The following is a 144,179-nucleotide window of genomic DNA, read 5'->3' as shown; positions in this document are numbered from 1 at the left end:
CAGGGGTGGGACTTGATGCCCTGGGTCCTGCTCAAAATCCATGCTGTTTCTGCCTGAATTCCCTTTGGAGGCAGAAGAGAATAATTCCTAGCTCAGTTTATTCTGGGTCCCTTGGCAGGGGAAATGGAATCTTTTTTACTTTTTAATCTCCAGTCTTTTTTTTTTTTTTGCCACACAGCACAACTTGCAGAATCTTAATTCCTTGATCAGAGACTGAACCTGTGAAAATACAGAGTCGCAGCCACTGACCCACCAGAGAATTCCCTCCATGGTCTTTGTCTTTCTTTCTTCTTTTTAGTTTTAAAGCCTTTATTGAATTATTGAATTTGTTACGATATTGCTTCCGTTCTTTACATTCTGGTCTTTTGGGCCTGAGGCACTGAGCTCTTAGCTCCCTGACCAGGCATTGAACCCACCAGGGATCGCTCCCCTGAATTGGAAGGCAAAGTCTTAGCCACTGAATCACCAGGGAAGGCCCTCCCCGCACTTGTAAAAAAAAATAAATGGAGTTTGTGACAATTTCTAGTATGCATTATCTACTGCTATTAGAGTGTCAGAGGGATTTCCTTTTTGGGGGCTAACAGATTATTGGTACTCCTCTCCTCCTCCAGGGTTGTTTTCTTGGGGTTGCAGGATGCAATTAGATAAAGAAGAAAGGTCCTGAGGAAGGTGGCACTTATGTGGGTTGCTGGTTCAGCACCCTGATTGCTATACCACCATCAAGAGAAGTTTTGTTTTGTAAATCTTGAGGCTATAAACAAATAAGGCTTCACAATTTAAAAAATTTTCATTACACATTGTACCCTTATAAAAGAAGTCTTTTCATGCCTTTAATTCTGTTTAATTTGATAATTGTATTATCATCATGGCTTTTTTCTTTATTAAATATTTGTTTCTGGTCCACAGTTTAACTTCTCTGTACCATTTTGGGTTAGGAGTCCATATATGCAGGCTACAGTTGGGTTTACTTTCTGACCGCGTGTAAGAATTCTCCCCTTTCGACAGGTCGTCTGCCTCGGGTCATTTGTTTTCTAATAGAAACATTGAGCCTTTCGATAACTTCTTTTCTGTTTACCCCTCTACATATTTTCTTTCATTTTCGCAGTCACTTGTTAAGTGAATGTCAAGCCTTCAGTTTAGCTCTTTTTGTTCAACTTTTTAGAAATATTCATCTCTTTTCCCAACTTATAAAGTCAATGACTAAAAGGTCCTTTTTATGTCATTCTTGGGATTGAGATTGATTATATTTCCCCCTCACTTGATCTCTGATACTCTAATTTGGGATTATATATCTGGACAATTGTCACTACTGAATCCTTTTGCTACATATCTTTAGTTTTGATTCTGTTTTTGTGTGTGTGTTTGCATCAAACCAAGACTCAATTCTGATTTCTGTTTTTAATTCCTTGCCACAATTTCCCAATGACTTCATTTTTTCCAGTGAGTTGCTATCTTGAGTCCATACTTTAGTCTGTTACTTTTCTAGTTTATTTTACATCTGACAAATAGAGTTGATATGTTCTTGTATTTCAATGAGAGCATAAATTAGATTTGTTACGGAAATTTCTTTTGTATCTTACAGCAGTGTCATTCAGTGTTTCCTGTTTCCCTGCATCATGTAGGAAGTAGGGGGAAAAGGAGAATGAAAGGTGCCTGGTGTTGGGTGTGAACAACCATGTGGATGACATCTCATTTGGATATTCCACTGTGGATATGTGAAGTCTGAGCTATCTTCTAGATAATTCTCTGGTGGAATATTAAATTTAAAACTCACTGGAGATATACAGAGAGTTGTCACCTTTATATGTGTGCTAAGTTGCTTCAGTTGTGTCCAACTCTATGGAACCCTTTGGACTGTAGCCCACCAGGCTCTTCTGTCCATGGATTCTCCAGGCAAGAATACTAGAGTGGGTTGCTATGCCCTCCTCCAGAGGATCTTCCCAACCTAGGGATCAAACCCACATCTCCTGCATTAGAGGTGGATTATTTACTGTTGAGCCACCAGGGAAGCCCTTATGTATGGGTCTTATTTAAAACTATAGGACTCTAGAGTTCATCAAATGAGGATAGAGAGAGAGAAGAAAAGACCCAGTCCTGAGGAACACCAGGGTTCCTGGGGAGGAATACATAGATTTGGGGTAGGGGCAGAGTCATAACGAAGCAGCTGCTACTGCTGTTGAGTCACTTAGTTATGTCCAAATCTTTCGTGACCCCATGGAGTGTAGCCCACCAGGCTCCTCTGTCCATGGGATTTTCCAGGCAAGAATACTGAAGTGGGTTTCCCTTTCCTTCTCCAGGGGACCTTTCTGACCCTGGAATTGAACCTGAGTCTCCTGGATTTGCAGGCAGATCCTTTACCACTGAGCCACCAGGGAAGCCCATAAAAAAGCAGAAAAGGAACCAATTATGTAGGAGGAAAAGTAAGAGATAATATGTTACAGAATCCAAGAAAGGCAAGTGCTTAAGGCCACTCATTACTTTCAGTATAGCATGAAATTAGCCATTTAGACAATCTAGACTTGCTAGTCAAAATGAACTTCACCCAGCTGAACATAAAGTTGAATACGAGCTGGATGAAGCAAAGTGAGCAAGCATCTAATTAACATTTGGAATACCAGGAAAAAAAAAATAACTGCCTACTCTCTAGCATCCTTCATTCAACCTATGAGCATGGGTAGCATAATAGTTTTAGGTCAAATGTAGAACAGTTGAGATTTTTGTTTTAAAGTCTTAAATTATATCTGAACATCTGGTTCTGGAACCATGCATTGTTCAACCATTCTAGTAGTTTAAATAGAAAAGGTAGTTAATGAAAGAGAATCAGGCATGGAGGCTCTGAAGTTAGGAGGAAACACAAAATTATATTCACCAGGGCTCCTCACAGGTACAGGCCCATGACTAAACATGCATCCCACACTTCTCATCAAGGACAGTGACCTGGCTGTTGGTAGGAAGGTAAACTGATGCAGCCGTTATGGAAAAGAGTAAGAAGGTTCCTCAAAAAACTAAAACTAGAATTGCCATATGATCCAGCAATCCCACTCCTGGGCATAGATCCACATAAAACTATAATTTGAAAAGACCCATGCACCTCTATATTCATAGCAGCACTGTTTACAAAAGCCAAGATAAGGAAACAATCTAAATGTCCATCAACAGAGGAATGGGTAAAGAAGATGTGGCGGATATATACAATGGAAAACTACTCAACCATTAAAAAGAACAAAATAATGCCACTTGCAGCAACAGGGATGCAACTACAGATTATCATACTAAGTGCAGTATGTTAGAAAGAGAAAGACACCATATAATGCCACTTATACATGGAAGCTAAAATATCACACAAATGAACATATCTGTGGAACAGAAACAAAGACTTGTGGTTGCCGAGGGGGAGGGGGAGGGAAGGACTGAGAGCTTAGAGTCACCAGATGCAGAGTGGTATGTATACAGGAGAGATAAACAAGAAGATCCTATTGCATAGCACTGGGAACTATATTCAATATCTTGTGATAAACCAGAATGGAAGAGAATATGAAAAAGAATATATATATGTTTAATTGAGTCACTTTGCTGTACGGCAGAAATTAACACATTGTAAATCACCTATACTTCAATAAAATTAAAAATAATAATTGACATTAGCCTAAAAAAAAAAAGACAGTGACCTGAGAAACTGCTGTGAAATCCGCTGGCTGATGTTACAGATTCTGCAAGACCGATATTTCCCTCCCAAACTCCCCTCCCAAACTCCCCCTTCTTTCCAGTGAAAGGGACTCTGCTCCATCCTTCGGTGTCTTGCTTTCTAAAGGGAAATCTGTGGGGCCGTTTTACTTCCGTGTCCTAACTGCAAGGAAGGCCAGGAAAGCAAGTTCCCTTGCATTGGTGAGTCTCACAATGTGGAAAAAATAAAATATAGGAAGGGTCTTCAAAAGGTGCTGAAAGCCACCAATAAGACAAATACAGAAAACAGATTGAATCCCAGTAAAGTCACTGGAAGCCTTGGTCATAGGAAAACTGGGATAACAGTCTTAATCTACTTATGTAATCGGTCTATGTTCATTTCTTCTCATAGCATTTTAAGTTTGCTATCTTGCTAAAAAGTATTTAAAAATTTTGATTTTTACAGCACATAGGAATAGCAAACAAGCATGATTCTTAATTCTCCTAACTTGCCATACCTGTCTTTTCTTCTTTTTATTTAATCCTTTCAAATGTCATTGTCTGGGACTGACTCTGAGGTGGTGATTTGAAAGCAGGAGGTTGTCTGCGGGGATTCTCTTGGTAACAACACCTGTAAAGGAGGGAGAGTAGGGACTTCTTGGTGGTCCAGAGGCTAAGACCCCAGCTCCCAAAGCAGGGCACCTTGGTTTGATCCCTGGTCAGGGAACTAGATCCCACATGCCGCAACTAAGACCTGGCACAGCCAAATAAATAAATACATTTAAAAAACCCATTTTTAAAAAGGGAGAGTTGGGCCGAGGGAGAAATAACAGCACCACCTGCAAGGTGTATGAGCATTTCCTCATCCATAAATGAGAATCATGTGTAAAGAAGCTTTGTGATAAAGTGAGACTGGTAGCTCAGGTGGTTAAGAGTCTGCTTGCAATGAGGGAGACCTGAGTTTGATCCCTGGGTTGGGAAGATGCCCTGGAGAAGGAAATGGCAACCCACTCCAGTATCCTTGCCTGGGAAATCCCATGGACAGAGGAGCCTAGCGGGCTACAGTCCATGGGGTTGCACAGAGTTGGACACAACTGAGCAATTTTCACTTTCTTTCAAGACTGGAAAAGGCTGGGTTACACTAAGTAAAATAAGTTTTTCATTCTTTTCTTTGTTAACAGAATTTATGCATTGTGAATCTTTGAGAGGAGTAGACAGAATTTTCTGATTTATTTGACCATGAATCTCCTTTTTAAAAAAATTTTTTTTTAAGCCACACACTTTTGGGAAATGCTGAATAACCCTAATTCCTCTAGCCTTGGGGGCCTTGCAGTTGATGTACACAGAATTAAGCACCCTCCATAGACCTGACCTCGATGCTCAGATAATCCATTTTTCTTTATTAAAACTAATATAACTTTTATCTTATGAAAACTATCTTATTAGAAGATTTACATAAATGAAGGAGAGATTAAAAGCATCCACAGCCTTACCATCTGCACATCTTTGTTAAGACCTGTGTGCATATTCTTTCATAATTCAAAAATGCATATTTATAGTTACTAAAATATGGGATTGTGCCTTAATTTATTTTATGCCCTGACTTTTCACTGAATAATACACAACAAACAGGTTTTCATTTGCAAACCACATACCCGCAAGATCATCTTTAATGTCGTATGGATATCTTGTAACTTAAGTCATTCCTTACTTTTGGACATTTAGATTTGTCTACAACGTTATTGGGGCTTCCCTTGTAGCTCAGTTGGGAAAGAACCTGTCTGCAATGCAGGAGACCTGGGTTCGATTCCTGGGTTGGGAAGATCCCCTGGAGAAGGAAACGGCAACCCACCCCAGTATTCTTGCCTGGAAAATCTCATGGACAGAGGAGCCTGGGGGACTACAGTCCATGGGATCGCAAGAGATGGACACGACTTAGCGACTAAACCACCATCACAATGTTATTATGCAAACAATTCCCTTATTAAAAATAGTGCTGTAATGGGGCTTCCCTGGTGGTCCAGTGGCTAAGACTCTGTGCTCCCAGTGCAATGGGACTTGGTTTGATCCCTGGTCAGGGAACAATACCTCATATGCCGCAACTAAAGATTCCGCATGCCTCAACTGAGACCCAGTACAGCCAAAAAAAAAAAAAGCTTCTAATAAGCACAAATATTAAAAAAAAAGTGCTATAAAAACCTTCCAGTGTCTAAGTCTTTTACATACTCCCTTAACAAGTCTCCCTTATTTTAAATCTTCCTTAACAAAACTTCCTTAATCTTAGAGAAGCTAATTTAACTGTCTTATGATTCAGTTTTCTCCTCTCTAAAATGGGACTTTTTTTTTTTTTAATTTTATTTTATTTTTAAACTTTACATAATTGTATTAGTTTTGCCAAATATCAAAATGAATCCATCACAGGTATACATGTGCTCCCCATCCTGAACCCTCCTCCCTCCTCCCTCCCCATACCATCCCTCTGGGTCGTCCCAGTGCACTAGCCCCAAGCATCCAGTATCGTGCATTGAACCTGGACTGGCATCTCGCTTCATACATGATATTTTACATGTTTCAATGCCATTCTCCCAAATCTTCCCACCCTCTCCCTCTCCCACAGATTCCATAGGACTCTTAAGAGAATCTCCCTTATGGGGATGTTACGAAGCTAATGTGCTGTAGTCCATGGGGTTGCAAACAGTTGGCGATCACTTATTGTGGGGGAGGGAGCAGCTGGTGAATGTGAATGGGAGTGAGGGCAGGGCCACACATTTCTCTTCCAAAGAACTTGTTATTTAAAGGAATGGAGACATGGTGAACTGTGAGGGTGAATCACAGATCAAGTTTTCAGTTTTGTAATGGAGGAGACTTTTCTGCGTAGAAGTCAGAGAGGACAGAGAGAATAAGCCAGAAAATTATTTCAGCCTACATTCTTTCAGAGGTTACTTGGGACGGCCATTTTGCATCTGTCATCTTAAATCTCCATGAGGCAGATTAATCTCCATCTTAAGCTTCATGAGGCAACAATAAGCTTTATTGTTTTACCAATAAAGAGAGCGAAGCCAGAGTTATATAACTTGCTTAGTCACAGAGCAAGCACGGTAGTACTTCAGCCTAGTAGACGGACTGTAAAGTCTTGGCTTGTTTTTTATTTACTAAATAAAGATGGTAGAAACATGTTCTTCTTCCTCCCATCCAAGAAATCCAGTACACATATGGGTGGTACTGTGCATGTCCTGGAGTAGGCGGCGAGGGTCTGAGACCACTGAGAGACCTAGGGTGAGCTCACGCTGCTCCCGTGGCCGTTTTACCTCCTCACTGACTCCGGGTGTGCCTACAGCACTGGGCAACGTCACAGTGAACGCACTGAGCTCTTGCTAGACCTTTCTGCATCTCTGCTGAATGTGGCCAAAGCAGCCAGAACGCTTGGCAATTGCATCCAGATGTTGCCTTTAGCTGGAAAGCAAACAGCGTCTACCTCAGCCTCTTTCTGGATCCAACAGAAGAAGCTTTGGGTTTGGTGTACTTCTTGGTGGATTTGCTGACACATTTATTTTCATTTAGGGCCAAATGTTCTGAAAGCAGAGCCTGCATTGTATTTGCCAAACATGCATAAGAACACAAACAAAACTCATGTTTGCAAGCCCCAAATAAGTCCTTCTTACGCCTTAAGTGCCTCTGGAAACCATCCAGAGCCACAGTGGGCACACTGTCTGAACAGTCCTTTAATTGTGTATGCAAAGGCTGCATAGTCACGGTTGCGCGAATGTCTCTAATTGCCTTTGATTACATGGCACGCTCTGTCCTACTCTCTTGAAATGAGGGTTCTTTATAAACCAGTGGCTTCCTAAATTTGATATAGGTTCCCATGGAGTGAAATTCTGTACAATGGAATTTTCTAATTGGAGCTGGGAGGAAAAGAGAGGGAGGAGAAATGGAAGGGAACACCAAATTCTAAACCGATAAAAAGAAAAATACAAATGTAAATTATTACATCCCATTGCTTTTCTCCCAAACAACTCTGTAGGCAGAATAGAACTGGCACTTTGGCTAAGTTCCTGCTGGGTGGTAGACTTGTGTAGCCTTTAATGACATCTGATGCTTCTTGGAGCCTTGTTGGATAAATAGAAAATTCAAAAGGGCCAACTGTAGGCAAGACAGAAGATGTGGGGGAATGTGTCTCATATTGTCTGTTCACGCCTTCATAGGGCCCAGGATCCATCCTCCTGGCCCATGTGGGGATGGGGGTGAACGAGACTTACGAGGGGTCCTAGTTACCAGATGGTTGTCGCCCATGTGGACTGTTTGGATGGGAGCTGGAGAACTCCTGGGATTACCTCACACTAGATGACAAGGAGTAGTGGGTTGCCCACTGGCAATTATAGAAGGCGATGGAAAGGACAACAGCTTAGCACTGTCTCGGTTTACTCAAAACTCTTCAAAACTCATGTTATAAAGCTGAGCTGGGACTTCCCTGGCAGCCCAGCAGTTAAGAATCTGCCTGCCAATGCAGGGGACACAGGTTCAACTCCTGGTCCAGGAGGATCCCACATACTGTGGGGCAACTTCCCGTGCCCACAGGAGAAGCTACAGCAAAGAGTAGCCCCTACTTGCTGCAACCAGAGAAAGCCCGTGTGCGGAACAAAGACCCAATGCAACCAAAAATAAATAAATATATATATACACTTTGGTAAAAGCTGAGCTGATTCCTGCCTTCTCTGAGTCCTTTCATGTCCCTCAAGGCTGGGCCTATATTTTTGCTTATGTATTTTATGTAGTCTTTCACATTGGGGAAAAACTAATCAGATGTAACAAGCATGGAGACTATGCTGACCGGGAAACATTTTATAGGCTATACATTTTATTGCTTATGCCCCGTTTTCACCCAAACATGGTACATGTGCTTCAAGCAGGAAACTTAAAGCCAGCAGTGATACATCATAACCAATTTTCTCTAGAGTCTGAAGAATACTGTTGGCCACACAGTGTTTAAAAAAAATCATCTTTTTCTGAGTCATAGGTTCCCGACTAAAATTTTTCGTAATGAATTGAGCCTGAATTTCCCATTTTACAAAAGACAACAAGAGTACCAATCACAGAAATGGAATACATATAACACACCAGAAGACAGAGCTGCCACAAATTCTCCCAGCTGATACTGAATCCCCAAACACTTCCCAACACAAATGGGTCATAATGACGGACGCTCGTCAGAACCAACTGCAAAACCAGAATAACAGTGGTCACAAATGGTCCTCAACATCAGACTCACGTCAGAACCATCGGCAAAGACGCCCAAATAGCACTTCGTGCTCGAAAGAGAAGTTAGCCGTCTGCTCACCGACTAACTTACTGGGTCACGGGGCTTGTCAGCTTGTCCAGAGGCATGATTCCATTCCACCAAGGAGAAGCATACACTGCCGCCAGTGCTGCGCAGGGGAGAGACAGGGAGACTCTCCCCCCAAAAGTGGTCTCAGCAGCTGCTGGGAACATTGTCCCAAACCACCTGTCTGGGAGTAGTGACTCCTTGAAGGCTTCCCGGCAAGTCATCACGGTGGCGGCTCTGCTTTGGGGAAAACCCCAGGAGCCAGGTATCGCGAGAGCACAGCCTCACACTGGCACCAAAAACTTACCTAAAGTGGGTTCAGGTGTTTGCCACTTAAAAGCCAATATAGAGGCAAGTTTGTTGGAAAGGAAAGCTTTATTTTGGAGGCTAGCAACCAGCTAGCGGGTAGAGAAGGTGAAGGGAGGGGGCTCCATGCAGAAACAGCACAGTCAGCTCCGACAGTCATCTTGGTACTGGCCATTGGTGGTCTGATCAGTGTCGTCTTGCTTGTTTTAAGAACAGTTAGTCTTCAGTTCTGGGGTCGGTTTGTTCCCGTTTGTTTGGGGCCAATTCTCAGGATTGTGGCAGCTTACTTCATGCCTACAGTTTGATCCTCATGTAGTTAACTTCTTCCATCTGGTGGGGGTTTCAGTATTTACAAAATAGCTCAAAGGATGTGGGTTGTCTTCTTCTCCCTTTCTCCAGTGTCTGGTGTCTTGTAATATTACATTTCAGACAGAGAAAACTGCTCAATAAAAAAATGCAACTCTACTTTTCTTAACTGTGCTCTAGACCATAGCTTTTTTGGTTAGTATTGTGTTTTTCATTTGGGTTCTTCAGAGGATAAATCCAATCCAGCTGTTCAGAGTTGGGGAATGCAAAAGTTCAGCCAGTGGGAGTGGGGAGCATAAATATGTGTCTTTACAATGAAATACCATGTATTGAGCTATGTGCACAATGGGCACTGCATTATGGGCCTTTTGAAACATTTTATCCTCTGACAGATATTCAAGAAACATATTATTCTTGCATTTAAACCAATGGGGAGACTATGGGTCTGAAAGCATCAGAAACTTTCCAAGCCTTGGAATGTAATCAGATTTGTCTGAATCCAGAAGACATGATTTTCCTGATAATGGTCTGACTCATTTTAGAATTCCCAGGGTCTGGCCTCCTGTCCCCATTTTCCCTTGGATTCCCTTTCCTTAACTCCCAGTTCTCAGTGACAAGTCCTAGGGTGATCCTCTAGCATACTGAAGACTGATCTGATAGCAATAATTTATACTTTACATTGCTGATGTTGTTTCTGTTTTGGAATGCATTTCGGAAATGGGGTTTTGGAGGCTAGTTCTGTGTAGAACTGTTCCGAAAGGGCCTTTCAGATGTCTGAAGATGCTGGAATAAGGTTTGCCAACACTGCTGGTTACAGAGTTTTGGTGAACAAAAATGAGGCCAAGTGATTGCAAAGGGACTGTGCTGCTGCTCCAACATCCCCTGAGGGGTTGGACCATCTTCCCAGCTGCCCTGAACATTGGCTGCTAATGTTTCACACCTGGAAAGCTGTCCTGGGCTGAGGGAAGACACCTGGCCTGAAGAGCTAGGGAAGTGACCGATATGGGAGCATAAGCTCCGTTACTTTCAGAAGTAATTCAAAAAAAAAAAAAAAAAAAGAAGTAATTCTCTGTAGATCAGGACAAGGCCAGACAATTATACCTGAGCCTCTTTCTCTTCTCTTTGTTCCTCAAGTTCTTCACCTATGAAACAGAAATAACAATAGTTCCTATCTCCTAGCCTTTAGTGAGTATTAGGTGAGACAGACAATCCATGTGTATCACTCAAGGTTCAGTCAGAGAAGCAGAACTACTTTAAGTTACATAGAAGACAAAGTTATTATAAAGACTGGAATGTGCAACTGTAGAAAACGACAGAGGAATCTATGCCGGGCTGTGGTCTCTTCTAACGTTGAGCCTAAAGTAGCTTTAGTTAAGCAGGTGGGCAGTAAGATGGGAGAACTGGGTGTGGTTAAGAACAAAGACAAACCAGAAGCCATGAGAATAGACTGGAAGGCATGTCTGTCTCTCCCCACCCACAAACTCAGTGCCATGGCTGACATGCAGGAGAAGCTGGTTCCCTTCAGCAAGAGCCATAGATGCCTGGGGAGAAGCTGCAGGAAGAGACAGAGCAAGAGTTGGAGGAAGTGACAGTGATCACATGTGACAGCTGCCATAGTGTCTAGTGCCTCGTACTGACCTTTGGAGCATAAAAAATACGGTGACTGCCTCACTTCCATATTTCATGTCTCATGCAGAATTTCTCTTGTGACCTGCACTGACCTGGAACCCCTCAGGAAAGGGAATTCTGGGAGATGTAGTTCCAGCTTAGCTATGTGGTCACAGTGCAGAGCCTATGAAGGCTCCAGGAGTGTTAAGAGACTGAATGTGTAGCATCATAAAAAATGTTAAGTATTGGTGCGGCTGCATTATGAGAAGACAGAGGCAGAGGGTTTCTAGTCTGAGAAAACCAGGAATAAGGGTAGTGGTTCCCCAGGGTCCACTGGAAGTTCACATTTGAGGTGGAGAGCGTTACTCTGCAAGCTGGAAACCTTTCTGCTTCTCGCTGTCATAGCTGCTGACACTGTCCCAAGCTGGCAAGTTGGACTTCGCCTTCTCAGAGTAGTCTCCCCCTCCTGATGCATTAAGGCCCTCTTCTTAGCCCCTCTGGAGCTCTTTTTCTTCTGATTGCAGAAGAGACTGTAGAAAGAGGCTGGCTGTAGTCATAGAAACTCAGCTCAAAGCGGGATTTTGTGTTCTCCAGGCAGGTGCCACAGCCTTTGGTGCTCTGGCTTATGGGCTGTGCAATGTGATTAACTCGGACTGTTTTTTTTTTTAAGATTTTTTTTCTTGATGTGGACAATTTTTTAAAGTCTTTATTGAATCTTTCACAATATTGTTTCTGTTTTATGTTTTGGTTTTTTGGCTGTGAAGCATGTGGGATTCTAGCTCTCTGCACCTCCTGTGTTGGAAGGTGGTCTTAAACCACTGGACCACCATCCAGACTCTCTACTCAATCAGTGCAGCCCCTGCCACAGCAACATCAGCCTGTCCCCATCTTGTCCCATAAGACTCCTAATTATGTTAGGAGATGGTGAGCTTTCTCCAAGAAATTATAAACATGCTCTCTGGGGATCCCTGCAGACACTCCGAGCATTTCCATGAAGCACTGGTTGTTCTTCACATATAAACTGAAAGTAAATAAGAGTGAAGAATCTGTACAAAGCCCTCTGATTTGTGCCCCCATGCCTCAGTTTATTTGTAGGGAAGATAAGGTTGTCAGCCACCTTCCTCAAAAGGCTATTCAGAGGTTTCACACTGGAGACTTGACATTTATTAACTAGGGTTAGATGAAACCTCTGATTTAATCTCCAGAAAAAAATGCTTTGAGTGTTTTAGTCATAGGGACCATATAAGCATGAAGAATTTTACCCATAGCTCTTGAAGGAGGCTGTGGTCAGTCAACAGGGGCATGGGCCAGTCCTTGGCATGTTCTGTTTATAGCTGTGTCCAGACAAGTGGAGAATGAGAGGAGATCAGTATATACTAGGTTGACTTATTAACTTTTAACTGTTCACATACTGAACAAATATATTCCAAAAAAATATTTACCATAGAAGAGGATAGAATCATTTTGGTCAACAGGTTACAATTGGACTACAGCTTCTTAATAGGGTAATACCACTCTTGGGGGACAAAACTGTAAACATTGTTGAGCCTTCTGTGTGCCAGTCACTACACTATACACTTTCATATAAACATCTCCTTTAATTTGCTCAATAATTCTTCCAGGTGAGTATTATCAATATTATCTTTGAAGCTCAGAAATGTCAAGTAATTTGTGCATGACCACAAGCTAGGGGCTTCCCTGGTGGCTTAGTGGCAAAGAAACCACCTGCAATGCAGCAGACATAGGTTCAGTCCGTGGGTTGGGAAGATTCCCTGGGGAAGGAAAAGGCAACCCACTCCAGTATTCTTGCCTGGGAAATCCCATGGACAGAGGAGCCTGACAGGCTATATAGTCCATGGGACTGTGAAAGAGTTGACCATGACTTAGCTATTAAACAAAGACGATGACAACACAAGCTCAGTTCAGTTCAGTTCAGTTGCTCAGTTGTGTATGACTCTTTGTGACCCCATGACTTGCAGCACGCCAGGCCTCCCTGTCCATCACCAACTCCCGGACAAGCTAGGCAGGAACTAAACCAGAGTTCCAACCTAGGCTGTATTAAAAAAAAAATCCATGCTCTTCTCACTATATTATGAAACACCAATAGTTGCTTTCTAGGTCAACAGCTGTATTATTTAGCACTTACTATTTATGTTATTTTTGCAACAAAGTGGTAATCTATGTAAAGATAAAACAACCTTTTATGGACTATAGCAATTATATTTTAGAGTACACGATTATTATTAGTTCTTATTAGTATACTAATAGTATTAATTATAATATTAGTATAATATATAATTAAATTATTTTTATACCTAGGCTTATAAAAAAGCAAATAATCTTACTATTCTTGTTCATTTGTGAAACAGATTCTACTCCTTGAGATAAAGACTAGTAACAGATGAATTCTTGCAAAGGGGAGGCCAATTGCATCTAGCTCTGGGAAGGAAGCTCCAGGGATCTGAAGGATACAAACATTAAAGAGAAACCCGAAGCATGATGTAAGAAAGCTTACTTGTGCAGTAAAATCACAGTACTTCTGGTCATTCCATTCCTCCTGTTTGGTTTAGGGGTGTAATGCCTATTTCTCCTGGAGAAGGCAATGGCACCCCACTCCAGTACTCTTGCCTGGAAAATCCCATGGATGGAGGAGCCTGGTGGGCTGCAGTCCATGGGGTTGCGAAGAGTTGGACATGACTGAGCGACTTCACTTTCACTTTTCACTTTCATGCATTGGAGAAGGAAATGGCAACCCACTCCAGTGTTCTTGCCTGGAGAATCCCAGGGACGGCGGAGCCTGGTGGGCTGCCGTCTATGGGATCGCACAGAGTCAGACACGACTGAAGCGACTTAGCAGCAGCAGCAGCAGCAGCCTATTTCTCCAAGAGTAAACCATCACCAAGAATCCCTCATTGTTTCTTGTCTGTGGTATGCTGGAAAGGTGACTTTTCAAATGTCATCTATTTGCTGTAATTATCTAAGTTTCAAATCAGAAGTACAATAAAAATCATTTTGTGTTTAGCCTGAAAAGAAAACACTGATAAGCAAATGAGTGTGCATTTCACTCACATCAACAGTCAGCTGGATATGCTGATCTTACTCCATACATTTTACTTTTTTTTGACTATTACAAAAGTTTATTTAACAAAAAAGTTCAGTTAAGAAAATGCACATGACCCAATTTTTCTCATAGTAAAATGTGGAGAGGGGATTCACGGAAGACGTTGATTGCTCGGGTGAACACAGCTATTGTTCATACTCATTCCAAGGCTTCTAACACGATGATACTATTTCTTCGTTATTACCACCATTTCAATACATTTTGCTTTTAATGTCTTTTGTAACTGGAGATTTTAAAATCATAGAATGCAAACTATTCCTATTCTTCTCCCCATTTCCCTATCCAACCTGAGCTGTCTCCAGAAGCAATAGAGAGGGAAAGCGGTAGGTATACAAAGGGGCCTTGTGGAGGCAGCCATGTCAGCAAGTGCTCTTGGAGATATTTTTCTGGAGGTGGTGATGGATTTACCTCGCCTTGTGACATGGACTGCACTCCCTGCCAAGGACAGGACAAAACCACATCTCGAGTCTAGGCTCCGAGTCTGATCTCTGTCTTGGTGGACTTTGCTGACTGATTTAACATGCTGTAGGCAGATGTCATGCTCGTCTATTGCCGTGGCCTGGATGTGCTAATAGATTGTGTGCTGATCATGACAGATGGGCTTGGGGATTTTTCTCACGATGTCAATACTCAATGAAACTCTGAACTTACCACAACAAGAGCAATTTCCTTCTCCAAGGCAATCCAGCCTGGCATTCTACCCTCAAGGAATTTAGGGTCTATTCACTGAAATAAATGTAAAAAAAAAATTACCCCTAGTCAAACACAAAGTGATGGATGCTAACTAAGTGGTTCTGGCCAGGGCCACTCAGCTGCAGAGGTGCTGAGCTTGCTCTGGGGTCACTCGACTCACTTCTGTAGAATCTGGGAAGCCACTGGAGGGTTTTAAGCAGACAGGGCAACAGGATCAAAGTGATGCTGTAGGAAGACGATTCTGGCTTTGCGATTGACTCTGAAAAGACCCCCACCAGTCTTGCAGGTGGCACAAACTGGAGTTGTGATGTGATCCTCACGTGACAGTGATTGCTGTAATTTTTCTGTTAAAACTCCCTGATCCTGGGCCTCCCTGGTGGCTCAGTGGTAAGGAATCTGCCTGCCAATGCAGGAGACATGGGTTCGATCCCTAGTCTGGGAAGATCCCACATGCCATGGAGCAACTAAACTGGTGTGCCACAACTATTGAGCCTGTGCTCTAGAGCCTGGGAGCCGCAACTACTGAGTCCATGTGCTGTAATCACTGAGACCATGTGCCTAGATGCTGTGCTCTGCAACAAGAGAAACCATCCGCACAACTCAACTACAGAGTGGCCCCCGCTCACCACAACTGGAGAGAAAAGTCTGCACAGTGACAAAGACCCATCACAGCCCAAAATAAACAAATAAAATTATTAAAAAAAAAACAACCCTCCCTGACCCAATATTGAAGTTTTCCAAGAATATTTTCAGAATCTCTTCACTCAACACTGGCTTCTTTACTGTTTTCTCCAGAGAGTTAAAGATAAAAGTTTACTTAGGAAATAACTTTGGTGATTCATCGCAAATGTAGAAGAGGAAGCGGTGGTGGAGAGATTTTCCTCCAAGGGCTGGCACTAAAGAAGTGACCTGAGGTCCCTGCAAGGGGTTTCCCAGTTCAGTCCCTCCTCATCTTTGACAAAGCACATTTGAAAAATAAATAAGAACGTGGATGACCTGAATGCTTTAAGTATTTATTTAGTAGATACATATTGAGATTTATAGATTGTGGACATGGCTTTTATTTTTCTGCCAGCATCCATTGAACATTTGCAAAGATGACTCACACATTAGAGCAAAAAATAAAATCCAATGAATTCCTCAAAGTAGAAACCACGTGAACCATATTTTCTGAAAGTGTTTTTGATCACACACATACACACGAAATAAAAACCCGAGAGAAAAATCAAAGCTGTAGTTACAGAGTACTTTAAAGTGAATGAAAATATGGTCAAAGCTAAACTCAGAGGAAAAGTCATAACCTTGGATGATTTTTTTTACCTTAATAAAGAATGAAAATAAATGAGCTAAGCACATTTTCAAGGAGCTGGTTTAAAAGCAGTAGTAGACATAGAATACCGTCATGCACAGAAAAACATGGGGCCAGGCGAGTAACCTGAGAACCTGAGTAAATGAAACCAGTGAAGGAATCTGAAGGTAACCCATCGTTCTTCTTGCCTATAGGTGCTGTCCTCTTCCAGGGTGTATGTTCAGTACTTCAGTACATCCTGAGTTCCATGAAAACATGGAAGATGTTTATTGGCTGTTTAAACTTGATGAGATGATTTAAAAATCTCCCACTTTTTCATTTTTGAAAAGGAACTATAACGTGCATTGATCTTACCTTGTTAAAATTTCAAGGTACAGTTAAAAGTTTGTTACCCACAGGAAGACTGAGTACTATTTAAAACTCCTTATTGGAAGCTACGGAAAAAAACATTACACGGGTGAAAAAAACACCAGGTGTTGTACAAAGCACACAACAGGATAGCAACTGAGAAAAATCTAAGAGATCATTGCAGGGTGTCATTAAACTAGTTTTAATTTTTTTTGATCTGAGTTGTTTGTAAGGGTTTTCTGTTTTGTGGTAAATCTGTGGAGCACACTGCTTACTCAGTTTCCTGGAAGTGCTATTTTGGGCGATGCTGAACTTTCTTTTAGTCTCAGATTTATACCAGCCTAAGCCCTGCTGGTCAGTACTTGCTGAAGTTATCAGAGCATGAAAAAACGACTCTTTCTCCTGAGTTTTTTATCCCAGATTCAACTTTCTCCTACTCCCTGCAGATGCAGATCCCAGAGCAGACTGTCTTTCAGCCTTCATCTTTTGACTAAGATTGTGCACTTTTGTCCTTTTCAAAACTTCATAGTTATCTTAGTGAAATGCAGGAAGAAAGGGGCTAAAATATTACATAGGAATTCTCTACCGAAGATTTTGTACCAAACTATGCTCCTTGGAATGTTCTAGCTGATGCTAACAGGTGTTCCATAGCTCTAAATCACTCTCTTTAAGCCCCCACAGTTTCTATCTGAGCACAGGACACTTTTCCACAGCTACCTGGGCCTGACAGTAGGTTTCCTTCTTGGCTCTCTTGTTCTAGGAGCAGACAGTGATCTGGACCAGTGTGTGAACTTGCGTGGTGCTTTTCCTTTTGTCTTGCCTTTTAGCAGTACTTGGCAGCACGCTTTTCACACGTGTTGTGATCCTCCCACTGGTTTTATTTTTCTTCCTTTAACAGCAATGAGGACAAAATCTAATAAGTTTCTGCGTGTGCACTAAGTCAATTCAGTTGTGTCTGACTCTTTGTGGCCCTATGGGCTGTAGCCCACCAGGCTCCTCTGTCCATGGGATTCTCCAGGCAAGAATACTGGAGTGGGTTGCCATTTCTTCCTCCATGGGATCGTCCCGACCCAAGGATTGAACCGACGTCTCGTAAGTCTCCTACATCAGCAGGCAGGTTCTTTGCTACTAGTGGCACCTGGAAAGCCTCAATACCTTCCTACCATGTACCACCTCGCTTGTTGCTTTCAGTATGTAACTCTGATGCTGGACTATTCATTCTGATGGGAGTGCGTATGTGTGTGTACTTGTGTGTGTGTGGTATGCAGAGTTGCGGCGAGGGAATGGTCTGTGAAATCAATCCTACTGGTAGCCAGCTGGACATCTGCACATGGCCTTTCTTTGCAGCCACTGCCCACATTAGAGGTATCACGTGCTAAGCCACTTCAGTTGTGTCCAGCTCTTTGTGACCCTTTGAACTAGCCCACCAGGCTCTTCTGTCCATGGGATTCTCCAGGCAAGAATACCGGAGTGGGTTGCCTGGACCTCCTCCAGGGGATCTTCCTGACATAGGGATTGAACCCACATCTCCTGTAGCTACTGGATTGCAGGCAGATTCTTTACTGCTGAGCTACCAGGGGAGCCTGGAGGTGCCACAGATGTCTGCTAATGATAGGGTGAGAGAAGTTCTATTGTTCCCCTCCTGAAGCCTTGAGCAAGGTTTAACCGGGTTCTTCACTTCAAATTCACCATAATGGAATCCAATCCTATAGCACTGGTGGTGAAGCGCAGGGGCCGGTGCCCGTGCTTTAGCTAGATGTGTGCCATCCCTTAGCTGGAGGCAGGGGGAGCTGAGGGGGGACAAGGAGATTCTCTCACGCTGTGAGGAATATCCCCAAGCCCCCTTTTCCTTCTTCATATTAGTACTTTCCTCTCCTTTCCTGGCCTTCACTAGGTTCTGTCTCCCGAAGTCTTCATCTCATCTCTATTTCAAAACTGTGGTCCTTCTTCCGGCCATTTCTTGAGTCATGGAAATCTTCAATACTTTGGTCAGTCAGTCAGTCAGTTCAGTCGCTCAGTCGTGTCCGACTCTTTATGACCTCATGAATCACAGCACGCCAGGCCTCCCTGTCCATCACCAACTCCCGGAGTTCACTCAAACTCACGTCCATTGAGTCGGTGATGCCATCCAGCCATCTCATCCTCTGTCGTCCCCTTCTTCTCCTGCCCCCAATCCCTCCTAGCATCAGAGTCTTTTTTGGGTACATCTCAGCAATCCTGGTTCTTGCCATTTCTGCAGATAGGCAGGGGGAGAAGAGCGATGGCTCCTAAAATCTCTCTCTCTCTCTGTGAGTATCCATGGCAATCTGTGCTATGAGGAACATTTTGCTTTTCCTCTGATATCTAGATAGCTCCAGAACTTCAAGGAACGCTAGCTGTCTTGCATTTGGAGGGTGCCTGCTGTCAACTATAAATTGGCACTTACCAAGAGCATTGCCAACGACTGAACAACAAAGGCTTTTGCCATCTGCCTCTACTGAGATTGAGCCCCATGCTGCTATAGGAGTTGACCTTCAGTGACCCCTGAGGGAGTGCAGGGTGAAGGGAGGCACTCTGTGCTCCAGGGAATCTGGTGGGACAGCTCTTTAGATAGTTGGATGTTTTTAGGGACAGATTTTATGATCTCAATCCTGGCATCTCCTCGCATCTAGAGAAGCACTAAATCCCTTCATGGTGACGTCAGATCCTCATGACTAACAAAAAACCTTTTGTAAAATGAGTGCTTCATGGTATTGAACTCCCCCTTCACCAAAACCTTATACTGACTTTCCCCCACTGCTGCTTTGGAGCAGTCTCTCAGAGCCCTCTGAGAGGCTGCCTCCCAGGCTTGCAGTCCTCATTTTGCCCCAAATAAAACTTAACTCGCAACTCTCAAGCTGTACATCTTTTTTAGTCGACAGTTATGGCGACAGTGATGGTGACCCAGAGGAGACTTCCTTCCTTTGACTGGACTCCATGAGGAATCCGAGCTTTGGTACCAGCAGCGGCCCCTTGCACCAATCTGCCTCCTCGGTGAGTGCAGACGAATTTGGGTAAGTCTCTCCCAGTTCTTGAATCTCCGGTCCTGGTTGAGACTCTGAGTTTTATTTGGCTGTGGAGCAGGTTACTTGCCCCCTCCCAGTAGGAAAGATACTGGGAGAGGGCCAGGGTGAAACATCCGGGGCAGACCCACTCATGGTCTAGACACTGAGTGGGGCTTGGTTGAAAGATACAGAGAAATTCCCACCGGGCAAAGATACTGGGAGCTGGGGGCGGGGGTTGGGTGAAAGATGCCAGGGGGATTGGCCACCCAGTGGAAAGGTACTAGGTAAGGGGGCTCGAATGGGGAAAAAAAATTGAGTAATAGCCAGGGCTTGGCTGGAAGATGCCAACAAGTTCACTAGTGATTTTAATTGACAAATTCAGTTTAAAATGGGAAACAGAATCTCTCAAAAACAGAAATGAAGGGGTGTCAGAAGGCCAGCCTCTGACTAACACTCTAGCCAGATTCATGTACAATACGTATGGAGCTCATACTTGCAAGTTCCTAGTTATTTGGAGAAATTATACTAAAAGAGACCTCAACCTAAAATGGCCAAACTGGGGTTCTTTCGATATGCCAAAATTGATATTTTTGCACGCACAGTTAGAAAAGGCTGGCCATGTTTACTTTGACTAGTATCTAGAAGCTTCTAAAATAGGAAATGATAGAGTGACTTCTTTGCAGGAAACCAACAAGAAATTGCTTGAAACTATCAAAAAAGGCTGCTAGCACTGGCTTTGCCAGGTCGCAGGTCTAGTGGAACTGGAAGGTCACGTTTGGCATTTATGCCACCTGGCTTTTGATTTCTGGGCTTCTCTTTGCCTTTTGTTTCATTTGGAATGTGACTCCTGGCTGGTGAGGTACTGGTCTGGTTTGGTTTTGTTGGTTTGGTTTGAGTGCGCAGACATCTGGTACAAATTGCTCCGGCTAATATGGAAATTGCTCACTCTAAGGTACTACACTCCACCTGGGAACCCCTTGGGAAAAAAAAAATTTTTTTTTTGACTGGTCAGTTTATAGCTGTGATCCAATGACAAGAAAAAACAGTCTGGGGTTTATCAAACTAAGACCCCCTACTTCCCCAGAGGGACAATCCCTGCTGGGACCAATCTGACCTTGTTATCAGGGCCAATTTGAATATTATCTGGTCCAAATTCTGACTATAAAACTATGACCACAGAAAAATACTACTTTTTACAATGTAGTCACAATATTCTTCAGTCTCCAGAGAAAGCTTATAGAAAAAAAAAATTATCTCTTTAAAAATTCTTGCCCTGAGGAAATAACTCCTCCTATACCTTTAGACCAGAGCTCTCTGGATCACTTATCTAGACCATCTCTAACTCCTAAAACCAAAAGAAAAAAAAAGGGGAACAAGGCCTTTTAAAATCTTATTCCAACCAATTTTTACAACTAGTATTCATAACTAAGTTTGGAAGACAAAGCTATAGGATCTCTTGTGTCTATTTGGATATATGTATGTCTCATCTCAGATCATGGTCCCATCACTTCATGGTAGATAGATGGGGAAACAGTGGAAACAGTGTCAGATTTTATTTTTTGGGGCTTCAAAATCACTGCAGATGATGATTGTAGCCATGAAATTAAAAGACGCTTACTCCTTGGAAGGAAAGTTATGACCAACCTAGATAGCATTTTGAAAAACAGAGATATTACTTTGCCAACAAAGGTCCATCTAGTCAAGGCTATGGTTTTTCCAGTGGTCATGTATAGATGTGAGAGTTGGACTGTGAAGAAAGCTGAGCACAGAAGAATTGATGCTTTGGAACTGTGGTGTTGGAGAAGACTTTTGAGAGTCCCTTGGACTGCAAGGAGATCCAACCAGTCCATCCTAAAGGAGATCAGTCCTGGGTGTTCATTGGAAGGACTGATGCTGAAGTTGAAACTCCAGTACTTTGGCCACCTCATGTGAAGAATTGACTCATTGGAAAAGACCCTGATGCTGGGAGGGATTGGGGGCAGGAAGAGAAGGGGATGACAGAGGATGAGATGGCTGGATGGCATTACCGACTCGATGGACATGAGTTTGAGTGAACTCTGGGAGTTGGTGATGGACAGGGAGGCCTGGCGTGCTGTGATTTATGGGGTCGCAAAGAGTCGGACACGACTGAGCGACTGAACTAAACTGAACTGAACTGATGTCTCAGTGTGTGTCTTTGTTTTTTTGAATAATATTGCTGAGATTAGTTTGTAAATGAGCTCTAATTGAACTGACCTTAAAAAAAAAGTAAGCACTTACAAATCAAATAATTCTAAATATAAGAGAAATTAACCTAAATGAATTTCAGGTTCATGTGAACTGGGAAATATTCAGTATTAAATACCTGATATTAATGTTTGTTGATCTAACTAATGTGGACATGTCTAAGAGTAATTAATATTAAGCAGAATATTTTCATTGTACCTAGGCTTAATATAAGTTAAATATTATATCTGTTACAAGCTTGTCAGCAAGGAAATTACCTTGAGTGAAGAAACTTCTAAAAAATGTAAATGAGATTATGAGCCTTTAGATAAACTCTATTAAGAATAATTATGCTTTAGGAATATCTGTCTAAAATAGTCTCTCCAGATTGGGGTAACTTGAACTTCTAAGGGTTGTGCTGAACTAAGTGTTGGAAGTATATTGAATAGCTATTTCCAAATAAAATAAGATTTTGAAACATTTACTGTCCTAATTTCCTCTTACAGAGAAACTAAAGAGGTTTGGGATTTAAAAAAATGAATGATGTTCGGTGCCATCCTAAAATGTTCTAAGAAAGCAAAGGTTTTAGAAATTATCACTGATGTTTATGCTCACCAATCTAATAAAATGCTAATATATAAGTCAGTTCTTGGTTGCTTAAGGGTAGTAGGAAGTGTGTTTTCAGGAAAGAAGGTATGAGGAATGGAATTGCATTTCGTGAAGGGAAAAGGAAGTAAGCCTGACTTACAGGCGGGTTTTTAGGATGGAAGAACACAGCCATGGGTGCAGAGTGATAAGGTTGTGAAAAGTGAACCATGAGGAAAGAGTTTGTACATGGTTAGGACCAAGTTTAAAATAAAGTTAAATTTACCTTTTAAATAAAGTAAGCTGGTGCAAGACCTTGAATTTAGCTTTTCTCTCTGTTAAGAGGACATCTTTTCTTCAGATATTGAACAGCCTTTGATAATAGATCTAAGTTTCTTTATCTCTTAAACGACCTGTTCTGAAATCCTTTATTGTTACTTTGGCTAAGTGAATAGCTACTGGTTCACAATGACCTATAGTCCTATCTGACTGAGTGTTCTAAACCTTTTTGATATTTGTTGACAAAACTTCTTAAATCACTCTAATGAAGATTTCTAGCTAACTTTGGGATGCTTTAGAGGGCCCCTGAAACATCCAAGAGATTTAATACACGAATTAGGTTCACTTTGCATACAGAATTACACGGGGAGTATTGTCAAGTGAGTAATAAGTCTCAGGTTACAGTGTATGGTAAATGTTACTAATATAGATATCCTAGAAACTGTATGGAGTTCCTAAAATTCTGATGCGTTTGGGTAAAATGTTATCAGGCATAATTCTAGTTGCTATCTCAAAATATTGTCATAGCACTAACCAAGTTTCGCAAAAATACTTCCTCTTCAAGATTTATAGACAGGAGTTTTGGATAAATACGTTTCTGAATTGGGTAAGGATTCTAATGGAAAACCTGATGACTTCACAAAGGTTAACAAAAGGCTGAATGAACTGGTGAATATGCTTATAACCTTTAAGGTTTCTATGTTAAAGATTACTGATTTGAATCTGTGTTTTCCAGGTGTGAAGACACACCTTCCCCTCAAGCTAATTATGACAGTAATTTGGTAAAATTGTATTTTATAAACAAATTGAAACATTTATCTTTTCTATCTGAACTCTCCAGAGATTGGAAGCTCTTACGTTTCCAGTAACTTTATCAGATAAGTTAGGAAGATTATCTCACTAACAGGTACAGAAATCTCAAGGAATTTTGGAGACCTTGAGAAGGGAGGAATTTACTTTAGATCTGTTAGGCAAAATCTGTGATAAGCCTTTGGCATGACTTTCCTAGCCCTGAAAGAAAGAAAGAAAGAGAGAAAGAAAGAAAAGAAAGTGAAGTCGCTCAGTCGTGTCTGACTCTTTGCGACCCCATGGACTGTAGCCTACCAGGTTCCTCTGTCCATGGGATTTTCCAGGCAAGAATACTGGAGTGGGTTGCCACTTCCTTCTCTAGGAGATCTTCCTGACCCAGGGATTGAACCCCGGTCTCCTGCATTGTAGGCAGATACTTTACCATCTGGGCCTTCAGGGAAGCCTATACCTGTGGTGGATTCATTTTGATATTTGGCAAAACTAATACAATATTGTAAAGTTTAAAAAAAAAATTAAAAAAAAAAAAAAAGAAAAAAAAGTTCAGTCTGAGATTCTATAAAGTCTCAGCAAAGCAAAAAAGTCTATGATCATTTATGGTTATATAAATCACCAGGCCAAGTTTATTGGGACCAGATCTATATTACAAACAAGTCTTAATTTGGTTATATTTGGTAAAAATGATGGTGATTTTAGGGAGAAAAAGATGTTTCAATGAATGTTAAATCGTAGTTTGTTAATGGAGGTCTGTATCCACTAAGAATCATTTCCTGGATAGTTCTTTGCTGTTGGGGTATATTAATATAAAATTTAATTGAATTATTAAAGGACACTCTAGGGTTGTTTCTGAAGCTTATCTCAGTAATCTGTCTTTGGATGAAGATCAGATGCTTCATTCATGACCTGCAACCAAGACTGGAAAAGACAAATTAAAGAACTGTCTCCAACCTGGATGGAAGGACCTTTCTATCAGGTACTCAAAATTAGCTCATGCCCAGTGAAATTGATGAGAAATTGACTCTTGAATTCACTCCCATTCCCAAAGGCCCCTAAGCTGGACTGGTCTATGGAGAGGTCTGTTGACCTCAAACTCACCTTCCTCAAACAGAGGAAACTACACCACACTAGGAGAAGAAGACAACATCAGAAGTAGATAGCTTGCCTAAGATGCTGATCTGACTTGTGTGATCATTTATAATGTTTTCTTGATTACTTGGACCAATGCCTATCAATCAAATGTTTTTTATCATGGACATGATTCTGTGCTAGTTTAAAATTCAATCCAATTGTTGGGTTGTGGCCAATTACCTGTGTCTAGAACATCTGGGTTACCTTGGTGGATTTCTGTTCTCTAGGGCTCTGATTGGATACCCCCTAGAAAATTTATTTTAGATGAGGGTTCAGTCCTGTTCTATCTATTCATGATATTACTAGATGAGATCCTCTCACCTGGCCAATTAATAATACGTGCTCTCATGCTGGCCATAGATTTAAGTTTTCGCTTATGGTCATTCAAACTCAATCGGAGTGATGAGCTAAGTCTCAATAAAAAAAATTAACCTCTCATCTATTGAAAGGAAAATGCCCACAACTGTGGAGTGGATCTACATGGTTAACACCAGGCTATGGTCATTTAAGTTTAAAATCTCCTCTATGTTGGGAAGGGTTAAATCATACTAAAAATGATCGACCTGGTAATTATGAGACAAGGCTGGGTACTTTATGAACTATGTCTATTATTACCCTTAAAGAGAGTAATTAGTATGGAACTCAATGGATTTGTGGTACTAATTTATGACCTTCACCTCTACATGGATGGATATGAAGGTGTAGCCTGGGATTCTCATGGATTTAAGGTCATACGTTTTAACAAATTAGAGGTAACCTCAACCAATCTACCACTGGTATGATCCCAGTGGGTCAAGGATCTGTATTCTACTGGTATGACCATTTAGCAGCTTTTGTGTGTGTGTGCCTTCAATGGGGTTCGAGGATGTAATCAGCCATATTGAAGCCTCAACAACTTTCATCAGGTTTAAATGATAGTAACTGGGCTATCAGTTTACTGAATTCTGAGATCTCTAAGATGAGAAAGGCAGTGCTACACAACTATAAGGCCCTTAACACCTTACAGCATCTCAGGGATATATCTGTGCTACAATTCAAAGTTAATGCTATATTTTCATTCCTGGTAAATCTTTTCATGTAACACATTTGATGAACCATATGAAAAATCAGATTGCTGCTTTAAATGACCCATTCCCTAGTCTTGACAACCTTTTAGGAAACTGGTTTGGTGTGGGAGGCTCATGGCTTAAATATTTACTTTTAATTACACTAATGTTATTAACTATATTATTTGTATTTTGCCTCTTTCACAAGATTATTGTTTCTTGTATTACCAAGTGTATGACTGAGCCGCCAACGAAAATAATGATGATTACACTTGAAGCAGTTGATCAAATGTATAGCTCAATATTTGATCAATGATTGTAATAGTATAAGTCTAGATACAGGAAGATGTAACAAAAGGGAATACTTTTCTGGACCATAACTAGAAGACAGGTGTCCAGAGATTTTTGACTATTAAGACCTAGTCCAGTAACAGCACAGTGAGTGGCCTATCAACAAAAACCTTCTTCAGAACTGGGAATGAGCCTTCCCAGCAACACGGAACAAAATGGCCATGAAACGCCCCCCAAAGCATGGTCGGATTTATGACCACAAGGGGGCCATGTCAGCTATAAATTGGCACTTACCAAGAGCACTGCCAACGACTGACAACAAAGGCGTTTGCCATCTGCCTCTATGGAGACTGAGCCCCACGCTGCTATAGCTGTCGACCTTCAGCGACCCCTGAGGGAGTGCAGGGTGGAGGGAGCACTCTGTGCTCCAGGGAGTCTGGTGGGACAGCTCTTTAGATAGTTGGATGTTTTTAGGGACAGATTTTATGATCTCAATCCTGGCATCTCCTCGCATCTAGAGAAGCACTAAATCCCTTCATGGTGACATCAGACCCTCAAGACTAACAAAAAACCTTTTGTAAAATGAGTGCTTCATGGTATTGAACTCCCCCTTCACCAAAACCTTATATATTGACTCTCCCCCACTGCCGCTTTGGAGCAGTCTCTCAGAGCTATCCGAGAGGCTGCCTCCCAGGCTGCAGTCCTCATTTTGTCCCAAATAAAACTTAACTCACAACTCTCAAGTTGTACATCTTTTTTTAGTTGACACTGCCAATACTTGATGTTTGCAAAAACTTATGGGCCACATTGTGCAGGAAGTTTTTTCCTCCTTTCTAACGCTGGCTTCAGGGACGAAGTCCCTATTCCAGTTATCTGTATGTGTATAACAAATCACTCCCAAATCTAATGACTTAAAAACATCTTTATCTTGTTCATAAATCTTACATTTGGGCAGAGCTCAGCCTGATGACTGCCGCTCTGTGATGTCTGGGTTGTTTGCTGCTGCAGTAATTCGTGGCCTCACACTGGGTTTCTTCGGGATCATGGCCTCAGAGTAGATCAACTTACACAGTGGCTCAGGGTTCCCAGGGGTAGAGATCCAAGAGATCAAGGCAGAAGCTTCAGGGACTTTTCTGACCTAGCCACGGTTGTCACGCAGGATCACTTCTGCTGCATTCTGTTGGTCACAGAAGACCAGCCCTGATTCAGTGTGGGAGGGGAACTACACAAAGGCAAGACTATCAGGAAGCAGACATCAACCATGAATATTTATTGGAAGAATAGATGCTGAGGCTGATGCTCTAATACTTTGGCCACCTGATACGAAGAACTGACTCATGAGAAAAGACCCTGGTGCTCCTTGGAAGAAAAGCTATGACCAACGTAGATAGAATGTTAAAAAGCAGAGACATTACTTTGCCAACAAAGGTCCATCTAGTCAAAGCTATGGTTTTTCCAGGAGTCATGTATGGATGTGAGAATTGGACTATAAAGAAAGCTAAGCACCAAAGAATTGATGCTTTTGAACTGTGGTGTTGGAGACTGAACACCACAGAGAGTGGTGAGTCCCTTGGACTGCAAGGAGATCCAACCAGTCCATCCGAAAGGAAATCAGTCCTGAATATTCATTGGAAGGACTGATGCTGAAGCTGAAAACCCCAATACTTTGGCCACCTGATAACAAAGAACTCACTCATTGGAAAAGACCCTGATGCTGGGAAAGACTGAAGGTGGGAGGAGAAGGGGACAATAGAGGATGAGATGGTTGGCTGGTACCACCAATTTGGTGGACATGAGTTTGAGTAAGCTCCGGGAGTTGGTGATGGACAGGGAAGCCTGGCATGCTGCAGTCCATGGGGTCACAAAGAGTTGGACACAACTGAGTGACTGAACTGAACTGAGGATGTGACAAAACTGTACCCCAAAGCTTCAGCGGATGTTCCACTAGAAAGAAGAGATCAGGACACATGTTTTCTGTGCTCCTTCCAGCCACTGTGTTGTCTTTATTAGATGGGATTAAGAGGCAGAGAGCATTTGTATTTATTCCCTTCAATGGACTGGCAGTCACGTTATCCGCCCTGGCTCTTGAAGAATCCGTCTTGACTCTGCACACTCAGTTTTCACATTGTATCAGAGACGGAGGACACTCTGGATGCTGGCTTTGAAATGAGAGTAAGGCATCCAAACTACTGTGGAAGCAGCAGCCATCCTGTCTCAGCTCCTAACTTCACACTGAGCGGTGAAAAAAGAAACGAATGGAGACAGACGGTGCTTTGGTTTGGGAAATAACGTTTACATGCACAGGATGCATCCACTTAAGTCTTTTAAAAACCAATTGTTCTAATGACTTTATTGCTCTATAACAAAATAAACCAAACTGACATTGATTCCAAGGTCGCTGAACCGAAGTTTAACTGTATTAATAAGATGCGAGTCTGAATGCTAGTAGGAGGCTGGAGGAGGAAGGCATCACAGTATATTGTGTTCTTGTAAACAGTAGTACATACAGAGTAAGAGGGACTCCTCTAGTTGATGCTAAATAGGACCAAGGGCCTCTGCTTGCAGAGGGATGAAGCATTATGGATTACATTCCATTTTACATCTGCTGGGGCAAAATATCCTGCCCTAAAGAAGAATGGATTCCAATCTGGCTACTTTTCTCCTAAGATGCTGTTTCTGTTTCTTCTCCATGATTCCGGTTCCCTGGAAGGTGGGCTCAGCCTCCAAAAGGGAGTCCTACGGGATGGCAGGAGGGGGAACTTCCCCCAATACAGAAGATGTCAAATGAAGATGAAGCTCTCACAGACTTTCTGCACATTCACGTCCCCAGCTCCATCTCCTCGGGGAAAGGATTTCATCATCGAAAGGAAGGGGCTGCATAGCATCAATAAATAAGAGCTCTCTGCCCTACCTTCCCCCGCTTGACCCAGCATCTCCATGCTTCATAGCCTGCATCCGGTAATGAGTGGCAGGAGCGACTGCCTGACGGCAGTTCCGGGGCAGATCCGGTCTTCAAGTTGCTGCCACATTAGCTTAGCCTGCATACCTTAACACACACCACCAGGATGTATGCTGAGGACAGAAATTTGGCTGGATTGTAAAGTGGCAGTGGGGGTCTGTGGGGAGCACTGGCATGTTAGGGGTTAGGGAGTAGGGCTTCCTGCTGCTCTGCAGAAAGACTGCAGGGCTCTCACATGTGACGATGCTGACTGGTGGGAACTGGGGACAAAGGTCTGGAACCAGAATCACACTTGGCTATGTGGATCCGAGCCTCACCCTGAGGCCACCCCACAGACTGGAGCGCCCTCCAGAGGGTTAACTTACACCACATGGAGGGGGAGGGAGCCGAGTTCTGGGGACAACAGTGGTTACCACCTGCTGGGTACTGCACTTGGCTCCACAAGCCGAAGCTCTCAGCCTCACCCCCACCTTGGGCAGCCTGGACGTGCTGTGCCATGGGCTCCCTGCCTTGAGGCTGTTCCCCCACAGTCTCAGACCCTTGAGTCTCGTCTCACTGTTTCCTGGGTAGCTGGTCAGCACGGCAGCTCCTCTGGGTTAACACAGTGTGAGATGAGGCATCACCCCAGGGCTTGCCGACTTCAAAAGGAGGGGCCAGCAATCAGATGTTTTCTAGAACATCGAGGGGGACCAGGCCTCTCTTCTTTCCACTGAGCACTCTGATAAAGCCGTCTTGTTCTTCTTCAGAAGCCACACAGATCTGAATAAAAGGAAGGAGAAAAAAAGACACGTGTGAAAAGGAAAGAAGCCAGAACCCGCGGCTTGTATCACTGCTGGCTGAGGTCAGCCGACACCAAATTGGAAAAGAGGGACTGGTTTAGGGAAATTGTGGCTTGGACAGAAAAATATTTGATAAGAAATTAGGTACCACCCTGGGTTTGGAACTAGATCCAGGCATGCAATGTTTTCTGAGATTCAGCTTTATGAGTGAGGATCAGTAAAGCAGGACTGGAGGTGATGATTCTGTGTTCCCTTCTCAAGTGTCCCTGTTGAGAGACCCCAGAAGGACGGAATAACGTTTAGCACAGAGCCTAGCATGCGCCACTCACTGAGTCTTGATGCATTATTTTACAATCCAAAATAACAGCCACCACTTAGAGGGCTCCTGTCATATACCCGGAAGTTTATACGTAAAATATCAGGAAGTCAAAGGAAGTGATTTCATTCCTTGTCCCAAACAAACAGACTCTAATATCTTGCATACTTTGGGGCTTCCCAGGCGGCACAGTGGCAATGAATCTGCTTGCTAACGCATGAGACACAAGAGACGTGGGTTTCATCCCTGGGTTGGGAAGATCCCCTGGAGAAGGAAATGGCAACCCACTCCAGTATTCTTGCCTGGAGAATCCCATGGACAGAGGAGCCTGGCAAGCTACACTCCATGGAGTTGCAAAGAGTTGGACGTGACTGAGCACACACACACTCATTTCTTGTATATTTCAGAGCAGGATTGCTTACACTAGACTTTAAAAGGAGGTGGTTAATATCCACTTGGGTACTTTGTCATTCACCCTTTACATGACATTGAAAGGCATGGAAGGGCTTCCCTTGTGGCTCAACTGGTAGAGTCTGCCTGCAATGCAGGAGACCTGGGTTCAATTCCTGGGTTGGGAAGATCCCCTGGAGAAGGGAATAGCTACCCACTCTAGTATTCTGGCCTGGAGAATTCCCTGGACTGTATAGTCCATGGGGTCACAGAGTTGGACACAACTGACTTTCCAATGGAATGGAAGGGTGGGTATGTTCCAGCTGTAAGTGAGAAGTGGTTTCAAAGAACTGTTATTGTGTTGTGAGTTTCTCCTGTTGAACTTGCTCCCAAGGGTGGTGGGTTGTGTCTTAGGCTGAATTCCCTAGGAACAGAGCTTGAGATAAGAATCCTTGCACAAGTGACCTGCCGTGGGAGTGCTCTGGGGAGGTGGGAAGTGAGGGAAACAGGATAGGGCAGGAGAAGGAGCTGGAAAGCTTATGGGCTCAGCTGGACGTGAACCTCAGCCTGATCCTACAGCAACCTCCAGAGTTTTAACTGTGTCATTGACTCCCTTAGAAGCAAGGGGTCTGGCAATTTGGACCACATGTTGATATAGATATCACTGTCGAGTGAGAAGCATAACCTCTCTGGGGGATTCGCTGGAGAAAGGGCAGCTATGAGTTGTTAGTCATTGACACGGCAACTAGAAGATGGTGCCCCCATCTAGTGAAGGAGATGCAGACAGGGCTCCAACAGAAACCAACAGAGTGGGCTCTTCTTTGACACAGAATAAGGAGATTTATAGTTACATATCAGGATACTTAGAGAGCTTGATGTGTGACTCCTGATGCTGGGGGCACACCATGGACTGGTGCCTGCTTCACGTTTCAAAAATCTCCTACCTGTGGGTTAAGTGCCCCACTTGGCTCCATCCAATGTTGGGCCTATCTGGCTAAAGTCCTACAGTCTAACTCACTTCTGAGAGCACATATGCTAATAAGGTTTCCTCTTGCATTGCCTTCAAGCTAGTGTGTGCGTACATGCTCAGTCACTTCAGTCCTGTGTTAGACTCTTTGCAGCCCTATGGACCGTAGCCTGCCAGGCTCTTCTATCCATGGTATTTTCCTGGCAAGAATACTGGAGTGGGTTGCCCTGCCTTCCTCCAGGGGATGTTCCCAACCCGGGGATCGAACCCATGTCTCCCACGTCTTGGGCACTGCAGGTGGATTCTTAACCTCTGAGCCACTTGGGCAGTCCTGCCTCCACGCTCATCAACATTTAAATATGCTGCCTCTTACAGCAGATGGACAGTCATTTTATCTCAAAAGATTTCTTGCCTAGAACTCTTGAATTCAGTCTTCCTCTCAAAATACCTGGGAAAAGATAGGGAATTGGAGTTGGAGAAGAAGTGTCGAAATACTGAACACTCAGACTGACAACCATTCCAGAAGCTGAAATTTCTCTAAGACCTTTGGAGGGGAGCTCAACTGATGACAGGAGCAAGTTGTGCTGCTGGACTACGGATAAATCTACCAGACTAAAAGATGCCACAGACATGCTTGGCTGACATCAACAGTCATCACTGCCCTCTTCCCACGCAGCAGAGTGGGGACTTTTGTTCTGCTGTTCATCTGTAGCCTGCAGGACTCAGATAAATCCTAATTGGTCCAAATGTGTTTCTGTCCTCTGTGCCAGCGATTCTCCTCATGGTTCCCATGGGACTCGCTCTAGCCAATGAAACAGGAAGGACTATCTGCTTGGAAACTTCTGGGAAGATTTGTTCTTTTTTTGTAAGAAATGCACCGGGAAGAAAAATGTCTTTCTTCGGGCAAGGATTCTTGGAGGGCCTGCAACCCTCTGTGACCACTAGGGGAGGTGGCTAGCATTTCAACATTAGCATAACAGAGGGATGGAGGAATCCAGATCCTTGATTCTGGGATCAAACTGCTGAATTACAAATCCAAGAACTGCCCTGTATCCAGATCTCTCATTATCTTAGTAAAACATACCTTTGGAAGTCGCCTCAATCGGAGTTTTGCAACTTGAGATATGTATTGGTTTACTACTGCTGTCCTAACAAATGACCATGAACTCAGTGGCTTTCAACAACACAATCCAATATGTATACCTATAGCTGACTCACTTTGTGGTACGGTAGAAATTAAGACAACATTGTAAAGCAACTATACTCCAATAAAAATTAATTTAAAAAATAAAAAGTATCAGGGCTACCAAAACAAAACAGAACACCCCAACAGTCTGGTGTCACAGCTTTCTAAGTCCTATATCTGGTGGGCTTGGCTAATTTTCTCTGCTCTGGGCTTCACAAAGCCAATGTCAAGGAGTCAGTAGGTCCTATTCCCCCTTCTTCCCTCCCGTTTCTCTACGAGAGAATCCCGTCCCAGGCTCATTTAGGTTGTTGCTGCATTTAATTACTTGCAGTTGTGGGCCTGAGGTCCTGGTTTCCTTGCTGGCTGCCAGCCCGGGTCACTCTCAGTTTCTAGAGGCCACTTGAACTCCCTGACTTGAGGCCCCTTCCTACATCTTCATCCAGCAAGGGCGGGCTGAGTCCTTCCCACACTTAATCTCTCTCTGACCTACCCTTCTGCCTCATCTCTCTTCTACCCTCTTTTGCTGCATCTCTCTGGCTCCTGGAAGCTACGTTTCACTGCCTTTAAGGGCCCAAGTGATTAGATTTGGCCAATTTAGACAGTCCAGGCTACCCCCTGCCACAGGGTCCATAACCTGCGACATAATCACGTCTGCCAAGTTGCTTTTGCACATGAAACAAATCTAGATTGGTTTCCTGTGGTTGCTGTAACAAATTACAAATTTAAATTATAAATTTGTTGCTGTAACAAATTTAAGTCCCCTAAATGCAAACCAGTTCCATTCCAACATGTCTGTAAGTCCAAGTTGTTCATAAGTCCAACAAAGTTAGCCAAGTTACCCAACTAACACAGTCAGTTATATAGTACTATACTGTAAAAGATTTATAATATTGGGTTAGATAAAATGTACCTTCAGTTTTTAAGTAAAAATAAAAGACAGTTTTCATTTTCACCAAGAACTTTATTGAACAACATATTCACCATTTTGTTCCACTATCGTCTACCTCCATCTTTCCAAAACTTTTTATCTTTTTGAGCAAAGAACTATTCCAGGTGCCTTTTACAGTCTTTCCATGAACTGAACTTTTTATCCATTACGAGAATCTTATAAAGACTGAAATAAATAGACATCTGAAGGTGTGGTGTCTTGTGAACACAGCAGATGAATCATAACTTTCCAGCCAAGCTGCAACAGTTTTTACCTGGTTATCAAAGAACTATGCAGTCTTGCATTATCCTGTTGGGAGACTGAGTTTTCTGTTGACTAATTTCAGATGCTTTTCATCGAGTGCTGCTTTCATTTTGTCTAACTGGGAGCAGTACTTGGACTTAATTGTTTCTTTTTCTTGGAGGAGCTCATAGCCGAGGAGTCTCTTCCAACCCACCATATACAAAACATCACCTTCTTTGAATGAAGAGCAGCCTTAGGTGTGGTTGGTGGTGGTTCACTATCTCTTCCATTCTACATTATTGCACAGTATCCACTTCACTGCCCATCACGATTTGTTAATGGGACGTTTTTGTTACGTTTAAGAAGAGAATTGTATGTGGAAATATGGTCAAGGAGGTTTCTTTCACTTAACTCATGTGGAACCCAAATATCAAAGTGATGAACATGACCAAGCTGGTGCAAATGATTTTCAATGCTCGATTTGGATATTTTGTGTAGGTTGGCTATCTCCCAAGTGGTATAACAATTGAGTGTTCTCAATTAATGTCTCGATCTGATCACTATCAACTGCAACTGGTCTACCATCGTCTAGCAAGGTATCTCTGGGACAAAACTTTGCAAAGCACTTTTGGTACTTTTGATCAGTCACAGCATCTTCTCCATACAGTGCACACATCTTTTTTTGCATTTCAGTTGTGTTTTTATCTTTCTTGAAATAATAAAGCATAATATGCTGATAATGTTGCTTTTTACTTCCATCTTCAATATAAAAATGCTACACAAAAATTCACCAATTTTGACTTTTTTTTAAAATGCATGCTGACATGACAGATGTCACACTATACAATCTAACAAAATTGTTTTGAATGAAGTTAAAGACAACTAAGCACTACTAGAGCCAACTTATGAAAAAAACAAAAGGAACTTTTGGGCCAACCCAATACTTCCCATGCAAATAACACATAAAAAAAGAAACACAAAAAATAAAGAGGACATTTTTACAGGACAGTACCTTGAAAAGTACAGCAGTACAGTACAACAGCTGGCACTGAGTAAACAGGCAAGAGGAGTTATTGACTAGAGGAGGGAGAGAAGGTGGGAGATGGTAGAGCTGCAGGATCCTCAGCAATAGAGAATGGAGGGCAAGCTGTAATTTCACTCACACCTGACCTTGCTGGCAAAGGTTCTGGTTCCTTGCTGGATTCAATTCTATCTACCCTCTTGAAAAAAATGATCCAGCGATGTCTGGGAAGTAGTTCTTTTTTCCTCATCATAGATGACACAGTAGCACTGGACTGCACTCTGCACAGCTGCTTCACTTCATGGACCATTCTATGTTCGGGTCCTGCATGTCAAAAGCTAACAGTGCCTCCTCAGATAAAGCAAGCCCCCTTGTCACGTCCTGTGGCGGGAGTTCCTCCGGGTCCTCAGCAGTGTCAGCTACATCACCACTGCTTTTACACGTGTTTCTGGACATCCTGGGTTTGAAATAAAGATACTGTCTTACTGTACTCTATACAGTACTGCACGTAGAGTACACAAAAGCACAGCCACTTGTCGAGGATGCACGCACAGACAATGCACGCCAGACACGTGAACTAGTAACTACGTGACTGGACATGTGAATGCACGTTCACATCTTTGAAAGTTTGCAACTTCAAGGTTCCTATGGAGGGGACTTACTGTGCCACGAATTTGGTAAACTAAAACAACACAAATTTATTATCTTGCAGTTCTGGAGAGCAGAGTCCCCAGATCAGGGTGCTGGCAGGGCTATGGTCTCTCCAGAGGCTCTAAGTGAGAATCTATTTCCTTGCCTTCAGCTTCTTGAGACCACCTGCATTCCTTGGCTCATGGTCCCTTCCTTTATCTTTGAGGCCAGCAGCACAGCATCTTCAAATTCCTCTTTCTTCCTCTCTCTCTACTTCCATTGTCATCTCCTCTGACTCTGACCCTCCTGTCTCTTATAAGACCCCCTGTGATTATATTAGGTTTACCTGGATAACCTACATCTCAAGATCCTTAACTTAAAGAAAACCTGCTGCAGAGGAAAGAGGGCTGATTGAGGAGAAAACAGTATGGGGGAAAAAACACTAAATTGAAATCAATGTCAGGAGTGATCGAAGTCTGAATAAAAACTTCAGAAAACTGAAATGAAGTGGGGGACTATCTTGAAACATTCTCCTAAGAAGAAGTGAAGTGATAAGTGGGAAGCAATAAAGAGATTAAAACCATAAGGACAAAACTGTAAAACAGATGATTCAACTGAAGAGTTATTAAGCTCCTGAAGGAAGAAGCATTACAATTAAAAGGCAAATGACAAACTGAGGGAAATGTTGGCCACGTATGGCAGATCAGGTGTCAATAGTTTTAAGGGAGAAAACTTTTTCAGTAGCATAAGAAAGTACATAAACAGATTATTCATAAAGAAATACAGGGGCTTCTCTGGTGGTCCAGTGGTTAGAAACCTGCCTTGCAATGCAGGGGACATTGGTTGAATCTCTAGTCTGAGATGATTCCACATGCCGCTGGACAACTAAGCCTGTGTACCCCAAGTACTGAACGCATGCTCCAGAGCCTGCAAACCACAGCTACTGAGTCCATGTGCCACAGCTACTGAAGCCTGAGCGCCCCGGAACCTGTGCTCCGCAACAAGAGAAGCCACTGCAATGAGAAGCCCAACTAGAAGTCTGCAACTAGAGAGCAGCCACCACATAGCAACAAAGACCCATCACAGCCAAAAATAAAAATAAATACATTCTTTTTAAAAAAGAAATACAAATGCCCAATACATACATGATAAAATTTCAACTTCCCTAACCATCCAGGAATTAAGGATTAACATGAACTATTACTCACTTCTAAAAACGACAGATATCGTTTGTATGCTACACAAATATGTAATAAACAGTAATATTCAGTTCTGGCAAGGATGTGGTAACCTGAATGTTCTCATAAATAGCTGATGTGGGTGTAAACTGGCATAAACTTTTGGGAGGCAGTATGTATCAAGAACTGGAAAAATGGTTTACTGGTTTTCCTGTAAATTCTAAAGTATTTTCTAAAGAAGGAGTCAGAGTTATGGAAAAAAAAAACTTAGAGGTGTTCATTGCAGTTATCCATAATAGTTTTTTAAAAATTCTGAATATCCAGTCACAGAGGAATACTAAATACTTTATGTACATCTTGTACAGCTGGCAAACTTTTTCTGTAAAGGACTAAATAGTAAATATTTGGAGGCCTTGTGGTCTCCACTGCAATGACTCAACTTAGCCACTGCAGTATGAAAGCAGCCATAAGCAATGTGTAATGAATGAATGCAGCAATGTTCTCATAAACTTGTTTTAAAAACAGGGCCAGTCTGATGCAACCTTTGATCTATATGATGATATGTTATATAATTGCTAAAACCTGTGTTTTGATAAACATTTAATAACTAAGTTAATAAAAGTTAGGAAACTAAATAGAATATGATATCAAAATAAGAAAAGTTTGGTGGGAAATAACACAAAGATATTTATGTTGATCATTGCTTGATGGTTGAACTACCTTGATCTTGGTTTTCTTCTTTATAATTTTGGGGGGTATTTTCCAAATTTTCTCCACAATAAATGCATTTCAGTTTTATAATCTAAAAATGATTTATCCATTAAAATGATTTCATAGAACATAAGAATCAATTAAAATAGTTCTCCAGGGATGATGGAATCATGGATTAATTAAAAAATAGTTTTATGGTATTTAAATTGATCTCATAAAGATAGTTTTTAAATTTCAAAAATGAGGAAAACATACTTTTGTGTCAGTGCAAACTCTAGATATGTTCTCGACAAAAAGATAACTTAATTCTATTTGTAGCAAAAGTTCTGTGGAAACAATAATGTAATAATTGTAAGACAAATGAACCCCAGAGGCAGAAATGTAATTTAATCACAGATGTGTTATATTTGTTTTCAGAATCAAATTTCTTCTATTTCCCTGCTAATGACCATTTGTCTCTTTATATTTTTAGACTTATAAATAGCATGCTATTTTCTGATGTTTGCTGCTGTTGTTTTAGTTGCTAAAGTTGCATCTGACTCTTTTGGGACCCCATAGCCTGTCAGACTCCTCTGTCCATGAAATTTCCTAGGCAAGAAGAATACTGGAGTGGGTTGCCATTTCCTCTTCCAAGGGATCTTCTTGCTCCAGGGATTGAACCTGCATCTCTTGCACTGCAGGCAGGTTCTTCACCCCTGAGCAACCAGGGAAGCTTTCTGATGTTTATTAGGTGATTTCTCGGGAGGCCTTGGCCGCTGCAGATGGATGTCCCATTTAGGCAGCAAGGGTAATGACTCTGCTCAGCACTGATCCGTGGTGGCCGGGCACTGTGCTGGCACTTCACCCAGGTGATAGACGTGACTCTCATCTCCATGCCAAGAGGCAGACACTGCTGTGCCAATCTTACAGATGAGAACACTGACATTCAGAGGTGATTTTTGCCAAAATCACACAGGGTATAGACCATTTCTGTATGACACTGGAATCTGTGCTTTTGCTACTACAGTGAACTCCCCTCAATCAATAAGCAAGTTTCAAACTTTTACACCTAAAATAGTTTAAGACACTAAAGTGGAGATAAATTTAAATTTTTTCTCAATAATTGATTTTTTTAAAATGTAATTTTCTTTCAGGGGGCTGATATTTCCAAAAATTGCTTGCCACATTGACGACAGAGACTGAAAACAGAGAGTCTGTGTAGAAGCAAAGAGACCTCAGTGCATTTTGCTGATGCAAAATGCTGGAAATAAAAATGCCTTCAGTTGTCACAGAACTACTAGAGGACACAAAAGTGAGAAATGGAAATGAAGGTCATTCTCAAATTTTAGCTTTGATAGAACACTCAGGAAGTCTGTAAAAAGACTAATTCCCTGCCTTTGCCCTGAAGGTTTCTGCTTTGGCAGATCTGGGGTGGAGTCAGAAATCAGCATTTTCAACAAGCTCCCAGGTTATTCTGATTCAGATGGTGCAAAGGCCACCCCTTAGAAATATCAGGCTAGACAACTATCAGAGGTTATAGAACTTTCCTACAATTATGGGTAGATCCATGTGGTTTCAGATTCAAGCTGAAATGCTGTGCTGGGTCTTGAAGATGTCTCATTAAAGATGCTAGGTGGTTTGTCTCTCCCCTGCCCCAGCAGGTTGTCAGCTCAACCATGAGAGTGGAAGACACATATATGAGCTCATCTCCGGAAAAAAATTGGGGGTTGGGGGGATATGGTCCAGAGATTGGCGGAAGTCATTGACTGAGCAGCTGTTCCACTTCTGGAAATTGATCAACTTAAGCACATTGTAACTTGCCTTCTGGTTGTTTTCTTGCCATTCCCTTCTCCAGGGGATTTTCCCAACCTGGGTCTCCTGCATTTCAGGCAGATTCTTTACTCTCTGAGCTACCAGGGAAGCTCTATTTATATTTTAGTAACATAAAATAATGTTTAATGTCAAATGGGGAAGCACAAGATTATTCTGAGAAGAAAAATCAAACAAGCTAGCAAAATTACATAATAATGCTTTGCCAATAAAGACGAACATCCTTCCTGGATGTATTTCATTCAGAAGACTTTTCAGATTTTGTAACAGGAAGGATACAGTTGAGTAATCTTGGAGAAGTTTGAGACATTGACATGGAATCCAGACAGGAAATGTGACCATTTGCTTTGTGGGGTGTGTATGGCGTTAGAGATGGGGTCTCAGTCTGATGTGGGTGATTCCATTGTCTGGAATCAAGAATGACTCACTAAGGCTTCTGTGGCTTCTGTATGAGCAAGAATTTGTTCTCAAGGGTCCTTCTGGTCCTAGGATGCTTGTCTTCCCTGGGAATTGACTATGCAAAAGGCACTTTGCATTCTGAGTTTGTTCATCATCCAGGGCACATGGCTCAGTGGAAGGCATTGACTTGAAGCTTGCAGGTCTATCTTTAAGTTCCAGCCTGGCCACATGCCAGGTTTTTGCCCCTGAGCAAGGCACATCACCTCTATGAGCCATTGTTTCCTCATTTATAGGGCATGTGTAAAACTTCAACAAATAAAATATATTGGGTTGGCCAAAAGGTTTGTTGGATTTTTTTCTATATGAGGGCTCTAGTAGCATTTAGTTGTCTTTAACTTCATTTGAAACAATTTTTTTAGATTGTATTGTGACATCTATCATATCAGCATGCATTTAAAAAAACTTATCAAAATTAGTGAGTTTTTGTGTAGTTATTTTAATATTGAAGACAGAAGGAAGAAGCGACATTTTTATTATGCTTTATTATTTCAAGAAAGGTAAAAATGCAACTGAAGCAAAAAAAGATTTGTGCAGTGTATGGAGAAGGTGCTGTGACTGGTCAAATGTGTCAAAAGTGATTTGAGAAGTTTCATGCGAGAGATTTCACGCTGGAGGATGCTCCACAGTTAAGGTAGTGGAACAAAATGGTGAATACATTGTTCAATAAAGTTTTTGGGGAAAATGAAAAATATGTCTTTTATTTTTACTTAAAAACCAAAGGAAATCTGTAGCCAACCCAACAGGTATATAAGCTTTGTAAGTATTATATAAGCTATATGTTTGGTTCGGAGAAGGCAATGGCACCCCACTCCAGTACTCTTGCCTGGAAAATCCCATGGATGGAGGAGCCTGGTAGGCTGCAGTCCATGGGGTCGCTAGGAGTCGGACACGACTGAGCGACTTCACTTTCACTTTTCACTTTCATGCATTGGAGAAGGAAATGGCAACCCACTCGTGTTCTTGCCTGGAGAATCCCAGGGACGGGGGAGCCTGGTGGGCTGCTGTCTCTAGGGTTGCACAGAGTCGGACACGACTGAAGTGATTTAGCATAGCATAGCATATGTTTGGTTCCCAGGGAAGGCAACTGAGCTTCCTAACATTTTGGTTTTGCGTGTTTAGATCCTGCTACACTAATATCAGGCCTCCCTGGTGGCTCAGATGGTAAAGAATCCGCCTACAATGTGGGAGACCTGGGTTCTATCCCTGGGTTGGGACGATCCCCTGGAGAAGGGAAAGGCAACCCACTCCAGTATTCTTGCCTGCAGAAGTCCATGAGGTCGCAAAGAGTCAGGCATGACTGAGCGATTAAAACACACACACACACACACACACACACACAATATCACTGGACTAAGAATATGTTTTCTCGAAGTGAATACACTCACGTGACTCTACTCATTCAGATTTATTGCTATTTATCAAATGACTATTACTCTATTTTGGTCACACTTGGTGTGCGCTGGTGGGCTTTACTCACCTGATTCTCTTTCAGTGTTATCTGCCCCTGTTCCTTACACCCACTGAAGGTTCTAACACATCTAAAAATCTTCTCATTTTGGTGTACTCTCTGAACAAAGTTGGCTGGGAAGAAGCCAATTCTGTCTTGAATTTTCCCCTGAAAGGAAAAAAGAGGCATGCAGCCATAATTGTAGCATTCATGGTAATTATAGTTAGCAAGTGATTTTTCTTAAAGAAAAAGAAATACTTACTTTCCACCAGTCTTCATTAGAGTCCTCTAGAAGAGTAATCATGTCTCCTGGCCTAAAATGAAGAATGAATGAGTTGGGTGGGGGGTAGAGGGGGTGAAAAAGAAAAAGATGGTATTTTAAAGTCAGAAGTGGTAGCTTTTCACTCACCCAAATAATACTATAATAAAAATGATTTTTATCTGCTCTTCCCACCCATGAAAATAGCTTTGTTAGAGGCTGAATGCAAGTCCAATTTCTGTGCTGTATTAAAAAAAAATCTTTAACTTTATTTTTATACACAGATGATCATCTCTGCATTGTAAAAAAAACTCTAAAATGTGGAAGTCTAAAATATGAAAACTGGAGTTTTTTCATATTCTGCCCCGCAATCCTCCTCCCACTGTCCAGAGGTGACCACTGTTAGTACTTCCCTGTGTCTCCTTCTGGACTCTTTTCCATGCACTGACATTTATGCAGAGGCGTGTAGGTGTATTTGCTCTTTCTTTTGTCTCCTATCGACATCTAGCATGAGGCATTGTCTTTATTATTAGCTGCATCTTCTCAGTACCTTCTTGAAACCACTTTTACTTAATTTCCATTGCCCTTGTCTGCCACTTTTTATGTTGGTATAATCAGGAAGTTTGTTTCAGACTTGTGTGTGTGTGCATGTTATATCCTTCATTAGGAATTACTTGGGTTTAACTGAAGACTTATACGATGTTTTTGCTATGGGTATTGTGGATATGGTGATTATTTGCCATCTCTAATTTGATTTTCACATCAACCTCTGCGTGTGTGTGTGTGTGTCTTTTATTCCTTCTACTCAACACCTAATGGCACTTTTACTATCTGAAGACTCATGTTATTTTTCAACTTGGGAAAATCTCACTATTTTTTCACTGTTTTCTCCCAGTCATTTTCTCTCTTCCTTTTTCCTGGAATTTCTAGTCAATATGTATTGGGCTTTCTAGATCAATCATCTATATCTTTTGTCTTTCTTACACATTTTCTGTCTTTAACAAGGAATCTAGACTAAAATTTTTCTCAATTTAATCTTCCTAATTGCTTAGTTTGTATATGGGCTTATCTCTTGTAATATTTATTACAGTACTGAGGGTTTTAGGGAAAATTTAATTTCCAAGAGTTCTTTATCATTTTCTGAATGTCTCCTTTTCACATTTGTCAACTTTATCTTATGGACAGAAAAGCATGATGGATGTTGCTGAGGATATTATTAGATATTAAAAACAATATTTCTTCCCTTTATTAAATTTGTTTCCATTAGGATTAGTTATATTGTTCTTTGTCTTATTGCTTCTTTTTTTGGTTATGCTGAGCAGCACTTGGGATCTTAGTTCCCCGAGCAGGGATTGAACCCATGACCCCTGCAACGGAAGCACAGTTTATCTTCTTACTTTACTTTTCCTTCATGTCAAGGGATTTTGTCTTGCACCTGTGTTTTTATTTCTTTATATTCATAACTGAAAACACAGGGTATGAATCTCTGGGTGATTCTCCACTATCAAATACATCTGCGTCTGCAACGGGTGAGGACTAATTTCAGGCTCTGCTTAAGACGGCAGGGTGTGTCAGCTGATGCATCTCATCTTTGGATGCTTGAGAGTATAGCAGACAAGCAGTCTGGGGACTCCCACCACCACCCCAATGGCAAAAACAAGGGTGGCTTTCTTAACCCTGGGAAGGAGAAGGTTCATTTATTTCCCTCCAAGTAAAGCTGCCTTTTCCTTCCCTACCACTCTCTACAAGCTCTGGAGGTCCAGAACTCCCTCCAGTTGTTTTTCTTTCTCAGTCTTTTGGGCCACACAGGGGCACACTTGCCTGGGCATGGGTTCCCTTTCTTAGAGCACAGGTGACGGTTTAATTCTAGAGTCAAACACCACTGCTGCCTATTGTTCATTCTACGTAGTAATAATGGGTTATGAATGAACACTGCTGGGACTCTGTATCAGTCATATATTGCTGTGATAATGCTGTGTAACAAACAATCCCCAAATCTCAAAGGTTCACTGACATTCTTGGGTGCTGGCTGGGATGACTGGGGTGATTTTGCCTTATTCTATGTTTCTCATACCCAAGAAGGCCAGTTTGGACATTCATGGCATTGCCAGGGCAGCAAATGGAGATGTGAAAAACACATAAGGCTTCTAATGTGTAGGCTCAGAACTGACACATTGTCATTCTGCCTTAAAGCAACTCCGGTGAAAGGAACTGTAAAGTCTCATGGCAAAGAGCATGGATACAGGGACAGTGAAGAATTGGGGCCATTAATGCAATTCAGCCACTGGGACACCGCATACTCTTTTGTGAGATCAGTGTCTGTTTGAATATGCTCTTACATAGATGTTTCTCTCTGAGCATTCTTTGGACTCTGGTCATCTTCCTTGTTCTCTATTTGCTGTAGTCTCCCAAGAAATTCCCAATATTTGGGGGTTTCTGATAGTGTTTTTCTTATTTTCTAGTACTATTACGGAGATAATCTTAGAAAAATATATTTCTCGCACTTTAAGGGATTGGTGCAAGAAGGGAAGCAGACTTGTGTGCTCCCTTTGCTATTCTGGTTCAATCTCCTCTGCTGTCATTTTCAATTCTCAGTTAATATCTATCTTCGTAGGGGATTCCAAATATAACAGGCTTGTTACACCTGAAGCATTAAACACAACTGGCATTTTGGTATTTCAACAGTCACAGTTTCATGCTGATGCCACAGAAAGCGAGGAGGATAAAAATCACTCTTTTCCCAGGTGAGGGATTTAATTAAGCAGCAAGGATGAAAGTCAATGTAGAAAAATCCTTCTAGCTCCAGCAGATTTTATTTAACCTAGTAACCTAAGAAACTGTGTGTTAGCATCAACCAGAGTGACTTTGCTGATGGTTTGGCAGAAATTATAAGTAGGGAATCAAGATTGGAAGAGGCATCTTTCCCTGGGTGTAAAACAGTGCTGCCTGAATCCAACCTCTATTTTTTAAAAAAATATGTACTTATTTATTTGACTGCATCAGGTCTTAGTTGCAGCATGCAAACTCTTAGCTGAAGCACATGGGGTCTAGTTCTCTGACAGGGATTGAACTTGGGTCCTCCTGCATTGCAGAACGTGGAGTCAGCCACTGCACCACCAGGGAAGTCCCTCCAACATCTATTTTTATCGTCTGGATGGTCAATCTTGACCATGCCCAGAGGTGGACAGTCCCTGAGCCCATGACCCATGTGAAATAAACCACACATTGGAATAAAGCACTCACTGGAATACAAGCTATAATTTTATGAGAAAGATCAGATATCCCGACAGCGTGATGGGGATTCTGTCTTAGGAAAAGGCGCTGCCAGCACCTGAAAATTGCTTGGTGAGTGAGGAGAATTACATTCATCCCTTTATCCTTTGCTGTTCTGTTTACCTGCTCATTCGACAAATATTCTAGACCACTGACTCTGAAAGGATGATTTTACTAGGCACTGGGTATACTTTGGTGAGTAAAGGCCTCATGGGAGCTAATATTCTAGTGAGAAAGATGGATAATAAATAAGCAAATGCATAATTAAACATTTCATAAATAATAAATATAGAATGTGTATGCATAACTAATAAATATATAATTGCAAATTGTCTTCAGGGCTATCAGGGAAATAAATAGGATGCATAAAGAATGAGTGATTCCTACTGATACGACTTAAATACTCTAATCATGAGGCAGAGACAACTAATGTGTTTTTCATTTTGGGAAAGATCTTGCTTTAGGGCGGGACTTGAACCCAAAACAACAACTCTCTAATATCTGGGTCGGTACATGTGTGGCTTATGGGGCTTCTGCTGCCCTCTTGACTCTGCCTGGCACCCCCCAGCAATCTCAGCATTCTTTCCCACTGAGCCCTGCTTAGATCCTTTCCCACTCTGGGCTCTGGGAAGTTGATCTGAGCAGGCACGTAAGGTAAAATCATTCAGTGTAATGTAATATTTTTAATTTTATTTTTTTGATTTGAAAAAAGTGATTTCTAAGAAATTTTTAATTATATTGAATGTCCTGTTAATTTTTTTTTTTTTCTTTTTTTCTCCTCCCTCCCCATACCATCCCTCTGGGTTGTCCCAGTGCACCAGCCCCAAGCATCCAGCATCGTGCATTGAACCTGGACTGGCATCTCGTTTCATACATGACATTTCACATGTTTCAATGCCATTCTCCCAAATCTTCCCACCCTCTCCCTCTCCCACAGAGTCCATAAGCCTGTTCTATATATCAGTGTCTCTTTTGCTGTCTCGTATACAGGGTTATCGTTACCATCTTTCTAAATTCCATATATATGCATTAGTATACTGTATTGGTGTTTTTCCTTCTGGCTTACTTCACTCTGTATAATAGGCTCCAGTTTCATCCACCTCATTAGAACTGATTCAAATGTATTCTTTTTAATGGCTGAGTAATACTCCATTGTGTATATGTACCACAGCTTTCTTATCCATTCATCTGCTGATGGACATCTAGGTTGCTTCCATGTCCTGGCTATTATAAACAGTGCTGCGATGAACATTGGGGTACACGTGTCTCTTTCCCTTCTGGTTTCCTCAGTGTGTATGCCCAGCAGTGGGATTGCTGGATCATAAGGCAGTTCTATTTCCAGTTTTTAAGGAATCTCACACTGTTCTCCATAGTGGCTGTACTAGTTTGCATTCCCACCAACAGTGTAAGAGGGTTCCCTTTTCTCCACACCCTCTCCAGCATTTATTATTTGTAGACTTTTGGATCGCAGCCATTCTGACTGGTGTGAAATGGTATCTCATAGTGGTTTTGATTTGCATTTCTCTGATAATGAGTGATGTTGAGCATCTTTTCATGTGTTTGTTAGCCATCTGTATGTCTTCTTTGGAGAAATGTCTATTTAGTTCTTTGGCCCATTTTTTGATTGGGTCATTTATTTTTCTGGAGTTGAGCTGTAGGAGTTGCTTGTATATTTTTGAGATTAGTTGTTAATTTTTGATTAATTGCTTGTATATTTTTGAGATTAGTTGTTAATTAGTTGATTAATTTTTTTTAAAAAATGCCTGACCCACTTTGAAACTCTGTCTAGGGACTCATCAGTTCCTCTTAGACAACCGATTAAATTAACAACCCACACCATCTCCCTTTTGGGGCTTGAATGCTCTGGGGCACTGTGTACCAGCCTCATCCTTAACTGCCCTGGCGTGGGTTCTGGACAGCTCAGGACAGCCTCTGTGGCTGGAGCTTGGGACATTATTCAAATTAGCTAATCCATGGGGAGCCTGGGAAACCTCACTAACCCAGCTGCTGACCACATGTAAGCTGCCCCTACAGCTCCAGCTGCTGTTACCCCGACTCCCCAGTCGCTGGTGTGGTCCTGTGTGGCCGCGTCGAACACTTCACTCTCAACTGTGGGTTCTCTTCTAACCTGTTCTCAACTTAGTCCTCTTCCCCTTCCTGTGGTGTCAGAGTGCTAGGTGCTACCATCAAAGAGCTAGGTCAACATTCTGCCCACCTGTTCTCCTGAGGCAGAGCCTTGCCATGGGTCTTGGCAGAATGGAGGCCTAAGGCTTAAAATTCTCCCTCCTTGGGTTGTTCCTAGGACGGACACTGCCAGGGTGTGACTCTCTGCCTCCAGCTGTGTTATGTCTCTGTGTTGACTGGAGCCCTTTTTATGAAATATTTCTTTCTTATTTTGTGTTATCATACTGTTAGTAGAAAGTCCTGCTGTGGTTTATCAGTTATTTTCTTTCTTTTAGGTGACTTTATATTCTGATCCATTATATATAGATTTTATAATTTAACTCTATATTTCCAAATCTTGGAGATGAACTCAAAAGAAAGTGAAAGTAAGAAAGTGAAAGTTGCTTAGTTGTGTCGGACTCTTTGTGACCCCATGGGCTATACAGTCCATGGAAGATGAACTCGTCTGGCTCCCAAATACTTAAAAAAGTTTGTGCATGCTAAGTCACTCAGTCGTGTCCGACTCTTTGTGACCCTGTGGACCAGGGATCGAACCCACGTCTCCTGCGCTGCAGGTGATTTCACCACCATCTGAGCCCCCAGAGAAGCCTCAAGGGGAACAGAAAAGGAAGCCAGCCAAACTGCTCCATTAGCTTCAGATCTATTGCTGAATTTTCCCTTAGACCTTTTCCTTGATTTCCATTATCCTGGTCCGGAGCCTTTAAAATCTTAGCATATGGTTAGGGAACAAGGAACTCCTGAACTCTGCAGTGTGATTTTGTCTTAAGCTTGGTGTCCAGAAGACTTGCCTGTGCCTTCTCAAGTCCAGAGACCAGCTCAGAGAGAAAACATTCAGCTAAAGGGCCATTTGGATGAGATTTGGTAAATGTTCCTGAACTGTCACAGATCATGCTCTCCAGAACCTAATTGAAAAAGGCATTTGAGTGAGAGAGAGGCTGCTAAACACATTAGTGATATTCGGGAAGATCTGGGTTTCTTGACATAGCACAGTGTCAGAGCATAATATGCATCAGAGACTTTCCTCAAATAGCCCTTAATTGCATTTGGATGTCCTGGTGACTGTGAAGATTATTTTTAAATCAAATTGGTGCATTAGAATTACATTTAGTTTTAATTAAGTTGATGCATTTGCCAAGCAGTAATGTACTTAAGAGAATGGAAACGAGACACCAAGTCTTATTTTGTCTAACACTGTCTCGAGGGCTCTCCTTTTCTTATTTTATGGAGGATTTATAAAACCTTACAGAGTGAAGGACGTTACCAAATAAACCACAGGCCAAAGCCCCAGTGCTGACCAGTGTATTGAGCACAGGCTGAGGATCAGAAACCTGCATCCCATTTGGGTCGGCCGCTGGCCCACTGTTCATCTCAGGAGAAATCAGTTAAGTCACAGTTGTTCTCAAACCTGGCAGATTACCAGAGTCTAAAGGAATATTTAACCATACAGATTTCCAAGTGGGAATTGAGTCTCCAGTGTGGGTGTAACCCAGGAGTCTCTATTTTAATAACGTTCTCCTGGAGATTTATACGGATTGTAACACGTGGTTTAATCATCCTAACCATTGTTCTCTCCTTTGCAAAATACTGCTCGCTTGACTGACCCCATAGATCAGTTGAAAGAATGCAAGGGGCTACCAGGGACAATTTGGAAGACTTTGAAATGGGCAAAACTGATGATTGATCTGGGTGCTGTCTGGTGCCCCCTTCTGGGTCACCTCCCCCTTTCAGTGTCTTTGAGCCACTGCACATCTCTGCAATAATGCAAATGAGCCTTACCCCGAGAAACGTTAGTGAACTGTGTCTGGCAGAAAGTAGTCAATTACTGCTGCTGCTGCTACTAAGTCGCTTCAGTCGTGTCCGACTCTGTGTGACCCCATAGACGCCAGCCCACCAGGCACCCCCGTCCCTGGGATTCTCCAGGCAAGAACACTGGAGTGGTTTGCCATTTCCTTCTCCAATGCGTGAAAGTGAAAAGTGAAAGTGAAGTCACTCAGTCGTGTCCGACTCTTAGCGACCCGATGGACTGCAGCCTACCAGGCTCCTCCGTCCATGGGATTTTCCAGGCAAGAGTACTGGAGTGGGGTGCCATCGCCTTCTCCAAGTCAATGACTACCCTGTGAATATTATCTACTTTTGCACCTATTTGTAAGTTCACATCAGCGCTCTTAATTGCCTACCTATGGGTGCTGCGTGAATTTTCCTTTAGTCAGATGTGAAAGTGTACTGGTTCTCTAATTCATTAGTGATTCAAATTAAAATTCTGACATGTACTCATTTTATACTTGTGTAACAGTAATCATTTTAATTTTAAAAAATTATCCTTGACCAGGAGTGACTTTTCATGAATGTCACTCTATAATCACACACTTCCTGTTCTTTTGAACCAATTGAACAATCTAAATAGGTTTATAAGGAGTAATGTGAGTGGCCAAAAAGGGCAAAATTAACGCATTATCTGAATCTGCTCATATAAATTGTCTTCCTTATCAGAGAGGAAACCTACCACGTCAGTGTAGGATGGAAAGCCTGGGGTAGAAGAAAGATGAGTGGATGAAGAGTCTGCCTCCCCAGGTAACAGCTCCAAGCCTCCACTTCCACCTGTGGGTTCCTGGACTTGCTTCTCTCTCCCTCTCCTCTAAAGGACCATAAATTGTCTCTTTGGACTATGAACCAAACAGCCAAGTGTCCCTTTGCTAAGCTTTACTGAATTTTAAAACAGTCTTTCCAGAATGAAGACTGGGATGAATGTAAGAATTTAAATATGCTCCTGCAGTGAATTTCCACAACTTCTTTTGTAATGGGATTTGCAATTGGCTTGCATCTGGCACCGCTTGTTCTCATAGTTGAACTATTCTTCTGTTACCCTTTCCTCAGTGGAAGAGAGGATGACTGCTCACTATTCAAGCTGTACATGTACTCATGTCCACTCTTTCTGGAAGTCTTGGCTGGGCTGCGATGCCATCTCCTTGCAAAATCTTCCCTGGCTTCCAAAGGCTGCTTCAATGGTTCTTTCTTTTCTTTTTTTTTTTAAGATTAAATGAAATGATGTAGTGTAAATAACTTGATACACAGTGAAAGTGTTAGTCGCTCAGTTGTGTCTGACTCTTTGCACCCCATGGACTGTAGCCCACCAGGCTCCTCTGTCCATGGAATTCTCCAGGCAAGAATACTGGAGTGAGTTGCCATTCCCTTCTCCAGGAGATCTTCCCCACCCAGGGATTGAACCCAGGTCTCCTGCATTGCAGGCGGATTCTTTACCATCTGAGCCACCAGAAAAGCCCTTGATACACAGTATATGCTCCCTAAACATTAGCTTCCTTCCTCTCCTCCTTCTAAGTTTTAGATCACGGTTCTATTCTGCAGTGGGATGATGTGGTCGGAAGACCTGATTCGTCCCAGCTGATGTTTCAGCATCTCCCTGAGGTGCAGCAGCAGCATCCAGAACTACCTCCCCCCCCACAAGACGTCGTATTGAACGGACTTTCTTGTCGAGGGCCTGCAGCCTTATGGCCATGGGAGCTCTTTGATAACGGGGCCTGTGAACTGTGCACACTGCAGACAGCACATACTCATTCACCACGAGATGAGCGGTGGTAGATGAAACAAATCCTGGAGATAGCCGCACAAGGGTTAAGTCCCCTTTTGACCTTATTTCAAGTGGTGCTTTCAATAAATCAGGAAGAGGTGAACTCAGGCCATCCCATCTCCAGAGGTTTTTGTGAATATTAGCTAACGGGACAACTGGTTTTGTTCAGACTCACACACAGAAAAATCTGGGACTCATGGCTTCCAAGAAAGAGTCTGGCAATTCAAGACTTTAAATTAGGAATCTAATTTGGAGTTACAAAAGAAGATATGTTTTTCTTTTATGGCCTCCAAATTTCGGTATTCTGACACAAACAGATTGAGTGGCAATTAATTTACATCTCTCTTAAAATTTAATAATATTCAAACAGCAGTTTCCTCATTCCCTCTTTTGGCTCATAGGAATTTTTCCTCTCCTCTTCACCCCTTATGAAACATGGCCATTATCATATAAATCTGTTTGGGGAGAACTAATAAAAATGAAAATGATTTAGATGTGGAAAACCAAAATGGATTCTTGGGAATAGACGTACATGGTCAGTTAAATATGTATTTGAACACTTGAGTTTCTTGTTTATGCTTGATCTTTTATTTCAGAGTCCCTACCAATGTTTTAGGGGTTCATGCTTACTCAGAGTTATTTATGTATGCCGACTATTTAAATAATATGTCAACTTGGCCAAGCCACTGAAGTTATTCTTACAGATTTTAAAAATATGCATCAATGTGAATTAATAAGTGATATCTCCAAGAATATTTTGCAGACTTTCAATGAGACAGGTTACATTGTAAATATGGGTGGCAGGATCTACTTTCATCAAAAGGCTAAGCACGGGTTATCAAGCTTTTGCTAATATGTGTGTGTATAAATGCACGTGTATCTGAGTGTGCATGTCTGAATGTGTGTGTGTCTGTGTGTGTGAGACTGTGTGTGAGTTTGTGTGTATCTGACTATAGTGTGTAGGGATGTATGTGCGTATGTGAGTGTGTCACACACAGTCACGTACATGGCCAGGAGAATGACAGACACACGGCTTTTGTGAATTTATGAGACAGTCTCTGATCATGATGCCAGTCCTGATTATAATGGGGTTATCCAGTTTGTATTTCAAGTAGCATTTTAAAAAGCTTTGCTCGTTAATTAAGCTGGCATTCCATAAAGTGTAATTTTCAGGACTTTTAAAAAACTAGACAGTAAAGGTGTTTGGTGGAGACTGTCTAAGACCTTTAATGACAGAGGTTATCTACTACGCAAGCTCATTACACTCAGACAGAGGAACCCGGGTGGCTCTTTGATGTTATCAGACCTCAAATTATCTGCAAGGCAGCTTGGAGAGCCCTCACATGATGGCATCACATCTCGTGTATCAGTGGTGAGATTCCATACATGGAGCATGTCATGTCAGCAACCACAAAACCTACTCAGAAGGTAAGAGACAGGGTGTCACAGCCTCCTTATAGCCAGACTAATTAGATAAAGTCTCCTTGGATGTGTTCAAAGATTAGACAGAGTGTTGAACTATATATCTATAAAGATATATATATATATATATATATATATATATACTATATATCTTTAGAGTAATTGAAGACCAGGAAAATAAAATGTATTATGAAATGATATAAATGATGAAGAGATGGTATCTAAATATACTGTACACCTCACTTTGTACTGGGCACAAAATCTCATCTCATTTTTTTTAACATTATCTCATTGCTCAGTCTCCCCAGGAAGGAGAAAATGGAGGCTGCAAAAGGTTAAACAGTTTGCTCAAACTGATGCAGCTAGGATGTGTCAGAGCTGGACGGGGGACCCAGGTCTGTGTGACCCCCAGACACTGCTCCTTTCTGCCCTGCGCCCTTGCTCTCCCCTACTCTTGCCCATGATGGGTGGGAAGATTACCATGGCTTCCACGAGCGCCAGAGTTTTGGGGAGGTGACAGCAGATGAATTTATGAAGGAAGTTTGCGCTGAAAGTGTAGCAAAGCTGACTGTGTGAAGCCTCTGCCTTCAGGCAGTGTGTGGAGACCAATGATTGGGATCACAGCAATTCTGAGAAGGGCAGGCACTGCTCTGGGAATAAGGAGGCAGAGCCCTATACTCCTTCTCCCTGAGGCTCACCCTACCATGCCCAAACTGTGTTTGGCTTAGCAGGGCTTCTTCCACATTGTCTTCAGCTCTTCATTGTCTGTGAATATGACTATGGGCTACTGTTGGTCTCTTTTTCTACAATTTCTTCTCAACAAATCATATTCATCCTGAGTTCAAGGCTCATCTCCTTCAGGAAACAGGTCCTGGTAAACCACTCTCAGCTGGGTTAACTTCCTCCTTTATAGTTTCCATTCTATTATCATGGCCTCTATTTGCCCACTAACTGTATATGCCAGAGACAACACTAGTTCATTCATTTAATCTCCACAATACTCATTCATTCATTCATGAAATATGTATTAAGCATCTACTAAGTCTCAAGAGGAGAAGGCAATGGCACCCCACTCCAGTACTCTTGACTGGAAAATCCCATGGATGGAGGAACCTGGTAGGCTGCAGTCCATGGGATCATGAAGATTCGGACATGACTGAGTGACTTCACTTTCCCTTTTCACTTTCATGCACTGGTGAAGGAAATGGCAACCCACTCCAGTGTTCTTGCCTGGAGAATCCCAGGGACAGAGGAGCCTAGTGGGCTGCCGTCTATGGGGTTGCACAGAGTCGGACATGACTGAAGTGACTTAGCAGCAGCAGCAGCAAGTCTCAAGAACTGGTCTATACTCCAGAGACACAGGGTTATTTAACAAATACAGATTTGTTCTCATGGGCTTTACAAGGGAGAGATAAGTTAACCAAACAATCCCAGAAATATATAAAATACAAAATGAGATAAGTGCTTTGAAGAAAAGAAATATGGTGTCATGAAAGTATATCATAGAGGATCTCACCCAGGTTGCACCAAGGAAGAGCTGAGATCTAGTGGGTGCATAACAGTCAATGGAAGAGTGTGTGTGTGTGTGATGGTGGTGGTGGTGTTTGTGGTGGCGGGTAAGTAGAAGGGTGGGAGGAACAGAGGGCAGGAAGAAAATTTCTTTGGCAAGAGTTGAAAGTGAAAGTAAAAGTTGCTCAGTTGTGTCCGACTCTTTGAGACGCCATGGACTATATACAGTCCATGGAATTCTCCAGGCCAGAATACTGGAGTGGGTAGCCTTTCCATTCTCCAGGGGATCTTCCCAACCCAGGGATTGAACCCAGGTCTCCCGCATTGCAGGCAGATTGTTTACCAGCTGAGCCACAAGGGAAGCATGGTCCTTTTGAGGAACAGATGATGGAGCAGAGAGGTAAGGGGAACAGTGGTGCCAGAAAAGCAAAGAAGTCACCAGGGTGAAAGAAGCCACCAGGTGTCTGTAAATATTCTGGTCTAGACCCAAGGGGAGTGGGAGGCCATTAGGGAGTTTTAAACACACTTGTGTGTCATGAGCAGACCTGAGGCAGGCACAGTGATTCTCTTCTTCACGAGTGTATTATAAGAGCAGAAGCTTGATACCTTGTGGAACCATCTCAGGCTTCATGGGGGTCACACAGCTAGTGAACAGCTTGGCTAGAGCTTAAATCTAGGTCAAGTGATGCCCACACTTTTCATTGTTAAATAGTCAGTAAATCCATGTTGTATGTCATTCTCTTTCTCCCTCATTTTTTATGTCTGCAAAGGAAGCATCTACCTCTGGAGTATGAACAGAACTGACTGGAATTAACTCTGTTAAACTCTTACTATGTTATTTTATTTAATGACAACCATCCTACAAGGGCTTCCTTCATAGCTCAGTCAGTAAAGAATCTGTCTGCAATGCAGGAGACCTGGGTTCGATTCCTGGGTCAGGAAGATCCCTTGGAGAAGGAAATGGCAACCCACTCCAGTATTCTTGCCTGGAGAATTCCATGGACAGAGGAGCTCGGTGGGCTACAGTCCATGGGGTCGTAAAGAGTTGGACATGATTTAGCAACTCAACCACCACCATCCTACAAGGGCAGGCCTTATTATCTCTACTTTCAAGATAAGAAGACAGAGGTTCAGAAAGTTAGGTAAGATGCCCTGTTGTCAGAGAATAGAGGAGCAGGGACATGAATCCATTCTGTTTGACTCCAAAGTTTAGACGATCCCAGGACACTGGGCTGTCTTTGCAGCATCCTTTCCACCCAAAGTAAATGGGAAGGGAGGAATGCGGTGAGGGGGTGTAAGACTAGACACAGAGACCAGGTGGATCCCACAGCAATCCGGGGAGAGGTGAAGGTGGGGCTGGATAAAGCAGATCTGAGGCAAAGAGAACCAGTAGGAATTGAACACTGAATGCATTTTGGGTATGGGGTAAAAGAAAACCTCAGGTGGCCGGCTTGAGGCCTGGGCAGATGGTGACATCATTCCCCCTGGGGACAGGTTTGTGCAGGGGAGGGCAGAGGTCCTGGGTGCCAGGCACTCCTGGGGTAGGCATGGAGGAGAATCTGGAGGTTTGGAGAGAGGTCTAGACTGCTGGCTGTTGGCAGAAAAAGCTTTCTTATTATTAAGCAGATATATAGCAAACTCTGGCTGAAGTGATGGTCCATCTGCTCTGATCGTGACTGTTGGCTTTGCCAGTTGGACCTCCTTTGTCCTCAAGCTCATGCCCTCAACATTCCCTCCACTCTCGTATCCTTTGTTTTCTTTCCTGAGGATAATCTCCAGCATGCCCCCTGGGTCAGAAGGAAGGTGGATGAAAATAGAGTTTTGTTAAAAGGATTTTTACTACCTCATGGTTTAAGGAGAGAACGATAACTCACAAAGCCCTAGTTCATTCAAGGAATGATACTAAATCCCCAAAGCATTGCCTTACACATTCTAAATCAGAGCTTGGCTTCTAAAATGGGAACCTACAATCTCTTTGCAAAGGAAAAAAAAAGTTAAGTATGATTTATCACTTCAATCTTGCAGTCTATGCAATGCAGACATTTCATTCCTGGGAATGAATAGTCCTGTTTGCCTTGGAGCAGAGTGTAAACGTTTGATTCGTGACCAGACAACTTGACTTTTAATGGCCTGCGACCGACTAACATAAGCACAAAATCATACGACCACCACCAGACAGTTAAGACTTCACCCTTGAGTTATATTTCTCTGGAGCTATTATTTCCATCTAATAAGTTCAGAACAATTTTCTAAGATAAAGCTGTGGGACCTGCACAATGGGGTGTTGTTAAATTTTAAATTCTAGACACTCAAATGATAATCTCAAGAAGAACCCAATATACTGTTCTTTGCAAAGTAAATATAGGTCCTCCTTGTCTTCATCAGCAGATAGTTAATGTGGACTGTCAGTTGAGGGCAAGGAACCACACCAGTAACGAATCCTAGGTAGGTTCTGACTGGCAGGGTTTGCTGTATCTGGATAGAATGGGGCTTCACCCGACAAACACCGTCTCATTCTGCTGTACCTAACCAGGCTGTTTAGATAACATTTACAACTCCAGCCAGTGAGTTCAGCATGGTGAGTCTTCCTCAAGGATGGAGAAAGTTCAGGTTTATAAGAACCTAATTGTCTGAACGAATCTAAGGAGCCAGGAACCAAGCCTCAACTCTGCCTGGGAAAAGCCCGAGAATCAGCTGGAAGCAGCCCACAGATGAACAATGAAAGCTGACCTTGGGTGTGAGCTGGGGGAGCTTCCAGACTTTGGCCGGACACCCACATCTGCTACGGGGCCCACTGGGCATTGTACCAGGAAGTGCAGCTGAGCGATCCAGGTCGACCCCAATGGCAAATGGGACCAGGAAACAGGGTCTCCATGGAGGCTTTTGATAGCTGTTTTCTCTTCAGGGACTTTGGGGAAAGTGGAAGAGGAGAAGGCTGATTTTACTGAGGAGGAACCATTTTTCAGGCAAAAGCCAGAGGGGTCACACCAGGGAAATGGACAGACCTGAGATGTGAAAAGGACTTCCCAGGTGGCTCTGGTGATAAAGAACCCACCTGCCAATGCAGGAGATGTCAGAGATGAGTTCTATGCCTGGGTCGGGAAGATTCCCTGGAGAAGGGAATGGCAACTCACTCAAGCATTCTTGCTTGGAGAATCCCATGGACAGAGGAGCCTGGTGGGCTACGGTCCCTAGGGTTTCAAAGAGTCAGACACAACTAAAGCGACTTAGCACATATGAGATGTGGGAAAGCTCAGAGAGCTCCAGGGTGGAGACAAAGGGTTCCAGAGCCTTCTGCAGGGAGGACCAGTGACAGCACTTGGACAGTGGAGTCCACCATAAAACGGAGGCTATTTTCCTAATGCTCTGACATATAAATGGTTTTCTGTGCTAGTTTTTCTCTCCCGGCTCTTCAGAAGAGGAAAGAACCCATCTCTAACGGCCCATGTGGCTGCAAAAGTAGCCCCTCGTATCCTGCTCCAGGGCTGGAAAACACCAAGTCCTTGTCCTGAGAGCGCTTGTGGCTTGGGTCACGAATAGAGGGAAGGAGTGAAGTCTTTTCTTTGAGACAACCTGGGGAACACGACATTACAAAGACTGTACTGACGGCCAGTTCCTGAGTGTCTACTGTTACTGTGCTATATGCCTTACGAACCTTATTCACTTCATCCTCACAAATGCCTTAAGGGGAAAAGATCATTATTATCCTTTTATCAGTAAGGAAACCTGGGAAACACGATGTTTGTACATTGCTTAAAATCACACAGCAAGGAGGATGTGGACACAGTACGGACTCCAGCCACACCACCCCTGAAACATGAGACTGTGGTCCAGAGAAAGGTTTAGATCTCATGAGCGCCCTGAGGCTCACCTGTCTCTCTGTTTCAGTGACCATGAGGTGGGATGGGTCCTGAAACAGAAGAACCTTTAGGTGCGAGCCAGGGGGAGCTGCCAGTCTCTGGCAGGGATAAATAGAGTTTTAGACTGATTTGTCAGTCAATGTTAATTTGGGCAGCAAGTACGTTTTTGGTTCCCTATTAGTCCCCGCAGGATGCCAAGTGCATCTGATGCTCAGCCTTCATGAAAACTCCCGGTAGCAGCGCTACTGACGATGTACTGACCACGCTTCTCAAAGTGTGGCCCCTGGGCCAGCAGCGTCTGCACCACCTGCAGACCAGTTAGAAACTCGGATTTTCAAGCCCCACCCAAGACGCGCTGAATCACGCTCAGTCAGAAACTTCCAGAATAAGGCCCAGCAATCCGCATCAACCAGCCCCGCACGCTAACATTTGAGAATCACTGCTCTAAGGCGCTTGGAGGCAGCGCGAATTGAATTATTTTCTTTCACATACATCACCACTGACTTTAAATCTTTCGTTCTTCTTCTTCCTTTAAAAATGTTTTTACCTCATTTCCAAATCTTCATTCTCTTGTGGTACAAATTTGTACAAGGCAACATAGGTGTTCATCTGCAATGGGTCTTTGGAAAGAGGTCCCTGAAAGAGAAACATGAAAGGGAAATGAGAGGAGGAAGGAGGAAGAAACGGAGCGAAGGAAGAAGACAGGAAACGGGGAGTTAAATGTGATTCCAGCGCAATCCTTCGTGTTAAAATATCTAACCGTTATTATTTGTTCCAAACAGGTTTATTTTTAATTTCCTATCTGAGTTCGATTTCATTACAAACTATTTGAAAACATTTATGTGGAACTTTTTGTCAGAAATACTACAGTTTCGTTCAAGTCACTTTTTTCCTTTGATCTAGTCGTTCGTGAAAGGGGATACAGACTTGAGCCCAAGCAAGAGAATATTCTGTCTATAGACAGCAGACCGGTGGAGAGTAGTAAACAACTTCTATTCCCTAAAATGGACAATTTTGTATCTAGTGTATCAAAGGGATCTGGGTGTATTCATCCAGAAATGAGTTCATTCATGCTGTGGAAAAATGAAAGATGTTGGCCTGAGACTGATTTGATTTGTTATGGTATCACCATCCACTGACTATGAAACTGCAATAATGATAATAAAAGCTACCATTTTTTGATAGCTTGCTGTGTGAGAGGCATGATGGTACATGGATTAGCATATGCAAAGCTAACAACAGCCCATGAGGTCGATTTTATTGTGTCCCTAATTTGTGAACTATATGAGTTTTACAGGTATTATATAAACATAAGCTGTTATTAACTACACAAATATTGTAGCTATATAAATGTTTCTGCTTTATAATATACATGATAAAGTAAAATTATACAACATGTAGTATTATCTTGTATCATTTTATATGCATGCAGATATATAATGTATTACTATACATTTAAAGACATAATAATAGAATGAATAGGTACCATATCTAGAAAACCTAAACAAAAGCTGCACTTAACTATATTCTTTTGATCTGTGATTCTGTTTGCTGCCCAAAGCTCAAGTACTTTATGCAGTATTATTCCACCCTAATTATATATCTAAATTAACATAAAATATAAAACTTGAAAGTTGAAAGTGAAGTCGCTTAGTCATGTCTGACTCTTTGCGACCCCATGGACTGTAGCCCACCAGGCTCCTCTGTCCATGGGATTTTCCAGGCAGGAATACTGGAGTGGGTTGCCATTTCCTTCTCCAGGGAATCTTCCCGACCCAGGGATTGAACCCAGGTCTCCCGCATTGCAGGCAGACGCTGTGACCTCTGAGCCATCAGGGAAGCCCACTATGAAATACAGTCATAATATATAATTTACATACTGTAGAGCACATGCCAACTTGTAGGTAGCATACATAACAGAAGCAAAAGCACACAGTACAGTCTTTATCCTCTGTACCCTGGATGCCTTGGAATTTGTTCTGCTCAGTGCTGCCTATGCTATGTACTCTACGGTACATTATTCTCTAAAAATGCTAGTCTGGGCCCCACTAAGTTGATTTCATGACCCACTTCGGGGGTGACCTACAGAATAATCTAAGGACCCTGTCTGGCCAGTCTTCTGAGATGTCCATGAATACCTGGTGGTTTATGTTCTTTGCTTGGTCTCTGAAATCGTCAGTGCCATTTTCTGGATATGTGAACACTGAAAGAGACCACAAAAAGGAGGAGATTTATGAGTCCAGTCACCACATTTGGGAAACACGCTTGAAAGACGCAGCTTTATTTACTCCCTGCACCACAGTTTCAACTCAGTTTCTCCCCGCCTTTCCTCATCCTCAGCGACCCAGCTCGCGTGTCACGCTCCATCTGTTGCCCTCTGCGCCCCTGGCAGGGTCCACACCACACTCTCTGCACAGCCACACCCTCGTCCACGCCTCCGGGCCAGCACACATCCTCCTGCATTGCTTGGTCTCATTTGGCAGAGCCCTTCTCAGGAGCAGAAACCATGTCATTCATCTTTGTTAAATGTATCCAATCGTTTGTTAAGGGGATGGTAGCGTAGGTGAAGTATGGTGCAATTTAACTGTATTTCAATACACTTTTCTAAATACCAGACTCTTTGATCTCTATTCAATATCTTCATGCTAGTTTCCTGATGATCTCTGTATTCTACTTGCAGATTAAGGTTTTAAACTTCAAAATACTTCCTCGATCTCTTATTTGGCAGTGCATTGGGGGGTATTATTGGGAAAAAAATTAAACAGTGGTTTCTCATCTAGTGTGTTCTTAAAATACATAATTCTCTACCTTTTGCATTTTAGCAGCCACTCTGTGACCTTTGATGAGGAAAAAGGCTTCTTAAGATGGGTAGGAGTTGTCACTGTCCACACACACAGCTGTGGAAGGTCCCTGATGGGTTGATGGGTATGGGGGGGCTCTGCTTAGTGAGTTCAACCATCTAACCCTGGAGACCAACATCATGTATCTTTCTTAAATAAAAATAAAAGGTGGCACATGTTTCCAAGTCTATACAATAGGGCCCATAGTGTTGAAATTAATCTACTTTGTAGAAGCTTTGATAATCAAAAATACATTGCTGTTTTAGTCTTCCCTTTGGGTCTCCTTCAGAGGGTCAAGGAAACCAGCAGAGGAAGAGAAACACATCACAGAAAGCTCTGTACCCTCTTTCAGTCAGCCCTGACAATCTCCACTGTCCTGCAAATGGATTCAGTAGCCGTGATAAAGGGAACACACTTCTGAACAAGAGCCCCTGTAAATGAACCAATGCTCAGTAAACATCTATTGTCCATGGTTTATGGTTCCAGGGATCTTCCGTGGTGGCTCAGACGGTAAAGCTTCTGCCTACAATGACCTGGGTTCAATCCCTGGGTCAGCAAGATCTCCTGGAGAAGGAAATGGCAACCCACTCCAGTATTCTTGCCTTGAAAATCCCTTGGACGGAGGAACCTGGTTAGGCTACAGTCCACGGGGTTGCAGAGAGTCGGACATGACTGAGAGACTTCACCCACTCACTATGGTTCCAGAGCCTGTGGATGCAGTTCCATTATCCCTAGAAAGTCAATATGCAGTCATGGAAGGAGCTCCGCTTTGTAGGAAAATGGAAAATGAAGGGCCGATGCTTACAGACCTTGTCTGCCTGAATATTTGGCTATGCAACTTCCTGGTTCAAAAAGAGTAGAGACCAGCAATACTTTTCTCTGTTTTAAGTGATTACTTGAAATTTTGGCATAATACTTGATTCCATAAATATAAAACTGGACACATTTAAAGAATGTTGAGTAGTTGAATGGAAACATAACAAGACCATCTTCTTAGAAAATTACTGATTGAAACTAAAATTGAGACTACATAAGATGCATGTGCAATATTCAGTTTGATTTTACAGTTTTGTAATTTCAAATTATTTGAGCTTTTCATTGACTATCCATTAGCCGTCACAACAATGTGTATCATTTTTTGAACTATGCTGAACATTATTTGAAGTGACTCCAAATGTGTTTTCAGTCAAATGGTTACAGGCAGAACTGGAACACTGCAAAAATGATTTTTAAAAAACCCATTCCTTCTGGCTATTTCTAAGACGTTGATTTGAGAGGAAAGGTATAAAGAAAGGTATAAAGAATATTTTTTTTGGTACTATTTTACCAAAAAAATATATCAGACACTTTTTAATGTTTGGTACTTTAAGTTCATTTTATGAAAAATAATTTGGCTATTGACTTCATCCATGGATACATACAAAATCTGTGTTAATTCTGCAGGTATGTTTTCTAATGTTACAGATGCAAAATCAACCTTCAGTTTTTGCTAGTCCCCCTAAAGCTTTCTTATTTTCCTTTTCTGTATTCTGTCGTTCTCTCTTACTTCGCAGTCCTGGGAGGCCCATGTCTCCAACAAGCTGATGATGTGGATTTTCAGCTTTAACCTGGTCATGTACAAGTAACATTATCAGCTTATTGATACTGACTCAACTTGCATCCCTGGAATAAATTCAACATGGTAATTATGCACTGCCTTTCTAAAATACATTACTGGATTCAGTGTACTGAGGTGACTTTGTTTCAGATTTCTGCACCCATATTCAAGAGGGGGATGAGCCAGCGATTTTCTTTCTCATGCTGTCTTCCTTTGGTTTTGAGGTCAGTATTATACGAGCCCCATAAACTTAAGTTAGAGAATGCTGCTGCCTAGCACGTTCTGTTATCCTGAAAGAGTTTAGCTAATCTGGAAATTTTATCTTCCTTAAATGTTTGGTCACGTTTACTTATAAAGTTGTCTGGGCCTGGCATTTTTGTTGTGAAAAAACTTAAAATACTGATTCTGTTTCTATCATAATTGGAAGCCAAGTCAAGTTCTCTAATTACTAATTCCTCTTGAGTCATACTTTGGTCATTGATAGCTTTCTTGGCAGCTGTCCATTTGAAGTTTTAAATCTACTGGTAAAGTTGGTCATAAAATGCTTTCCTGTCAACCTCTGTTGACATTCCTCCTTTTAAAATTATTCCTTTTGTTTCATCTTTCTCTCTTACTCTTAAAGTTATCAACTGTAAATTCTACTTTTTTAAAGAACTGTTTTTAGAATTTACAGATCTACCTGTGTCACATAATAATTCCTTATCTTTATTACTGCTTCCTTATCTATTCTTTTTTCTTTTACTGACTTCTTTTTTTAAAATTTCTTTTTTTTACTGACTTCTTGAATATGATGCTTAGATTATTACTTTTCAGCTTTTATTTTTTCATGGAATAACTCTAGAGCTAAATACTCTAGGCACAATTTTAGCTGCATCCCACAAGTTGTGATAGGTATGTGTTCTTAAAAATTATTTACTTATGGTTGTGTTGGGTCTTCTTTGTTGCATGAAGGCTTTCTCTAGGTGCAGCAAGTGGGGGCTAATCTCTAGCTGTGGTTCACAGGTTTCTCGTAGCAATGGCTTGTCTTTTTGCGGAGCAATGCCTCTAAGGCACGCAGGCGCCAGTATTTTGCGGTGCGTGGGCTCAGCAGTTGCAGCTCAGGGATCTAGAGCTTGGGCTCAGTAGTTTTGGCTCACGGGCTTAGTTGCTCCGCAGCATACAGACTCTTCCCAGACCAGGGATCAAACCTTTGTCTCCTGCATTGGCAGGCAGATTCTTAACCACTGGGCCACTAGGGAAGTCCGGTAGTGTTTTTGTTATTATTTAGTTTTAAATATATTTCAATTTTCATTATGAATTCTTTGACATATTAGCTTTCAAAAAGTATGTCTTTAATTTCCTAAAGTATGGGTTTTCCTAGTTATAATTTGGATATTGCTTCTATCTTGTTTGCATTGTAGTTAGAAAGATGTGCTCTATGGAAGTCCGGTAGTGTTTTTGTTATTATTTAGTTTTAAATATATTTCAATTTTCATTATGAATTCTTTGACATATTAGCTTTCAAAAAGTATGTCTTTAATTTCCTAAAGTGTGGGTTTTCCTAGTTATAATTTGGATATTCGTTTCTATCTTGTTTGCATTGTAGTTAGAAAGATGTGCTCTATATCATATTAATTCTGTGAAATTTATGAAGCGTGCATTATAGTCCAATAGGTAAGCAATAGTTCCATGTGTTCGTAAAAAGAATGTGAATTCTTCATTTGTTAGATGAAGCATCCTTTTTAATTTTAATTTTTTATTATTTTCAATTGAAGTACAGTTGGTTTATAATGTTGTGCTAGTCCCAGGTGTATAGCCAAGTGATTTAGGATACATATGTATGTATGTGTGTTGTGCCAATTTGCTTTAGCCATGTCTGACATTTTGCAACCCTATGGACGTAGCCTGCCAGGCTCCTCTGTCCATGGGATTCTCTAGGCAAGAATATTGGAGTGGGTTGCCATGTCCTCCTCCAGGGGATCTTCCCGACCCAGGGATCAAACCCATGTCTCTTATGTTTTCTACATTGATAGGCAGGTTCTTTACGACTAGAGCCACCTGGGAAGCCAATATATTGTAAATATATTAATATATTCATTCTTCCGGAGTGTCCTTTTAAAGTTAAATACAGAGTGAAGTAAGCCAGAAAGAAAAACAATATACAAAGAAATACAATATACTAACGCATACATATGGAATTTAGAAAGATGCTAACGATAACCCTGTATGCGAGACAGCAAAAGAGACAGATGTATAGAACAGTCTTTTGGATTCTGTGGGAGAGGGAGGGGTTGGGATGATTTGGGAGAATGGCATTGAAACATGTAAGTTATCACATGTGAAACGAATCGCCAGTCCAGGATAGATGCATGAGACAGGGTGCTCGGGGCTGGTGCACTGGGATGACCCTGAGGGATGCGATGGGGAGGGGGAGGTGGGAGGGGGGGTCAGGATGGGGAACACATGTACATCCATGGCGGATTCAAGTCAACGTATGGCAAAACCAATACAGTATTGTAAAGTAATTAGCCTCCAATTAAAATAAATTAATTTATATTAAAAAAATAAATCAAGAGAGAAAAAAAGAGTTAATTAGGTTAGGATTGTCAAGTACGTCCTCAGATCCTCCACGTCTATACTGAATCTCTTTGTCTATCTGATTTTCCAGTGACCAAAAGGTGTGTTAAAATCTCTGATTATGAAGTGCAATGCCAATTTCCTAATAGTTCTGTCAACTTCTCCTTGACTTTTTGTCATCTTGAGGCTATGTATTAGATGCTTCACCCTTTGCTTATGACCTTGCTTCCAGGGGAGATTCGGCAGTTAAGGCAAAAGCGAAGACCAATAATTCTGCCCCCGTCAATTTCTGAGGCACCAAGGAATTGTTGAAATTGTTGTTGAAAAAAATTGTTGTTGAAAACAACAACCAGAAATCCTCAGGCCTGCCCAAGAGAGATTCATAACATAAGAGAGAAAGCAGAGTCTATATTTTTATCAGTAAAGACATGAATATGAGTTGTACTTCTTCCGAGGTGGCCTCGGAAATATTCCTCAAGAATCTGGACACAACACCTGGGTGGCAGAAATAATACCTGTGTGCCCCCTGTACTTTTTAGAACCCACGTGAAACAAGTAATACAGAACGGGGAGTTCTCCTTGCCAAAACTGTGAGAAGATGAGTGGGAACTTGGACTCTATGTAAGCAAAGTGTTTTCTCTACCTTGTTTCTCAAACTGCACAGACAGAGCATTAAATCCAAATCAAAGGAACTTGTTTTGAAGCAAACTGCTGCATAATTACTCACCTTCGCTTCTAAGAGGGCATGTGAAGAAAGCTGCTGCTGATCAAAGGAATATTTAATAGGTCTCTAAAGCGTTTTAGAGATTTACCATTTGCTAAGTTCTTTCAACAGATTTCTTTGAATAAGACTGTGAAAATGCCCCTTAACATGAAAAAGAGACAGCAGATAATCAACTTGTGCTCTTGAGTGTATTACTCAGTGTCTCAATTCCCTTAATCTACCTGGTATTTGTTGTGTGTGTATGTCTATGTATCCTTGTGTGTGTATGTTGGAGGAGAGGGTGTTGGACTAAATGGTCTCTAATCCTGCTTCTCAAATGTTAACAAAAATGTGAACCACAGATTCATCTGCAAATTCTGATTTTGCAGGGCTGGGTCTGCATTTCTCATGGGCTTTCAAGTTCTGCCCAGGTTGCTGGTCCATGGGCCACACGTGAAGTAGTGAGGCTCCAGATTGTACCTTCAACACTCTGTGACCTTATGATGACTTCAATAATAGTAATGGTACTTCAGGGTGATGATCCTTAAATATGGCTGTTCATAATTTAAAACTCTAAGAAGACCCCCTTTAACAAAAAATAATTTATGGTTGTGCTGTCTTTGCTGCTGCATCCAGGTTTTCTCTAATTGTAGCAAGCGGGGGCTACTCTTCATTGCTATGCATGGGCTCCTCATTGCCGTGGCTTCTCTTGTTGCAGCACATGGGCCCTAGAGAGCCTGGGCTGCAGTAGCTGTGGCACATTGGCTCTAGAACAAAAGCTCAGTGGCTGTGGTGTATGGGCTTAGTTGTTCCATGGCATGTGGGATCTTCCTGGACCAGGGATTGAACCCATGTCCCCTGCATTGACTGGACTACCAGGGAAGTCCCTAAAAGACCACTTTTTGAGTAAAGAAATCCCCAGGGCAAATAGAGACCTCATCTACTGAGGAATGGCTGACAGCATCCATCAAGCTGGATCAAGCTGGTGGAGGCAGAGAGGGAAGCGGGGGGCACACACTGGGTGTGATTCTGAAGACCAGCAGATAAAATCTGCCAACAGACTGGACAGGAGGTGCGAGAAGAAGGGTGTCAAGGATGATGCCAAAAGCCTTGGCCTGATAATCTAGCAGAATGACATTCCTACAAGTGAGTAGGAACAACGAAGAAGAGCCAATTTCAGTGGGTGGGTGGGCAGGGAGGCAAGTGGGGGACTCAAGAGTCCACTCGGGTGCGTTAGCTTGAAGATGCCTGTCCTCCATTCACAGGCATCAGAGGCAGCCAAGAGGCCTAATGCTAGGAATGAAGCTTCAGAGTCTTCAGTGAATGGGTAGTATTTACATTCATTATCTCATTTAAAGATCACGAGGCTCTATGGATTTGGTGTTATTAGCATCGTCATTTTAGAGGTGAAGCGACTAAAGCAGAGTGAAGTGAGGTCTCTTGAAGGCCATATGATCACTAGTGAAGCCCAGCCTTCACTTTCAGAGCAGGCAGGGGCCCAGGACCAAACACATCCAGTGAAGTTAGTGATGAGAGGCCGCCTGTGGTTTGGCGAAAAGTGTCTGGGGCAGGTGTCAGTTGCTTAGTCCTGTCCAACTCTTTGCGACCTGTCAGGCTCCTCTATCCATGGGATTCTCCAGGCAAGAATACCGGAGTGGGTTCCTTCTCCAGAGGATCGTCCCAACCCAGGGATTGAACCCGGGTCTCTTGCATTGTAGGCAGATTCTTCACCGTTTGAGCCACCAGGGGAGTCCACTGTCCGGGGCGGGAGATGGGCAGAATCAGACTCAGGGGAAGAATGGCTGACCAGACCTGAAGCACTGAGACACAGCTTTGGCTTATACTCCAGCCTCTGGTGAGTTTGGTCCTAAGATACAGATGAACTCCAGGGCTGCTGGCCCAAATTCAGTTGCTGGATCTGCAGTGCTGGGCAGACCTAGGCTGGGTGCATGCAGGGTTATGGCTCTGCCTCGAGGGCCCCGGCAGCTGGCGCTCTCTGATCTGTCTCTCTCATGGCACTGCTAAGTGCTCCCTGGGTATCTGCATGGATCCCAAAGTACAGTTTTCCCCATGTGATGCCAAAGGCTTCTTATTCTAGTGGTGTGCTTTAGCAGCCTATGTACAGGCTTGGCAAGAGGGGGACCCTGATGGATGCTGACAGTTATTTAGGAAGGAGGGTCATCACAGAGGCACAATCCTAACTGGAGAAGAGACATGAGTGAGTTCCTAGAGCTAAAGAAGTGGAAATGGTACCTCATTGTATGACAGCTGCTGACAACACAGCTACAGGGTATTTGATGTAGAAGTTCTGTTTCCAGTATGGAAAAGGCAGGGACAACCAGGCAAGTGGAAAATCTGTCCAAGGCAGCATTCTCCAGTGCTTCCCACATGGGGATTAAAGGTGTGAGGGGTAACTTCTGCCAGGAGAAGGCATTCAGCCCAAAGGAACAACACAGGTCAGGGCCTGCAACATTGCTGGGTTATGAGTGACCTGAGCACAGCTCTGTGACATATGTAATTTTGCTGGTGGTAGAAAACACTTCATAATTTTTTTTTTTTTTTGATAAATGAGAGGAAGTAGTTGTTGACATCAAAGAGGCTCATCAAGATTCAAGTATTAGGTGCTGGTTATGTTTCTTTAAGCTAAGAGGAGATTCTTTCTCAATGTTAGCAAGCGGTAGCATGTAGTTAGTATTTAACAAGTATTCTAGGAATTATTTTAAAAAGGGCTTATGCTATTAGAAAACTAAATGGTATTAATATGGAATATCTGTCTCGATTGTGCAGATCCATTTTTGAATCTTAGTCATCTCTGCTGGGGAGGAGCCCAGGGAGGCCCACACTCCTCAGCACCACTCCTCACTTGAGCAGGCACATCGCTGTGAGTACTTCCGATGTTTTCTCTCTGGGATGTCCTGTTCATCCAGTGTAGGTCAGTGGGGGAAGTGACATGTTAACAAAAAGCTCTGGAAGGACCTCCATGTCCTTATAGCATGAGAACTCAGGAGCCAGAGCTCAGGGAATGTTATAACTGAATTCCTGAAATCCACCAAAATTTATCTGTTCCCCTCCATATTATCAAACACTGTCCAGTCTGAATTTCAGAGGTGACCGAGAAAGAGAGGGGCCTGGAGGTCATGTGAGCCTGCCTGCTGACCTGGATGATGGATGAGATTCCCGTTTGCGCTGGGCGGTGGTGCCTGATCCCCACGCCCCGACTTACCACTGTTGCTCCGCTTCCGCAGGTCATACCCGTCTCCTGGCCCGTCAGCCTCTTCGGGAACCTCCACGAGATCTGAAGTCTTGAAAAGAGAGTATAGTAGCGAATGAGCAATGTCATTTCAGTGACTCAGTGAGTAGAGACTGTGATACCAGTAGAAGAACTAAGGTGGAATTTGCAAGATACTGTCTTAAGCATCTCATCATTGCTCTCTTGTCTGTGTGGCTAACTTCAGAGAGGCTATGTACTCCCTCTCGGGCACTGTCCCTCCCTCCTGGTGTCCGGGGCAGGCTCAGGGGCTGGCACAAGAAAGGTGCTCAGTGAGAGGTGAATGAGTGCCTACATGCACTGGCCACAGTTAGGCTGCTTCCCAGGAAGAGACGACAGAGAGAAATCAGAATTCCTGCCCACATCCTGTTACTTAAAATGTTCAGTAGAACTATATAGCTCTTTCTAGGTGAGTGCTGAACATTAATTCTGGAGAACAAGATGTGCTTTTGAGGGTTGCATTACTTAGGTACGAGTTAAAGCCTATTTCCATTGCTGCAAAAAGTAATTGTTTCACTAACATCAATACTTTTTCTGCCCTTTCTTATGTATAGGAAGAGTTATAGTCATTATGGGGCTTCCCTGGTGGCTCAGACGGTAAAGAATCTGCCTGCTTTGTGGGAGGCCTGGGTTTGATCCCTGGGTCAGGAAGATCTCCTGCAGGAGGAAATGGTTACTCACTCCAGTATTCTCACGTGGAGAATCCCTTGGACAGAGAAGCCTGGCAGGCTAGAGTCCATGGGGTCACAAAGAGTTGGACATGACTGGGCGACTAACACTTTAACTTTTTTTTTCATAGTCATTATTTAGGTTACAGAAATAACAACAACAATAATAAAGCAGCACTCTAAATAGCTAATTATAACCAATCATCTATCGCATGCTGTTTTTAAGTACTTTATATGAATCGTCTCATTTATGCTTCACAATAATTCTATGATAGACCTATTTTTCAGGTAGGGACCTGAAGCCCAGAGAGAACTCAACTTGAGGGCTCAGAGTACCTAAGTGGTAGAGCAGGGCTTAGGCCTCTGGCATTGTCTCCAGAGTCCATGCTCTTTTTTTAAAATAGAGTTGATCTACAATATTATGTTAGTTTCAGGTGTATAACATAAAACTTCAGCATTTTTTTGCAGATTATACTCCATTAAAGGTTATTTCAAGACAATGGTTATAATTCCCTGTGCTATACAGTACATCCTAACTGCTTATCTACTTTATAATTGCTTGTATCTGGCGACCCCATTGGCCTAATTTGTCCCTCTCCCCTTTGGGAACTATAAATTTGCTTTTACATCTGTGAGTCTGATTCTGTTTTGCGTGTACATTCACTTGTATTATTTTTTAGATTGCACATCTAAGTGATATCATACAGTACTGGTCGCTCTCTGACTTATTTCACTAAGTATACCATCCTCTAGATTCATCTAAGCACTGGGAGATGCTTATTTTTGCTTATTTTCTTATTATTTTTTGGCCATAATACACGGCATGTGTGATCTTAGTTCCCCAACCAAGGATCAAACCTGCGCCCTCTGCAGTAGAAGCACAGAGTCCTAACCACCAAAAAAGCCCCTCACCTCTCTAAAAGAGGAATTCAGGGGGCCTTAGAGGAGAGTCACATACTTTTAAAACCATTTACATCTTATTAGAGAGGAACGAGTGGGCCATCCTAGCTCTTCTCCTCAGCTCTAAAGTCCTATAATACTGTCTTTCTGAGACCGATTTCTTGTTACAGTTTAGCTTTAAGATTTGTTTCAGCCATTCTTCCTTTCATGACACATCAGAAAGAAGAAAAAAATAAATGTCACAGGGTCTCTAAGTCACTTGGACCCTTTTCCTCTGAAGCTCACTGTTTCTGAACAAAAGTTGCTATTATGATGTTAATTTAATCTCACAAAACTGAAGGTCATTCCTAAATGAGCTAACCAACTCCTAGAAAGTTTTTGAATTTGGTTTCTGCTGGCTTTCCCAAAGCCATCAAGCTTTTTATATTCTACAGCGTTTGAAAGCACAAGAGAGGAAACCTAATAATTTAGAAACAGCCAGGCAGCCACTTCCCGACAATGTAAAGCAAATGCCTCTATAGCCCTGGAAGAAAAGAAACCTTTGCTACGTGGGAATATGTTCGCTTCAGGACATAACAGCACTGCCAGAATGGCAAGAGGCTGAAGTTCATTACTACTGACCCTGCAGGAAGGAAGCAAAGTCATTTTAAAGCAGCGATCAATTGTTTCTGTTTGCTTCCACCAAGGCAAGTTGGGCTCCAGGGAAAGAGTGAAGTGACAGATATTTAAGCACAATTTGATTTGTCTTTGTCTCCCTGCAGCTCTCAGAACGATGCCTTCACCAGAACAAAATTCCAGGAAATACTTACTGGTGAAACCAGTGCCAGGAAATATAAGTGGACTATGATGAACCAACAAGTTATTGACATACAGCAAACTATGCTTTTTTGCCCCTAAAACCAGTCTGTAGGGTCGAGACACAGACACGAAAGCAGACTGGACATCCCTCAAGTGTGCCTGTGATGTTCCTTCTGCTCCAAACCAGTCACAAATGCAGAGATGATGTTCACTGCCTCCTGCCGAGTGTTCCCTGCCATGTCTCTGTGCTAAAACTAGCTAACCAACTAGTCAGTGGAGCCAGTTCTAGCAGAGCTCAGAACTGCAGGAGTGGACATTGCTGCTGATGTGGGCAGGTCAGACCGATCTCTGAGGCGCCTCCTCTCTGCTACGGAGCTGGGTGGCATCTTGGGGGATTCACAGAAATTCTGGTTAGGACAGCCAGAGAGGATGATGATACTAGGTCACAGAGATGCACAGAACATTCATTTTTAGGTCAGCTCAAACGAAGGAGCTTCCCTGGTGGCTCAGATGGTAGTAAAGAATCTGCCTGCAATTCAGTCCCTGGGTGGGGAAGATTCCCTGGAGAAGGGCATGGCAACTCACTCCAGGATTCTTGCCTGGAGAATTCCATGGACAGAGCAGACTGGCAGACTACAGTCTATGGGATCACAAAGAGTCGGACACGACAGAGTGACTTCACTACTATACTACTCAGCGTGGGAGAGGTGCTGGGGGAATGGTGATGTGTCCCGTGGAGGGAAACACCTCATGCCTCCGGGGAGGGCAGTGTTTGTGCGAAAGAAATCAAAGGGTGGATCTCGCCTTAAAGAGAAAGGACAGAACATGTGAGAAAGGGCTTATTCTTGAACTGGGATGTCACTGGAAGGAGAACTGGACACAGCTGGGACATTCCAGCTTCTGCCCCTTGTGTGGGTTGAACCTTTCTATGTGTTGGCAGATATGCTGTCTAATGGAGGGAGAGGTACACGGGGGAGAGTCAGGATTGTGAGGCCAAGAGTGTGGTCTCTGAGGATCTCTGGGGACCTGCCACAGAAGTTACCCTTCAGTGCCCTAAGGCACTTGGAGCCCCCTTCGGAGGCTGCGTGACTCCTGCGGACTCCCCTCCTGATGCGCCCTGAGGTGCTCCAGGTCTGCCCTGCCTGGGACCATGGCGGGTTCCCTGAGTGGGGAGGAGGCAATCACCGAGGTTCTGTGAGGCGAGTCGGAGCCGCTGCCTGAGCTGCTCTTCTTTGTCCTCTGGGCCAGCGAGGTGCCGGCGGAGGGTCTCATACACAGGGTCCACCTTATTGCCGCAGGCTGCGACAGAAGAGAGAGCTCATCTGAGACAGGGTCTCCTTAAGTCACGGTTGAGGACACAGCCAACCACCGACCACACCCCCTGGGTTAACGACGCCAGAAGTAGGTAAGTTCTGCACAACGGACCCGCTCACCCCTGGGAGACCCCTGGGGAAGTGAGGCTTCCGTGGTCAAGTATCCTTGGGGGTGTGCACCTCCCTCCCATGACATGATGTGCTCCACCGCACTCAGCTGTCTCTGCTCCCGAACGTTCCCTGACTAGCTGGCTCTCCTCTTTGTTATCCATCCCCAGGGCTCCAATGCCAAGGTTCTTCCCAGAGACCGGCTTTATTTCATCTAGTGAAAGGCTCTCCTTGCCAAGGTACAAAATCTCGTGACACAAAGCTGGCAGGAGGAGGCAAGCGTTTGGAAAGAATGTCACATTACTAGGCTTCCTGAATGTCTAATTAAAAGCTTTCTAGTTTGTAAATTTCTAGGTCAAAACTTGTTCCCCTTGCCTCTACCAAAAGGCAAACATAAATGTAGAGGTTTTCAGAAAGAAAGAAAACATAGAAGTAAACCGAAAGATACTGCTGAAGAATACATTCAAGCTAGAAATATCCGTAAGACATTATTTGTCCTCATTAAAGAATAACTGATATTCACTGAGTTCCTTCCAAGCATTGGTCTTATAATGTGTCTCTGTTTATTTTTGTATACAAAGAGCTATGAAAAGCAGCCACGGCTGTTCTCAGTGTGTAGGGTCCAGCAGGTTGAGTTACTTGCTCAGATACACAGCTGGCCAGTGCGGGAGCTGGGCTCTGACCCACGTCTAGGGGAAGCCATGCTTCACGCTGCTTCCACTCTGCCATGGTGCTGAGAGCTGGCACAGCAAGTTAGCAGCCTTTGGGACCTGGGTGTCTCTCAAGTTTCATCATGGGAAGGAAAAAAACTTCAGGGGAATTTGGTCCACCTTCAGCTTCCCCTCCAGCAAAACAAACGACCATAACCCAGTTAGCCACCAAATAAATGCACTCCGCCCTGCCCCTGCCACCCCTAAACTGCTGCTGTGGCCCTGGGACCCGGGAGGAGAGCAGCCGCCAGCTTGGATGTTGCTGCTCACCCCCACTCAACCCAACCAGGTCTCAACTCACCAATCGGCATAACTTCTTTAATGCATCCAAACTGTTCATGAATGAGCAGGGGGGAGCTGTAGTAACGCCGAAACCCCTTTGGCTGGAGAGAGAGAATGGGCAAGAAAAGGGTTCAATGACACTGCTGAGATGGAGACAACCACTCGAGAACTCTAAAAATGAAACCAGTTGGTTTCTCTAGGGACACCTCCCTGTCGCCCTTTAAGACGCTGACATGGCCTGTAATTTTTCCCTGGTGGGGGCGGGGAGGTACAGTTGTCAATAAGCAAGCTCCACTCCCTCCAGAAAGCAGGCCCCCAGCCCCGCCCTCTGGTCCTGCCTCTCCTCTGCCCCCTGCCTGCTGCTGCCTCCTTTCCACTGGGCTCATTAGCCCCTAGGATACAAATAGACCCTCATGCATTATCTCACCACATGGTTTATTACACTCATTCAAAGGCCTGGGCATGGGCAAGCGGACCTCACAGGGAGACCTCAAGTCCCTTGTATGTCTGATGAGCTCTGTGTTCCAGATCCCGTTCTGTTTTCCTGAGACCATGGTCTCTGCCCTGGCTTGCGGGAATCACCGTGGGAGGAGGAGGAGGAGGCTGGGGGAGCAAGTGAGGCAGGGGTTTTGGAGAAGAGGATACTGCCAGTCAAGAGTACAGAGAGGAACTCTAAGATTCCTGCCTTTCTGTACCCCAGGGTCAAAAGGGAACTTCAGGGCCCTGCCCCTACAAGAATCCCAGAATCCTCTCCAACATTCCTGGCAAGCGTTCCTCCGGTGAACACTGCTGGGGACGTGGGTGGCAGGAACTCTCACTACTCCGGGACGGAGGACCTTAGTGACATTATCTCTGATTGTTAAGATGTGGAAGCTACTGATCCGAGGTGCTTTCCCTGGAGCCATAGAGGACAACAGAATTCTTCCGTGTGACAGATCTTAAGTTTTTCTGAATCAGCTATCATGACCTAAGTATCTCTAGGGCAGACATTCGTGGTCCCTTCTAGTAACAGAATTCTTTGGCCATCCTAGTTTCAAATATTTTCAAAAGTGTTCCGGGTGGCTGTCTATCATTGTAGCACCAGTACGGAAGCCCACTCCTGAGATGGGACATGCAGCCAGCATGGGCCAGGCCGAGGCTCCCTCTCTGGGTTTGGCCGTCACGATCCATGATAGTGGTGTAGATTTTTACCACTCCACTTCTGTGGGGTGGTTAATCTCCATCTCGTTCTTGATATCCTCTGAGCTGTCAGCCCATTAAACTGGGACTGAGGAGGTTCCTGGGATGCCTGACTTTTACTTTCAAAACCTGGACAGTCTCGGGATATGGGACTTGAGTGCTAACACTGACAAAGTCCTGACCCAAGACAAGTTGTCCACTTTACTAAAGACCCTGAGTTTTTTTCTACACACAGAACTTGCACCTCTTCAGTTGATAAAGCTCCTCCTTACTCAGTCCTACTAGGAAGCCAGGCTGACCTGCCAGAGATCTGGGGTGGGGTTGGGGGGTGCTTTCTGGGGTCCAGTTCCCAGGGTGCTGCCAGGAAGAAGTTTGAATGGAGTGATTCTGTGATTTCACCAGGCAGGCAAGTGCCCTGAGCAGGGGTTCCGGGGTACACTCTGGGCGCGAGCCCTTACCAGCTTGCCCATGCACCGCTGGGGGGCCAGGCCATCCATGCACTTGTGGTGGGTGCTCATCTTACAGGCCTTGCAGCGCAGTCCGTGCTTAGCATTTGTTCCTGTTGGATACATGGCGAGCTTTGGTTAGGACACAATGTACTTTCCCAGCTACTTGTATGAATTCTTTCCTGTGACTTGTGCAAAGCTTTCAAAATGGACAAAATATTATGGTAAATTCTTTTACCTTCTTCCCTATTTTCTATGCAAAGTATCAGCTCTGGTTTCCCTCCACTCCTTTCCTGTTCATTTCTCCAGGAAACCTCAATCTTCTCTGCTTTCATCACTCATTCAATTCAAACTCGCAAATCCCACTTTCTCGGCTCTTCCTATGGGTCACATTTCTGCTCTTTTACGTACCTCACTAAGTAGCCCAAGTCCAGACATTCTGTCCATTTACCTGAATTCCTATCACAGAGTCTGAACTCTTGGCCAAACTCTCTGGAAAATGCCCAATGCAGGGGGAACAGTGTGGTCTGTGTGAAATCAGGGCTGATGAGGCTCTGAGGTGGGGGAGAGAGGGCTCGATCACACACCAGCCTTGGCCTGGGGGAGGAGGAAGGGCAGTGGGTGGCAATTAAACCACCTCTGCAGCGAGTCACTTAGTGTCCTGGGACAGGGTGCCATAGCACGCTGAGAAGAAGGCAGAGGAGGGGAGGACAGGAGAGAGGCACCCAGGGGACGGTGTCGCTGTACCCACGTACCATGTACCCATGGCAGCAGTGCTGGAACGGCACGGGGAGGACAGACCACGGCGCTGGATGTGGCAGCTTCAGAAGAGGGGGGTGGAGCTTTATTGTTTTAGAAAGTGGCTAGGAGACAAGGAGAGGATGTTAAAATGGGCTGTGTTGTGTCTCCACTGAGTCCAGGAGAAAGGGTACAGATGGCACAACAGGTGCTATCGGCTCTGATTTATTAAAGGGAAATAGGTGCTTGGCTTCCAGATGGGCCTTAAAACTTTGGTGCTGAAATGCATTTCACAGTTAGATGACCGAGCAATTCAATCCTATTAGGAAAGAGGAAGGGAGGTGGGAGACTGGAGGGAGCACTCCTTTGCAGAGCTGTTTGGGCATTAAGAGTTTCATCCCTAAAACGATCCTTCTCTACATAATGAGAAGAATGTGGTGTTTTCTTCTCAGTCTCCTCCTACTGAGAGGGGTTTGGAGGAGATTTGGATGTAGGGCTGTGGCCACACCCTTGGGAGAGTGTAAAGGTGAGAGATACGGGTGACCAGTGGTCCTGGCAGCCTGTCTGGGAGACACAGGCATAGAGGCGAGACCTGCATCCTAAAAACTCGTCAGCAAAGGGGTGTGTGAATACCTGCTGTGGATCACACTGAATGCTGCCTGAGAAGACCAGCTAGAAAGGCAAAGGGCCTCCCTCAACAGGAATTAGTATGTCCATATACTGTGACACCTGAGGCCACAGGTCTCCCTCTGCATATCGTAGTTGGCAGGCAGGTCTGGTGGCTCAGATGGTGAAGAATCTGCCTGCAATCAGGAGACCTGGGTTTGATCTCTGAGTCAGGAAGATGCCCTGGAGGAGGGCATGGCAACCCATTCCAGTATTCTTGGCTGGAGAATCCCATGCACAGAGAAGCCTGGCAGGCTACAGCCCAAAGTGAGAAGAGCTCGAGATACGTAAGACCCACTCCATCTCCTTCTCCTCATCCAAACCACCACCGTTCCTTGTCTGGACTAATTCCTGACCGAATTGTATTTACCTGTATTTATGTTCCTCCCTGGTGTGTAGAAAGGCCAGACAAACGTACTCAAATCCGCTCCTCCTGCTTAACTGTCTCTCAGGAGGTTCTCCCTGCCTTTCTGATGTTATACAAAATGCTTACCGTGGTGGCAAGACTTTGTATGATTTGGTGGGAACCTTCACCAGGGTACAGCTACACGGCCTTCTTCAGGTTCCTTAAATGCACAAGCTCTTGATTCTCCAGGAGTCTTTACACATGCTGCCCTGTGTGTGTGGAATGCTGTGCCTGTCCCTCCTCACTCGTGTTACTGCTCCTCATTCTTAGGGTGGCTTGTCATTTCTTCAATGAAGGCCTTAGCACACTCCCCTTTCCCTGTCTAAATTATATTTTTTCCTATTAGTCTTTGCATGGCACTCTGTTGTTATCTTTCACAGTATTTATCACAATTATTACTTATTTGAGATTTTTTTTTTTCCCATCTGAACTACGAACTCAGTGAGGCTAAGGACCGAGTCTGTCCATTGGCCTCTGTATACCAACTGTGGGTGTGGTGCCCCATAAACATACATTAAAGAAATTAACGAACAAACTATTTTATCGTCAGTCACACACGTGCTGAAATCAGTAGTGACTGATTCACATAATTAATTGAAGTGGTTTCACTGGTGGTGTAGAAAAGCATTTAAGAGCTGAAAGAGGATTTGGAGAGCATCTGTTTCACAGGTGAGGAGCCTGAGGGTCCAAGGGGTAGACTGACTTGCGTTAGGTCCGAGGAAGTCCTGCCTAGTTTCACTCTTTCTGGACAGGATCCAAACATTTCCTCCTTTTATTTGATTGTTTCACTGACAAGAGGATGCACTTGGGGATGTGGTAAGTCGCTTCAGTCGTGTCTGACTCTTTGTGACCCCACCGACTATAACCCACCAGGCTGCTCTGTCCATGGATTTCCCAGGCAAGAATACTGGCATGGGTTGCCATGCTCTTCTCCAAGGGATCTTCCTGACCGAGGGACGGAACCCACATCTCTTATGTCTCCTGCATTGGCAGGCAGGCTCTTCACCACTAGTGCACTTGGGGGTAATGAAATGACAAAATAAGGAAATATGAGAACCTGACATTCAGCTAAGAAAAGCAACAAGAAAACCCTTGACAGGACAAAGTCCTAGAAACTCTTCAGGAGGTATTACCTGAAAATCCCATCTTGAAGGCACATTGAACAAAAGAGCGTCTGCTATTACAAACACAGAAAGTTGAAGTGACATATAAACACACCACAAATTGCTGGATATGTATGTTTGTTCATAAATACTAGTTGGACAGTCTCTTTTTCACTTTGACAATAAGCACTTAGTTGAAAGACTGCAATGCCTTCAAAAGACTGGACTTTGAAAGCAGTAACTTAATTTTTGTTTTCAAATTGAAGAATGCTATTTGTGCCTTATCTGAGAATGTAACTAAGAGCTTCAAAGAGGAAAGTTATTTCATTGTGTGCTGGACTCTGAAATAGAGCCATTATATATTAAGGTATATTTTCCTTCAGACTGGAACACTGTAATTTCAGTTTTCCTTGTTTTTTCTGACACACTCCACTGTATTGAGTCAAACCACTAGCAATTATTCGGTTTTAGGTGTTCCAATTTCTACCGTGTAATAACAAGAGTAATTGAGGAGGGAAGCTTGTATTCTGTGACTTAGAGAATAGTTCAAAGGAATAATTTACCTCTCAGCAGTGGCTTTAGTTTACTGTAGCAAGATATGGAGAAGCTATGATCTAACTTGTTTTATTACCACCAACCTCCATCACAAAGGCATCACTGAACATGACCCTTATGCCTCAGTAGGGTGGGAAAAGTATGGTTTTAAATTTTAATCTCTCACGCAGGCTCTTTAAACTAACATTCTTGGAGCCCCAGCTGTCTTATCCTCAAATGGAAACAGTACTAGCTACTATCAGGGTTGCTAATAGTAACAGCATCATAACATATGCAAAGGAGATAACATGGGTTTACATACTTGAAAACATAAAAGTATAAGTGGATTTTGAGTAAGCATGGTGGAAAAGTCACAGGAGTTTTCTACTTACTCATACCAAAACTCCATTAAAATTAGCAAGGAAAAAAAGATGGTATAGACCCCAAATAATAGGATTATCAGAACGAGTTGCAAGGGTATAAGAAAGTTCAACATACATTTGGAAGACAGCAACTAGAGGTATTGTAAGAAGTTTAGCAGAAGAGATGAAGATTGGATTTCTCAATAGCAACTTGGAAACTAGAAGATCGTGGAGCTTTAAATACTGTGGAATTTCAAATATCTGAGAGAAAATAATTTCCAACCTAGAATTTTATACCCAGTCAAATTACCAACAAGTATGAAGGTAGCATAAACACATATTCAGATTTTCAAGGAATTAAAACTGTTTACCTTTCACACACACACTCTTAGAATACTAGTGAAGAATATGCTTTAAAAAGATGAAGAAATAAATCAAGGAAGAGGAAAATATCAGATTCAGTGTGCAACACAAGAACCACATAGAGGAGAGATAAATGATGTGCACACAGGCCCACACTTTAATAGCCCTAAACAGGGGCCACAGATGAAATGAGGCTAGGGGGAAAATGAAACTTCAATGTTTATGGAGCTTTTAAAGATTTGGGTATCTTAATAGATATGGCATTTGATAGGTATATGGGGGCATATAAAAAAACAATTACAGGTGTATGAAAAGTCAAGGAAATGATAAAGGCAATTTTCAATTTGGGGCAACATAAAACCTGTGCAAGGAAAGAAATGTAATAGTACAATACTTGAATCAGATGTCAGCAACAGGGACTTCCCTGTGGTTAAGAATCCTCCTGCCAATGCAGGAACATGGGTTCGATCCCCAGTCCGGGAAGATCCCACGTTCCCTGGGCACCTAAATCCATGAGCCACAACTACTGAGCCTGTGCACTCTGAAGCCTGTACTCCGCAACCAGACAAGTCACCACAGTGAGAAGCCTGAGCACTGAAACTAGAGAGTAGCCTCTGCTCACCCCAAATAGAGAAAAGCCCTTGCAGCAATGAAGACAGTACAGCCAAAATAAATAAATAGTTTTTAAAAAACTTAAAAAAAGAAGTTAGTAGCCATCATAAAAATGCATAAAATGACCAGTTAACACCAAATTGTGATATAACTACTTGGAAAGGTGAGAGAACAAGGGAGCAGCAAAGATTGTGATATTACCCTTATGAGGAGGAGAGAGCGAGAAAGACAGGAATAGGCAAGGATGTTGGAGGGTGAGAGCTGCATCCTCTGTACAGCTGGAAGCCAAGACACATTTGATTTGTCAATAAGTATCAATAGTACTGGAAGCACAGGATTTAGAGATATTGACATAAAGGCCAGAAGCAACTATTAAAGAAGATGAAAGTGGTTGCCTTTCAGAAGCAAGATGATACAGTCTCCACTGTAGTATTTTCAGTACTATCTTTAAACTAGTCTCCTATACTACTGTAACAAAAAGCAAAAGTTGAAGATGCTGGAAACTGGGTCAGGTCAGCCCCTTGGAATGAAGTGGTCCTTGGAACATGGAGACATAGGGAGGATATGGGGCCAGCACATCAGTTCTTTCCTGGGATATGAACTTCTAGGATAAATCTAAGATAGCTCTATGAGTTACAGTTGAAAATTGTTAAGAATGTGAGCTATGATATTTAGATGGATTTTGGAATGGATCGATGCAAACAAGTACAACACTGATTAATTGTTGGGCACCGAGCTATTTTATGAGCCTAGTATCATTTGCCATTATGGATAAGTGAGCTGTCCATAGAAAACCAAGTACTGAAGCTCCAGTGAATGAAGATGTTTATACAGAGATGTTGGGAGAAAATACTGAAGGGGTTTTCTGAATGCAAATGACTGAAATAACTACAGTGGATGACAGGCTTTTTAAAAGAAATATCGATTACAGACATCTAAGAAACAATTGGCCAGGCTCATTTTGATAAGATTTTGCCACTGAGGTACTGCTTAACCCTTGGTTGAATTTCATATATTAATAGTATCAGAGTTAAAGATAAAACTGTGGTTGCACTTGAGGTCATTTACCTAGAGAAATAATATGGAGAATGAGTAAGAAAAGAAAGGTATAAGAAAATAAATGTAATCATAGTCAGTACTTAATTTAGCAGTGAACAATAGTTATAATTGTTACTGATAGTTTGCTTCCAGACTGTAGAACCATAGAATCACTTCTACAATTTATTTGAAAAAATTAATAAATTAGACATTAGGAAAGATACTTTATGGGACTTCCCTAGTGGTCCAGTGGTTAAGACTTTATCTTGCAATGCAGGGGATGTGGGTCTGATCCCTGGTCAGGAAACTAAGATTGCTGCAGAGCAACTCAGCCTGTTTGCTGCAGCTACTGAGCCCGAGTGCCATAATTAGAGAGTGTGCACCGTAACAAAAGACCTGATGCAGCCAAAATAAAGAAAAATAAATAAATATTAAAAACAGAAAGATACTGTGATTTACGGGAAAAAAAAACCTTAGAATTATATATCTAAAAGTATCTATAAATACATAAATATTTCTTGGATTACATACAATATATATACAAAAGATTCAAAGGTAAATATAGATGAGATAGTTCAGAGATGTTCCAGGCCCCTGTTCATATTGGTTTAGCTGCTGGACTCCCCTCAGCCTCGGGCAGGACAGGCCAGGCATAGGAGAGGAGAACGCAAGCAAGCAGGAGACTGCCGGCATCAAATCTGCAGTCTCTGAGGACCAGAAGCCTGGATCACAGAATGGCCTCTGAGCCAGAGACGTGAGAGCAAGAGACGTGAGAGCAAAATCCATGGGCGAGTTTTCAGTGCCTGGGCAGACCAGAGGCATTTAAGGGCTAGGGACTACGCAAACAGTAGTAAAGATGACAGTTAGTATTTTTAAAGTAAAGGTGGTAACCAAACCTCTGCTGGGTAATAAAAGCCGGTAGTATAATGCAGCTAGCATTATTCACGGGCCATTTGCCTTTGAATAAACACTAACACAAGAAATGAAACAGAATTCCTTAGGATCCCCTCCGTGACGGGACCCCTGCCGACTCTCTTTGCTTCATTTTCAACAGGCCCCACCTTGATCTCCTCCTCAGTTTTACCAAATCATTTGTGGCTCCTGGCAAATGTGGCCGGATCACAGCACTCGAGGGTTGCTCACATGCCTCCTCTGCTTTTCTTGTTCAGTTGCTAAACAGCGTCTCATTTTCTTGAAGCCCTTCTAAGGATTTTTCAAAGCCTCCTGCACACACATCCTCCCTGCTTCCACTGTCTCAGGACCCACACTGTCCTCTGTGCTCTCATCGCTGCCAGGTACCTTTCACAAGGGGCCCTTGATAAGGAGTATCTGCCTCTAGAACCCTTGTGGCCAGGAGAAGGCTTGGCACAAAGAAGATTACTGCCCATGAGGAATGATCAGCCTTTTCAGACTGGGGCCAGAGAAGCACTCAGGCTGAGAAAATGCTGAGGCTCCACCGACCATGTTATGGAAGGAGTGAGGCTCCTTCTGTGGCCCCTGGCCCCTGGGGGTTTGTGTAACTGTCTGCTTCTAGTTGCCTGCAGATCTTTACTGCTTGGGCTTCACCTGGCTGGCTTGCTTTTCATGCCAATATTCCAGTGTGACTGCATCCTGGTTTGCTGGGACCTAGAACTCTCCAAGCTTCCGGACCCTACAATCCAGGCCAGATACTGTTTTACCTGATGCTTGCCTGACCTAGGAAGAGGGCTGAAAGTCAATCCTGGGAAATCACCCCTTCCATCTCTACCCCTGGCTCTTCAAGCCCTCCTCAAAGCAGCTGCTGACAACTACTTGGACCTGTCCTCCTAGAGTGGTGTACTTGAAAGAGCTGGAGCTTTGGCAGTAGGGCAATATAGCTTACACTGCCCCCAAACTTTGGGTATCACTCAATAGTTAGAAAGTTTTCTGATAAGGGGGGAAAAGCAGGAAATTTTTCCCATCACAGTTGAATTCTAGTCATGAGACCTTGATTAAAAATAACCCATGCTCTCTCTCCCCTACCATGAGTTCAACTGAACAAGATGGTTTCCAAGTTTTCCAGGAAATTCACTAATATAGTCATTCACCAGTGACTTGAAATACCGTTAAGCAAGCAGGAAGGATCATTAAAAATATGAAGACCCCTGGGCCACCTTTCCCTGAAGACTATATTCCCCACTCCCTGACACATTACATCTTTTCCAACTCCTTCCTAGCTTAAAAAAATTAATGGCATTCATTGTTTATAAATGCCTCTGTTGATCTTTCCTATTTCGGTTCCTGACTGCTAGTGGAAAAACTCTTCCCACTTCTCCCGGCCCTCACCCGCACTGAGCTTCAAAAATAGCAACAGGAGTTGGGTTGGTTCAGGGCTTTTTGTTTCGAGTCCGTAGCCTTTGCCCTCCGGGTCATCAGTTCATGGCCTAACACCATGGCCAGCAAACTTTCCTTCTGTTACATGTGTGTAGCTTGAAGTTTTGAGGCCCGTCTTCCTGAATGATCACTTTCTCATGACCGTCTGGAACACCCCTGAGCTCGATATAAATGATCTCTGCTGCTGTCTTCTCCTTCTTCTCTTCTCTGAGGTCTGCAATTTTCACAGTCTCGTTGGCTTTCTTCAGAATTGTTCTTTTAGCTTAGGGCTCAAGAATTTGTATTTATCCTCAGTTTTCCCAAGAATGGATTGGCTAATCTCTGCTATACCCCTTCTCTCCATCCCCAAGGTGCCTGCTATTAAGCTCAACTGTTCATACAAACAGATATATTTAACCATAGTGAATAATTTTTGAGTTTTATACTCCACAAAGAACATTCACTTGTATCAATTTATTTATCAGTAAATTCCATGAAGTAGGTATTGTTATTTTTAATCTCATTTGTAAGACGCTGGGATTAAAAGATCCTCAACACTGCTGAGAAATGCAAATCAAAACTACAATGAGTGGACTTCCTTCACAGTCCAATGGTTAAGACTCGGCACTCTCAATGCAGCAGGCCCAGGTTCGATCCTTCATCAGGGAACTGGATCCCCAGTGCTACATTTAAGAGTTCTCATGCTGTAACTAAAAGATCCCAGTACGCCACAACTAAGACTAAATAAATAAATAAATATTAAAGAAACCACAATGAGGCATCATCTCATACTGGCCAGAGTGGCTATCATAAAAAAGTCTACAAATAATAAATGCTGGAGATGACATGCAGAAAAAGGAACCCTCCTACACTGGTGAGGGAAATGTAAATTGGTACAGTCACTGTGGAGAACAGAATGGAGGTTCCTTTGAAAACTAAAAATAGAGCTACCATATGATTGAGTGATCCTACTCCTGGCCATATGTCCAGAGAAAAACAATTCAAAAAGACACATACACTCCAGTATTCACTGCAGCACTATTTACAACAGCCAGGACATGAAAGCAACCTAAGTGTCCATCAGCAGATAAATGGATAAAGAAGACGCGGTACATACAGACAATGGACTATTACTCGGCCATAATAAAGAATGAAATAGTGCCATTTGCAGCAACATGGACAGACCTAGAGATGGTCATACTGAGTGAAGAAAGCTAGATGGAGAAAGACAAACACCATACTATATGGGTTATACGTGAAATCCAAAAACCGATACAAATGAACTTACTTACAAAACAGAAATAGACTCAAAAACATAGAAAACAAATTTATAGTTACCAAAGAGGAGCCACAGCAGGGATAAACTAGGAGTTTGGGATTAAAATACACACCCACCACTATATATAAAATAGATAAGCAACAAGGATCTACTGTATAACACAAGGAACTATACTCAATATCTTATAATAATCTATAATAGAATAGAATGTAAAAAGAGAATATATACTTATGTACATGACTAAATCACTTTGCTGTATACCTGAAATTAACATAAGACTGTAAATCAACTGCATTTCAATAAAGATTTTTAAAAAGACATTGGGATTGAGGGAAGGTAAATTAATTGTCCAAGGTCACTTGATGTACCAAACGCAGAGCAGAATGCAAATACCCATCCTGACCTCTCTGCACCATTGTGCCTCTCTGCTGGATCTGTCTTGAAGCTCTGTGTTTTGAATCTGCTTGCAATGATCCTCTTGCAGGTGTTCACCAGTGCCAATGATGATGACCGTCAGGGCAGTGGACAAAGTTCCACTTCTACAAATCTGATGGTACAGAGCCCTTTGCCTTGTCAGCTGCTGGAGGTTTTAGAATAAGCTTCAAGCTAAGGAGCTTGAGTGCAATTCTTTGGGTAGGGCAAGCGTTTCTAAGAAAAGCAGGAATTCGAAGGCAGTTTGCTTTCAGAAGAGGGTTGCTGCTAAGTCGCTTCAGTCGTGTCCGACTCTGTGGGACCCCACAGACGCCAGCCCACCAGGCTCCCCCGTCCCTGGGATTCTCCAGGCAAGAACACTGGAGTGGGTTGCCATTTCCTTCTCCAATGCATGAAAGTGAAAAGTGAAAGTGAAGTCACTCAGTCGTGTCCAAGTCTTAGCGACCCCATGGACTGCAGCCTACCAGGCTCCTCCGTCCATGGGATTTTCCAGACAAGAGAACTGGAGTGGGGTGCCATTGCCTTCTCCATCAGAAGAGGGTTGGCAGCAGTGTAAAGGGGATGAAGTGGTAGAAATGGATAAGAGAACATAGTTTAGGAAGTTCTTGAGACAGTTCAGGTGAGGTGTGCTGAAGCCTGGACTGGGGCAGGAGCAGCGGGAACAGAGGAAGGACCTGGCTGTGGAAAAGTCACAGAAGGAGAACTGACAGAGCGTTCTGCTCATGGGTAGGGTTTTTAGAGAGAGGGGTTGGGAGGAATCAAAGATGGCCTTGAGGTCCTGGGTGCTATGAGCCCCAGCAGAAGAGGCCAGCAATAAAGCAGCAGGTTTTATGGGGGCAGGCGATGCTGTGGGAAGATGTAGGTGTTTCCGCATCCACATGGCATCTGGGCACCAGAGTTCTGGTAGCTGACGTGAGAGACCAGAGTCTTGGAGGCAGGCTGGCCAGCAGCAACACATGCCTCCAGGATGGCAGGACAGGACAGCAGGGATCCCCGGATCTCACTGTTAACTGGGCATCACTGTTTTGGGCACTGTCTCATTGAATCTCTATGCCACATCTGTCAGAGAGGTATTTCTATTTTTAAAATGAGAAAATGCATGCTCAGAAAACATTCCGTGAAATCTCCTTCCCAAAGAGGGCTGTCAGGGTGATCTCACCCAAAGGGATAGAGTCCTTCTGGGTCAAAGTCCGGCTGATTTACTGTCTCTGGTTATAGCCAGTCATTCTTGTCACTTATCTTTATGGCCTTTTGGTGCTTGGATATTAGATTGTAAGGGATCAGAATGAAGCAGATGTCAACTCTTGAAACCATGTTCTTGCCATGTTAATGGAAACGCGCATTTCCCTGACTGGAGGTGAAGTGTGTGTGTGGTGTGCACACAAGCACACAAGTATATACGTGCACACTCCTGTGCTTGCCTGTTGTCACACTGTTGGGGCAAGGAGTACAGGGCAGCTATAAGCGTCTGGGTTTTCTTTCCAGGTAAGCTTAGCACATGATAGAATAATCTATGCTTTGTTTTTTCCAGTTCAGCAACCAGTGTCTGTATCACAGTGCATAAGAAAAGTGTAAGAAAGTGTTAGTCATTCAGTTGTGTCTGACTCTTTTTGACCCATGGAATGTAGCCCGCCAGGCTCCTCTGTCCATGGAATTCTCCAGGTAAGATTACTGGAGTGGGTTGCCATTCCCTTCTCTAGAGAATCTTTCCACCCAGGGATCGAACCTGGGTCTCCGGCATGGCAGGCAGATTCTTTACCTCCTGAACCACCAGGGAAGCTAGTGTATAGGTGTCTCCCACAGACACAGACACACACACACACATACACACCTGCCGGATGCTTTGAGCCCCAGACACACACAAAGGGCTGTCCTATTTTCTTTCATTGCTGGCCCGGTTCCGTCATTTATGTGATATCCCTGTAGCTGTGCAAGCAAAGGGACCTTTCTAAAGTAGGTCAGTGGGGCATTCCCTGCCCTACACACATCTTCCAACAGGTCTCTGCCCCACGTCTGTAACAGGAGATGGCCTGTCCCCGGAGATCCCTAGCTTCCAAACACAGAATTAATCATGGGTCCTTTCTACATTTGTCTGTCATGGCTTTGTCTTAACTTCAAGCAGGAAAGCATAAATCAGCAACATCACAGTCAGGAAAACGTTTTGTAGCTACAAGTTTAGAAAATGCTTAAAGTGTATCCAGAATGCACTGTCTACTTTCTGTCTCAACTCCACCTTGACTAATTTCTCTCCTCTCCTTCTTCCCTAGGCAGCTTTTTAATTTCTTGGCAGGTGGGACAAGGAGAAAATAAATGAAGCCCAGAAGGTCTCAGGAGAACATGGAAGTATATATATTCAGAATCTCTAGCTGGCGACCCGGACCCGAAGGGCATAACTAAAAACATAACAAAATACCACCTTGAATTAGCATCCTCCCCCATCAGGCCAGGTATTTATGTACTGAAAACACTCTCCTGTATTGTCATTTCTCTCCACTAAGGTATGATCTTGAAGGGCTCCTGAAGTGCGGATCTCTTCTTTGGGGCACAACAAAATTATCATTTCTCTGAAAATCACCTCAATGTCGTGATTATAGAAATCACCAAAACACTTGCAAACATCATGATGGATGACTTAGGAGGAGCAGTCTCTTTTCTCTGGCTACCTTTCTTTTTTCACATTTTCCTCCCAAATGTGATCATTTAAGACTTTGGTCAATTACTAGTAAAATGAACAGTTCACAGGAATGAAGTCCTGCATTTTCTTTCTTACACTGAGTGGATAACAGCAGTGTCTGGCAACTTGGGGAATTTTTATGCATATAAAGATTCATCACCACATGGTCCCTTTTTTAACAGTCATGAGATGTTTGAGGACAGCATGGGAGGCAGTGTCCATGTCATTCTAATGTCACAGCACGTGTACCTTTAGAAAAACAATTTTGGACACAGATGTGGAAGTATGGCCAACAGCACTGAGATGAACCAAACTCTAACAGCTTCTTTAGGTCCTGACTTCCCCAAACTGGTCCCCCCAGCAGGATTCAGATGTTCTCCCATCAGTGATGTGGCTTTAGGACATCCCAGTCTGATGCCCTTGGATGGGAGTGAGAGGGTGGGATGGCCCTGGAAGGCAGGCATCATGGGGCCTATTAAACCCACCCTGCCCAGTGGACACTGCAGGATCTGCACGGAAAGAGACCAGTAGGTCTTCAGCTGGAAGAGTCAAGGGCGCCTCCTCACTTCTTCCAGTTTCTACGTAATTCCAGTCCCTTCTCCTCTGGTACCTCCCGGTCTCCTCACTTGAACTTATGAAGGTGTCAGACATCAGCACTGGGATGGTACACAGTCGGTGCTCAATGTTTGATGGATCTATAGCTATTGAGATTACCCATAGTTCTATCTTTATAATGGTGAACATTTTTGTGTGCAATAAAAATAATCATAATTCTGATGATAATAGTTATTAATGGCTAATCATCCATTTATCTATTCATTCATTCAACAAATTCACATTGAACACCTGTTGCAGGCTGGGTGCCAGGCTTAGCGCCAAGGCTGCCACAGCAAACATGGCACATCACAGAGAAGCGCCCTGCCCTCAGGAGTAAGTGCAGTAACATCTGCCATTCACCTTGTCTATGTGACAGCATTCATTAAGGATTATATTATACTAAACAGAAGACAATTGTAGACAGCTTCAACTTTTAGCTGACAGTAAAATACAAGAGATACTATGATAAAGGAGTCAAAATAAGGAATTAAAAACCCTGAAAGAATGCCTAGGAAATATAGGAGAGCAAACAATTTTCATAATCAAAATCCTTATTAGAAGTGAAGGTCAAAGCTGATGGTACAGATGGTTTAGTTACCATCACAAAGCAGCAGTTCTAAGATCTTTGGGTTTCATGCACTAAAGTAAAAGAGGAGACTGTGCAGATAGCATCAGCGAGAGCAGAGTGGACAGCGGACAGAGCTGCAGAACAGCCTGAGGGACAGTAAGTGGAGACCATGAGAATTCCTGGGTTGGACTCTGCTCCCCATTCTGCCCCAACCTGCGAGAGGTTCATCAGCTAAGCAAGGGGGCCCATGGCAATGACCTCCCTTATGCCTTTGGTATTCAGAGCCTCTGGGAAAATATTACTGAACAACTGAGAAACAAAAATAAGAGCTGAAGAATGGAGACATTATGTAAGAATAGAGCTGGTGGTAAATACTAGAATCAGTTAAACATGGAAATGTCTAAATTGACGTACAAATCTTGTTACAAAAAGGTATATGTATCTTAAGGTTTATTCTCAATCAAATGTCTGAATTGCAAAATATTGGAATAACAATAAAACTTTGGATTGGTAAGAGTGTTGTACTTATTTACAAAAACAAGAAGTTGAAATACTATTGCTGGAGGATGGGAGTTGTGATTAAAACCTCAGTAGGCTTATTTGGAACAATAGAGCAATAAAAATACCATATTCTCACTTTTTAATAAATCTAAAATCCAATTATGTTTATTTTCAAAAGAAGCACACAGAACGCATGACAAAAAAGATTTGAAATTAGAGGTTGATAAAGGTGTATCAGGCAAATACAAAAAACTTAGGTGGAGGCATTAATAGTGGAATTCATGACAAAAGTATTCAGAACACTTGCTGACATAAATCACAACAAGATTTTTTTTTTTTACCCACCTTCTAGAGCAATGAGAATAAAAACAAAAATAAATAAATGGGATCTAATTAAACTTGAAAGCTTTTGCACAGCAAAGGAAACCATAAACAAGATGAAAAGACAACCCTTGGAATGGGAGAAAATATTTGCAAATGAAGCAACTGACAAGGGATTAATCTCCAAAATATAGAAACAACTCATGCAGCTCAGTATAAAAAAACAAACAACCCCATCAAAAACTGGGTGGGAGATCTAAACAGACATTGCTACAAAGAAGACATGCAGATGTCAAGAGGCACATGAAAAGATGCTCAATACCACTAATTATTAGAGAAATGCAAGACAAAACTGCAGTGAGGCACCACCTTACACTGGTAAAAATGGCCATCAACAAAAAACCTACAAACGATAAATGCTGGAGAGGGTGTGGAGAAAAGGGAGCCCTCCCACACTGTCGGTGGGACTGTACATTGATACAGTCACCATAGAGAACAATATGGAGGTTCCTTAAAAAACTAAAAATAGAACCCCACATGACCCAGCAATTCCACTCCTGGGCACACCTGGAGAAAACCATAATTCCAAGACACATGCAGCCTAATGTTCACTGCATCACTATTTACAATAGCCAGGACATGGAAGCAACCTAAATGTCCATCAGCAGAGGAATGGATAAAGAAGATGTAGTACAGGTACACAATGGACTATTATTCAGCCATGAAAAGGAACAAAACTGTGCCATTTGCAGAGATATGGATGGACCTAGAGACTGTCATACAGTGACATCAGAAAGAGAAAAACAAGTATCATGTATTAAGGCATATATGTGGAATCTAGAAAAGTGGTACAGACAAACCTATCTGCAGAGCAGAAACAGAGACAGAGACATAGAGAATAAACGTATGGACACCAAGGGGGAGAGGTGGGATGAACTGGGAGATTGGGGTTGACATATATACCCTACTATGTATAACATAGAAAACTAACGGGAACCTACTGTATAGCATAGGGAACTCTACTGAGTGCTCTGTGGTGACTTAAATGGGAAGAAAGTCCAAAAAAGAGGGGATATATATACACGTATCACTGATTCACTTGGCTGTACAGCAGAAACTAACACAGCATTGGAAAGCAACTAAACATCAATAAATTTTTTTAAGTGTTCAATGAAATTGGATATCATTTTATTTGGCTATGGATATAATTCACAAGGAAGGAGTCCCTGCTATGACCCTTTGTGCACAGGGTAACTTCACATTAAAATACACAACACAAAGGAGAAATGAAGAGAAAATTGTCAGATGAGAAAATAGGGCTTCTGGGCCCAGCTTCCTTTTGGGCAGAGTGGAGACCTGACATACCAGGGGAGCAGCTTTCAAACGATTAGGGAGTCTTCCATGTTCTTCTGTTTCTGTTGCTGGGTCTTTAAGGCTGATGACTTTTCTTCGCACTCATTCACTAGTCTTTTTAAAGTACTCACTACGGGCCAGGTGTGTGCTGTGCTGGCTGCTGTGGGAATAGGCACCTACATTAGACCAGATCATGCCTTAAAAAAAAATAAAAAATAGTTCTGGAAAGAAGGTATCTGGCAGTAAATAGAATGAACTGTCTTGGAAAAACCTCCTTAACTGATGGAATGGACTCATGCAATGAGTTAGTTATTCTCATAGTACATATTGACTTGCTCAAGTCTTTAATTCCAATGAGATGCAGAGTACCACAAGGAACTTCAGTGCTCTCCTGAAATGAGTCATTGCAGACAGTTCAGTGTAAAGACAGAGTGTCCTAGATGGAATAGATGTAGTGGGTGTCCAGTGAAGATGAGTCCCCAACACTAACTCCCACTGCTAAGATCTAAGGATGGCAAGAGTGGATCGTTTTCACAGAGAAAGCATTTTCCTTCTAACCAAGTATGAGAGGATTCTCCTAGTCTAAGACTGGGTCCTGAGTCCTGCTGGCTCAAAGGATGTGGCGTCCAGCCTTGGGGCTGGTAAACACACCCGTCTGCCTACTTCTCTCATGTCTCTGTGAAAAGTTGGCTTGACCATCTTTGGTTTGCATAGGTAACACCATTTCTGGGACGGAGGTGATCAAAAAGGCTAGTCATGTCCTGGAGGTAAGATTAGATTAGTAGGGGGCAGGTCAGCAAGGGAGGAGCAGTCTCAGGTGTCAAGTCCAAGGTCAAGGGCAACACTGGCACCAGGATGGAGTAACTGCGTCAAGGCCACAGGCAGAGAGAGGTGGGCAGGGAATGAGACTGCGTCACCCGTCTACTTGTATTGCCGCCTTCCTGTGGCAAATGTTTAGCCTCTCCAGCTCTCAGGCCAGGCAGTCAGGGGAGGCACACATGTGAAGCCTTGTAAACCCAGCTCTGCATGTCTGCTCCAAGTTAGAAATTCTCGACAGTGAGGATGCTGGATCCTGTTAAATAAATGTCCATCAGCTAGAAACTACACAAGTGAGATTTGATTTTTCTTGGTCATCATTAATGTCACCCTTGGTTCTCAGTTGAAAGAAAAAAAAAAAAACTTGCTTTAATATGTTCTCTGGAATGCCATTCTAGGGGGTTAACAGCTGGTGGTTTTTCCTTAGAATTTAGAATCTGAAGATGACCTGTGGCTTGAAGAAAACAAAGCTTCAGTTGATTATGTAGAGACAGGACATTAGGTTTGTAGAGTAAACAGGGCGGGACTCCCCTGGTGGTCCTTTGGGTAAGAATCCACCTGCCAATGCAGGGGACAGCGGTTCAATCCCTGGACTGGGAGAATTCCACATGCTGTGGAGCAATTAAGCCCGAGGGCTGCAACTACTGAGCCCATGCTCCAGAGCTCATGAGCCACGACTGCTGAGCCCACGAGCCCCAGAGATCGTGCTCTGCAACAAGAGAAGCCACTGCAGTGAGAAACCCATGTACTGCAACGAAGATCCAGTGCAGCCAAAAATAAAAATAAATAAACGGATAAAAACTAAAAGAAATGAAAAGGGGAAGATCAGTCAGCTGTGCTCTCTCACAGATCACAAGTCCTGTGCAGTGTTTCGGGAAGGATGACCCCCATCAGCCTCTGCTTCACCTAACTCCTCACCTCTCCTTGCCTCCTTCCCGTGCTGTCTCTCCTTACCTGTCTCCTTTGGCCTCACATCACCTCTCTAATCCCTTTTCTCCATTCATAGAAGGAGTCTCTATTTGCTTTACTTGGTTTTCGTCTTTGAAAAGAGCAGTGTGCCTTGTTGATTGTTTTTATCTCTTTCTTAAGATAAAAAGGCAGTTACACTATACATTTAATTCCAGAAGAGAAAAGTAGAGATTCTGTTTAACACAGAGCATTTTGGGGGGTGTGATTTTCAAAACAGAACCTTTCCAAACTGTCGCTGTACTTGAGGTGTACCTGGAATCCTCCTTAGGGTTAAGGAATGTTACATTCCTCAGAGATGAATTCATTTCCGTTACTTGTTTTAAGAACACACGGGCTGTTTGTCTTTTCACACTCGTCACAACGAAATGGAAAATAGAGACTCATGATCACCTATTTAAAGGTTATGAATAGCAGTGCCTTGAAAAGGCCTGGTGGAAATCTGTGTGGAAACTGAAAGTGAAGCATCAGATTCCAAAGCAAGGAAGGCAGACACGAAAACCAAGTTGGAGACCAAACTGCCTCAGAGTTCTGAGCATGAGATGATGAACAACCTGCCCCACCTCCCCCGCCCTCCATCCAAGCCCCTGTCACGGGAACAGTCAGGAACCAGGCATCACTTCCAGATGCAGAAGGGACATGGAAGGTGGTTCAGCTCCAAGAGTCAGCAGTGTCTCCCAGACAAACAAGGCTCCATGAGGCAGAGCCATCCTAAGCCTGGTGACGGGCTGCATTATTAACATTTTTCACCCTGTCCTCTGCCAGTTGTCTCTGCTGTTCCTGCTGCTAAGGGCAGAGTGTATTCTCCATTTGTAGACAAGGGTTTGACCCACATCCTTGGTGGAGTGCCTGCGGAAGTGATAGGGCACCATCTCCAACCCAAGGTCCTGGGGAGCTTTGTACAGTTCCACTTGTCCTTGCCATTAGAAGGACGTGGCTTGACAGACCATGCATCCAAGGAAAAGGTGAGAGATAAGGAAGAGACAGAAGACGCACTAACTGAGCTGAGTCTGTATCAGCCGAACCCCAGCAGATCTGAAGATGCTAAGTAATAGTATAAGGAAGCTGGAATCTTAAAGTGGTTGTGACAGTTTTTCCGGAAATCCTTGACTGAGGCAAAGCACTGTTGCTAAGTGTGGCTTGTTGGAAGGAAGAATGTGAATAATAAAAGTACTCGAAAATGAGAGTGTGGTTATGTAAGGGTTTTCTGAGGATGAGGACAGGCCTGTGTGCATGGTTGCAAGAGGGGCTGACGTTGCTCCCCATTTTGAATCACCCCTCCCCCTTAACTGGGTCTTGGCGAAGGGCACCACTCAACCCTGGTCCCAGCCATATGGGAAACCACTGATATGTCCATGGCCAGTGATGACACACTGAACTCTCTGGGAAGCAGCACACGTTCCAAATCTCATTTCAAAGACTATCAGACAGTTAAGTCGGGGGCCTACTTCCAGATGACCTACACCCGGGAGAAGTTAAAACCACTGGCTACTCAGAAGGTAGACCAGTTACCAGTTCCATCAGTTACATGGCTATCTTCTCCCGGAAAGTTACTTGCCTTTTACCTTTACCCCTTGTCCCCAACTCTTCCCTCTAAAGCCATAGAGAGTGAGTCTCTTGACTTTTCCAATACAGGATTTTAAAACACCGTTGCACATGCAAAGTCTTTTCCACATCAAACTCCCAGAGTTTCCTCACAATCTTATCCTGGCATGCACTCAACATTCTGATCCCTCTTTTCTAGATGCCTGCTCACTTGTTCACACCCCTCACAAAATAGGAAATGCAGAACCATAGACAATCTTTACGGTGCACAAAAAACATGGCTGTGCTAAGTTGCTTCAGTGGTGACCGACTCTTTGTAACCCCATGGACTATAGCCCGCCAGGCTCCTCTGTCCACGGGATTCTCCAGACAGGAATACTGGAGTGTGTTGCCATGCCCTTCTCCAGGGGATATTCCTGACTGAGGGATTGAAACAGTGTCTCCTGGGGCTCCGGCATTGCAGGCAGATTCTTTACCACTGAGCCACCAGGGAATCTATGGTTGTGTAGATGAGGGACTAATTATTTTGTGTTACCTAGACATTATTTTTAAAATTTTTATGCCTATAAAGTGTAAAAAGTTTTTCTGATACACTAATTTGGTTTACCCTCCAAATAGCTTTCTCTTCCTTAGAAAAATGACTATTTTCTTGTTCCATAATAATGATAATGATATTAACTCCAATGGCCCTCCTTTACCGAGTGAGGTGTATTAGATGCCTGATACCTTCCTTCTGCCAGTTCATTAATCCACACAAAGTCCTGAGGGTTGTATTATCATCTCCACATAAAATGAGGACACAGGTTCAGAGAAGGTGCATCACTGGCACCAGGTTGCACAGCTACATGGGACTTAAATCCAAGCTCCTGGTCGTTCTGCCATCCTCGCACCCTCATCTCATTTTATCTAGGAAGTGTGTTTAGTCATTCAGTCGTGTCCAACTCTTTGGGACCCCATGGATCGTAGCCCGCCAGGCTCCTCTGTCCATGGGATTCTCCAGGTAAGAATATTGTCATGGGTTGCTATTCCCTTCTCCAGGGGATCTTCCTGACCCAGGGATTGAACTCGGATCTCCTGCACTGTAGGCAGATTCTTTATCATCTGAGGCACCAGGGTAGCCCTTTACCTGGGAAAGGAAAGGGCTAACTGTGTCATAAGAATGCTGCTGCTACTGCTGCTAAGTCGCTTCAGTCATGTTCGACTCTGTGCGACCCCATAGATGGCAGCCCACCAGGCTCCCCCGTCCCTGGGATTCTCCAGGCAAGAACACTGGGGTGGGTTGCCATTTCCTTCTCCAGTGCGTGAAAGTGAAAAGTGAAAGTGAAGTTGCTTCAGTCGTGTCCATGACCCCATAGACGGCAGCCCACCAGGCTCCTCCATCCATGGGATTTTCCAGGCAAGAGTACTGGAGTGGGGTGCCATCACCTTCTCCGTGTCATAGGAATAGTCAGGAGCAAAACAGGGGTCAGGGCTCTCTCCATTCTGTGTACCACATGGAAAGGTACCTCTCTGCCCACTTCAAACAAAGATGGTCTCTCATCCTGTGACATGACAAAGCCTTCAGTGGGAATATAACACTCACATGATTGGCATCAGGGCCAGGATGGAAAGGAATCAACAGAGGCCAGTCCTGCGATCTTCAACTCAGGTTTCCTTCCATTGCTGTGGTTGGCACTGCTGATGCCCTGCCCAGATACCCTTTACTGGGCATGAATAGGCAGAACAGTGGCCTCCCAAAGATGTCCATGTCCTAGTCCCCGGAGCTTGAATGGTTATGTTGTGTGGCAAGGGGAACTCAAGGGTAGAAGTGGAAGTAAGGCTGCTAATCAGGTGACTCTGAGATGGGAAGGTCATACTGGCTTATTCAGGTCGGTCCAGTGTAATCGAAAGGGTCCTCTGGAAAAGGGGGAGAGTCAGGGCCAAAGAGATGGTGGTGAGACCTGCCATGGCTTTGCTTCACTGCACTGAAGATGAAAAGGGGCCACAAGCCAAGGTGCATGTAGCCGCGAGAAGCTGGAAAAGGCAAGAACATGGATTCTTCCCTCCAGCCTCCAGAAAGGACCGCAGCTCTGTGCACACCTCGATTTCAGCCCCATGAGACTCACTGTGGACTTCTGATCTCCAGAACTAGAAGATGATAAAATTATTGTTTTCAGTTACCAAGTTTGTAGTAACTTGTTTTAGTAGCAAAAGCCCACGAATACACCAGTGGTATCCCTGCTGGCTGGTCAGAGCTCATGGCTGCCCCTTTTCTCGAGAGAACTGCCTTCAGCAGAGCATGAACCACTTTGCTCAGGGGTTTGAAATGACCTCCGTTGTGGAGGAGAGGGGAAGCCCACTGATGCCACAGGCTGGCCTCGAGGAAGGACCAGCTCCTCAAACCCATGCCCCGGAGCTCCCGCAAGATCCACCTAAGACCACGGCCTAGTGCAGTCCCTCCCTTGCCCACTGGTTTCCATTTCCCCTTCTCGTCCTCTCAATAGATTATGGGCATGTGAGTCCCTGTCTCTGCTCTGCTTCTGGGGAATCCGGCCTAAGACAACTGTCATGCTCAGAAGAGACTCTGGGCCATGGGAAGTGGGCACTTAAGGGGAAACTGGGGGCTGGGAGAGGTGGGTGTCGGCGCTGAGGAGCTGGAAGGCGAGAGGAACAACATGTCAGGGTCACTGGGACCCTGGCTCCCAGCTCGGGAATCAGGCTCTTGATCTTAGAGTGTTCTTGTCTCAAGCCTTGGCGGCCCAGCCCAGGATCACAGCATCCAGGCCATAAGTGAGCAGAAGGCATGGTGTGGGCCCAGCCCTGGGACCCCAGCTGGGGAAGGGCTGTCTCCCACACCTGCATCCCTCTCAGCCATGGTCCAGGCGCTCCGGGTTTTGCTTGGCTCCGTCTCTGCAGGACAAGTTCCCGACTCGGTCAGCTTTGCATCTTTTTGATTTTCAGCCTCATTTCCTCTCTTAATTCCAGGCTTCTGCCCTTCAACTTCTCCTAGGGTGGGTGCATCCTAACGGCCCCCCTGAGAGAAATGTGGGCATCTCCTTCCCCCTCCTCCCTTGTTGTATAGTGGACCAGTCGATCACTTAGGACGTGCGGCTGTCTTGATACAACTGGTTTCAATTCGCTCTGGGTCCCACCCTAAGTCCCTTTCCTTTTACGGTTTCCTCTATCTGTTTGGTCACTGGGTTTCTGCCTCGAGGCAGGGGGTGTCAAGTGTGGAGCCTCTGTGCGTGCAATTCTGAATGGCTGCATTTTCCTTCTGGTTGGGACATATTATACCTCACTCCCTTCTGGGCACAAGCCCTAAGACACTCAGGCCACCACCATTTCTTTGTGGTACCAGGAGTGAGTCCTTCCCAAGGTCCAGAGTTGGTAATCACCATTACCACTGAATCCTCTGTTCTGGGTCAGTGCCTCCCTGAGGTCTCCTCCCTTCCACACCTGCCTGCCCTGCTCATTCGCCTGTAAGTCACCACGCCACAGACCCCCTGCCCAGGTGACCTCAGGCAGACACGGCCACACAAGCACGAATGGACCCTGCAATGCAGCGCTCAGATCCCCTTACAGAATGGAGGCATTCGAACTCCAACTGCCCAGTATCTTGGTTGCCTCCCACAGAATCCCTCTCGGCTAACTGCCCTTGGCAGTTTTTAAGAGCGGCTTTGTCCAAGATGTGGCCCTCTACCTGTGGCCTGCCGACATCCAGTGAGAGGTGATGCAGGGTACAAAGTCCCGGACTTCTGGCCTCAAAGCGAGATGACTGAACGGGGCTGGAGAGCACCCCGGGGAGCAGTTGAAGGCTCTGTCATATCCGTACCATTACCCAGCTTCTCCTCTGCCCAGCCCTGCTTCCCTTACCTTTGACACACAGTGTTCTCTCGTGAGTGCGTGCATGCTAAGTCGCTCAGTCGTGTCCGATTCTTTGTGACTCTATGGACTGTAGCCTGCCAGGCTCCTCTGTCCAGGGGATTCTCTAGGCAAGAATACTGGAGTGGGTTGCCATTTCCTTCTCCAGGGGAGCTTCCCAACCCAGGGAGTGAACCTGCATCTCTTATGTCTCCTGCATTGGCATGTGGGTTCTCTACCACTAATACTGTCTGGGAAGCCCGGTGTTCCTCCAGGGGATCACAAACAATCCTCCCCGCTGCCAGACGGTCTAAGAGTCTGTCCACAGGGACCTGGATTCAGGTGCACCCCTCTCACCTGGCTTTCCAGAGATGCAGGGACCTGCAGGAGAGGGGCAGGGGCAGGGCTTACCCACGATCATGTGGTTGCAGACGTCACAGAAAGTGGGCTTCTTGAAGATGTGCTCCTGAAAGGCGTGGGCCTTGCCTCCGCCGCCGGGGTACAGGCCAGCCCTGGTGGGTGTGGAGGTCAGGCTTCCGGGGGCGGGGAGCGGGCTGGAGCCGGGGCTGACCTCCGCCAGCACGTCCGCCTGCAGCTTCACGTCGCTGTTGGTTCGCTGGAAGAAGTTGTCAGCGCTTTTGCTCCGTAAACTCTTGGTCTTGAAAGAAAGTGATCGTTTTAGTTTCTGGAGCTGCAATGCAATGACAGAACAGGCTTACGATCAACCATGCAGACTCCTGCTGTGAGTGTTGGGGGGGTGGGGGTGAGGCCTGCTCCGTGGGCTGCTCCGTTCCTGACACCCTCAGCCCCTGTGGAGGCGCACAGGGGTGCCTGCAGGGGTGGCTAATGTCAATGGCCCCCACCCCACCCCTCCTCCTCCTCCCTGCCTCCCTGGGCACCCACCAGTATGCTTCAAAATAGCTCATGGTTTTTGACACTGTTTGCCTTTCGAATTGGAATCACTGGAAACATTAAGTGTATGAACTCCTGGGATCACAACTGGGTCCATCATGCTGGGGTCTGTGCTGGCCTTTCTCTGCTGTGGTCCCTTGGCCACCATTTGTCTGTTCACACAGCAAAGAAGAGGAGACCATCGACCGGGAATTAAAGTGGCTAAAGCATCACAGAACGCAAACCAGAGCTTCCCAAGCCTGCTGGGCTCCAAAGCATATGGCTAAGTGTGTGTGTGTGTGTGTGTGTGTGTGTGTGTGTGTGTGTGTGTGTTTGAGGAGAACATCATGTGGAATTATCCACCTGACTTTCTCTGCTCTGCCCCCTGCCCTGCTGCCTCTTGGTTTTGATCCTGGCAAAACTAGGCCATTTCTCCTCTGCCTTTGGGACCTATGAAGAAGCACCACACGGGCTGGAGGAATCCTGGGTGGTTTGGTCCAGCCCGCTTCTCCAATCTAGTCTTCCCATGGGAGCTGAGAGGATATATGGGGAACACAGATGTGACCACGTGAGCTTGTTGTTCAAAATCCTTCACAAAGTTCCTTTTGTCCTTTATAAATTAAATTTATTTTATTCTTTTGGCCATGAGGCATGTGGGATCTTAGCTTCCTGACCAGGGATGGAACTCATGTCCCCTGCATTGAAAGTGCAGTCTTAACCACTGCACTGCCAGAGAAGCCCCTGTTCTCTATAAATTTAAAGAAAAGCTCCTTGCCACGGGCTCCAAGGACTGGTAGATTCTGGGTCCCAGTGACAGCTTAGACTGCCATCCACCTTGCTCTTGCCATCCCAGCCACAGTGACCTTTTAAAAGTCTAGGTTACTTTTTATGCTTTTTTTTTTTTTTAACCCTTCTACCTCATTTTATTTTGATTGCTTGGTTTTCTAAAATTAATTTATTTTTTAATTGAAGGATAATCGCTTTACAGAATTTTGTTGTTTTCTGTCAAACCTCAACATGAATCAGCCATAGGTATACATATATCCCCTCCCTCTTGAACCTCCCTCCCACCTCCCTCCCCATCCCACCCCTCTACGTTGATACAGAGCCCCTGTTTGAGTTTCCTGAGACATACAGCAAATTCCCGTTGGTTATCTATTTTACATATGGTAATGCAAGCTTTCATGTTACTCTCTCCATACATCTCACTCTCTCCTCCCTTCTAATTATGCTTTTAAATCATCAGCTCTTAGTGCAGAGTGTCCCCTCTGCCCAGACAAAAGAAATGAACCACTTGGCAGGCAGCTGCATGACCTGTCATAGGTCACTTCACCTGAAAAGGAGCATTTCCCTTGTAATTGAATATCCATTCCTGTTGCCTGGAATTAATGTCTAAGCCCCAAAGCTGTAGACAGAAAGTGCTGATCACACTGTTCTAATAAAGGCCTCCATTTATTAGACAGCCCTACTGGACATACAGATGACTTCACCCGGACTTGCCGAGTCTAGCCACCTCTGCATCAAGCCCCCAGCCTTCCCTGCAGGAGATCAGGAAGATGTGGTGGGTTTAGTGCTTGGGGTGGATGCCACAATTCTCTACTTTACCCTTCCCATGCTCCTTGGCAAGGTGACTTCAAGATCCTCCCATCCAAGCTGGAGCTCCTTGAATCCTGTTGGTTTGCAGGTATTTGACCAACAGCAGGTAGCAGAAGCAACTTCAAAGCCATTTCCAAGCCCAGACTTCAAGATGTCTTGCACACCTGTCTTCTCCCTCAGAAACCTGCCCAGCTGCCATATGTACTGAAGGACGATAGGAGACATACGGTCCAGAAACCACCCCCATCACTCGAGTGACATCCCAGAAGCAGAGCCACCCTGCTCCCTGCAGGGAATCAAGGATCCAGATGAGAAAAGAGGAACTGCGCAGCTCAATCCTGATCAAACTGTCGACCCACAGAGTCATCCACTGAAGAGATGGCTGGTGTTCTGAACCATAAAGTTGGGTATCTTCTGTGTGTAAACAGCAATACAGTGCTGTTCTCCCCACCTTTTAGATACGTGCTAGGAATGTGCTTTGCTGTCCATCTGAAGTTGCAGTGGCTATGTGAAGCCAGTGCTCCACTTCAGTGAGCTGTCTGGGGAGGGTGGTCTCGGGGGACACCCTGCAGGGCCCTCAAGCTCCACTGAGACCAGGAATGGAGTGTCATCAGTCAGAAAGGGTTAGCCAGAAATGCAGCAACAACCTACAGAAACTGTGGGCTGTCAAGACTCTTGTCCCTTCCCCTCCATCCTACAGCCCAGATGCAGCAGAGGGGCTAGACCTGACAGAGAAGAAGGTGCTCCCGGGTTATCTTGGGGTGTTTGTTACTGACCCATAATCTAGCGCATCCTCACTGATACAGAAGAAGGAAGTCAAGAGCCCTTGGGAGCACTGCACTTATTTTGAAGAGAAACTTCCATCTCCATCTAAGCTAACTGCAAGCGGGCTATGAACCACTCACTCTGTGAGCCTGAGCCACACAGAAGTGAGACCCTGGAACTAGTAAAGAAGCAGAACACGCGCTCTTCATGTCAAGTCCTTCTGGCTATAAACTGGACTGGTGCTGAAGGAAGGCAGACTGGAGGCAAGTGATTGAAATATATATATTATACACATACATATATTGTATATTGATATAATATAGTATGCAATTATACATATATAATATATCATATTAAATACTATATTTATGGCTAATAAGAGGTTCAAACTACTACTAGTTATTTGTAAAATAAGTTGCATGGGTGGACCTCCAGATTGTCATACTGAATGAAGTCAGTCAGACAGAAGGGGCAATATCGTATGACATCTATTATATGTGGACTCTAAAAACAAATGATACAAATGAACTTACTTACAGAACATAAACAGGTTCAGAGACATAGAGAATGAACTTACATTGCCGGGGGTAAGAATGGGGGAAAAGGACAGTTAGGGAGTTTGGGACAGTCATGTACACACTGCTATATTTAAAATGGACAATCAGCAAGGACCTACTCTATAGCACATGAAACTCTGCTCAATGTTATGTGGCAGCCGGGATGGGAGAGGAGTTTGGGGGACAATGAACACATGTATATGTATGGCTGAATTCCTTTGCTGTTTACCTGAAACTATCACAATTTTGTTAATTGACTATATTCCAATAGAAAATAAAGTTTTTAAAAAATAGGTTGCAAAGATGGACAGCACAGGGAATATAGCCAGTATTTTATAATAACTTTATATGGGTATAATGTATAAAAATATTAAATCAGTATGTTATACACTGAAAACTAATACAATATTGAAAATCAAAAGTTAAGTTACTCGGTCGTGTCTGACTCTTTGCGACCCCATGGACTGTAGACCACCAAGCTCCTCTGTCCATGGGATTCTTCAAGCAAGAATACTGGAGTGGGTTGCCATTTCCTTCTCCAGGGGATTGTCCCGACCCAGGGATCAAACGCAGGTCTCCTGCATTGCAGGTGGATTCTTTACCGTCTGAGCCAGCAGGGAAGTCTACTGTAAGTTAAATATACTTCAATTAAAAATAAAAACTTGACCCCAAGTATCTAGGTCCATGTCTGGAGACCTTTTTCATACCCTCATTCTGTTATTCTGTATTGTGTTAACTCAAGAAAAACTTGCTTGGGTCTTGAAAAAAGTGGTTAATGGATTAAGTCAATTTATAAGCCGAATCCTTTGTGTATTTTATATGCTATGTCTGATCCTTGACTTTTCATTTTCAAAGCACTGCAGAACCCCTCTAAAGCTGCACATTAGATTTATAGGAACCCAGTAAACAATTTTGGTTTAACAGCTTGCACTTTGTAAAGGCAGGCTGGAGAATCAGAAGAGCATGTAGACTCCCAACTCTGTTTAAAGCCTCACTGATGCATTCTTTGGTTTTAACAACTACTTAGCTAAAGATAAGATACGGGTTAGGGGCAGTTTCCTTAGTCAAATGAACAGAATTGCTACTTTCAGATAATTAAGAAAGAAACCCAGAGTTAGGTTAAACCAAATGAGGGGAAAAAAATTACTGATTTTAAACATTAGCTATTAGATGGTTAGAAAATTATTCGGAATTCTTCACTTCAGCAGGGCTCTGGAGTGTTTCTCTATGAAAGACCAATCCAGTGAAAACTGCATGACCTATTCTTTTTTAAAAAACTTTTATTTAAAGTAACTTCAGTAATACAAAAGTTGCAAAATGGTAGAATCCCTATATAAGTTTCACTCACTTTTCCCTAATGTTAACATCTTATATAAATATAGTAAATTAATTGTAACCAAGAAACTAACACTGGTATAACTATTATCTATAGATCCTATTTGATTTTTTCCAGTTGCCCATAATGTCTTTTTCCTGGTTCAGGATCCGATTCAGATTACATATTGCATTTAGTTACATCCCCATAGTCTCTTTTTAAAATTGAAGTATAAGTTATTTATAACGTTGTGTTTGTTTACTTATTTACTTTTAATTTTTGACTGCAGCCTGCTACGTGTGGGATCCTGTTTCTCCACCAGGGATTGAACACGCACCCCCTGCATTTGAAGGTGGAGTCGTAACCACCGAGCCACCAGGAAGTCCCTCCACAGTCAGTGTCTTCAATCTATATCAGGTCCTCACTGTCCTTGTCTTTCTTACTTTGATTTTTTGAAGACTGCTAAGCAGATGGTGATTGCAGCCATGAAATTAAAAGACGCTCACTGCTTGGAAGGAAAGTTATGAACAACCTAGACAGCATATTCAAAAGCAGAGACGTTACTTTGCCAACAAAGGTCCGTCTAGTCAAGGCTATGGTTTTTCCTGTGGTCATGTATGGATGTGAGAGTTGGACTGTGAAGAAAGCTGAGCGCAGAAGAACTGATGCTTTTGAACTGTGGTGTTGGAGAAGACTCTTGAGAGTCCCATGGACTGCAAGGAGATCCAACCAATCCACTCTAGGGGAGATCAGTCCTGGGTGTTCTTTGGAAGGACTGATGCTAAAGCTGAAACTCCAGTACTTTGGCCACTTCATGTGAAGAGTTGACTCATTGGAAAAGACTCTGATGCTGGGAGGGATTGGGGGCAGGAGGAGAAGGGGACGACAGAGGATGAGATGGCTGGATGGCATCACCGACTCGATGGACGTGAGTCTGAGTGAACTCCGGGAGTTGGTGATGGACAGGGAGGCCTGGCGTGCTGTGATTCATGGGGTCGCAAAGAGTCGGACATGACTGAGCGACTGAACTAAACTGAAGCAGTATTTTGTAGAATGTTTTTCAATTTCAGTTTGTCTGATGCCCTCTCATTATTAGATTGAGGTTTATATATATATATATATATATATGTATATATGTGTGTGGTGGTGTGTATGTATGTGTGTGTGTGTGTATGTATGTACGTATATATATATATATATATATATATATATATATATGGTAAGATTAGGGAAAAGTGATGTGTTCTTCTCAGGGCAGCATATCAGGAGGTATCTGATGTCAGTTTGTCCCGTTACTGGTGATACTAACTTTGGTCACTTGGTTTAAGTGATATTTGCCAGGCTGTTCTACTCTAAATTATTTTTTCTTTGTAGTGAATGAGTTTCACACAGGAGGACTACTTTGAGACAATGTAAACATCCTGTTTCTCATCACACATTTGTTTTCTAATCTCAGCATCCATCAATGACCTCCGCCTGTAAAACCTCGCTACTCGGTGCTTGCCTAATGGTGGTATTCTACTTCCATTATCCTTCTGTGTTAATCAGTATTCTATTGTAGAATTCTTCTTTTCATCTATTTATTCAATTGGCTATTTCCGTTAGTATGGACTCATGGATCTTTTCTTTATTCTATGAGTTACAGTTTACTACTACTGCTATTTATTTTGTTGCTCAACTTGTCCCAGGTTTGGCCACTGGAAGCTCCTTTAGGCTTGAATCTGTGTCCTTTTCCATGTGTCCTGATTATCTCTGAAGACTTCCTTACTTTCTGACACTACAGGTTCTCCAGGCTTATCTCATATTCTCCTCATTCCAGTCTTGCAGCCAGCATTTCTCCGAGGAGCCCTGGTTAGTTTTATTGGGGAGTGGTACTTTAAACTGCTATCTGGGTACCAGATGTGCTTCTTACTATTGGGGTGTCAGTGGCTTTAGCTGTCTCAGTGGACAGAACTAGGAAAAACATTAATGACTACTCATAAACCCATATCCACATATCTATATTTATTTTTATATGAATCTATACAACTATTAAAAAACCATGAGTTCATACTGAAGCACTCCTTTATTTATTAAAACATGTTTGATTGTTCCCTGGTTGATATATGCATGGTTGGACTTTAAGGTAGTGTTCTTGGGACTTTGCTGGTGATTCAGTGATTAAGACTCTTCCAAATGTAGGGGGCACAGGTTCCATCTCTGGTCAGGGAACAAGGATCCCACATGCTGTGGGGCACAGTCAAAAACTTTAAAAAATAAATAAAAAATGAAGTTAGTGCTCTTAAAGTACAGCCAGAGGAGATGGGGACGGAAATTAGTTGGGAGGAAATAAACACAGAACAAAGTAGAGAAACTGGAAAAAATTTGAGGAGTGGATAAGATGCCTGAGAAGACTCACACAGCCACTTAATAAATGCTTTTTAAACTAAGTGGGTAAAAGGATCTTTTCACTTCAGTAAATACTTATTGATTATCTGCTTTGTCACATATTCCACTAGGGACAAGGAGAGGCAATGGCATGCCCCTGGTTCTCAAGTTTTCATCTCACTCAGAGAGATACATGGAAAGATCCATGATACTCATATAATAGCACTAAACTCAGTCTTGTGAGTGGAAAAAAAGCATGGGGGATGTAACTCACTCTTTTATTGTGGTCTAATATTCCATAAAATGGAGGTATTGGATTAACTGTTTCTCTATTGATGGATATTTGATGGCTTCTAGTACTTTTGAGGCTGCAGTCCATGGGGTTGCTAAGAGTCGGACAAGACTGAGCAACTTCACTTTCACTTTTCACTTTCATGCATTGGAGAAGGAAATGGCAACCCACTCCAGTGTTCTTGCCTGGAGAATCCCAGGGATGGAGAAGCCTGGTGGGCTACCGTCTCAGGGGTCACACAGAGTCGGACACGACTGAAGTGACTTAGCATAGCGTAGCATAGCATAGTACTTTTGAGGCAGAGACCTGCTTTTGTTTACCAAATTCACTTTCATTTCCTCCTGGCTATACAGTTACATTACATAGCCCAAAGCTTTTGGCAGATAAATGAAGAAATGAGACGGTGTTCTTGCTCATGGAATATACTGAAATGATACGTGTCACTTCTGAAGCTAGACCTTTAGGCTGGGTGCGTACCTGCACATGCTCTCTTCCTGCTTCACTCCAGCTGCAACATGGGCGTGATGCTGATCCTGCTTCAACTGTGGAGCTTACAATGTTGCCCTAGAGGATGGTGGAGCACGTGTTGGAAGGGAATGGGTGCTTGGGTGACTCCGTGGAGCAGAGCTGCCCTGCTAACCTAAACAGTTGCCCCTGAAGTCTATGTGAGGGAAAAATAAATGTCTGCCTTTTTTGAGGCACTGACTACCGACTGGTGTGCTTGTTACAAGAGTCCATCCTTACTCTAACTAGCATATTTTCTATTATAAAGAACACAGGGATGAATATTTTGTACATACATCTTTGCACACATGTGCAAAGATAAAGAGCTTTAGTGCTGGAAGAACACTTGCTTGTCTATATTTTACAGCCACAGTCCACTGGCTGGTATAGGAGAATGTCTTTTTCTCCATACCTTGGTCAATACTTCTTATAGTCAACTTTCAAAACATATGCCAATTTCATAGGCAAAAAATGGTTATAAACTTCCAACTTCCTAATTGTTAGCAGGGATAAATTTCCTTTTTATATGTTTATGAGCTAAACTATGTGGCTTGTATGGGCGGAAACTAACTGCTCAAAATTTGATGAATTTCTAGGAGGTGAGTAGATCTTTTTATTGTTATGTACATACTGTAGAGATTTATAGAAACTTTGGCATTTGTGTGGCAAACATTTATCTCAGTTTGTCATTCATCTTTAACTTGATTCATTCAACACGCGTATGGAGGATGAATCTAAAATTTTACAAAGTCAGACTGATCAACACTGCTGCTGCTATGAGCTCCCCAGGCGCCGAGGTGGTAAAGAATCTGCCTGCCAATGCAGGACACATGAGAGAGACAGGTTCCGTCCCTGGGTCAGAAAGATCTCCTGGGGAAGGAAACAGCAATGCACTCCAGTATTCTTGCCTGGCAAGTCGCATGGACAGAGGAGCCTGGCGGGCTACAGTCCATGGGGTCGCAAAGAGGAGGAACAACTGAGCAACGAAGCGCACACACAGCTGCTGCTGCAACGGCCAGCAGGTACTGAAGATGCACCGTCTGCTCCTCCATGTGATTCCTGAGGCTGCTGTGTCAGTCAGCTAAGGACATGTGCTTACACTGACCCCTCTTCTGGCTCAAGACATAACACAAGGACTCGAACAACATCTACGTGGATATTCAAGTGATCCCAGGTGACTTTTCTCGCTACATTTAGGCAGAAATTCCGGATCTTGAAAAGCTCATTTCATTTAGAAATTTAAGAACATAAAACGTAATATGGTGCCTATAAAACCTCTAAAACATAAAATAAGTAAATACTATAACACTCGGGTGCTAAAGGGAGAACATAGTGATGAAAATGCTTATGCTATGCTATACTATGCTAAGTCACTTCAGTTGTGTCCGACTCTGTGCGACCCCATAGACGGCAGCCCACCAGGCTCCCCTGTCCCTGGGATTTTCCAGGCAAGAACACTGGAGTGGGTTGCCATTTCCTTCTCCAATGCAGGAAAGTGAAAAGTGAAAGTGAAGTTGCTCAGTCGTGTCCGACTCTTAGCGACCCCATGGACTGCAGCCTACCAGGCTCCTCCATCCATGGGATTTTCCAGGCTATTGGAATAAAAAGTAAATTTTATTTACACTCTGTTTTGTGCTTTCAATACATTTGGAAAGGTATAATCTCTAAAAAAAAGATATGAAAGCTGAGATGATCAAACTCAATTAGAAAGGAAGAAGAGATCTGCTAAAGTTAAGAAAAGAATTTATAGCAACCAGTAATACCAGAATAAAATTTTAAAACAAGAGAGGTAAAAGCAAAAAGGACTTGTTCTGCAGAAGGGTGATCTTGCGAGGTGTGGGCATGTTTGAGAAGCTCTCACAAAACACCGGACTTACTGTAACGATACAAGAAGTTGAAAATCATCAGAGAAGATAATATGAGAGAGGATATGAAGAAACAGCTGGGTCCTGAAGAAGACTTCAGAATGACTAGCAGAAGCATTATTCAAAGATAAGAGAGAATTCCTGGGCTAAATGAGGGAAGGAGACTTAACCCCATCAGTGAGGGAACCACCAAGTGTCGGGTCATCCGGCTAAAAAGACACAATCTCTTTTCCTGCCAGCAGGTTCAAGTGTCCTGTCAGAACATCCAGGTGTCAGAAGAAAAGGAGGACATCCAAACACATAGGAAGGGAAGTGGGTCATCCATGAAGAAAGAAACCTAAGACTCACTTCAAATTTCTCTTCTCCAACATGAAACAACATAAGGCAAACTTATGACCCAAGCCTTCTTAGCCCAGACAAATGACTGTTCAGGAGCAGAGAAAACAAAAGCAGTGGAAAATATGGAAAACACGAGGCATCAGAGAACTTGTGCTTGAAATAATTCAAACGTGGTTAAGTTAAAATGGTATAAACAGTTCACAAAGACAGTTCACCTGGTATAAATACTTAATGAAACAGATGACATATAATTTAGAACAGATGACACATAATTTCGTTTTCACAGTAATAAAAATACCACAAGTTGTAGTAACAAAACGCAAGTAGTGAGAGGTGGAGGATGGCGGAGGAAGCCAGCTTGTGTTAACTTCCTCATTTTATGTGGAGGAGAAAACCAGGGTATTAGTTACAGCTGACATTTGAGTCTTTAGGATGTGTCATGCACTATTCCTAAAACTTCACATATATCATCTCCTTTAATCCTCCAATCCACCCTATGAGGCAGTTACTGTATGGCAGACACTTTGCATGCACTCTGCTATTAAACCCACTCTATGGCTCTTGGAGGGACTATTATTCCAATTTGTAGATGATGATTCTGGAAGGTCATAATGTAAGCGGTAAAGCCAAGTGGTAAGCCGCAGTCCTGCTTATTGTGACCAAGCCAGCATTTGCAACAAGCCCAATCTGACCATATTCCTCACTTGGAGTTTCAGCCACAAGTGACCAAAGAGGATGATATATTCCTTCCTCTGAGCCTGGGTTCGTGCTGTTCCTCTGCCAAGGTACCTTGGGAATACCCTCTCCCCCTCAGGGAAAGCCACCTGCTGTATCGGACTGTCACAACTGGAGTTCATTTTCTTTATTTGTTCATTTATTTCTTGTCTCTGTCCTTTTTAAAGAGCTCCATGTGAGGGCAGGCAGGTTTTCCGTCTTGTTCACTGGGGAGACTTTAGCAATTAGTGTTGAAATGCCTGGTACAAAGGAAGTGCTCAAAGAGATAAATGAAGCTGCCTGCGTCATTCCAATCAGAACTAATTGCTCCTTGGGTCTACAATAACAATGTTTGCACCACAATACAGTTCTTCAGTTTGTAACACTTTACTATCTTTTTGTGTGTCCTGCATGTGTGTGCACGCGTGCTTAGTCACTCAGTCGTGTCTGACTCTTTGCAACCCCATGGACTGTAGCCCACCAGGCTTCTCTGTCCATGGGGTTTTGCAGGCAAGAACACCAGAGTGGGCTGCCATTTTCTTCTCCAGGGGATCTTCCCAGGGATGGAACTCATGTCTCCCGAGTTTCCTGCACTGGCAGGTGGATTCTTTACCCCTAGCACCACCTTTTGTCTGTCTCCCCACCCTAAATTTGTAAATTCCTTATAGACTGGATTACGTCTCAATCAACTTTAGATCTCTCCCAAAGCAGTTCTCAACCTTTTGTTTCCCTGCAGGACTCTGCCTCCCCACTCCCCGACCCCCCACCCACGGCAGACTCTGTTGGCTGTGTTTCCAATTTCCAGTCTCTACTTCTCTTTCTCTTACAAAACCTTCATTTTTCTTGAAACACCAGTACATCCAGCTTTCCTTACAGCTGGAAATAGCTTATGACACAGTCCTGACCAGGGCAGTGTACATCCAGTGCAGATTTCTCCAGAGTTTTGCTTTCCTGATATAAGAGGAAGGACTGGGTTTGTCTGATCCTTCTCTCTTCCTGCCTGTCCTGACAATATGTCTAGAGCTACAGCAGCCCTCTTGCTACCCCATGACAATGAACAAGAGGACATAAGCCAAGAGGCCAAAGTGACAGAGCAGAGACGAGGAAGGTGGGGATGGCTTTGCTGAATGACTAAGCCAAGGCCAGCAACTTCTTATCTCCAGGCTTCTTACTATGTGAGAAAAACCAACCCACACTTGTTTAAATTACTGTAAGTTGGATTTTTTGGGGTCACTTTAACCAAAATTATCTTTAACTTGATCCTGCTGATATTTTGAGTTGGTACAGTGCTTACATGCTACACTCCCATGGGTATATGCAGATTTTTGACAAACCCACACTATTACTGCAGGAGTGTAAATCACTGCAAAAATGTGAACTATGAGGAGAATGAGACTCCAAGAGGTTAAGTGTCTGCCCCCTGTTACTCTGACAGGAAGCAGCGGAGTCAGGAATCAAGTCCAGGTCTCTCAAGACGGCCAAATCCATGCTTGTGCCCTCGTCACCTCTTCACAGAGTGCATATGTGCCGCCTGCAAAGCCGTGTCCCCTGGCCTAATGGAGACACGGGGCCTCTGACCACCGCTCTTCAAAGACCTCACCCTGGAGGAACGCTTTCTCTGGGGGTTAGCTGCCACGACCTCACTTCCAATGATGGGGGTGTGACTTTGTAGGCCAAATACTGTCTCTGCATTCTGGACACAATTTTAAGGGCCACTTAAGGATACCACCCCCCCAGCACCCTGTGATCCTGGTCATCCTCCCAGCCTGAGCTGGGAATATGTTCTGTGTGTGTGAGGAACACAAGGAGCTTAAACACCAGTGAGTGGGACAGACTGAGAAGGAGAGGAGGAGGCAGAGGATAAAGGTAAGGTTATACAGGCAGAGGCTGATGCTACAGGACCTCAGAGGCCTTGGGGAGGACGTTGGATTCATGTCCAGTGTGATGGAAAGTCACTGCCCGACTCTGAGTGACCTGTGTCTGTAAAGGGTCGCACTGGTTTATACGTGGAGAAGGGCTTCCCAAGTGGCACTAGTGGTAAAGAACCCATTTGCCAAAGCAGGAGACACGAGATGCGAGTTTGATTCCTGGGTAGAGAAGATCCCCTGGAGGAGCCTGTGGCAACCCACTCCAGTATTCTTACCTGGAGAATCCCCATGGACAGAGGAGCCTGGTGGGCTATAGTCTATAGGGTTGCAAAGAGTTGGACATGACTGAGTGACTTACCACACACATGCATGGAGAAAGGACTAGCATTTTCATAGACAGACAACAGCTTAAGTGAGGGCCACTGCAGTGGAAATGGTAAGAAGTGGTGTGTTCTTGGCATGTTCTGAAATAGAGTCCACAGAGTTTCTTAGTGGTTGGAGGTGCAGTGTGAGAAAAAGAGAGAAGCCAAAATGAGTTGAAGGCTTTTTTTCCTGAGCAGTTGCCACTGGAGAAATGGCCACTTACTGAGAATGATGGACAGTGGGAAGAAGCCAGTCTGATGAGGAGAGGGGATGACTGTTGGGCAATTGTTTTTGATGGGCTAATTTTGAGATGACTACGAGAAATCCATGTAAAGATGTGGTTAAAGAGAGTTCAAATCCCTGAAATTTCCAGTCTCAAACAACACAAGTTTTACCAGCTAGAGAGGCCAGATGCAAGGCACCAAAATGAAAACTGTATGGGCTACATTTGAAGATGAAGTCAAAGAACAAACAGGAATTACATGCAAACACACTGAGAGTTTAGCTTTTTCAGTCTCATTTTGCTGCTGAACTCAGTATGTTACCAAGAAGATGGGTGTGTTTGTGAGAAACATAATTACTGATTCTATGGTAATGCAGATAACAGAACTGCCTCCCTTTAAGACAGGGCTTCCCAGGTGGCGCATTTGGTAAGGAATCCGCTATCAATGCAGGAGACACAAGAGACGTGGGTTCCATTCCTGGGTAGGGAAGATCCCCTGGAGCAGGAAACGGCAACCCACTCCAGTATTCTTGCCTGGAGAATTTCATGGACAGAGGAGCCCGGTGGGCTTCAGTCCAAGGGGTTGCAAAGAGTCGGATACGACTGAGCATGCACGCACCCCTTTAAGACTGTCTCCAAAACAAACACAAGATACACGAAGACACACACAAACATGGTTCTGCAGCATGGTAATGTAATCAGTGGTCGAGGGCTCTGGGGAGCTGACTGCCTGAAATGGTCAAGCTGCCTGGCTCCAAATCCTGGTTTTGATTCCTAATAGCTCTGTTAACCTCTTCATGAGTGGAAAACATAGGCTGCAGAGATAATTTAAGGAGATAATCCCCATAAGACTCTTCGCAGAGTCTGGGATACAGAATCAACCTGATAAATGTTAGCTATTATTACTTACATTCATGGAAACATGTAATGCAGACACACACAACCCACTGAACACACACCTTCATGCATGTGCACTAGATAAACACGCTAGTACATCGACATCTGCAGTACATGTATGCCTGCATACAAAAAAACCTTAAATTTTCTCATTCTCTCGCTGATATCCTGCTTGCCTTTGACTTGAAAACATTCCTTTTTAATGATTTTCAAGAATGGAAGGATTATTTTCTTTTCCTCGCAAGAGCTAGCTCTTACTACTGATGCCTGCCAGGGCTCAGGGCTGGCTGTCCTCCTGAATGAATGACAAATACCCTCAGCAAATCACTTTCTCTAAAAATAGACTGCCCCAAATGATGTTTGGCTTCAATTCTCATTTCCATGCACCCTGAAAAGAAAAGAAAAATTCCATTCTTTTTAGAGACTTAGCACTAATCTATCTCAAGTAATATGATTTGATAAAAATGAAAAAAAAAAAACTCTCAAGTTCCACAAAAGCCCTAGTTTTGCCTCATTTATTTATCAGATTTATATAAAATATAAATGGAAGGTTGACCAATTTCTCCATATTCTGCCCATTGAATGTGCATTCTGTTTAGCTTTATGGAGCCACTTACTTAGAGTATGATACCCTGATAACTTAATGTGTGACTTGCCTTCTCTATTTCTTCCTCCAGATGCATGTGAATGGGTTGAGTGGCTACAAGACCCCTTTCAAGTTATAGTCACTAGAAACAGATGAATTGCTCTCAGGATTACTAGCCAACTAAACTTCTGATGGACTCAAATCCCCAAGAGTTCATTTGACTTTTCTGGGTCAAGGACTATGCAGTTTATTATCATCTATACCACTGAGATGCATGTTTGTGGCAAAAAAAAAAAGCAAACAAAAAACAAATTTAAAAAGAACATTTAGAGTGCATTTTATATTGGGAAAATCAATGCTGGTGGCCCAATGCTAATAGAGTATGAGCATGAATTCTATTAATCTACTTACAACCTTAATATGCATAAACCAACTGAATTCCGACTTGGACCACCCTGCTGCCTTGATGTGGATCAGATAGAGGCAAATAATCAAGATCTTAACACCAGATCATTAGCATCTCTACTACAGTCTGTCTTGGCACACTTACTCTGGATGTTCAAACCGGGGAGCACGGAATCTGGAAGACTACAGGAAACATGTCAAATCTATATTTATATCCTTCTAGATGCCATTCAGTAAAATCAGAGGCAATGGATTTGCATATATTGCATGCTGGTAACTTTGACATCATTTCCGGGACACAGGAAGCTCCTCTCCATATTACTGCTGTTATTATCATTGTCTTCATCATCATCATCATACTTCCAACTGCAATATGTAAAGTAAGGGAACCACAATATTTCACACTGATTCACTCTGCTCTGGGGTGGGTGCCACAATTTAAGATTGATACCCGTGCACCCACTCACATACAATCATTCAGGTACCTACAGCTGCAAGTGTTAGGAAACCCAGATTCAACCTGGCTTAAGCATAATGAGACTGCTTCACATTAAGAGAGTGTCATAATGTGGGAGACGACACTAGAGATAGCTAATTCAGTGACAGAGAACTCAGGTTCTCTCTATCAGATTATGCTGCCTTCTTCATCACAGACTTAAAGCTGGGATGGTCAAAAAACGGCTGCCTGTTTGCAAATATTCAGCAGCAGAAGAGTGACAGCCTCTCCCCTTACATCTGTTCTTATTGGCCTGTCTGGAAAACCTTTCCTTCAAGCTCATCATCAGATTTCCCTTCTCTTATTGGCCAGAACTGTAACCACATGTCCTTCCTAAACTTTTCTCTAACAAGGAGAGTGACTGGCTTAGACCAATCCGGATTCACTTCCTTGGTGCATGGGCTGAGAACAGTGTTTACTGAAGAACACAGTGACAGAGAGAAGGATGGGCACCAGAGCAATACGAGCATTTTATCAGGAAGGAGAAAGGAGTAAATGGCCCTGGGGTAGGCAACCAACAGGGGTCCTAAACATATGGAGCCACAGGTGGAGAGCAACTGGGTTAGTGAAGGAGGAAGAGGGGAGGGGGATTTTAGGAGAAGATAACAAGGACTTAGGGGAGCAAAAACACATTATTCCCTCCCCTAGAATATGGGAGTTCTTTCTCATATTCTGGGCTTCCCAGGTGGCACTTGGTGCTAAACAATTTGTGTGCCAACGCAGGAGGCGCCAAGAGACAAGGAAGATCTCTAGCAGGAGGAAATGGCAACCTACTCCAGTATTCTTGCTGGGAAATCCCATGCACAGAGGAGCCTGGCGGGCTACAGTCCATGGGGCCACAAAGAGTCAGACACAACTCCCTTGTTACATTACTTTGTATGAGAAAAATGGGGGGATAATTACTCCAGGGTTACTGTGCTGGGTCGTATAAGACTATCCTAGCAGGCTGGAATGAGATCGCCCTGCTGAAGTAAGCTTGAAGAAGCTCCCATGTTGTGGGTGATGGGGTGGTGGCCTGTGGCAAGGACCAAAGTGACTTCCAGTTACTGAGACCGTCCCTGGCCTGCAGTTAGGAAGAAAACGAGAACCTCAGTCATCCAGCTGCAAGGAGTTGAATTTTTCCCATAACGAGTGAGCTTGGAAGAAGACCCAGGCCTCAGACGAGACTGCAGCTTTGGCCGACACCTTAATTTCATCCCAGTAAGATGCTAAGCAAAGGAGCCCACTAACCTCTACCTAGATTCCTGACCCACAGAAACTATGAGATTAAATGAATATGTGTTAAGGTACTAAATTTGTAGTATTTTGTTAGGCAGCAACAGAAACTCATACACCCACTTTAGTCCATCAGGTAAGTGAGAAATAAACATGCTCTTCATGTTAACATTGAACTTCAGCAGTTCATAGCAGCATGTTACCTTAACTAAATAAATACAACAGCATTAACAAGGTTGCTCATATAAAGGCAGTCAAAGCCCCATGAAATGCGCTGTGACCATCTCCTCTGGCAATCTTGTCACAGAGGCAGTCCCCTGGGGCTCACCCACTCTTGAAATGGAATCCCGAACAGCTATGACCTATTCGCTGTCACTCCCAAATTACAGCACTTTTCACTTATGGGATCTGGCTTGCTTAAATTAATTAGAATCTGTGCCAGAAATTATGGTACCTCTGAAAACCATCAGGAGGACTGCCTGTCATATTTATGCAGCAGGAAAGGCCTTGCCTTTCTGGCAGGTACTGAGGTCGTGCTTGTTTTTGAATAAAACAAGCAATAGTCTACCCAAATAGGGACAAAGGATTCCAGCCTTTTTCAGCCCTAAAATGTCATATAACTTTTTGAAAGACCTAATGGTTCCCATTTTAGCGTTTACGAAGTACTGTGTCAGAAACCTGTATGTGCTTCCTCCTTTAATGTTTACCTCAACCCTGAAAGAGAAAATATAAATCTCATCGTGTTGATGAGGAATGTGAGGCTTAGAGAGGTTGAACAATGTACCCAAGACCATAGTATCTGAATGGCAGAGCCAAGCATCAAACACAAGTTCATGTGATTCATTCATCTATACATGAATTCATTTGCCATTCATCCAAGATTCCATTTCAGGCACCAGTGAAATTCCACGGGTTTACTCACATATACTTTTACTTGAAAATCTTCATCATCAAATGAGTACAAGGAGCACTGGGTAAATCTGAACACAGGAGGTGGATTGTATGAATGTCAATATCTTGGTTATGATACTATAACTTAGCAAATGTTATCACTGGAGTAAATGAGGTATAAAGTACAAGGGATCTCTCTGTATTATTTCTTATAATTACATATGAATCTGTAATTATTTTAATAAACACTTCAATTAAAAGAAATAGAAAAACTTCCATCATCTGTCTTTTGATCTATTTAGCTACCATTTCAATACTTCTTACATACATGAATTATCCTACACATTTTGTCCTGTGTTTTGCTTTTTCCACATCAGATTATAGACAGACTAATTTTATGAATATATTTTTCCATGCTATAGTGTATCGCACTTAATCATACTATTGATGGAGACTTGAGGCTGCCCTAAATTTTGCTATTGCAAGCACTGTTCCAATGAACATCATTATCTGTATATCCCCAAGCAAAAGTACATTTGGTAAGAGTAATAAAATAAAAACTAATATTGGTGGGTGCTACTTACAGATTGGTGTTTTGGTAAGTGCTCTGCATGTGTTACTCATTTAACTGTCACAATTACCCTTTGAAGTAAGTTTCATTAGGATCCCAGTGCTACAAATGAAGAGACTGTGGCTTGGATAGCTGACACTAATTCCTCAAGAAGGATAGTAGAATGGACTTACTGGTTTTCATTTTGAAAAAGCATGTTGTGGTTTTGTGATTGGAAGTCACTTGAGTTTATGTGATTGACACCCTGACAGTACTGAGTCTTCTCATCTAAAAATGTCATGCCTTTCCACTAATTTAGATCTCCTCATTTGCTTTTCATAATGTTGGCATGTTTCTTCACATTGCACATACATATTTCTTGCTAAAGATACTCTTCCGTATGTCACAGTTTTTGCTGGTGTAAAGAAAATTAATGGGTTTCACATTTTTTTATTTTGAACTTGTCACATACAGAATTGTCTTATGAGTCATAGAGTTTCAACTGATTAAATAGACTTTTATATAAACTGCTCATCATGGCAATTCTGCTCTTCATTTTACTATTTATTCTTATTTATTTTTCCATCCTGGGACTTCTAGAGCAACGTTGGGTAACACAGACAAGAGTGAGCTTGTCTTGTTCCTCACTCTAAGGGGATACATGATTCGCTGCTACATGGAGTGTTTGCTACAGGTTTATGGTGAATAGCCCAGCAAGTAAATACAGCCTAACTTACTAAGAATCTTTTTGATAATCAGGAAGTCTAATTGATTCTGCACTGGTGGCGTCAAAGCAATTTTCTCCCCCCTTCACTTAATCAAAGTAGGGAATTACATATTTTTTAAAAAGTTTTGTTGCCCTTGCTTTTTGTGGGTCCATTCTCCTTGGTTATGAGAAATTCATTATTAAATACACAGATGGCTTTGTGAATGCTTTATGCAGAATTTGATTTGTATCTATGCTCTTTTGGAAGACATGATGACTTTTTTTTTTATGGAGTCTTCCCAATGACTTGCTATTGAATTCCAAGTTGAATGTACCTTTCTGTCACAGTCTGAAAACCCTGGATTTTTACTCTCAGTCTGCTGTGACTCTAGATTCTCATTATGAGAAGGTCACCTGTTTTTTAGTTTCTGGAGGCATTTAGAGGTTTTTCTCTATTTTTGAAGTTTAGAAAGGTCATCATGACTCTTCTAATTGTGTATATATAGTTCTTTCAATTTTATTTTTCATATAATTTTTATATTTTTGCTTTTACTGCCTAACACAACTTACATTTGACTTTTATTGCTTAGCACTTACTGAAACCTTTCAATTTTAACACATAAATCCAATTTCTTTCTATTCAACTTTTTATTACTTTTCTTTATTTTTTATATTTAAAAAATCCTTAAAGTTTTTTAAAAATTATCTTGTCATCTCCATTTCAGCTGTTCTAGTGGAGGTGACCTGCTGGTCTCCTGTTTCTACTTTCAGGATCTCCAGACCTTTCCTTTTCTATCTCCATTGGGAGATTCCCTACTTTACCTTCCATTTTACTGATGCAGTCTTCAGATCTGTTCATCCTATTTTTCAGACTTTGTATTTTTTTTAAATTTCAGAAATCTTACTTTTTGCCCCAAATTCATTCATGGCCTTTGTTGTCCCCTCTGCCTTTTTAAAAATAGAAACCCATTTTTTTGATATGGTCACAATTCTTTCTGAATCTCTCTGAAGATACCAATTATAAAGTAATTTTATAGAGTTGCCATATGATCCAGAAATCCCACTCCTTGGCATATATCCAGAGAAAACTCTAATTTGAAAAGACACATGCATCTCTATGTTCACAGCAGCTCTATTCACAATAGCCAAGACATGGAAACAAATTAATAGTTTCAGCCATGAGAGAAGATGTTCCCAGCATAGCTGAGAGTTAGCTGATGCAAAGAGTAAGGGTGGATATTTAAGTTATCCAATGACAGATAAAAAAGATAAAGAGGATGTGGTACATATATACAATGGAATACTACTCAGCCACAAAAAGAAAGAAACCATGCCATTTGCAGCAACATGGACCTAGAGATGATCATATGATCATACTAAGTGAAGTAAATCAGAAAGGGAAAGACAAATACTATATAATATCACTTACATGTAGAATCTAAAATACAACACAAATAAACTTATCTATGAAACAGTAACAGACTCATAGACAGAAAGAACAGACTTGTGGTTGCCAAGTGGGGGATGTGGGGAAGGGATGATGCAAGCTATTATAGAAAATGGATAAAAGACAAGGTCCCACTGTATAGTACTGGGAACCGTATTCAATATTTTGTGATAAACCACAATGGAAAAGAATTTTAAAAAGAATATATGTATAACTAAATCACTTTGCTGTGCAGCAGAAATTAGTACAACATTGTAAACCAACTACACTTCAACACAAACGAAACTTATTGTAAGTCATAATCCTTGTGTCATCTCCCATCTCTGGGTTATTTAGTTGTGCACACATCCTTCTCCCCTATGCTTTTGTTGTCTGTTTGTATTTATGGGTGAAGAACTAGCCTGAGCACAGAGGTGGTTGTGATGAGCTTCCTCTGCAGATAAGGCTCTGAGCAGACCACACCATGGATCCATGTGACCTGGGAACAGGCAGCCTCTCCTTTAGGGTATCTGGGTGGGGATGACAAAGGCAGGATGGAGGGCCCCACAAACACCAACATATAGGGGGACTTTACTTTGAGATGTGAATGCTTTCCTGTATTTCACTCCTGGGTAGAGCTGTCTTCTATTAACTCTTTTCTTGCAGTTAAGGGTTTTTGAAGTCAGGAATTATCTTGGGCTCTGCTTCTCTGGCCTACTCTGAGTGACTTCCTAGCTATGCATCAGGTTATTTAGACAGTAGTCTGGAGGTGTTTGCCTCCAGCAGAAGCCTACACTGCTAGCTCTTTGCGTCCCTGGGGGAAAGGGGCAGAATGGCAGGACCTCTGTTCTGCAGTTTGCTGCTGATGCCACCCTGCTCTTTGCATCGGCTAACTCTCAGCTTGTGCTGGGTGGATCTCCTGAGCTCCGCTGGGAATGTCTGCTCTCACGGCTATTAACTATTAACTCCAGAACCTCTTTTGAGCAAGTTTTCTATGAATTTGCTTTTCCTCTGCTTCAAAATTTCCACAATTTCCTCACAAATTCTGGACTGCGGGTAGTATCATTTCTCATTTTACCACCGTTACTGATATCATTGTTTAAGGTACATTATCTGTTATATCAAGGGATTTTTGTGAGGAAAGGCAATTAGATGTCTATCCCAATCTAGATTCTGAATGATGAGTTCTTGATCTTTAAAGCGGGGCTGACCAATCGCCTGGACAAGTTACCTCCTCAGCCTCAGTTTGCTCACCTGTGGTTTGGATTGAATATTAACCTGTCGCAAAGGGACTGTTGTAAGGATTAGAAACTAGATTCAACATACCTGGGTGATGAGACTCGGTACACGGCACCTGCTTTTACTATCTGCACTACAGTGACGTCATTGTGCCTCGCTGGATGGACGGCAAGACTCAGCCTGACACAGGACACAGCCTGCAGCACTTTCCTTACAGAAGAGGAAGAGCGAGCACCCTTTAGTACCCAGCCTCAGCCACACACAGGGCGGGGAGGCTGGGTAGAGGTAACTAACGGCTGTAAGCTTCTGGCTCCTCATCTGTAAAGCAGGCATAACAACAAGGCTGTTTAGGAAGGCTATTGTGCGGACGAAATGAAATAAGGTCCAGAAGGTGGGATGCAGTGACCAGTCCGTCCTTCACCCTCTTTTTCTCCTTTTCATGCTCATCCCCTCCATCCATCCACCTCCTTTCCTTCCTCCTCTCTTCCTGGGTTTCCACTCTTCTTGTTGTGCACACATCCTTCTCCCCTCTGCTTTTGTTGTCTGTATGTATTTATGAGCACACAGGTGGTTGGGATGAGCTTCCTCTGCAGATAAGGCTCTGAGGTGTTGTTGTTGTTACTGAACCAGGATCCAGAGAATTAATTAATCCTTTATCTCATTAAAAATCATTATTGAGTATTGACGTTCTTTAGCCTCGTAGGGGAAAAAAATCTGGAAACAGATGTAAGTGCTTTTTCCCTACAAGCTGTTAGCGCTTTCAGAACATGGCTGTGGAAAAGGCAAACAAAAGAAGCAACAAACCAACCAGCAACAGGGACTCAAAGCCAGAACTGGGTACAAATTTCAGCTCACACACACATCAGTCATCTGCCCCCAGGGAAGTCACCTTGCTCTCCTGAGCCTTGACCTTTGTGTCTTCCTCATCTGTCAAATGAGGATGAATTGGAACCATGTACACAGATCACCCTGCACAGCAAGGCCCAGGGAAGTGTCCATCCCCTCTTCCTTCCCACGTCCCTCACTCTGCCAAACCCAAGTCACCGTGGTGATTACCGGGTGAGGCTGGCTTTATGGTGTCAGCCGCTGTGTGCTGCTGTGCTGTGCTGTGCTGTCGTGTCCGACTCTTTGCGACCCCGTGGACTGTAGCCTGCTAGGCTCCTCTGTCCGTGGATTTTCCAGGCAAGAATACTGGGGTGGGTTGCCATCTCCTCCTCCCAGAGATCTTCCCAACCCAGGGACTGATCCTGCGTCTCCTGCATTGCAGGTAGATTCCTTACCGCTGAGCCACTGGGGAAGCCCCCTACTTCCTGTGTACGGTCACCAAAAACCCTGCACCAAGAAGAGCCCTGGATTTGGTTTAATTCTCTGCTGCTGCTGTTGAAATTCTTAATAATGTTTGAACAAGGAGCTCTTACTGTCATTTTGCACTAGATCCCTAAACTACGCAGCTGGTTTTGCAGGCTGTGGCATAATGCATGGGAGAATCTGTATTTCTGTCTTCTCTGTAGATATGGAAGAAGCAGGTTCCCAGGTGCCTGAAGGCAGCAGCTACGGAACCCTACTGCTGGCCGTCTGTGGCTTCCCCTCTCCCAGCATCATTTCTTGGCTTCCTTGGGTTTCCTGCAGCCCTTCTAACTATACCTCCGATCTGACACACTTGCTATTTTCTCTCCAGGTCCTCAAGGTAGTTCTCTGCAAGGTTTTGGAAGTGATGCAGCTTCCTTTTTGTTAATGACTTTAAAGGAATGAGCATGTTTGTGGGACAAGAAAACTTCTAGGAACAGGCTGGAAAAGGCAGGCTCACGCTGTGCATGGACTAGAGTACATCCTCGAGTGCGAAAGCCCAGCCAAGGAGACACGCGGCTGGGAAATGCCCCTGCTTCCTTCCTGAACCTTCAGTTGGCTACCAGCTCCTTTATTTCCAGAGGGGACATAGACTGCTTTTCACAAGCCAGTATGACTTCACAAGGGAGGGACAGCAACTTCTTTGGAGGTTTGATTTCCTGCTTGTTTCAAAATGAACCCTGAAAAGTTTGCTTATAGGTTTGAGCAAGTTAGTCTCAAACATATGAAACTGATGTCCATTGCCTTTATCCAAGTCCAGCCCCACAGGGATGTTCCAGCCTTAAGGCAATACTGTAATTGTGCTCCACCCAGGTCCTCTCTACTGGGGCCCTTGCACTCACCTCCCAGTGCCCTGGGTTAGCAGATCACTCTTCCCAGAACTGCCCTTAGCTAATGGAAACAGATGAGGAAACAGTGGAAACAGTGTCAGACTTTATTTTTTGGGGCTCCAAAATCACTGCAGATGGTGATTGCAGCCATGAAATTAAGAGATGCTTACTCAATGGAAGGAAAGTTATGACCAACCTAGATAGTATATTGAAAAGCAGAGACATTACTTTGCCAACAAAGGTCCATCTAGTCAAGGCTATGGTTTTTCTAGTGGTCATGTATGGATGTGAGAGTTGGACTGTGAAGAAAGCTGAGTGCCGAAGAATTGATGCTTTTGAACTGTGGTGTTGGAGAAGACTCTTGAGAGTCCCTTGGACTGCAAGGAGATCCAACCAGTCCATCCTAAAGGAGATCAGTCCTGGGTGTTCAATGGAAGGACTGATGCTGAAGCTGAAACTCCAATACTTTGGCCACCTCACTCGAAGAGCTGACTCATTGGAAAAGACTCTGATGCTGGGAGGGATTGGGGGCAGGAGGAGAAGGGGATGACAGAGGATGAGATGGCTGGGTGGCATCACTGACTCGATGGACGTGAGTCTGAGTGAACTCTGGGAGTTGGTGATGGACAGGGAGGCCTGGCGTGCTGCAGTTCATGGGGTCACAAAGAGTTGGATGCGACTGAGCGACTGAACTGACCTGAACTGAACTGATGCAAAGAGCCAACTCATTAGAAAAGACCCTAATGCTGGGAGAGATGGAAGGCAGGAGGAGAAGGGGACGACAGAGAACAAGATGGTTGGATGGAATCACTGACTCGATGGACATGAGTTTGAGCAACTCAGGGAGATGGTGAAGGGAAGCCTGGTATGCTGCAGTTCATGGGGTCACAAAGAGTCAGACATGACTGAGCGACTGAACGGCAACAAAAGCCGTACTGACCTATTTCTTTAAAGCCAGGATACCCCCGTGTGGGCATCCCAGGTGGCTCAGCAGTAAAGAGTTTGCCTGCCAATGCAGGAGACACAAGTTCAGTCCCTGGGTTGGGAAGATCCCCTGGAGAAGGAAATGGCAACTTGCTCCAGTATCCTTGCCCGGAAAATCCCATGGACAGAGGAGCTTGGTGGCCTACAGTCCATGGGGTTGCAGAACAATCAGACACATCTTGGTGAGTAAATAGCAACAACAAAACCTCACGGTGCTGTGTGTACCCCAGAGCCCCTCTGTGGATCAGGCCAAAACCACCAGAGATTACATTCCTGATCAGCCTCATCCTGTCCTATGCTGCGTTCCTTGCACTTTCTATGGAGTGCATGCCCTCCATAAATTACATGCTTCTGAGCCTCATGCTTTCTTTTAGAAGCCTCAATTTAAGGTGAAGGAGAAAAGGAAAAAAATAAACTCAATACCTTCTGAAGTTACAGCCACTTTATATGTTGGAAGTCAGCTGCTTCAAAGTTGAACTTATATGATGTGATGATTCTGACCACTGGGAATGAGGTCAAAGGTCCTCTCCCCATTGGCCTCTGTCTGCTCCACAGCTGCTGTCAGAGCCTGGGAAACCAAGGGCATGGGCTCCAGAAACGAGATTCAGGCTCTCACTGCAGCTGTCCAACTAGGTTGTGGACAAACTTACAAGACAAGGTCCAATTAAGAACCAGAAAGTGTCCAGCCATGGAGACAGATGGCTTGGCATATTGCTCGTGGCTCCTGACAGACAAGTTTAAAATATCTCCCATCTTCAACCCCATGATTTACTATAAATTAGAGTATCAGGTTTTCAACTTCCTGTTGTCTCCCGAAGTCACCCTGTAGGCAGTCTATAAGTGGAATTTTGCCAAAATAATTCTAACCACAAGAACAAACAAACAAATCACATGTAAAACTATGTACACTGCTTTCTCAGACAAGTTCATAAAATTCATGAAATTCTAGAACACTTGGGTTATCAGAACCAGGTTGAAGTTATTCCTTCTGGAAAAGAGACCATTCAGTGGTTGAGAATTTGCCCATTTGAGAGGCCTTCAGTGGGTTGAGCTGTGGTCTGACATGAAGCCTCCTAATTGTACACCATGTTCTTGCTTGTGTTCACTGGAAGAACCATAAACTGCAAGCCTTCATTTTGCAAGTTGCATTTTTTTTTCTTTTGCTCTTTTTTTTTCTTTCTCATACAACATATTCATGGAACACTCATTTTGATCAGTTTACTTCCAAGCTATATACTTGGGGAGAAGAGATAGAGCTCAGTATAGCAACTAGAAAAACATCACTCCATAGAAACAGATAGTAATGAGACCTTCTATTTTGGAATTAATCTTTTCAAATGTTACTGGAAGGTCAGATCCACTGGGGATGATCAGCAGCAAATTAATGAATACATGAAAGATCCAGTACAAATGGATTAGTGAAAAAAATGGATACCAGCAACTTGAGCTTAATCAAGTTTTCTTTTTAACAAGAATCAAGAAATAGTAAACTTATTGGGAATTCAGCAAGTGACTTATAGAAAATGCAGGTAAGAACCAGAAGATGTATGCAAAAAGTCTGATGAACCAATCACTAGGTAAAGTCACTAAGTAAAATAAAAAACAAAATACTGAAACCCCCAAGTCCTCTATTTACTTCCCTGATAGTCCACTGAGTGCAGTTTCTATTTTCTTTTAAGGAACGTGAAATTCCCAACCAGTTTGATGATTTATTTTCCAGTATAAAAGCAAACGAGAAGAAGTATATTAGAAGATTCAAGTAGTCTGCACAGAGAAGGTGGTCTTTGTGTAGAAAGAGTTAGAAAGTTGTTAGATACAAAACTAGGAGAGCACAGCAAAATGTGAGTCATTAGTACAAGAAAAAGTAAAAAAAACCTCTCCTGTATGCAAAAAGTACCATAACTAGTGTTTAAAATGGTGAACCTGAATAATTAGGAAAAGGATATTACAAAAGTAATATAACTGCTTTGAAATTTACAAAGCATTTGCAACTCTGTTAGACTGAATGAAAATCCATGTGGCATATTCTGCTTTTGAATGCACAGAGATGTGAGCCAGATAATAGAAAGAGTTGCAAGCAAAATTCTCAACAGGGAAATGCCTGGAACATGAAGGACATGTTCTCTGTTATTAGGAAGGGTTGACTCCCCCAGAATGACTCCTTTTCTGAGCATCTTTGCCTGAAAAGTTTTGTCCATACATTTTTACAATTGGAAAGATAGTGCAATCATTGTGCAAAGTCTTGGGAATGGCCACAGAAGTGGGTGGCAATGTGGGAGAGACTGGAAGATGAGATCTTAGGAGGAGAAAAGTTTAAGGACTTAAGAAGTCAGGATATTTGGAAGAGTCATCTGCAGTGTATGGAAACCATACAAGTGTATGACAGAGGTAGGGTTGGAATGAGGGAGAGTAAGCCTGGAGCACGGAGAGATCTTCTCAGGTTGGTAGTGACCGCTGATGTTAGCAGTGGGTAGAAGAGCCTAAGGGTGTGGATTTTAAAGCTATACATTTTAGAGGAGGAGAGACAAGATTCTGGAAGCAGTAGGGAGGTTGCCTCCCCAACTACCAAGCCTGATTGATGAAGGAGAAAAGAGCCACAGTTTGAGAGGCTGCAGGGGGAAGGACTGGGCATCAGAGGCAGAAGTGAAGGATACTTCAGAGAAGCGGAGGAGACGGGATTTGCTGAAGAGTTGATTCCAGAGGGTAGAGTGGAGGTACTGCCCACTGAGGAGGGTGGCAGGCAGAGCTGATGATGTGCAGATCTGCATGGAGATTGAACTGTGAGAAAGGAAGGGGGCCCTGCTGCCCTGTGCTCTTCTGGTGATTGATGTCCCGGGGGAATGGGTATTATGGGAATCTTTTTTCCAAGGTCTCCAAGTGACCTGGTTCTGATAAAACTGAGAGTGTTGGAGATGAAGGGAGGGAATGTGAGGATCTTGCCAGGGCACAGGGAACTCTGGGACCTCTTTTCACTGCTCTCTGTCATGTCAGTTCGGAGGGCAAGGGAATAGGAGCATTCTTGGGAGCCCGGCGTGTTCTGGATCCCTCCTCTTTATTCCTGCTCTTGTGCCTGACCTCAGTCCTTCATGCTGTGGTCACAACTGCTCCCAGATCTGAGGAACAAACTGATTCACACTTTGGCTATGGGGGCCCTTAGGAACAGACATCAGGTCCAAGTTTCATTTTCGGATAAATGAAGCACCCTCTAGGGGCTGACAGACATTTTGTCTCCTGTCCACTTGCTTTCAAAAACCTCTCTACTCAGGTCCCCTGGGGGTTATCAAGGATGAATTTTGGTTTCAACCTGGCTGACTCACTCCATGGATGATGCTCGTCTCTGGATGAGAACACAGGAAGAGCACACAAGAACTGAGCTGGCATCTGAGCTGAGAAGGATGAGTTTAGTTGAGAGTATGCTGAATTTAAAATATATGGAGGAGATCAAGACAGGTTGTTGAAAAGGCAGTTGAATATGTTGGTCTGAAGCTTACAAGAATGACTTCTGAATTGTGGTGGGCTTCAGATTTGGGAGTTATTAGCTGGGAGATGAAATAGAAAGAATAGGTAAGACGTTCCAGAAAGACCCAGAGAGATTGTCAAGAGTGAGAAGGGCTGAGGGCAGAGAATAGAATGCTGGGGAGGACCAACCCTTGAATGATGGGTGGAGGAAGATGTGAGGACCAATAGGAACAGAGAGGAACTCTTACAGCAGTTGGAAGGGAATCAAAGGAGAAAGGGATACTTAGTGAAAAGTGAAGTTGCTCAGTCGTGTCCGACTCTTTGGGACCCCATGGGCTGTAGCCTACCAGGCTCCTCGTCCATGGGATTTTCCAGGCAAGAGTACTGGAGTGGGTTGCCATTTCCTTCTCCAGGAAGGAGCAAAGATGAAACACCTTTTCTCTAGATAAGGAGGAAATGTGAGTACTGGTATTTAACTTCCTGATTCCAGATCCAGATCTAAGGGACCACTGTTATACAAACACAGAACCACCATCACAGGGTTTTCAGGAGATAGGAACACAGAGGAAGCCTGCTAGAAACCAAGTGAGAATGAGGGGAAATTGAAGGAAGGTGCCAGGGTGGTCCTATAATAATTAATCCAGACACATTCTGACGATTTAAATGAAATAATTTTCTGGCAAAATATAAATCAACACCATCGATTCATGTCAATTTAGAAAAAAAGACAACAGAATAAAAAATACAAAAATGTCTTCAAATTTTATTTTAAAATAGGTCCTAGGTTTAGACACGGCTTCCCCATGTAGCTCAGTCAGTAAAGCATCTGCCTGCGATGCAGGAGGCCTGGGTTCAATTCCTAGGTTGGAAGTTTCCCTGGAGAAGGAAATGGCAACCCACTCCAGTATTCTTGACTGGAGAATCTCATGGACAAAGGAGCCTGGCAGGCTACAGTTCATGGGATCACAAGAGTTGGACATGACTTAGTGCTATCTTTCTTTCTTTCTTAGGTTTAGATATGTCTCATTTTTTCTTTATTCAAACATTCAAAGTGGAGATCTAGGCTGTACAAACTTATCACAGGGGAAAAAGACAAAGAGAACGAAACATGTATATCTTCCCGATGAAATTTTAAAACTTGGCGTATCCTTAAACATAAAATCTGACCAGAGGACACAAAATGACAGTTAAAGAACAATCTTTCTTATGTATATACATATAAAAATAATAAAGTATTGGCAATCAAAACTTAGCAGTTTATTAAAAGAAAATCCCCATGGTCAAGTGGGACTGTTTCCAGGAATGTAAGAAGAGTTTAATTTAGGCTATCTATTAATATAATCCATCACATAAAGAGGCCAAAGGACAAAAAAAAAAAAAAAAAATCACATGATTACCTTGATTCTTGCCAAAAAGTCATTTGAAACAATTCCACATCCATTCCTAGTGGAAATTCTTAGTAAGCTAAGAAGATTACCCAAATTTAACATAAGAAACACTGACTCAGTTTAATCACAAATAGAGTGGGAAGTCTGGAATTCATGTAGAAGAAAGACTTAAAGAATGATTTAGCTGGAAATGGATTTGTCTTTAAAGTTGCAAATTACCACCTAATGTTTCTCAGGCTGAATGTGTAAATTTGCAGTGGCTTGCAGAGTAACTTGAGATCCAACTGATCTAAGAGCACCCCTTAGCACCAACACTGGACAATATACACCTGTACACAATGGACACTCACAGCAAAACTTTGGCAGCACAACCAGTCCATCCTAAGGAGATCTGTCCTGGGTGTTCATTGGAAGGACTGATGCTGGAGCTGAAACTCCAGTACTTTGGCCACCTCATGCGAAGAGTTGACTCATTGGAAAAGACCCTGATGCTGGGAGGGATTGGGGGCAGGAGGAGAAGGGGACGACAGAGGATGAGATGGCTGGATGGCATCACTGACTCGATGGACATGAGTTTGGGTAGACTCTGGGAATTGGTGATGGACAGGGAGGCCTGGCGTGCTGCAATTCATGGGGTCGCAAAGAGTCGGACACAACTGAGCGACTAAACTGAACTGAAAGTTAGGTACTCGCTCAATACCTCCACTAATATTTACCATATTTTGGGATATCTAATGAAATAATATCGTGTCCCTATCTAGCCTACTCCCCCACCTCCCAAAAGAGAATTATAGTTAGAGAGCCAAAATTATTATAGATTTTATGATAATCTAATAATAACAGCTAACATTGCCTTACTATGTGCCACACACTGTGTTAGGCACTTAGGATACACCATTCAGTTCAGTTCAGTTCAGTTCAGTCGCTCAGTTGTGTCCGACTCTTTGGGACTCCATGAATCGCAGCACACCAGGCCTCCCTGTCCATCACCAACTCCATTAACCTAACCCTAATGACAGTGCTCTGCATAGAAGTTAAATAAGCAGGGTGACAATATACAGCCTTGACGTACTCCTTTTCCTATTTGGAACCAGTCTGTTGTTCCGTGTCCAGTTCTAACTTTTGCTTCCTGACCTGCATACAAATTTCTCAAGAGGCAGATCAGGTGGTCTGGTATTCCCATCTCTTTCAGATTTTTCCAGTTTCTTGTGATCCACACACTCAAAGGCTTTGGCATAGTCAATAAAGCAGAAATAGATGTTTTTCTGGAACTCTCTTGCTTTTTCCATGATCCAGCGGATGTTGGCAATTTGATCTCTGGTTCCTCTGCCTTTTCTAAAACCAGCTTGAACATCAGGAAGTTCACGGTTCACATATTGCTGAAGCCTGGCTTGGAGGATTTTGAGCATTACTTTACTAACATGTGAGATGAGTGCAATTGTGCGGTAGTTTGAGCATTCTTTGGCATTGCCTTTCTTTGGGTTTGGAATGAAAACTGACCTTTTCCAGTCCTGTGGCCACTGCTGAGTTTTCCAAATTTGCTGGCATATTGAGTGCAGCACTTTCACAGCATCATCTTTCAGGATTTGGAATAGCTCAACTGTAATTCCATCACCTCCACTAGCTTTGTTCGTAGTGATGCTTTCTAAGGCCCACCTGACTTCACATTCCAGGATGTCTGGCTCTAGGTCAGTGATCACACCATCGTGATTATCTGGGTCGTGAAGATCTTTTTTGTACAGTTCTTCTGTGTAGTCTTGCCATCTCTTCTTAATGTCTTCTGCTTCTGCTAGGTCCATACCATTTCTGTCCTTTATTGTGCCCATCTTTGCATGAAATGTTCCCTTGGTATCTCTAATTTTCTTGAAGAGATCTCTAGTCTTTCCCATTCTGTTGTTTTCCTCTATTTCTTTGCATTGATCACTGAAGAAGGCTTTCTTCTCTCTTCTGGCTATTCTTTGGAACTCTGCATTCAGATGCTTATATCTTTCCTTTGCTCCTTTGCTTTTCACTTCTCTTCTTTTCACAGCTATTTGTAAGGCCTCCCCAGACAGCCATTTTGCTTTTTTGCATTTCTTTTCCATGGGGATGGTCTTGATCCCTGTCTCCTGTACAATGTCACGAACCTCATTCCATAGTTCATCAGGCACTCTATCTATCAGATCTAGGCCCTTAAATCTATTTCTCACTTCCACTGTATAATCATAAGGGATTTGATTTAGGTCATACCTGAATGGTCTAGTGGTTTTCCCTACTTTCTTCAATTTAAGTCTGAATTTGGCAATAAGGAGTTCATGATCTGAGCCACAGTCAGCTCCTCGTCTTGTTTTTGCTGACTGGACTGGAAGAAACACAAGCTGGAATCAAGATTGCTGGGAGAAATACCAATAACCTCAGATATGCAGATGACACCACCCTTATGGCAGAAAATGAAGAGGAACTAAAAAACCTTTTGATGAAAGTGAAAGTGGAGAGTGAAAAAGTTGGCTTAAAGCTCAACATTAAGAAAACGGAGATCATGGCATCCAGTCCCATCACTTCATGGGAAATAGATGGGGAAACAGTGGAAACAGTGTCAGACTTTATTTTGGGGGGCTCCAAAATCACTGCAGATGGTGATTGCAGCCATGAAACTAAAAGATGCTTACTCCTTGGAAGGAAAGTTATGACCAACCTAGATAGCATATTGAAAAGCAGAGACATTACTTTGCCAACAAAGGTCCGTCTAGTCAAGGCTATGGTTTTTCCTGTGGTCGTGTATGGATGTGAGAGTCGGACTGTGAAGAAGGCTGAGTGCTGAAGAATTGATGCCTTTGAACTGTGGTGTTGGAGAAGACTCTTGAGAGTCCCTTGGACTGCAAGGAGATTCAACAAGTCCATTCTGAAGGAGGTCAGCCCTGGGATTTCTTTGGAAGGAATGATGCTAAAGCTGAAACTCCAGTACTCTGGCCACCTCATGCGAAGAGTTGACTCATTGGAAAAGACTCTGATGCTGGGAGGGATTGGGGGCAGGAGGAGAAGGGGGTGACAGAGGATAAGATGGCTGGATGGCATCACTGACTCGATGGACGTGAGTCTCAGTGAACTCCGGAGTTGGTGATGGACAGGGAGGCCTGGTGTGCTGTGATTCATAGGGTCGCAAAGAGTCGGACACGACTGAGCGACTGATCTGAACTGAATGACAGTGCTACAGAAGGACATTATTATGCTCATCGTACAGAAAGAACAGAGAGGCTCAGGGAAGTGAAGGTCAGGGAAGCTTGTGAGGCCTCACAGTGAGAGCTGAACACAGCTGCTTCTGACTCCAGAGAACACACTCTGAATCAGTAAGCTACACTCTACCTCCTTGTTAATGAATAAGAAATGGAATCTAAAAGATATTAGATGACAAAATTAATATAAAACTAGTATAAAATACCTAGGAAATAGCTACCAGAGGATCGGGCAAAAAGTACTTGAAGAAAATTCCTAAGTATTTGTGAGTGACATAAAAGACATTTCAATAACTATATATATTATGTTCCTGGGTGATAAATCTTCATCATATGTAAAGATTTCACTGAAAGGATCTTAAAAGTTTCATGCAATTACTCTTAAAATATTATATAACTGCATGGAAAATCAAAAAGGTGAGTAGAGCTAAAGAAATAAATAAAATTGGTAAAATTGTAGTATCAATTATCAGTATTATATAAAACTACAATAATTAAAACATTATAATTGTAATGTCAAAGTACTGCATAGTAATAAATGCACAATCATTAGAATTTAACAGATGATTATAAAAGAGAACCTAGTACATACTACCATTTACTACATAATAGATGTAACACTTCAAATCAGCGAAAAAATGAATTGTTCAACAAATAGTTTTAGAAATAATCATTCAGGAAAAAATTAAAAGTTCTTCCTTACCACATAGTAACAAATTCCAGATGGATTAAGGTGATGAAAGTAAAAAGTATGTAATAAGGAGCTAGAGAAACATATAGCTTGATATTTATTTGTTGCCAGGTGCAGAAGACCTTTCTAAATATAGATGGAGGAAAGAAGCCATAGATAAATAAATTTGAGACATTTAACAACATAAAAAAAAAATCTGCTATGTTGAAAATGTAATAAAATTGAAAACCAAATTTCAATCTGGGAAAATGTTAACATATATGAAAGATCATGATTCCAGTATTTATAAAATTTTTTTGAAAATTAATAGGAAATAAGTGCGCTATTAAAACAGACAGGGACATGAATATATAATTTGTAACAGGAAAATATAAACAGAAATATTCTAGTGAATAACTTTAATAAAATAATAAAAAATTCCAATATATCAATGCCCTTCAAATTTACTCATAAAAGGCTAAGAATAACAAAAATTACTAACAAAAAAGAAATCAACTCAATTAAAAATGGGCAAAGGCCTTGAATGGATGTTTCTCCAAAGAATTTACACAGATGACCAATAGTACACAGATCACCAACATGAAATGAAGTTGAACAACCCTAATCATTAGGGAAATGCAAATGAAAACCACAATGAGATAGCATCTCATACCTATTTAGGGTAAAAAAAACAAACCAGAAAATAACTAGTGTTGGTGAGATGTAGAGAAACTGGAATCCTGTTTATTCCAGGTGGAAATCTAAAATGATACAGCCATTTTTGAAAACAGAATAGTGATTCCTCAAAAAATTAAAGGTAGAAGTACCACATAATCCAGCAGTCTCACTTCTGGCTATACACCTAAAAGAAATGAAAGCAGGGACTTGACCAGATAATTGTAGACCCAAGTGGACAGCAGCATTATTCACAGTAGTTCACTGATGGATGAGTAGATAAAATGTGGTATATATACACAACAGAACATTACTCAGTCTTAAAAATGAAGGACGTTCTGACTTATACCACAATACAGATGGACCTAGAAGATTTATGTTAAGTGAGATGAGCCAGTTACAAAGGGACAAATATTATGTGACTCATCATAGATGAGGTACCTAGAATAGTCACATTCATAGAATATCAGAAAGCAGAACAGTGGTTGCCAGGAGATAAAGGAAGGAGAAGATAGGGAATAACTGCTTAATGGGTACAGGGCTTCAGTTTGGAAAGGTAAAAAGTTCTAAAGATGGTGATGGTTACACAACATATGAATGTATTTAATGCCACATGAAATTACATTTCAAATTGGTAAGAAGGCAAATTTTATGTTATGCATATTTTAACTCAAATAAAAAAATATATTTGGAAGATTGAATTTTACTGCCTACATAGAGAGGAGATTTGAAAAGAAAGAATGAAAAAGAAACAAATCTCTCACCAGATCAGGTCAGGTCAGTGAGAAAGAAATCTTAGTAAAGACATACGGTGGACAACAAACAAACAGTTATTCCCTGGGAGTCATGGATCTGCCTTCACATAGGTTTGAAGTTTAAATTTATACAACACAACTTGGTTTGAGAATCCCTCAAATGAAAAAAAGTAGCACAGAATTAGGTTCTCAGGGAATGATGCCCTGGGGCACTTGATGGCGCTCTTATTGGAAGAACTAATAGGAGGAGGATGTCCATTCTCTCCAAATGGATGTGTAGATTTAATGCAACCCCAACCAATATCCTGGCAGGTGCTTTGGTGGAAACTGGTTAGCTGATTCTAACCAGTATTAATGTATTAATATATGGAAATGTCAGGGGCCCCAAATAACCAAAACCATTTTGAAAAAGCAGAGCAAAGCCAGAAGGCTTATTCTGCTTGATACCAAGACTTTTTAATAAGGTCATTATATTTAAGTCAGTGCAGTACTTGTACAAGGACAGACAAATAGACCAATGAGGCAGAACAGCCATCTCTACATAAATCAAACATACAGCCATCTGATTTACGGCAAAGGTGGCAGTGCAGTGCCATAAAGTATCTTGACCCCTACCTCACACCTTGGCAACTGCAAAAGGATTATAGACTTACGTGTGAAAGGCTAAGCAATAGCATTCCTAAGAAATAATATAAGAGAATAAGGCCTACCTTCATGCCTTCAAGGTAGGCCAAGGCTCCAAAGTGAAAGTGAAGTAGCTCAGTCGTGTCCGACTCTTTGCGACCCTGTGGACTGTAGCCTACCAGGCTCCTCCCTCCAAAGGGGAACACAAAAAGCACGTAAGCAAAAAAATGAACGAACTGACCTCACTGAAGACGAATTTTGGGGACTTTCCTGGTGGTCCAGTGGTTAAGAATCTGCCTCACAATGCAGGGGATGCGAATTCAATCCCTGGTTAAGGAACTAAAGTCCCACGTGCTGTGGAGCAACTAAGCCCGAGCACCATAAGTAGAGAGTCAGTGCGCTGCAATGATCCTGCATGGTGCAGTGAGCATCCCGAGTATTGCAACTCAACCGAGACCCGACACAGCCAAATAAATAAACAAATAAATAAGATTAAAAAAAAAAAGAATTTCTGTTAAGAAAAGAAGAGATAAGCCACAGGATGGGAAAAGATACCTACAACATATTTATCTCTAAAAGTACTTGGATCTAGAATATGTAAAGAATTCCTACCAATTAAAAAATGACATATAGCCTAATAGGAACATAGACAAAAGATTTGAATAAAAGGACATTCATAAGAGGACATTCAAGTGCCCCAATGTATTAAAAATGCTTAATTGGAGACATACAAGTTAAAACCACGGCACAATACCACTAATCACCTATGAGAATGGCTGAACTGAGAAATACAGACAATAGCAAATGTTGGTGGGATAAGGACCAGATGGAACTCCTCTTCACTGTTGCTGGGATTATGAACTGGCACAGATACTCTGGAAAGTTGATAGTACCTACTATCAACTTAGGCATACCCCACAGCCCAAGCAACGTTCCCCCAGGTATACACTTAAAAGTGCCACAAGGAATATGTATAAGAATGCGCAAAGCAGTACACCTGCTAGCAGGCAAAGCCAAGCAGCGATCCAAATTCCACCATCAACAGAACAGTTAAACAGTGGCCTATTTATATAGCAGAATGCTATATAGCAATGAAAATGGAAAACTATGCTACACGTGATAGCATGGATGAATCTCACAACATAATGCTAAGTGAAAGAAACCAGACATAAAAGAGTATACTTTGTATGATTCCACTCATAAAGTTCAAAAATAAGGAAGATTAATTTATATTGTGAGAAGTCAAAAATTTATTTACTTTTGGGGAGCTAGTGACAGAAAAGGGTATTTTTTGGGGGAGCTAGTGACAGAAAAGACAGAGATTCTTGGGTACTGATAACATTCTATTTCTTGATTTTCTTTTTCTTGTGTTGGTTACATACAAATCAGCAATTCATTTTCTGAAAATTCATTAATCTGTAATCTTATCATGTGTACACCTTTTGGTATGATGTCATACTTCACTAAAAAGTTTACAAGAAAATAAGGTATGCTATATCTTTCTAGAGAGCACTGTGTTAGTGAGAATAAAAGGTCTTTGAAGTGTTTATAACCAGACTTAGTAAATCTACTTCCCATGACACTAATCAGAAATGTATTAAAATGCTGAGGTATCAGGATGCCCATTTCAATATTTTTTAAAGCATGAAAGCTAAGAATCTAAACTATAAGTAGAAGAGACTGATGAAATAGATATGGTACAGCAATGAAATATATCATCTTCAATACTTAAACAGAGAGTACAAGAAAACTATGTACAACATTATGTAGAAGAAAAAATATGACATGCATTTATGTATGTGTGCATGCATGCTAAGTCGCTTCAGTCATGTCAGACTCTGCGACCCCATGGACTGTAGTTCACCAGGCTCCTCTGTCCATGGGATTCTCCAGGCAACAGTACTGAGGTGGTTTGCCATGACCTCCTCCAGGAGATCTTCCTGACCCAGGAATCAAACCTGCATCTCCTGCAACCCCTGCATTGCAGGTGGATTATCTACTGCTGAGCCACCAGGGAAGCCATCATTTCAATTTTGTTTCAAAAATGTGTGTGGGTGTGTAAAGAAATACAGCAAAAACGTAACAGTTCTTATGTCTAGGTCTGTGCTTAGTTGCTCAGTTACGTCAGACTCTTTGTGACCCCATGGCCTGTACCCTGCCAGGCTCCCATGTCCATGGGGATTCTCTAGGCAAGAATACTGGAGTGGGTTGCCATGCCCTCCTCCAGGGAATCTTGCCAACCCAGGTCTCCTGCATTGCAGGCAGATTCTTTACCATCTGAGCCACCAGAGAAGCCCAAGAATACTGGAGTGGGTAGCCTATCCCTTCTCCAGGGGATCTTTTCAGGAATTGAATCAAGTCTTGTGCATTGAAGGTGGATTCTTTACCAGGTGAGTTACCAGGGAAGTCCATGTCTAGGTCATTATGTGATAAATGCATTTTTATACTTTCTCTGCTTTTCAGTTTTCTACATTTAGTACTTATTACTTTTAGAATCATGAAAATAATACGGACATAGTCAATCCCATAAATCTAGCTACATCTGAGCAACACGTGGATTCTTTGACAGAAGGGAGGAAACAGTAGATTGCTTTTGCTAGAGCCATCATTTGGATTAAAGTATAAATGGGAAGTGAAGAAAAAGAGATAGAAAATACAAATGGTTCCTTCAAGTATCTTGGTTGGAAGGGAAAAAATCCTGCTTTCTTTGACACTTTATAGTTTTTTTAGTCTAGACAAGTGTTTCTTAAATTCAGCTGTACAAGGAAGCTTTACAAAAATACTGATTCCTGGGACCTTCACTCACAGATTTCCATTTAGCAGGTCTAGCTTATGTTCTGGACTCACCAGGGGATTTGAATGCAAGGCCAGGGTTCCATTTTCTTTCATCTTCCCCCTGAGTAGAAGTTAGAAGTTAAATTCCTATCAATAATAGCTTCATATGTATGTAATGGGCTAGCTGGCCACAAAGTAGGCAATCCATAAATAGTTTCTGATTTCTGGGAGATGCAGGGCACATCTTCATTGTTAGGGATTTCTTCTTGCTAGCTTAGAGGGTCATCCAGGTTCAGAGAGAACCATTCTGGAACGAGCGGACACTTTGGTCCATGGCTCCAGTGGGGCCCTAGGTGGCTTATATCAACCTTTCAAAATCAAAGTCACTTGCCAGGGAATCTATGGCTTAGCTTCTTGGGGATGCAACACAGCTAAGATGAAATCTCACTGGAGTCAGCAGTATAACTGAAGTGCAAAGGGAGGAAAACTCAGTTATACTATTAGAATGTCAGTTTTGATTACTGAAATTTTTCCAATGATGAAATTTGCTGTTGGCCAGTGACAGAGTCATCTAATTTGAAGCGGGAAGAGAAAGTAAACAATGCTTTATGCTTACAAAGGGTTTCAACATATTGGGTGTTTTACATATTCTCAGACCTTACCAAAAACCCATGCCAATAGGGAATTAGCATCCTTATTCTAGATTTTAGGAAGCTGAGACTCAGAGAGGTTAGGCAGCTTCCCAGTGGACACAAAGATGGCATATGGATAAGCACAGATCTGAAAGCTTGTTTATTTGTCCTCAAAACCTATAATCCCTTCACATCATCAAAACGTGAGTTTGTGTCATATAAGTGATGACAAAGGGAATCCATACCAAACTCCATGTGACACTCCAGTAAGATTTCTACATTGTCAATGCTGCTGCTGCTGCTGTCTCTTCAGTCGTGTCCGACTCTGTGCGACCCCACAGATGGCAGCCCACCAGGCTCCCGCGTCTCTGGGATTCTCCAGGCAAGAACACTGGAGTGGGTTGCCATTTCCTTCTCCAATGCATGAAAGTGAAAAGTGAAAGTGAAGTCGCTCAGTCGTGTCCGACTCTTCGCAACCCCATGGACTGCAGCCTACCAGGCTTCTCCGCCCATGGGATTTTCCAGGCAAGAGTACTGGAGTGGGGTGCCATTGCCATTGTCAATAAGTCAGTATAAAAAGAGACATTCATTGCAATAAAGGATGCTGAAACATGAAATTTTTCTTAGTATTCGATGATCTCTGTCAAACATTTAGACAATGAATTAGATTGTGGTCTTTCTGAGATAGTGGAAAGATAGAGGGGTGAGGTTCATTAGTGGCTTTGAAACTCTTTCAACTCAACTAATTTTATGAAAAAACAAAACCTCATAAACTATACTGTAACTTGTGCTTACTGGAATTTACTCCAAGGAAACTGTGCTGGGGTATCTAAGGTCCTGGGCTTCCCTGGCTTCTTCCTCTTTACTCTTAAGATGGTAAAGAGCCTGCCTGCAATGCAGGAGACCCCAGTCCTATTCCTGGGTCAGGAAGATCCCCTTGAGAAAGGATAGGATACCACTCCACTATTCCTGGGCTTTCCTGGTGGCTCAGATGTAAAGAATCCGCCTGCAATGCAGGAGACCTGGGCTGGATCCCTGGGTTAGGAAGATTCCCTGGAGGAGGGCATGGCAGCTCACTCCAGTATTCTTGCCTAGAGAATCCTCATGGACAGAGGAGCCCGGTGGGCTACAGTCCATGGGGTCACAAAGAGTCTGACATGACTGAGCGACTAAGCACAGCACAATATCCACGGTCCTAGCCAGGGTTCTTGGGTGCGGGTATTGGCAGTAACTACCTTTGTGATCTTAGGTAAGTCACTGCCTCTCTCTGGGCCTTTATTTACTCAACAGAGGGAAAAAAGAGAGAAGATTTAAATAAACTGGGAAAGCTATGAGCACTTTATTGATTTGGTATAAGCTATGGATCTCTTCCCTAGATGATGCACATATACACGTACATGAGCAATTTTGAAAGTTCTGGCTGTCCACAGGTATTCCAAAGACAATATGTAGACCTCCAAAGACTATACTGACCTGTGATTTAAAACACCTCCAGTATGTGATAATGGGATTGTAGTCATGTTTACAAAAAGAGCCCTTATTCTTTAGAGATACAACCGTAAATACGTAGGAATGAAATGCTTTCATGTCTGGTGTGTGCACATATGCTCAGTCGCATCCAACTCTTTGTGACCCCATGGACTGTAGCCCGCCAGGTTCCTCTGTCCATGGGATTTTTCAGGTAAGAATACTAGATGGGTTGCCATGCCCCCCTCCAGGGGATCTTCTGAACCCAGGGATCGAACCCATGTCTCTTGCATCTCCTGCACTGGCAGGCAGATTCTTTTCTCACCTGGAAAGACCCTTGATGTCTGGAATTTGTTTTAAATGAACCAGTGTGTGTAAGGAAGGGTGGAGGTACTGGTGGGGGTTACAGATGAAACAAGATTGTCCATGAATTGATAACTGGTAGATCCAAATGATTAGGTACATGATGGTTCTTCATAGTGTTTTCTCTGCTTTTGTGTGTGTTGAAGTTTTCCATAGTAAAATAAGTTTACATGATAAAATTATCCATTATTTAAAAAATACCCAGAGTAGATTATCTCCAGTGTTTTCAATTCTTATATTTGATTTAGCATTCCGAGGAATCTGCAGGGAAAACGGCATTCCAGAAACATTTTATGTGCTCAAGGCACTGAATCATTATCATTCGTCTCTAATGGCCCCTCTAGACTAAAGGGTTTGTCGTGGTCAAGTTTTCCAGATGGTTCTGTGAAGTTCCATTTAATCACTTCCGTAAATATACTTTCGGGGAAAGAGTAGCAAAATCAAAGAAGCCACATAAGAGTTGGTCTTTAATCATTTCATGTGATAATGTGGCTCAATTTATTTTCAAGGATTTCTTGAGAAGAACAAAACACAGTTGAAAATGGCTTTTAGTGGCATATGAAATACTTGGTTAGGATGTTAGGTGAAACAGTATAGAATGGAAGATGGACACAGGCATAAAAGACAGACAGCAGCACGGTGCTCAAAAACCTGTTCTCCAGAGTCAGGAGGCCTGGGTTCCTGTCATTGCTGTGTCAGTCACTATACAATCATGGGGAAGTCACCTACCCTTTCTGAGCTTTCACTTTCCTATCGATGAAACAGAAATAACAGCACAATGTCCCTCACAGGGCTATTATGAAGGGTCAAGTTGTGTCTGACACCCACCAAGCACTCAGTAGATGCTTACGTTGTTCTCTCAATTGGGTAAATATAAAAAAAACAATGAAAAAAGGCAAATATACAACCAAGACATTATGAGTAATTGCCTCTGGATTGTGACTAATGGGTGATTTTTTTCCTTCTCTTTATTTTTTTTTTCAGGACTTTTCAAATTTCCACAAAGTAGTTGTTACTTTTATCAGGAGAGAAAAGAAGTTATTTTAAAAATGTATAGTGAAATCTAATAATCAAAACAAATGAGCAAATATAACCAAACAGAAACAGACTCATAGATACAGAGAACAAACCAGTAGTTGCCAGAGGGGAGGGAGGTGGGGTGAATGAGTGAGCAAGGTGAAGAGGATTAAGAGGTATAAACTATTAGTTATGAGATAAGTAAGTAACAGGGTGCAGTTTATATCACAGGGAATACAGTCAATAACACTGAGTTAACTTTGTATGCCGATTAATCTAGAAAAACACTGAATCGCTATGTTGTATACTTAAAACTAATGCAATACTGTAAGTCAATCAGACTTTAATAAAATAAAAGAAAAAATGAATTTCAAAAGTCCTTCTTGAGAAAGGTTACTGTCCAGGGGGGCTGAACCATGCCTGTCCCACACGGTATTTTGACAAACAGATTACTTCAGAGGGGAGTAATACAGGATGACTAGCTGTCCACGTTCTCCTACCAGACACTCGTCTTCAGATGGAAGATCCTTGTAAACGCCAATAAACCTTCAAATGTGGTGCTCCTGGTGCAGAATGAATAGAGCCTGCCTCTGTTCCTGTTTCTTGTCATCCTGCTGATCCCCACTGCACACAGCCTCCACATCAAACAGTTTAGCCCTTTTGAGAAGCATGGGCCCCTTGGAGAGTATCAAAAACACTATGCCAAAAAAAAAATACCGCATTCAGTCACACTTCCTTGCATTCAGTTTCTTGGGGTTCGTGGACAACCCCCCATAGCCTGTCTCTACTGATCAAGAACATCTAAGCTATGACAGCAAATTTAGGAATATATAAATACACATAGAGAAAAACTGACGTGTACAAGTCTGAAACCATAAGCCAGATAAATTGGTGGATAATGATGGGTATTACATATGTAGTCTTTGCTTTGCCAAAGAATTTACATTAGGGTATCTATAAATAGCAAGCCCATACAGTGTGTTTGAACCACGCTGCTGTAAAATCAAATGCTAAGCCCCTTCCAGAACATACCTACTGCAGAGCAACAGGCCCAATTAAAAAAGCTGATTATTAGTTTCAGTCTTGAGTTTAGTTACATTCATTTCCAGGATTCTAGATTACCTGTGAAGTGCCCACTACCCCGTATCACTTAGGTGAAGGACCGTCAATGATGCACAATGCTAGAGAGCCAGTAACTTCTGATTGGAGGGGCAGTGGTCCGTGTGTGTGGGTTGTGAGACCCATTTGGAGTGAATTGTCTGTGGTGAGATGGATCCCATCTCCTTATCTCAGGAAGGAAAACAGTGAACAGGATTGAGTCCTTACTCTGTACTGGGTGGGTGTTAGGTCATCTCTCTCTGCCTCTCGATTCTGGAAGGCGGGGTTTTTGCTCCTGTTTACAGTTAAGTTTTAGAAAAGTTGACACACATGTTCCAGGTCAGACATTTGCCCCCCAAAATAAAGATAATGCCAAGCTCTCTGTCTTGTATTAGCATCTTTGATAGTTAACTTTCAGAGGCTGGGATACTGTCCAGCGGGCAGGATCACTTAGGATGGGAGTCACTTAGCTATGCTTGTGATCCTGCTGATTTGTCAGTGGCTTCCAGGGATGGGTGTGAAGGCAGAAAAGGACGAGACTCTTCTTGGCCCCATCTGACCTGCTCTCCACACTGGCATCCTCCTCTCCTTCATTCCTCCACAAGAACTGTCCCACATTCCAAAGACACCCAGGGAACCCACAAGGAGATCTGGAAAAAGAGCCAGGAGCCCTGCGCTTAAGGAATCCATATAACTACAAACTCCATCTTATGGTTTTTACTCCCGACTGAGATGCCATTTGGCATCGCACAGCTAGCAGCCGCATTTTACTTGATCCTCTTCCAAGATTTCCAAACATGCGCCTGGCACCCGTGAACGTTTCAGAGTAAGTGTAACAGTGACAGAAGTGCCGCGGGGTTGGTTTTGTGTATATCAGTGTAACTCTCACAAAAGCAAGTTTAAGTTCGAGGATTAACTTCCATGAGAGGAACATCAACTTTCCCGAGAAGGTAGCGTTTTCCTAATTTTCCTGAAATCAGCAGTATCCGAGGTTAGGGATGAGTCCGGTTAGCCTAAGGGTCTCAGGCCCTTGGGATACAGGCGACCCTTTGCTGGTTCGCAAATACCCCGGCTTTTCTGGAGGAGTGTCCTGGGCTGTCTATCCCTCAGCCTTCAGAAGCCGCCTAATACCCACACGCGCTTTAGGCACATGCAGGTTCAAAGCACAGAACAAACACGCCACCACCACCCAGGAAAGCGATCCGAACCCGGAGCCACTGTGAACTGCGGGTGCTCTCAGGGCAGGAGCCCAGCGCAAAGCCCCCGGGCCGTGCGGACAAGAAGACTGGGTCCCCAGCGACGTGGTCCAGCATCGCTAGCAGCGAGTCCTGCCGGACATGCTAGTCTCAAGAGAGTACAGTCCTTGAGAAGAACTAGGGACGCGTCTTAGCCTCCGGCGCCAGCGCCAGCAGGGAGGAAACAAAGGTGGACAGAGAGGAAGAGGAGTGAGTTTGTGTCCTCTCGGGGCAAGCGCGCGCGGTACCTTGGATTCCTGACTGCCGGTGGATGCAGGAGAGGGCGGCTGCTCGGCGCTCGCCGTCTCCTTGGGCAGCCCGTCCACGCCGTCCTCGCGGGCGCCGCTCGGGGGGATCATCGTGGCGGCGCGGGAACGGTGTTGGGCTCCCGGAGGAACAGCGAGGCTCGCCTCCCTCCGGAGTGCCCTCCCCGCCGCGCGCAGGCCCGCTCAGCTTCTGAGGCCGGGGACTCCCATCCTCGCCGAGGCGCCGCCGCGCCCTCCTCCGGCCTCGCCCCCGCCCCGGCCCTGCCCACCTCCCCGGCACCCGCCCGGGCTGGGGGAGAGCGCGCCCGCCCCGCCGCGCCCGCGGCCACCTCGGCGACGACCGCACAGTCGTGACTGCCGCTCGGCCGCGGGCGAGTGGGCTCCGGCTGACCCGCTCGCCGGAGAAGGGTGGGTGGGGGCGGGTGGCTCCGGGGCGGGGCTGCGCGGGCCCCCGCGGGGAACAGGAGGGGGCCGCGCCCTAGGGAGGCCCTGCGACCAGGCTGGGCGAGCTCGGGTGCTCTGCACGGTCCCGGGATGCTTTAGGAGGTAGAAGGAAAATTCAGACCAAAGCCCTAATGATCCAGCGGGAGGGACCACCTGCAGCAACTCCCTCCTCCTGCACGCGGTGAAACTGCGACTCTCAGGGAGCCGGGAGCCGGTGACTTAGCCAAGTTATTTATAGGGTTCAGTGACGGAGGACGCAGAGCTGGGGTTTCCTGGCCTGAGGGCGCTCCTCTTTCCTCGCTTCAGCTTTGGACTGAAGCAGAGAGATACTGCAAAACTTGCATGTGCCCTAGTTTGGTTGTGCGATGTGTTAAGCCGGTCACACTTTTTACGTGTTTAATCCTCAGGCTAGGTGTTATTAATATCATTCTCATTCATAGATGAGAAAACTAGGAGACTAACTAATTTGCTCTATGTGGCTGAACTGTAAGTGGTGGAGCTGAGATTTGAACCCATTTTGGCTTCAAAATCCATGCTTTTTGGGTTGTGGAGCCTCAAATCCAGGCCAAATCTTCTCAGCTGTGGAGTAAGTGGGTATTGCAAGATAGCCAGAATGTCAGGGCTGTTTGCAGAGGGGCAAACCAGTATGTCTCAGTAGATCTTTTGGAAACAGAGAGATGGCCCCATGGAATAAAGGGGCAGAAGGACCGGGTACCCTTTGAAGAAAAAAACCTCAATGTGCAGGGGAGGAAATACATATGGATATTTAAACCACTCCCTGCCCCCACACAAAACTGCTTAATTTTCTAACAGGAAACTATAAACTCATGTTCATATTTTATTTATTAACAAAAAGTAAGGCCAGCTTCATGGTGTTACTGAATGCAAGCTCGTGTGCCCAATGCACAGTGAAGCCTAACAAACTGAAAAGTCGGAGTTTAGGGCAGAGAAAGATTTACTCTAGGGCTCTGCAAGGAGACAGGTGGCTCATGTCTCAAAACCCCCAAACTCCTTGCAGGGTTTCAGCAAAGCACTTTAAAAAACCATTTGATTTATTTATTTACGGCTGTGCATTGCTGTGAGGGCTTTTCTCTAGTTGTGAGTAGGGGCTACTCTAGTTGCAGTGCATGGAACACAGGCTCTCGGGCACGCAGGCTTCAATAGTTGCTGCATGAGGGCTCAACAGTTTTGCTTCCCGGGCTCTAGAGCACAGGCTCAGTAGTTGTGGCACATGGGTTTAGTTGTTCCATGGCATGTGGAATCCTCCCGGATAGGGGATCAAACCTGTGTCTCCTGCA

At 43.2% G+C, this 144,179-nt stretch overlaps 1 protein-coding gene across 1 annotated transcript; it reads right to left on the bottom strand.

The window, feature by feature from the left end:
* Positions 1-28,011: 28,011 nt before the first annotated feature.
* On the bottom strand, positions 28,012-143,038 carry STAC (SH3 and cysteine rich domain). The gene is given in 12 exon segments (XM_070359494.1): positions 28,012-29,759; positions 41,095-41,232; positions 41,327-41,378; positions 57,705-57,793; positions 59,296-59,360; positions 68,077-68,155; positions 71,673-71,745; positions 71,747-71,786; positions 72,920-73,001; positions 74,538-74,638; positions 97,982-98,261; positions 142,420-143,038. Coding segments are annotated over 12 exon segments (1,209 nt in total). The 5' UTR covers positions 142,531-143,038; the 3' UTR covers positions 28,012-29,660.
* Positions 143,039-144,179: the final 1,141 nt, after the last annotated feature.

This window comes from Bos mutus, chromosome 22, assembly GCF_027580195.1.
Source record: "Bos mutus isolate GX-2022 chromosome 22, NWIPB_WYAK_1.1, whole genome shotgun sequence".
NCBI lineage: Eukaryota > Metazoa > Chordata > Mammalia > Artiodactyla > Bovidae > Bos > Bos mutus.
This window is presented reverse-complemented; position numbering and strand designations above follow the sequence as displayed.